Genomic DNA, 144,179 nt, shown 5'->3' with positions numbered 1-144,179 from the left:
CGTTCCATTCCTCAACCAGGATTGGTTGCAGGTCAGCCAGCGTGGTTGTGTTGGTCACTCTAACACGTACAGCACGCCCAAGCTGATCCTACAAGTGTTGAATTTGGTTGAGGTCTGGACTCTCGGCAGGCCGTTCCATTCTCTCTACTCCCACATTGTGGAGGTAGTCTGTGACAACCCTGGCTCTGTGGGGGCGAGCGTTGTTTCTTGGAGGATGAAGTTAGGTGCCAGATTGTGGAGATATGGGATCGCTACTGGCTGCAGAATCTCATCCCGATATCTCCCTGCATTGAGATGGCCTTCAATGATGACAAGCCTTGTTTTGCCAGTGAGGGAGATGCCGCCCCACACCATGACACAGCCTCCACCAAAAGCTGTTACTCCATCGGTGCAACAATCAGCATAGCGTTCTCCGCGTCGTCTCCATACTTTCACCCTGCCATCCAACTTTGGCAGACAGAACCTGGACTCATCACTGAACATGACATTCCCCCACATGTTCAGGTTCCATTGTCTGTGTTGTCGACACCAGCGCAAACGGGCCTGACGGTGAAGGGCAGTCATTGCAGGCTTCCTGGTAGCCTTATGAGAATACACTGTTTACCATTGGCGGAGCATTTTGGCAAATTTTTCTTGGGCGCTCCCCACATAATCAGCTGTGCTGCTCATCCCACAAATGCATGATCCTTACAAGTTGGACATCATTGTGAAGGTAAATAAACATGCTTTCCAACCATGTAAAATACATTGCCAATTAGCATTGTAACAACAGAGAAATAATCGACCAAACTCAAGTTTCCGAACTTTGTTTTTCCAGTATATATATACTACACAAAAAAAATTGCAAAAAAAAGGTTATAGTATGGTATGTTGAAAAAAATACAAAAAAGTCACAGTACAGTATGTCGAAAAAAAAGTCATAGAATAGTATGTGTCGAAAAAAGGCCAAAAGAAAGTCATAGTATGTCGAAAAAAGTAAGAGAGAGACAAGAAGAGAGGCTGAATCTCCTGGAGGACAGAGATCCAAATCCAACATGTGGAATGAAGTACCGACACTCAGGGTAGAAAGAGGTCCAAGTACTGCAAATGGTCCAGCACGGAGAAGCCTGATTAGTGAGAAAGAGAGAGAGAAACACTCAGAGGTTTATTGAGATGCAGTAGCTTTCAGAAATGTAATATTATTCTCGTTAGCAGGACAGACAAGGACTATAACTACTAAGCTTAAATTATATATTGAGGCTGAGACTGACTGATGACATACTCTACCATGACATTTTTCAAGACATAGTATATTATGACTTTTTTTTTTTTTTTACAAAATAGTATGCTGTGACTTATGATGTACAATACTATAACTTTATTAATAACATTTCATAAGGCATACTATACTATGACTTTTTAATGGCATTTTTGTATGACATAATATACTATATATTATGCCACACTATTATATAACTTAATTGTGACATTTTTTATGACACGCTATACAGTGAGTTTTTATGACATTTTTATGACAGAATATACTATAACATTTTGTTTATAATGTTTTTATGGCATACTATACTTTGATATTTTTTATGACATATTTTATGACATACTATACTATGACTTAGAGCTATAACAAAGAGATGTCACACTTTGACTGAGCAGCACAAAAAAGCATTACATTTATAATCTAAACAAAGCGCAGCGAACAATTACTGGCATTTCTAAAGCTAACATCAGCAAACATTTGGTATTCTTAAAAGCTAAATGACTGAATTAATTTCAATTAATCAGTCAACTAACTGAATAATTGCCAATCATTTCAGCACTTGTCAGCTTGACTAGACATTTGCTGACTGAGCCAATTAAGCTCATTCATTGAGTTTTATTATATTCGAGAACTTTGAACTTTTCAATAAACTTGCAAATTCAAGGCTGCAAGAAAACTGTCATATTGTTCAACAGTGTCAGTTTAGCTCTTTTATGGCATAAAGATTTTATTTAACATCCAATGCAATGAATCAACATTGACTGCTGAATGTTTCTCCTTTTCTGACTCAGATCATAAATCTTCATGTTCTTCATTATATCAGGCATTTGGTACTTTGATTGTAACCCACAGCTACACCCAAGCAAGAAAAGTCTTGTTTCTGGCATTACTGTACTCTAAAAATAATTTGTGCCAAAAGCAACGATAGATAGAAGTGAAGACCAATTCCTGAACGCTCAGCGACCGCAGCTGGCAGGCAGAGAACTGTTGGGGCACGTTGGCAGCAGCGTTCACCTCGTCCTCTGCTGCCTGACCTTGATCTCTAAGAGGTCTTTCATGTCTCTTTCAGCATCTCTGTGAACATGTGGAATTTGGGAAGCCGCGCACCGACGCTCCCATGGGGTTTGTTGTAAGCTTGGGGTGCCGAAACAGAGCTCCCAGTCACAGCAACAGTGCTTTCAGGAATGCCGAGGAATCTCCCAACAAGGACACAAGTCAGACTGTCGGCACAATGCGGCCGCTGTTGTCCTCGGAGAAAATGTCACCCCAGAGGAAACACCTACCGAACCTGCTCCTCGTCTTCTGTAACAAAATCTTCAGCCGGTGCTGTTCTTGCAACGTGAACAGTGCAGCGCTGACAGATTAAGTGTAAGGTATATTCCCTCAGAAATATGGAGGGAAGTCATTGTGGATGGGAAGAAAAGTAGCAGGCAAAAGGCCAGGGAGGTGTGAATGTGTGACTCTGTAAGCATGCTGTGTGTGTGGTGATGGTATCACTGCCTGCCTGTCTGCCTGGCTGTCTGTGATACAGAGATCGAGCACAAGAGGTTTCCTATGTGTGTGTGTGTGTGTGTGTGTGTGTGTGTGTGTGTGTGTGTGTGTGTTTGGCATTAAACAACTTGGCTTCTCTTTCTCTGGATTCCTCTCTTTCCGTTTGCTCTTCCTAACAAAAAGGTTCTGCTCATATTCTTTTCCAGCACTGCAAAATTATACAGCTTAACATAAAGACTGGCAACGGGGAAACAGCTAGCCTGGTTGAGGTAACAAAATCAATATAGAAGCATTTCTAAAGCTCACTAATTAGCATATTATATCTTGTTTGTTTAATCTGTGCAAAAAACAAAGTGTAAAAACAACAATTTGTAGTTTTACGGGTGGTTATGCGACTAAAGGGATGGCACCTGGCCGAGAAATAGTCCCGCACATAACTACCCGCAAAACCACAAATTGTTGTTCTTGCACTGAAATTTTTGTGCGATCTAAACAAATTAGATAAAACATATTAATTAGTGAGCTTTAGAGGTGCTGGTATGTGGGCTAGCTGTTCTCCCTGTTTCCAGTCTTTATGCTATGCTAAGCTAACCAGCTGCTTGCGATAGCTTCATATTTAACATACAGACATGAGTGATATTTATTCAATCATCCGTCAGCAAGAAAGCAAATAAGTGTATTTCCCATAGTATTAAATTAAAAAAATCCACGTTATTAATTTTCAGTAGAGAAAAAATAGAAAAGAAACATAATTGATGAAATACATTACTCATGCACTAAAAAGAGTTACGTCATTTCTTTAGAAAAAATTGTAGCATACATAAAGTCTAAGTCTGATTAAGAAAGTAAGTAAGTGTATTTTACAAAAAGTCAAACCATTCCTGATTTTTGGAAAACTGTATCAAAGCTTCTTACACACGATGGAAACTTTCCAGTACATTTTTCTCAATTTGTCAACCTGTGTAGATTGATGTGTACGCTAAGAAGTCTGGGTTTAAAAAAAAACCTTTCGGGGTCCAGTGTCCCACCTGTCTCCTGTCTGTCGTACGGTAGATTAACAGCTCCTTGTTTAACACGTGTTTTAAGGTTCATTCATGGTTCAGTTTTCAGACGAGACACCTGCAGTGTATTTGACAGTTTAAAGGAAAAACCTGCCTTTAAACTGTTAAAAACAGCTGTTGCTCGTATATCTTTCATTTCCGAAACCATTTGTTTTGTCTGACATGTTCATTCAATTGTTCAGGCTTTGCCTGCTTATTCCTGTCATGGGCAACAAGCGGCTGGAGCCACGAAGCTCCCTGCATGCTTTGGGTGGTGGAGGTGGAAGTGTAACTCACAGGTTTTAGACTATAAATTCGCCTGACTTGCACGTCTCTTGCATTTGAAAGGACACAGGCAGGGACAAGATGTCAACGCCAGATGAAAGAACATTCCTGGACGGAGACTCGACTCTGTGTCACCAACACACTGTTGCCGCTGTTTGATGGTGTCATTCTTTCCCACTGCACTGCACACCATGAGCTCCACGTCACACGTTGTGCTCATTCAAATGTGGACACCAGGTGGGATGGTCACTTTAATGGTCACCCTTCGGCTATGTAGCATCAGGTATGACTGGGAAGGCCGTCTGGTCAGTGAACAAACCAGATGTAAACATGAGAGCTATGTGCACAAGTGATTTATTGAGTTGCACCGCACAGAAAATGCAGCACATGCTCGCTTTTGCTGGGATTAAATGGCTACTTCTTTCAAAACTCTGCTTTCCTTGAATGATGTTAATATAAACTTTTGCATCTGGCAGTCCAGATGGGTTACAAAGTCCGCAGCCATGCTAGCAGCTCTGTGAGGCCTGTTCACTGGCACAGCGGTGCTTTGAGCTAAATGCTAACATCAGCTTGATATCATGCACACAATGACAATGACAATATTTTTTACCTGATGGTGGCGCTAGATGATGAATTACGGTGGGCGATGCAAAAACGTTCAAGAGCCATTTGTTGTAAGAATAGGTCATTTGGAGCAGAGCCAGTGCGTAGTGTGTGTTTACCTGGGAAGTGAGTGGTGAAGCAAGAGAGAGAGAGCTGCGGTGAATGTGTGTGAGCGAACAAGTGAGTTAGTTTAGCTTTGAGAATATGCAGAAATAAATGCTGCAGCTCCTCAAGACCAACAGAGGTTCTATTTCTTGTTTGAGTGAAGCGACGGGGTTTAACTCCGGAGCGACTAACATTATCCAATGTTAAATGCAGGAAAAGTTAAAACAGTGGATTGTCCGTTCTGAGCGACTGTAGAAACATAGCGACTGGCTCCATGAAGAGGACCCGCTCCAGAATAGGTGCCATGTGGGATTAAATCATTTAATTATTTTTTATTCTTAGATAACTGGCCTAACGAACATAAATGCAATGATGATACGTTTACGTATTTCTTTTATACTGCAGTTCACTACTGTTTCTAGTGGTGGGCAAAAATACGTTTTGGAAAAGTAGAAAGATGGAAAAAACTGATTACCCACTCACAAAACAACTCTGGAAACCGACTGAACACTTAAGATATTTAACAGCGAGGGATGTATTCTTCCTCTTCTTCATGTCTGTCTCTGTAACACTGTGGTCTTGAAGGTCAGTGACCTTCCTCCTAAACGCCCAATCCTCAACACTGTCAGTCACTTTCTCTGACCCATACTCTCACTCCATACTCACACTTTCCAAGATGATTCATTTAACAAAACAAAAATATGTCTCAGAGAGCCACTTTTTCCCCCTCTGGAGAAAAGACTGTCATGTTCATTAACATCTGACCACTTTTCAGGGAAGTGCGTTATTAGTCTGTCACTGTATGTCGGGGGAGAGAGGAAAACAAATGAGGGAAACTGAAAATGAAATCCACCAGGTTACCAGTGTCGCTTGTGTTTGACTTCCTAATTATTCAGTGTTTGTGCAGGACTCCCTAATATGTGTCATTACCGGTAGCTGTCGGGGCTGAACCTGTTCAGCTTGGAGGAAAGCCCGGCGCGGAGGATTCCAGGAGAGTGAGTTCACGCTGGGTTTGTGGGAGCAGGCATACCTTAAATTTCCATGGAAATGGTGCTGTTGCACTGAGCACAAGTCAAAGCCTGTAATAGTCCCAAACTGTACAGTTCATCATCCCTTATATATGTTTCCTCATGTGCAATTTAGACTCAGTTAAATACATGTAAGGTGGTGAACAAAGATGAAGATCGTGGTGGGCCAGGGGGATCAGGACTTGTGTGACGGTTCAGCTGACATGCTGTGAGGGCCCCACGACAGTTTCTGTAAGCAAATGGGGATTTATTAACTGGATCACAGGGTTTACTCTGGACTCTTTAATCTGATAATTGGCTTCAGATTCAAACAAGCCATCTGAGCCTTAAAACAGTAGAGTGAACCTTTTATAACAATCCTTGACCCGCTCTCTGCCAGACCCTCTCGTCACTTAGGAACCGCAGAAACTGGAGCTTTTTTTTAAGAGAGTGCTTCTTTACAGCGGGAGACTGTGAACACAAAGAATGTCCCCTTTCTACTCTCCAGCCACAGTGTTTTATATCCCTTTCTTTTCCCCAGATATATTTATTGCTTCTTCGCTCCGTCTCTTTTCATCCAAGCCCTCCCATTCCATCTGTCCCTCCTCATCATCAAGTCAAAACAGAGCAGACATTTTTTCCACATTTTCAGTTGCAGCACTTCACAAAAGAGCTTCATCTGTGCCAGAAATTACCTTTTCAGACGTCATATTTTCCTCCCTGATAAATATCTCATCCTCCTGTTGAGCAGATACCCCTCTCGCCGTTGCTCCCTAGTTCTCCTGCAGGGCCTTGTGGGTACGTATTCGGCCCGACTTCCTCTCGGCATGATGTCATTTCATTTTGGCTGCATGAGCTGTAAGAGGAAAAGAGAAAAAAAAAGGAAAAACTCAGTTAGCAAAAACAGAACTATGGAATGCAAACTGCGATGAAATCCATCAGGAGAGAAGTGGAGAGTGTGTCTCCTCATATCTTTAACCAGTCTGGGCAGAGCGAAGCGTGTAGGAGAGAGTCTGCTGCTGAGCTTGGAAGTCATCCCAAAAGGTATTCAGTTGCTCTAACCTCTGGCCTGCCTTAAAACATCTCTTTGGCAAGGACATATGGAAAGGAAAAGGGCATCTGTTGGTGTAATCAAGTGATATAATAGTTACAACAGGAATTATGGTCCCAAAGGGCAAAATAAATCCACTTATCGCTATTAAGTCAAGCCACAAGTTGTTGTCAAATTAGTCGAAATGCTAGTTCTATGTAGAAAAATGTTGGCCACAGATATGTTATATTAATAAGATAACAATTACATTTACACATATTGTTGCTCAGTTAAGTGATACTGAAGAAAAACAGTACAAAAATGGATGTAAACTTGTGTATTATTTGAACCAGACACAACTCAGAATCAAACCCTACCATCTTTGACTGTACTTGCTTTTAGTTTAATTTTCTTTCACTAATATTATTCTTGTTATGTTAATCGTGAGACTGAACAAATATTGAACCTGAAAACAATGTTGTCCAAAAGGGAAATGAACAAAAGCAAAGAAATTGTATGTCCCCGAAGTCCTCATAAAAAAATATCTCACACACAACCTCCCAGTATGATGAAAAGATCAGCGCCAAAATATTTGATAGGAGCTCAAGAACGACAGGCAAGACCCAAGTGTGGTTTGAATATTTGGCAATTTTAACTGATAACAGAGGGAAGGAATTACTCAGGGAATGTTGGAAATCTTATTGCGAGATGTGAGTTGCTTGGTGAGACCAGAGATGATACAGAAATGTCTCTCATCTGTGATCAACAGTGACACTTGAAGGGTCTTGAGTCGAGACGGCTACATAGCTGTTGTCCATTATGGAAAATGCAAACGTGTGAGCCTGAAGTAGAGCAGCAGGCCGAGTCAAAGCAAAGCCATCATCACATCAATATGGTTTGAATATCGAGAAGTCATCAAACAAGGCTTTGATAGAAATGCAACGCGGGCGACTGCAAGCTGTCTGACCACATGAGAAGGAATGGATCAATCTTCCTGAAGCCGTTTCCGTGGAGGAGACGGAGACAAAGAGCATTCAGGTCATTTGGGTGGAGGAACAAATCTGCTGTAAAGGACTCGGTAAACAGACCCAAATATTTACAGCCTCAGAGCGAACATTCCCACTGACACATTCTGTCCTTCCTGCACAGAAACAGTTTCATTGATGAGTTTGCTACTGAAAACATACACTTAACCTAACACCTGCATATCTCTGTTTGACCCTTTAAGTATGTGAGATTAACCCTCTGTCCACTCTCAGTCTACCTGCACTGATATGTCGGTTTGAACTTTTCTCCCACTTACTCCAAACATATTTAATGTATTTTTTACCAGCTTTGGCTTAAAAATATACAGTATAGTATTCCAACAACAACTTAACGTGTCACCTCGTCACAACTGTAATAAATCATGGTATCTATAACAAGTATATCCAATCTGTATATTATATATCTTGTGTGTTTCTATCACCAATTCTGCCTTTGCTTGTTGGTTTCCAAAGTGGAATATGCAGTACTTCAATGGTACTTTCTCCTCATTCATTTATTTTTTAGGCCTCTTGTGGGCAGCATAACAAGCTACAAGTAATCTACTTAAAAAAAAAAAGTAAGATAACCATGTTTACTCTGTTGCCTCTTGTATCAGAGTAAACAGTTCTAGAATCCACTAAGTCCACGCTGAGGAGCACCTGAGCTCTGAGTGGAATGTTCAGGAATGTTCCGGAATGTTATCGGCCACAGTTCTTTGCTCCGGAGAACTCCCAAAGGACCCGCCCACAGGAACAACACCGGTTGCTAGGTAACGAAGAAGCCTTGATAACGGCCACAGTGTGGTCTGTTAACTGAGGTGTGGGATCCAGGCAGCACATTGACCCCAGCCCACGAACACAACAAAAAGCACCTTTAAGGAATAAAGCCTCTCATGCTTTACAGTAACAACCAGGCAGGAAAAAAGTTCTTTTAGATGATCGTGAGTTCAGTTTAGGTGGGTTTTTTTAGGGCTGTCAATCGATTAAAATAGTTAATTGCGATTAATCGCAAATTAATCACACATTATTATTATCTGTTCAAAATGTACCTTTAAGGGAGATTTCTCAAGTATTTAATACTGTTATCAACATGGTAGGGGAACATTTATGCTTGCTTTATGCAAATGTATGTATATATTTATTATTGGAAATCAATTAACACAAAACAGGTACTGCATTTAGCATAAAAAATATGCTCAAATCACAACATGGCAAACTGAAGCCCAAGTGTGTCAGTGTGTTGACTTGACTATGACTTGCCCCAAACAGCATGTGATCATAAAATGGGTAGTTTACTTTACTTTGACTTAATGTCCACCTTAGTGGAAATTTGTCTTTGGCTTCTCTAGTACATAAAAGATAAATTCAAACATGACACAGCATATCACCAAGACAATGAAAAAACAAAAACAACAACAACAAAAAACAAAAACAAAAAAACATTAAAAACATACAGTCGGCAAAACACTCTGCACTGTTACAAAACATACAACAACAAACGTACAATTGTGCAAATTGGCAGGAAACAGCAGCAACAGATGGGGATAAGTTACGCCTTTCAAAATACTTAAGGTCTTCCCTGCAGTCATTTTGCATTCAGTACCTGTATGGCATGGGGAATAAAAGACCTCTTATATATGTTCCGGCTCGCCCTCGGGACCCTGAATCGACGGCCAATACATATCAAATATGTCACAGAGCTGTCTTTGTGGCTTGCCAACCACCTTCCCTGCAATCTTAACAATTTTGGAAAACTTGTTTTTGTTCTTCCCACTCAAATTGCCATACCAAGCAGTCATATTAAATTGTAAGATGCTTTCAACCAGGCCCCTGTTTGCCATCTCAAGTATGTGCTGACTTACACCAAAGCTCCTCAGCTTCCTGATTAAAAACAGTCGGTGGTTGGCTCTCTTAAAAATGCTCTCTGAGTTTTCAGTAAAACTTAAAGTTTGATCAATGATTGTGCTTAGATACTTAAAATGTTCCATTGCCTCCACAGGCTGGTTGTTAAAAACAACAGTATGTCTGTAAAGGGGGGACTCTGGGGTACCCATAGAACCCATTTTCATTCACATATCTTGAGGTCAGAGGTCAACGGACCCTTTTGAAAATGGCCATGACAGTTTTTCCTCGCCAAAATCTATCGCAAGTTTGGATCGTTATTTAGCCTCCTTTGCAACAAGCTAGTATGACATGGTTGGCATCAATGTATTTCTTGGGTTTTCTTGTTTCATATGATAACAGTATCTTCACTCTAGCTTTAAAACTGAGCCCGCTATAACCTAAAAACTGGAAGTTGCGTTAATGTGTTAAAGAAATTAGTGACGTTAAAATGAATTTGCGTGAACACTTTATTATCGCGTTAACTTTGACAGCCAAAGTTTATTTATAAGTTTCTTATTTTGTTCTGTCATTTTATTTCTTTAAAAGTCCCCTATTATGCCTATTTTCATGTTCATACTTGTATTTTATGTTTCTACTAGAACATGTTTATATGCTATAATGTAAAAAAACAAAACGTTATTTTCCTCATTGCGTTTGCCTAAATATGCCTGTATTTACCCTCTGTCTGAAATGCTCAGTTTTAGCACATTTCAATGGAATTGTAATGGAATTGTAATGGAATTGCGTTGCTAGGCAGCAGCTTGGGTCCATGTTTACTTCCTGTCAGCTGATGTCATTCACATACACTGCAACAGAAAATAAACTGTGACACATTTAGAATGTTTACATTTAAAACTGTGAAATTATCTAAATATTGTACATTTGTGACATCACAATTGTACAGAAATCTCGACAGCTTGTTTCAAAGGCACAGTTTCCGAAAACTGCTGTGTGTATTTCTCCATGGATTAAGCGTTTCCATACTTTCACAGTATTTATATAGCACCTAGAGCTGCTTTATAATAAAAAGACATGAAAATCTCACTTTTTACAATATGGGACCTTTAAATAACCATAGTTTGTGGCACTTGTAGGTTTCATCCTGCATGAAGCAACAGATGCAGCTCTAACAAACAGAGCTGTGAGGCTGCCAGATCTTTTCACTGTGCTGTTATCTGCAGCTGCTAATCCTCACTTACATGCAATATTCATTTGGTGACACTGCTCTCCACTAAACACAACAGTAGTGTACATAATCACTGTCAGGCGCGTAAAGCAGACATACAACATGTCTGTGAATAAAGAGAAACAAGACTTAACTTGGCTAAATTATCAATGCGTGCATTCCCTCAGTGAAATGAAAGCATTTTTTCCACTGCTCACCTCTTTCCCCCAGATATCTACAGGGCTTTTTCATTATTCTAACTCTGCCAGAGCCGTGCAAGTGGATGAGGAGCTGAGCAAGCCAAAAGAGCGCACTGAGAGGATTTCATGGTTATGAAAAAAAACAATCTATGAAGGACGAGAACGTGGCTTCTCTTGCTGCATTCTTTCCTTCATCAGGAATTCACTGAGGTTTGGCCTTGCACTTTTTACTGGAGCCTTTTCTTGTTCGCCGGGGAATAACAAGGCTGTCCTTTCCTTGTCCCTGAGCGCTTTGAACAGCCGCAGACTGTGTTTCAGAGCTGTCCAAGTGCTCAGGGCAACTTCACCCACAGTTTAATCCTTTAAACGCCACATCACACAGAAACGCCATATCACACAGAAACAAACCGAGTCCCCACTCCCGGTGTCCGAAACAGACCCCTGAAAGCAGTGGAGCTTATGTTCCTGAGAATAATGCTCTCTATGCAGATCAGCCACAAGCTCGGGTTCAGGCTTTTGTCCCCCTGGCTGGTTCTCTTTTCAGCTGCGGACAGATTGATGAAGCAATGACGCTCATAATTGGATTCCAGCATGGCACATCGCTGCTCTGTGCTCAGCTGGAGCTTATTGTTTTTGATCACCATTTAATCCACAGCTGATTGGGGTCTATAAATTCAACAGACAGGAGATGGCACAGAGATTTACAGCTCCGAAAAGACTTCAGGGCTATGACAAAACATTCCAGCGACAACTGTTTAATTGCAAACTTATCTAAAGGTTATCCGCAGCCAGATGAACAAAAAGCCCAAAGGCCTGAGAACCTTGAATGAACACAAAAGCTTTGCATGTCTGTTTATAATAAGCGGTAGAATCCAAAACACCCCATGCAAAGCCAAGGAAAACGTGGAGAAAACCCTCAACTGTGTTTGACACCAGGCATCCAGTTGGAGGACACTTTGAAAGAAATGTCCTCTACCAGCAAAACCAGTAAAAACATAAATGTCTCAGTTGTCTCCACCTGCCATACTTTTCTTGACTCATCAAATATTGAATAAAAATATTTTTTAAGTCATTCTGCTTTCACTGTCCTCTCCTATCTCACTCATTAGGGAAATAATGATTGTGTAACCCTGAATATAAATTAAAACCTGTTATATTCACTTTAGATCTCTCCCACCACTTTAAGAAACACCGATCCAATCACACCAGTTGTTCCCGTTTTTCCCAGAAGCATGCAAGCACGAACGTCTGGTAGCTCAGTGCAGGCAGTGGGACCGGTGACAACAGTCTGTAAGAGCAAGAGAGGCACAAGTGGCCAAAAGCCTGATCTCAGTACAGACGAGGCTGGGCTGCAGCTGTGTGTCCTCACGGTCAACTCCCATCTAGATCCAGATAACTAACACCAATACTCAGCCAAGACCTGCTCCCACTGACACTTGGACATACTGGGAAATATACTTACATAAGGTCGAGCTCTTTATCTGTCCATCTATCTATTGATGCATCTGCAGTATCTATTCACAATTCATAAACATCTGTATTCACTGATCTTGTGTCCTTTGCAGTGACAACAATTAAATTAATGAATAAAAAGCAAATTGGAATTAAAAAGCATACCTTGATTAGTAATTTAAATTTTTGTGTGAGTAGTTTTGTCTAATGTTATTCATAACAGTGGAACATAGTTCACTGCAATGTGATTTGATTTGAGTGTGATAGTTAATTAAAATATTCTTAAATACATCTCGTGGTCTTCCCATAAAATAAAAAGTGATTCAGAAGAGGACTTTGAGTTCATTTAGTCAAAAGCAGTTTGACTGTGTTATGTAGGATTTTGTATATTGTGATATGTATTGATATCAAAAAACTTTGAAAACCAACCCGGTCTCACTGGAGGGCGTATAAATAGCACGACATTACACAGACACTCCGTGTGTCATTTTTACGCCACGCAAACGTCTGCAGTTAGATTTAGGCAACAAAACCACTTAGGTTTAGGAAAAACGTCAAGTTTGGGCTTAAAATAGGTACATAAACTATGTAAAATGCGTACAGAAAACACGCCACAAACGTCACTAAAAAACATTTGACAAACGTCACTAACGTAATTTACAATAAAAAACACTGAACACCGTCCTCCTGGTTAAAAATCCGGTGTTTGTTGGACCAATTCACCTCTCCACCCAACCACCAAAAGTGGTCTTTCTATCTCTTTCTTCCTTTTTAACTCTTAGCATAGCATTTATACACAGATGTGTTTACATTGCAGTCAATACAGGATACATGTTGTACAAATGACAGAAATCAAGAAAGGCGTTCTTATTGTACGCTAAATGCCTTGCGCATTATCGTGGCATTCATACGCCTTTTTGTGCAAACGGGCTGTTGAAAACATACATCATGATAGTGAATGTAATCGTACCCCGAAACTAATGTAAACAAAGCAGATTTAAAAACATTCAAAATAAGTTTTGCAAATGTTTTATGAGATGTAGAATATAGAATGATGTAGAAGTGTCCTCCAGGGTGTGTCAGTACGCCGTGACATCACTGCTGGGTGTGGTTACAGGTGCATATGACAAACTGTATTTACATTTATCAGCCAGGCTTGACTATCCAGAGTCAACATTGTGACTAGTAAGAATTTTTATTCAAGATATGTATAACGTTAGAGATATCTGCAATCATGATTGGTCAGAATTAAATTGTAGACATGTGAAACTAGAATTACAACTAGTCAGAATTCAGTTTCAGATATCTGTAATTAACATTGCGGATATCTGCAACTGAGTAGTAGGTATCTGTAATGAGAAACCCAATACACATGAATGGCAAAAGTAGTTATTCAAGTGTTACTATTCTATTCAATTGGAGTTTTGAAAAAATTACATTGAGGATAGGTGCAACAGACTTGAAACTTTCAACCAAAACTGGTTGACTGCTGGTGTCTTTAGTAAGTCTTTAATAACAGGTGTTGAACAGATACCTTTAATTTAGTCTGAGTATATTTTCTCTCTCCAGGCGATTTAACGTCTCTACAAGCTTCTTTCCTGCGTACAGTGTGTGTTGCTGTCACTGTCTCCTCATGCGGGGGCCATGTATCCAGATGGTGTTGGTGAATTATGAGCCTGTGACTTGGCAGGGTGTTGAATGACTGTCAGCTTAAAGAGCGCCGGTTCACCAAATCCACCGCAGAACCAAAGGAACTCCACTCATCCGCCAAGTCCCAGATGCCCTCTAGTCACCCACAACAAACACCCCCAGGACGCATCAGAGGTTTTAACCTGAGCTGCGCTGTCCCCTCGTATTTAGATTTTTTCTTCCACTTTGCACAACTATTATTGCATTTTGCACAAAATCACCCCATAAAAACTAAACCAAGAATGCTCGTTCTTTTCCAGCTCTCTGTTTCATGGTTGACAGCTGCCTGTTACAGCTCCCAAGTGTAATAAGAAGGTTCACTGGAGCAGTTTGGGCTATAAGTGCCTTGCTCAAGGTTATTTCACTTCTTCGCAGTGAAGATACAAAGCCGCAACATAAACAAGGTTCTCTACCTTGTAGGTAGAGCTGAAACGATTTCTTGATTATTGATTACTAGATCGACAGAAAATTGTCAACTCTTTTGATAATGAAGACATTTTTCAAGAAAAAAACCCAAACATTTCAGCTTTTCTCTTTTATTTTATTGTAAATTTAAAGGTCCCTTAAAATGCAAATTTTAGGTTCATACTTGTATTTTGTGTTTCTACTACAACATATTTACATGTTGTAATGTTAAAAAAAACAATTTTATTTTCCTCATACTGCCTGCCTGAATACGTATACCTGTATTTACCCTCTGGCTTCGTCCAAAATCGCATCCTATGCATTATATACTCAATATGTGTACTCTCGATCAACATACTTTTGTGTGAATAAACAGTAGTATGTATATTTTCCGGACGTACTGAGCAGTAATTCACGTCGTCACTTCCTGAGAGCCTCCTTGCCTGTTGGAGGCGTGTAACCATGGTAACCCGTACCAACCTCATGTGACCAAAACGACAGTTTGTATTTAAAATATACAGTATATTACACCTAGCAAAGTGAAATCTTATGCTTACAGTTTAATTGAAGCATAATCAATGTTACAGAGCTGTCCGTCAACATCTGTTATGAACGTCGTCAGTACCCCTTTGCATTGTGGGATATTTATGTCGCCGTACTTTCCAGCATTGCATACTGTAATATTTCACTGGAAATAATATTCAATTCACGTACTATTGGTTTCATACCAAGGTTTCAGACATGCTAAAATATCTCACATATGGTTTAACATACTAAATAATTTGTTAGTATGGAATTTCGAACGCAACCACTGTCTGAAACGCTCCGTTTTCGCGCATTTCAGTGGAATTGCATTGCTAGGCAACAGCTTGGGTCCATGTTTACTTACTGTCAGCTGATGTCATTCACAAACACTGCAACCGGAAATAATCTGGGACACATTGAGAATGTTTCCGTTTAAAATTTTAAAAGTTTATATATTGTAGATTTGTGACATCACAAATGGACAGAAATCCTGACAGCTCATTTAAAAGCACAGTTTCCGATTACGAGCTGTGTGTATTTCTCCATGGATTGAGCGTTTCAGTACTTTCACATTATCATTGTAGCACTTAAACCTGCTCTATTATTAAAAAAAAAGACATGAAAATCTCACTTTTTACAATATGGGACCTTTAATATTTTTGAGTTTTGGATTGTTGGTCGCAGAAAACAAGACATGTGGTGACTATAGGAAATTATAAAGTTGCATTTTTTCACTATTTTCTGATATATTTTCTGCCCTACTTGTACTCTGCAGTGACCTCAGATTACATTTGTTCCAGAAACCGATGCAACAGCAGTGCAGACTGTTTAGGACACAGTCAGCGAGCTCTTTCCCATCTAAATCATATCTTTCTCTTCCTGTATATAAAACAAAAATATGGAAACAGTGAGTGAGTTAAAGCACCACAAACAGTGTGAACCTGCTGCCCATAAATCAGACACCTGGCAGCTCTATAACAATGGACTCCACCTGACCTTTCCTTGTTGCTGCTCTCAGCACCAGAGCTGCCGCCGCTGTTGCTGCTGCCGGGTGGTGCGAGTCCCCGGCAGGGCTGAAGAAATGATCAAAAGAAAAAGAGGGGGAAAACAATAGCAATTAATTCTAATCACGTCTCAGAGTACGGTTTATTACATCTGGCTGTTGTATCACAGAGCTGATCAAAAAGCTTGATGAAGAACATGGAAATAAACAAGACACAAACACATTGAGGAGGTGTTGTGGGTGGTGGAGTTGATTTCTTGTGGTTACTGAGCTGTGTTTCTTTGAAAGAGTCGCCCAGGCGCCATGTGACAGACAGATGGAGCGTCGAGTCGTGACTCACAAAGACACTTGATTCAGCACTGCAGTGACCGAGCACAATGAAGGTTTGAAAGAGTACAGAGACGAGCTCAGAAGACCCGACTCTGTCTTATCGGTTATAGCCTAATATTGATGAAAAAGACAGATTTTCTCAGCCAGCCCCCTCCTTCACATCTTTTCCTCACTCCTCTCTTTGTGAGGCCTTCCCAAAGAGACGTTGGACTTATTCCACCCTCATTTCTTTATTCATCTTCCAAGTTAAGGTTTTTCTCACTCCGTCCTCTTTCTGCTAACTTTGGCTGCAACGCCGGGAAACTCCAAAACGTATCCAACAATGTTATTCAGGTCGAGCAGGGTAGAAAGTTAACATTCAGCTTTGTCTCTGCGGCCTGAGCGTCTCCCAGCTCTCCATCATCCGATACTCTCTCATTGGGTTGCAAACGGTGTCAGATTCAACTGGGTTAAGGCGTGGAGAGCCAGAAATGCTTTGCATGCAGATGGTGAATACAAAGACAGATCCCTGACAACCTGGGTGCGAACACACATTAATCAACCCCCAAATGCAGATTTCTGTGGTTTTCTCTGTGGCCGTGGAGATGTAAAGGTTGCTGCTACAGCAGCATGTGCAACATATTTGCTGCGCCCCACATGGTAAATGGCGCGTGGGAGCGAGGCCAGGTATCTTAATCCCCATCACCCTCGGGATTCCCCACCAAGAGATCCCATTAGTGAGGATAAAAGCTGTAATGTAGTCCGGAGAGGCTCGGTGGACTTGTGGTGCGCTGCAACCCCCACAGGCCAGCGGTGACCTCCATGTGATCCCTCACTAACTGGAATTACAGCTCCGGCTCCAGCAGGCAGTGTAAAAGAGCAATGAACTGTAAAGCATGTGGATGTCTTAATGAACAATATACACACAGCAACAAGTCCAATAAAGGGCACCTATAAATCTGAAAGGAGCAGCAGTATTTGCAGATACCGTAGAAACCGCTTCAAACACTCGAGGGCCTGCAGTGTGGGGGGGAGGACGTATTTTAACACTAAAAAACACATTGAAAAATAATGTCAGTTGTTTGGAATGATGCTCTGTGACGCCACAGGGCTATAAAACTGCAGAATTTGTAGCTCTGTTTGTCTAAATGTGTTTTTAAGAGAGGGAAAACGCAGTCGCAGGTTGAAACGGAGGTATCTGAAGGGAGAAAACTGGTCCACATTCTTCTCAGACATACAGTACAGCACATAGCCCTGGGTCAGCACCTGGTGTCACTGAGCAATAATCACACACAATGTGAACACGTGAAGTAATTCAACAACTAGATCCGGTGATCGGGAAATTTATTCACTTTAATGATGTCTGGAGAGCGATCAGAGCGGGTGTCGGAGTGTGAAATCAAAAGAAATCAGAGACACCTGAACGTAGATTGCTGAACGTAAACAGGGATGAAAAGAAAAAGGACTGATGATCACGTGTAATAAAAGACGAAGCAAATGGAGCCAGCTAATGATCAATTTTCATGATTGCCAAAATGTAAATGATGGTAGAGTTACATTAATCAACATAAGAGGGAAAACAACCCGGGGCCGAGCAGCAGGAAAACACTGATTACATAAAATATGATGATCGCTATAATCAGGTTTCAGATCCAAGTTATTACATCACCACAGGTACACAAACAAACTGTAATCAGTTGTTTGTAATGAGTGCGGCCGACTGCATTCGTTCTGGCCTCAGTTCGGTGTGTAATTGGTTTAGTATGTTTTCCTTCATAGTTTATTTTGTGCTTTGTGAAACTAGAGCAGGAAAGTTTGGTCAGAAGCCAGTGCCCTCGAGTAAACACTCGTCCCAACCAAAACAATGAGGACACAGTTTCCTGAGCCAAGAAATCGCAGAGAAACGTCACTGTGAGAGAAAAGATATATGAATGTTTATGCGTCTTCCGTGAGCTATGTTTCCTGAGCAGAGGATACTGTAATCATTTGTGTTTCAAAAATGGATCTATTGGCACTGAGCTGATCATTACTCAGTACTTGATTACTGTTCCTTTAACCCCTTGGGCTCACGTTGAGCTTTGATGTTGATAATTATTGTCAGTAACACTTCAGATTACAGCCTGTGTCTTTACATAAATGAAATACTTACTGGGAACCTATACTGGCACAAATGTGTAGATACAGGGGAAGAAGACAAGAGGTTAGAGAATAAGGAGGTAACAACTTTGTGTTTAAAAGCAACTTATACTGAATTGTATTGGCTCTACATACAAGTAATAAATAAATACAGGAGTAAATATGTACAAAGAAATAAACTAAGGTGCAGTTGAAATGTAAAAATGTAAAGATAGTGTACAATATGTACATACAAAGTAACTGTAAGTATTTTAGTGCTATGAAGTGCAGTGATATTATTACTGGATAACGAGGCAGGTAAATGGGGTGACAGTGGTGATATTATTATGGAGTTAGTTGTGATATGATTTATTTCAAAATTAACTTGGGAAACAAAAGACATTTAGTCTGAGCCTGAACCTTGGAAACAAACTTAAGATGTTGTTCTTTTGTGAATGACATTTAAGACTCTACTCCTAAAGTTTAAAACATAACATTCAAGGATTTACAGGTTTATTTGTTGTAGGGCTGGGCAATACGATGATATATATTGTCAAATGATATATATATATATATATATAATTATTTTTTTTCTATATCGTTTCTATCACGATATAGGCTAGGCCTATATTTATTATATATTCTCTACATTTTTTCACTTAAAACTGTTCATTTTGCAAGTTATTAAAATGAGAAAATACTTCTCATTTGTCAAGTATTTAATTCACAGGAATATACAAAAATAGGCTTTACCATGTGGTTATTTCATATAGACTATTTATTTATTGAATTACCAGAAAACGTGCTATATCGGGATATATATCGTTATCAAGATATGAAATGACCTATATCATGGAAGAGGATTTTGGCCATATCGCACAGCCCTAATTTGTTGCATACACAAGTCAAATAAAATGTGTAGTCAAATCCAATATGGTGTGCTCCTAACATTGTGCTAAAAGTGTGAAAATAGGGATTAGAAACAAAAAGTAAAATGTATACAGTATATGCCACAAATTCAAATATGAAATGTGCAGGACGGTGCAAACTATTGCAGAATTGGATGCGTTCCAATACCAATACTACCATACTATTTAGTATGCCAGAAAATTATTTAGTATGTCCCAATACGTAGTATGTCAAATGCAGTGTGCCAAAAATACCAGAATGTCCTACTACATCTGGTCATCAGTATGCAAGCCAGCATGCTTTTGTGGCTATTCTGACCCACAATCCTCTGCACAGCGGAAGATACGTCACATCGACTGAGCCACTGAGAGAGCATAGACAGCTCAATGACAGATAGCAAGAGGGTCAAAGTTCAATGCGCAATGTTATGACAATATGTCCCAAATGTATGCATACTGCATGCAACAGTACGGACTTTATGAGGGCAGCTGCAGTAAAAGTGAAAAGGAAAAGTATTCGGTTTGGAACGCAGAGCTAGACAAGACCGAAGACGTACAGAAGTCAGAGTTCACCACCCTGACGGCCTGAAAAGAGAAACTTTTTCTGAGTCTCTCTGTGTTGGACTTGTTGTTACAGATATGTTGCTGGAAGTTGTAACAGTCTGTTATTGCAGTGATGAGGTAATACATGATTTCTTCATGAGCCAGAAGGTTTGGCCATTTCTTGTTCACAGAGGGCAACAGAGGACTCTGATAGCAGTAAAATATGTTGACCTTAAATTTCCCATCCCCTCCTCCTGCTGAGAAATATTTGTGTATGAGTTCTGGACGTTTCTTTCCATCTCTCCCTCTCTTGAGCACAGATATTGTTGTCAAAGCTGTGGCTTTTTACAGCAGCACATTACAAGGAACTGAGGGCCCATCTGGTAAAATAAACAGTCAAATAAAAACGAGGTTAACTGACCTTCTGTTACAGCGTGGTTATGGAAACACTAAAGCTTTAACACCTCCTCCTCCTCTACACACACCTGGTCAAAAGTCCACGTCCCGGTTATGATCCCTTCATCTGGAAACAAAGAGTCACATAAACAAGTGTCGTTTCCTTCAATTAGGAGCAGAAAGGAGGTCCCGAGATGAAGAGAGACAGCAGCAGCTTCTGGAGTCAGCATGAAAGCTGCTCATTTGCTAACAGCCTGCTGGGTTAATTCAACCCCTGCATGAGTGTGTATGTTTTCACACTGGCCTACTGAACTCTTTCATTTCAGGCCATCAGAGGACCTCTGGTGTGGACAAATAGACTGAAAGGAATGCACACATGATAAAACACATGCAGAGTCATGACCGCACATTCACACTTTATCACGAACACTGAAGTCGATCCTTTCCAATACCTTTTTATGTCAGATTCCTGTGATTTTAAATGTCAAGTAAAGAGTCAGTGGTATCAGTAGCCTGTCCTCCGTCTACTGTATGGGCCCGGCTTTATGTGTGTGTGTGTTCACAGCTGGTTTTAATATAGGAGGAGCTGGCAGATATGAAAACGGTCAGAAGCAGTGAAGGGAAAAAGGGATTTAGAGCTAGAAACCATAACAGGAAAATAACACATATATCACAACCCCCTGTTGACTCAGGCATTCACATACTTTTCTATAATCAGTCTATACTTAACCCCAGAGTTTAAATCAATCTAAAATAAAAACCATAATAGCGAGAACATTCTTTCTTTCTGCAGCGCTCGTGATCATTAAGTTCAAGATTCAAGAAAAGTTCAAGAGTTCAAGAAGATCAATAAGGCGTCATTAAGTTACGTTCCATATGGAACGTAACAAAACTATCAAAACACCTTTACACTCACTTTGAACTGTAGTTCAAATAACTAAAAGGGGTTGTTCTGAATAATCAATATTTGCTCTTTCTTGGGGCGGCAGTAGCTCAGTCCGTTGGGACTTGGTTTAGGAAACGGATAAGCACCAGTTCAAGTCCCCATACGGACCAAGCATGGGGACTTGTAGCTGGAGAGATGCCAGTTTGCCGCCTTGGCACTGCCGATGAGCCCTTGAGCAAGGCACCAACCCCCCAAAAACTGCTCCCCAGACTCTGTATAGTAGCTGCCCACTGCTCTTAATGTACTAGGATGGGTTAAATGCAGTAGCTAAATTTCACTGTGTACAATGTGTGAACATAAAATTGGATTTACATTATCAACTATATTTTGAAAAGAGAAAAAAAAGAATTGTACTTATAACGTTTTTTACAAAATGGATTTTGACTTCACTACTTCGGTAAAACCTTGACAACTAATTAATCTTTCCTCGAATCAGTCCTCATCAGAGTACTTTCATACCATACTTGACACACCAACACAAGCACTACTTAAGTACTGTTAAACTCATGTACTCACACACAATACTTGTACTTGAGCTGGATTCTTACTCTCTAAAGTGCAGGACGTAATACTGCCAAAGTGGGAGTGAAGCCCTCCATATTACCAGGACTGTATGGAGTAGCTGAGAGTAGACAGCCCTCCAGGGACAGACAGTGAGTATTGGTTTGGACCGCAGCACACCCAAGAAACTGGCTGCACGCGTGCTTTGAGTCATGTCGACCGCAGAAAGCAATTCATCCTGCAGAAGCTCTCGATGTGGTGAACTTAAGTAGCAAAGATCTCAACAGATTGCCTCCCTGGACTCCCATTTAAACACTGCTGATCACCTCTGGATGATCCTGTTTACACTTTAAACACTGGTGTCAAAAGCAGTTCAGATAAGAGCAAGCGGAAAGTGTGAAGAGACGTAGAATGACAAGTCGTTTCAACACAATAGCACAATAGATGTGGCTTGACTGCACTTTTCCTAAAGCACACTGCCAGTGTCAACTGGAAACCTGGACTTCTTGCAGCTACTCGTCAGGAGCAGATTCCTAAAGGCAGACAGGAAGAAAGCTGCTGAAAAATCAGATCAACACAAAGTTATGACTATATTACAACAACACATGTCCACTGACTTCACATTATCAGTAAACTGTCCACAGATATATTTTGACTCCTTTAAACACGTACAGCGTTTTTAGATTGTTTCGGTCAGGTGCTTCACACAGACTCAACTTGTAAATACAAAGTGACCCCTTTTGAAACAGAAGACAACAAATTATTTACATATTGTCCTACTTTAACTTGTATCAGTGCTTTAATAGGTACAGCCAAAATAAAAATGTATATTATGTCCATCCACCAGCCCAACAAACACAAACACACACACACTCATTAGGCTTACAGAGAGACACCGCCACCTAGAGGTACATAAATAAAACTACATGTAGTTTGATCATTAAAGTTGGAGACAGAAAAAGACAAATTCTTTAGGGCTTCAACTAATGATTATTTTCTCAATTAGTATATAAAATGGTTAAAAATGTTTCCCAAAGCCCAAGATGACGTCCTCAAATGTCTTGTTTTGTCCACAACTCAAAGATATTCAGTTTACTGTCATAGAGGAGGAAAGAAACCAGAAAATATTCACATTTAAGAAACTGGAATCAGAGAATTTTGATCTTTTTTTTTCTTAAAAAATTACTCAAACTGATTAATCGATTATCAAAAATAGCTGGCGATTAATTTCATTGTTGACAACTAATCAATGCAGCTCTAAAATTCTTAGCACGCTTGTGTGTAATTGCTACAGATTTCTTACTGATCCTTAACCAATGACGAGTGTTATGATCCCCCTGTCTCCTGTTCCTCTTAATCATCTTTGATGGTTTAAACTCCAAAGATAATGAATTTACAAACCAAGGCGAAACAAGACCCTTTGACTCTGGGAATACTGAAAAATGTAAATCGCAGTTTTTCAGACGTTTCAAAGAACAAAAGATTATTCTTTTTAAATGAGCGACATATTATTCGATAATGAAAATAACCGCAGCCACAGCTCGTCTTTCAGAAAAAGTAAAAAGTACTCAAGACCAGTTGCCTTATTTAAAGATTTATTAATTTATAATACAAGCTTTTATGTAGACCACATTGCATTTTAGTTTTTACATTTATTCATACTGAGCTAAACTTCATAGCAGTGACATTGATTGACAAAAACACAAACCAAAGGACACTCAATGGAAGGAATCAAAAGGTTTCCGACTGTTTCTGAAGAAACCGCAGCCCATCAACACTCCCAGTGCACCACCTTGTTTTTTTTAAGACCACATGCCCTCACCAGTCCTCATACAGTATGCCACGTGCATCACACACCCTCAGACACGCTCACACACACACTCACCCACACTAAAATTGAACAAATACCTATACACAAGATAAAAATCGATATATTTAAATTTCAATATTAATGATATTACTGAATTTCACGATAAAAGGCAAACAAGAAGTAAAGACAGCATCCAAATGAAAAGGAGGTGAAACGCCACCAAAATTTTTCCTTTTAACTTTTCATCCAAAGAGGGAGAAACTCTCCCGCTGCCTCGTCCTCAGTGTCCAGTAGAGGGGGGTCTCACACCGACGACACGCCTTCTTCCCATCTTCAACCGCTTCTTCTGTCTGCATTTAACTGGCCCGCCGTGACGGCTCCCGTTACGAGGGAACATCGACGGCCTAGTCGATAAAGTCAAAGCCAGAGGTTCGAAACCTGATGGCACACAAGCAACCCACCGAATCCTCCGACTCCATCTTTTACAAGTCTGTTCCCGTTTCTCGTGGACCTGAACGTCCCCTCAGGTGTTTCCTCTTCCTAATAAAAGTCTCCTTCTCCATTGGTCCATTTCGAGGAACAAACAGGTGTAATGGCACGAACGCCACTGGTGCTGATACAGACCGACCGGTTCAGTTAGTGAGAAACGGTCTCATGAGGAGGAGGATGGCACATTTTCTACCACGTGGGGGAATTAAGGTCTGTTCCTCTGACCAAAAAAATAAAAAAGCCATTGGGGAAAAGATGAAACACGATAAACATTTCTGAATTAACAAACTGGTTAAGTGCAATGAGAGGGTTAACACCATTCAGTAAGACCTGGGGAAACATCCATGTGACTAGTAGGGAAGGGTAATAGCCCACACATCCTTTATAGCAACTGTGTCCATGAAGAGCGAAGACTTCCCGGGTCTTTTCCACTACGTTTGACAGCTCTTTAAATCTTGTCCAGCAGCAGACGGGTCCGCGAGGGAGCGTTTCATGGCATGATCTTCAAATAAAAAGGAATAACTACAGCAAATTCTGCCGACACAGTAAAAGTTTGGGGGGGCAAAAGGTGAATATATTGGCACAAAAAAGCCTCAGATTGGACAAGCGTTCAACCAAAGCGGGTGACGGCCCCAACCAGACTTCCTGTGATTTATTCTAAATCCACAGCTGACAGGATGACAGGCAGGAGAGAACAGGGTGTTTGCATGTTTAGATGTTTGTGTTATGGTTGTGTGTGTGTGTGTGTGTGTGTGTGTGTATATGTGTGTTATGTACTGTATGTTTGTGTGTGTGGTTGGGGTAGGGGGTTGTTTCTGTTGCTTTACAAGAGGAGACAGCAGTTGCTCTCTGTGGTTTTTTCTCTGTTCCTTTGACCTATAAAGAGAGGATGGCAGAGACATGAGGTGAGATAAAAACAACCAGCTGAAACTAGAGGAAAGCATGTATCGCTCTACAGACTCTGTGCGTGGGATGAGGATGAGGTTAGCAGCGGCAGCAACCAACGCCCACTGCATGATGTATATGAAAGTTCAAAGAAAATGGACCCTGAAACAGCAACTTCCGCTCTCCGCCAGGACAGACACACTGCACTTTTGCCGCATTTCAACCAAGAAGTTCCTTCAGCCCATTGTTGTCTGTGTTTCCATAGCAAAGGTCAATACTAGAGTACTTCCTTGTCCTGTGAATGAAGTGGTATACGAGTTGAAGCAGCAGTGCTGTGTGTGTGTTTGACCAATCAGTGATGGTTATCCCTGCAAACCCCACTCTGTAAGTTCCTGTACTTTCAGAAAGTACTTCTCCCCGACTAAGGCGTTTTGGGGGGTAAAATGTCCCCAGAACCTAAATTGGACCCTAGTCAAAAAGCGATGAGTTCCTCAAAAGGCTCCTAGTTCCTGGTGAAGGTTCCTGCGGTTGAAAGGGGGCTTTAAAAAGGGTAATTACACCCTTAAATCCCGCTAAAACAGAGTGAGGGAGCGACGACTGTTGGAGGTGGAGGCGTACAGTACACAGCCGTAGCCCTGATGTTTGTCGTGGCTGTTCGTCAGCTCAAAAATCTTGCTAAGCTCTGAATACAGAAGTTATCCGTGAGCTCGTGTGTTGCGTTTACTGCGACTGAAGAGGAATAAATCTTGTTCATGTATGACGTCAATTAAGTCAAGCTAATGCTACCAGCAGCTATGTGTGAGAGGCACAAAGTGGGGCTTCAGGCAGGATGTTTGTAATGAAACTGTTTTTGGTTGCCTTAGCTTGAAATGTTGCTGTTGAACTGAGCTTCAGTAACTTAACTTCGTCCAAAGTGAGCTTAACCACTTCAGCTTTTTTTGGCCCAGGAGCAGCGGAGTTCGCAGGCCTGCAGCAACCAAAGTCCCACACGATACCTCGTCCTGTGTGATGATAACAATATTATACAGATAAAAAAAAAGATCCTCACCATGGGAGTTGGGCTCTGGAAGAGTCTCTCTGGCAACCAAGTGCATGACGGTCGTTCGGCCCGGGGGTAGCTTCAGAGCTTTAAACAAGAAAATACACCTTAAATTCAGACTGGCAGAAGACTGGGAGGTGAAAGGAAATACCTTGACTCCAACAGATGTGTTCATTTAGTCGTATCCTGCATCTGTGATACTGAATTAGGCCATACTACTGTGTATGATGTTGGTGCTCCAATGCATGCATTCATTTCAATTCAATAAAACCTTTTTTTAAATGATTATATTTGGCCATTTATTGATTATATCATTTTATAGAATTCTGCAGTTTAACCTGTCGTCTTCGTCTCTATTGTTTAGTATGACTATAATACACCTAACCAGATGGTTGTATTGGGTGGTGATGGTGAAGCATGTGTGTATGGGTATATGTATGTATACCTCCGTTTGTATGCGTGCATGTATATATTTATACACATTTATGTATATATATTTGTTTTTATCACCTTTTTTTACCCCTTAACTATTTTATCATGATTGATATGTTCTGTGATGTTCCGTTTTAACAGTTACCTTATTGTTTTTACATTAGCTACATTTATCCGCTTTTATCTTCTTGTTTAGCACTTTGTGACATCCGTTTTGAAAAGTGTTATATACATTTATTATTATGATTATTATTATTAATATAATTATTATCATTTGCCTGTAAGCCTCCGGAGAGCTTTATGAAGCCTCAGCTACAATCTTATGAGCTGCATTTTGTCAATTTCCAGGCGTGTTTTTAGTAAGATGGACAGATTAAGGTGTCCTTGTTCAGAGGTGGTGTCTTACCTCCCAGGGTAACGTTGCCATGAAGGAAGCGTCCCTGGAAGATGAGGCGCAGTATACTGGGACTGCTCACCCTCTCCTCCTCCCATCCTGTTGGAGAGCAGAGAAACAACACTTACTGTAGCCCAACCAACACTGAATCTTTGAGGCCAATACTGATATTGATATATAGACATTTAAAAAACACTACATCAGCCTGTTTTATTTACATAAAACACATAACATAAATAAGATTCTTGATACAGGTCACTTAGACTTGTTTGTTTTCAAAATTGTGTCCAAGATATATACTGAGCAATATATTCCAGTTAAAAAAAACAACTTTAAATCAACTGTAATCATGACAGTTTCTAAATTATCTTAAACCTTGTTTGGCATCTCTGTGCTGCATTTTCTTGTTACTTATCAGCTGCCAATATATACATTGATGGCAATATATCTGCAATAAGTCAATATCGATGTATTAGGCTGGTTTATTTATCGATCTAGCTCTATTGTTTACTGTCACTATGTACACCATAATACTGTTATTACCCATCCGGTTGCTTCTGACTTCTTAAAAATTAATTTAGACTTTTAATAACAGTGAATTAAGGTTTTCATTACAGGCATTGAGTAGTAGCAGGCCACAAAGAATACTGACATAGCAAAGGAAATAATTAAACCAAACGAGTCAATTATTACATTTGTAAACTGAAAGCTATAACGACGTACCTTCAGGCCAGTTCTCAAATACATGCTTGGCGATGTCTGTGGCCGAGTCATTCGGGGAGAAAGTGAAGTCTTGCGTTTTCCCACTGACCAGGATAAGGCGGAGGTGCACCTAAAACAAAAAAACAAAACAGCTTAGTCGTAGTCCATAGACATGTCGTACAAGCCGACACCAAACTTCCATTAAAGTTCTTCTTAATTAGTTGTGGTGGAATCCCTCCACTTCCTCTAACCTCGTCAGACATGAGGTGACCTTTAGAGGGCTGTGAAGAGACGGGCATTCCAGTCTAATTAGATTTATCCACACCAGATCTCCACCCTCTGACTGGACGACTTCATTCACTGAGGGCTTACACTGAAGTGAGCCCCTGTTGCCGGAGACGACAACAGATAAGGGTGGGGCTGACGGGGGAACACTGGCCCTTTAGTTCCAGGGTGCTGCGAGCTCCTCTCCGGGCTGTCGGCCTAATGCGATAACCCCAGGTGTCCCAGACAGCTCTGGGCCATGTTATTAAATTTACATGGCCAGTGCGTAGCCCCGAGGGGGACTGTGCATATGTGTGGGAGGGTCTTTAACAGTGGGGTTTCCTCCAAATTTTATCCTCCGGGCAACTACACAAAACCAATCTGTTAGAAAAACCCCACAAAAAATAAAAATTGAGCTGCTTGTCCAACATGCCTTGAAAGCCTAAATATTACAGGAACATCGGGAAATGCATGTGGGACGCTCCACACTTGTTCTACTACAAGATTATATCACATATTTATTGTGCATGCAAGGCACAAAAACATGTAAAAGTTCCAACACACATTGTAGTAGAGCTGACACAGTTAACTGATTAAATGATCAACATAAAATGCACCTATTTTGATATTCAACTCATTCATTTGTCAACTTCCAACTTCTCAAATATGATGATTTGCTACTTTTCTTTGTCTGTGTGAACCTTCTTATGTGGAGTTTTTTACCACACAGAAAAAAACCCAATATAAAGTAGGTCTGTCGGAGGTTTTAGCGGGCTCAGTTGTAAAGCTAGAGTGAAGATACTAGTATCCTATGAAACTAGAAAACCTAAAGAATCCAGTGGTACCTGTCAGGGTTTCTGTACAATATTTATCATTGTTTTGTGTTGTTAATTGATCTCCAATAATACACATATACATACAATTGCATAAAGCAAGCATATTTGCCCACTTATACATAATCCCCCAATTTTAAGGACAATGATCCTAAACATCAAGACAAACAAAACAAGGAGTTTTTTGGACCAAACGGTGGATCTCTTGACCGACCAAATCAATCACCTGACCTCTGTCCAAGCACGCTAAAGACCAGCATGAAATATGAAAGAAGTAAAGACTGTAAAGTTTCAACTGAAGATGTTGGAGCATCATCAGGGAAGACACCAAGTGGATGTCTGTGGGTCACTGACTTCAGGTAAAATAACGCCTGCACACTGACTCCAAACCACAAGTGTATTTAAATAGACAACGTTGGACCTTCGTCAGGTCAAAATGTCTAAAAATGGATACCACACCCACTTATACAGTATACACTGTACCAATAGGCTGATGGGCTTTATGGTGGCAGCTGTGGTTAACCAGGGTGGTATAAACATTATCATTGTTGGTGTATGTTGGATGTGTATGGGTTCTGGTTAAATATGCATCATTGCTTATCATCATGCACAATATTTGAATTCCATTTCACTATTTTGGATATGAGATCTTATTGATATACTTAATAGATAGATGTCTATTTAAATAAATGGTGGTTTGGTGTACTTCCAGCTCCTTCTCATGTATTTCAGGAAGTCACCAATAGCGAAGGATTTGCAGTCATGACTTTACATTTGAATTAATTTGTCCATTTATTTTATACTGTATGTATAGTCAGCTCCCGGTCAGGAATGAAACATCACTTTGACCTGAATTATTGATCCGTTCTGGCCCTTAGTCGTCTAATTTATGCTGCAGCAAGCCCTGTTCCTTATTAATCCATTAATCCATCATCTCTAATCAATCATGCCGCTACTCCAAAAAATTACTTTGGAGAAAAAAACATCTCATCAACTAAATCTTTCTACTGAGACATCTCTACTCAAGAGTCAGAATTGACAGATGGAATTAATTTTCCCCGACATTTACCCTTCTTCAAAAGGTGGGACATGAACTTTCCTTGGGTTCACAAATCTCAGAGGAGAGAACAAAGAGACTTAACCACGAGGTGTGACGTCAGGGAGGGACAACCCCACTCTCTGATCTGTTTACAAATACAATCCTCCCTCGGTGGTCCTCTGCCCTCCCCTCCCATCCCCTCCCCCCACTGAACCGAATAACCTCAATGTGGGGTTACATGCCCATGTCATCATTAACGAGCTTTGTCCCCTTTCCCGTCCCTATCCCTTTCATCCCCAACAAATAAAAACAAAGTCAAATCTGCCTGGTTACCCGTGGCAACATCCCGCATCACAAATGTTCTTGAGGTTCTCCAATCCAAAGAAAGACAGTAAATCCTTCAAACACTGTTATGAATTACTTTTTCAGGGTTACCAAAGGCTTATCTATTCTTGATGTTGGTCAAGTTATCTAAACACATAACCATCTACAAACTAACACCCCAGGGCTGCTGCAGAGAGAGATGATCCATTAAAGCCCACTCTGCATTGCTATGGGTTTTTACCTGATGTAGGTGTCGTAGATGGACATACAATAACATTTTTGTTTAAATATAATTTAAGACAATGTTCTGACTGAATATTATTAAAAACGCCCATCACAATTTCCAACAGCCATCTTCAGATGTCTTGTTTTGTCTGACCAACAGCCAAAACCTGAAAGATATTCAGTTTTTAATTATATAAAACAGAGAAAAGCAAAGCAAATCTTCACATTGGGAAGTCATAACCAGCAATTTTTTTTATTATTATTATTTTTAATAATTAATCAATTATCAAAATTGTTGCAGATTTATTTTCTGTCACTGGATTAACTGATTAATTGATAAATTTTTCCAACATTAAATGCCTCCCTATTACTCACAGTTGCACTAAAACAACTGATTTGTCTAATTGACCAACGGGTCATCCTAAAATTAGAATAGACATCTTTATTGTCCACTCAAGTGGAAATTTGTCCTTGGCTTCACAGATATACATACATTTAAAAGCTTCCTTTGCTATGGATTAAATTACATGAGATAAAAATAATAATAATCAGAATAATAATAATAAGTAATTGCCTGAGTGGCACAAACAGTTGGGATGAAAGTGCTAAAATTATTAACGATTAATACATATCTTAAACAGACATTATAAAAAAAACAGCAGCAGCCAAAAATATCTAATAAAATCATTTGTTAAGTAAGATGACAGAGGATGGAATAAAAGATATCTTAAAGATGTTTCTCGTTACTGTGGGTACCCTGTATCATCATCCCGAAGGGAGTTTTTCAAATTCATTAAACAGAGGATGTAAAGGGTTCTGAACTATCAATGTTATGTTAGTGTTAAAATGTTCCATCTTTGATAATCTATTAAACGTGCTAATCATTTATCAAGCAAAAACACACAAAATTCAGCTGGTTACAGCTTCAAAAATACAAAAAACTTGGTTTGTGAAATATTAATATAAAGTGAATTCTTGCAGGTGTAAAAGCAAGCAGCATGCCAGGTGTCATAATTAACAAAAAAATCATATTCGTATAACTTCTACTATCATTTGTGATCCATCTCTACATGTGTTGTCCATTCCTATAGTAGGGGGGCTGTGGCCAGGATTTATTAAGAGGGTACAATCAATTGGCGTCTAAACCTTGAAAGGAAAGTAGGGCAACGTTTTAACTGAGATTAGACAGATGGTGTTCACAGGAACAGCAGTCACTGTCCCAGCTAAGTGTTGTGGACGTTGGCTAATCCATGACACCCCCTCCTACTCCGACCCCCAAAACCCTCAATTATTTTAACTTGAGGAAACGTGTATGTAATGTTATCACCATAATAATCATGTGTATTATGTCTGTATATCATGTGTGACCAGGGTCTGAAATTAAGTTTTCTCCTCAGGCACCACTGTGGCAGGTCACTGAACAGTTCTACTAGCCACACAATTTTTTTGTCGATTCAATATATTGCGATACATTGCGGTACTGTAAGCAAGGCAATATATTGATTTTTTAAAAATCTTATTTTCATAGTATAAAAAATATACCGCCATATGCATAAAATCTGAGTAAAAGAAACATTTATTAACTTTTTTATGCAATCAGAATAGTAGGATCTGCATTTGCATTTCTCTTTGCAAATAAAATAAAGTATTGACTGAGTTAATCTTTGCTTGTAAACTATTAATTAGAAATCAATACAGAGTTTTTGAGAATCGATACAGTATCACAAAACATAATATTGCAATACTCCAATTTTCTTCCACCCCTAGTAAACACTGAGTCAATGGTAACAGAGATATATGTGATCTGATTTACACGTATTTAATGCTGGAACTGTAAATAGATTATTAGGAGTTAGTGAAACAGTAATTTATGCCACCTATAGTTACATCCAAATGTCCATCATGTGAATAAAAAGACTGAGTATTCCAGCTTTAAAGGGAAGTTATCTTGACAGTATTCTCTTCAAAGATAATGTGCATTGTATATATGTGTATAGCCTATATAGATTTTTTCACAGAGAAATATGGATCATGTAACCTTAATCACTGAATATTTTTTAATTTAGAAATTGCTTTTGAAAAATAAGTGAGGAAAACCTGCAGAAAAACTGGCAGGTGACCTGAAATGTTTACCTGCCACAGTCAACATTTACCCTGTATTTGGCAGGTGGCAGGTGCTAATTTCCTTCCCTGTGTGTGACAGACTACAATGCAGGCAACTTCATTTTCATGCTGCTGCTAAAAAAACATGAGAAAGGTGTCAGGCCCTGACTGACTCACCATATCAAGATCCCTCTGGGTGGTCATGGCTCAGGAAGGAGGAAGGAGGCCGTGGACGTGGATCAGAGAGGACAGGGCTGGTGTGCTTCAGCTGCTGGAGACGGGGCCAGAGCCCTAACACAAACAACACAACACAACAAACAAACACTGTGAAGAAGCTGCTTCCCACAGCCTGGCACCAGAACTGCACTGCACATAATCCCATTATTATCCACCGAGCTAACACGTCAGTCACATTACAGCTAACATCAACAACGCTGTCAATCAAAACCACAAAACAGGCACATGATTGATTAGCTACCTGAAGTATAAGTAGTGAACAAACAGGCTTTGATTAAGCTAATTAAAATAACAAACTGAGCGTGTCAGGCTGCGACAGCGACGAGCTTAGTAGCTTATATCTAACAGTTGACGTTAAGATAGCGGGCTAATGTCTCTTATTTTAGCTGGATTCAATCATCTTTGATAAGTAGAAGGCTTTAGTTGATGTTGTTAGTCAGCTAGAAGTGTGTCAGCCCAAAGGACACCGACTGGCACCGAGTTTCGTCCTGACAGATGTCGAAACTGATCGCTGCGAACAGGAAGGCTTCTAGCATTAGCATTAGCTGCTGTGTTAGCTTATGCTAATTCCGCTATCGCTGGCTAACTAACTATAAATGTGTAAACGGCAGTATGTGTGCCGTCGAGCTCACCTGCATCTGATGACTGTGATGAAATGTTGCATTCAGTAGAGTTGAGGAATCAGCGGGGAGCTCTCTTCATGAGATAATATCGAGTGTAGTTGGTTATCGTTGGTATCGGTGGTGGCTAATGGACGAGAAGACACCGGAAGTCAGCTGGTTGTAAACACAGAGAACCACCGCAAAGGTTTCTGGGAGTTGAAGTTCAGAATGAGGAAATGATCACCAATTATTTTTGTAATTCATTTTGTAATTTTTTTATTGAAGATAATTCATTTACAAATATTAATAATAATAATAATAAATAATAATAAACTTTATTTGTATAGCACCAGGAGACAATAATGCATACAGTGCACTTTCATAGACTAAGCTACTGAAGTTACCCTGCACTATATTCATTTTTAACAGTCTCTTCTGCACTATATTAACTTATTAATAGTCCTGTATCACAGCTGTTAACCTGCACTATATTCATTTTAAACAGTCTCTTCTGCACTATATTCACTTTTTTAATAGTCCTGTATCACAGTTGTTACCGTGCACTATATTGAGTTTTAACAGTTTTTCTTCATCTCCTTGTATTTTTATATCTGGTATATTTTTTTGAACTTTGTATTTTGCACTACTAACTTTTTTACTGCCTTTTTACTAACATGTTTTGCACTATGGAACTATGATGCTGGAAACTAGAATTTCCCTCGGGATCAATAAAGTTACTATCTATCTATCTATCTATCTATCTATCTATCTATCTATCTATCTCTCCAAACATAGGTACAAAGTGCTTTACATAAGATAAAAAAATGAAAACATCAAGATGAAAACAATACAGAGTAAAAACATGAATACATAGGCCAAAATAAAATGGGCATTGTAATCTAAACTCAATGCTTCTAACATACAAGGCACAATTGGATAGGAAAGATAACTTAAATTATAAAAAAAAAATATATATATAATAACAAAAATAAAAGAGGGTAAAAAATAATTAAAGGAACAAAAAATAAATGCATAAATAAATGCATAAATAAATGCATAAATAAATGCATAAATAAATAAATAATAAGACTGCACTCTTCCATAGTAGCTATAGGGGTCACCAATTAAAAACATTGCAGAAATCTTTCTGCTGCTTGATGTACTCTACTGCATTCAGAAACATGAATATGATGACTAATTTGATGTATTCCTCGTGTATTTATACAGTTAAAACGCCTGTAAAGCTAGTACATGATAGGTTATATTTAAATATAATTGCCCAAATTATTTCATGCTTGGGCCAAAAAAGACTCACCAGTTAAAGGTCCCATATTATAAAAAAAGTGAGATTTTCATGTTTTTTATTATAAAGCAGGCTTAAGTCCTATATAAATACTGTGAAAGTATCGAAACACTCAATCCACAGGGAAATACACACAGCCCATATTCAGAAACTCTGCATTTGAAACAAGCCGTCAGGATTTCTACACATTCGTGATGTCACGAATATACAATATTTAGACCCTTTACACAATTTTAAACATAAACATTCTAAATGTGTCCCAGTTTATTCCTGGTTGCAGTGTATATGAATGTCATCAGCTGACAGGAAGTACACATGGACCCAAGCTGTTGCCTAGCAACGCAATTCTGTTGCAATTCCGTCAAAATGCGCTAAAACGGAGCGTTTCAGACAGAGGGTAAATACAGGCATATTCAGGCTGACAGTATGAGGAAAATAAAGGTTTTTTTGAACATTACAGCATGTAAACATGTTCTAGTAGAAACACAAAATACAAGTATGAACCTGAAAATGAGCACAATATGGGACCTTTAAGAAGACTGATAACGAAATGTAGGCTAGCTTTTAAAAACATTTCCTTGACAGTCACATATACATTAACATGCCTAATTAGCCCCAGTACTGAGCATGAATATTAAACAGCTCTAACGTATCTGCTTTTTCCAGAACCATATCACACAGTATTAATGAAAATATTGAGCTTGCTCAGTTGTCATCAAGAATCATCAATTTACTTTACTTATTACAGAGATTTCTTTTGCTGATTCTTCATTAATTTTTTTTTGCTCACTCAAAATATCAGAGATGAAAGGTTGAATGTTAAAAAAAAAAGTCAACAGTGATCTTTACTTGAATAAATTTAAATATTTTCTTCTTCTGGGGTCCCACATTTTGAGGACTACGAGACTGAAATTTTTAAATACTGTGGATTCAATTTTGTAGAGCTCAAAAATGGGGAAATCTCAGGACATCATGAATTCAATCTTTATTAAAACAGTAAAATATTTTTACATGTCAATGGTATAAGCAGAAAAAAATGGCATTTTACTAACCAGTTGCCATCCAAACATTGAGGCCCCTTCAATTAATTTAGCTGCTCAATAGCAGCTACTGATAACTAATGATAAAGAATCAAAGCCAAACTGATGTGGGTATTCAGAAATAAATTCTCAGCCTAGAAATAACATTTCAGTGCAGCTATCAAATGTGCATCTGGTGAAGTGATTCACACAGATGCAGATGTTAAGTGATGTGTGTGAATGTTCAGTGGTAGTTCCTCCTTTACATCACAAGATCATTGAAGCCTATTAACTGAAGAGCGCTCGTTTTATCAGCAACATGAGAAAAGAAGTCAAGTAAGACAGGTGAGGCCATTATTAAAATAAGACAAATAACCTGCTGGTATAACTGTAAAGTAAACATATAGGCCTACTGATTTGAAATATCATTACTTGGTGGCAGTTTACAAAAAGAAACATATTTAACATTTACAGGATGGTGACATTTAGATATTTACATTTAAATAAAAACTTAATGCATATGTTGTATGCTTGATTATAAAGCTATTAGATAGAATAGAATAGAATAGAATAGAATATTATTATATTATACAATATCAATTGTATTATTTACAGATCCTGTGACTCTGTTCTTTAGAGACACGTGTTTAATAGTAGTTGTAGTAGTAGTAGTATTTTTAAGACCTTAATTATTTTAGTTTATATGGCGCTCACATTCCTAAATAAAGTTATGCTAATGTGTTAATCAAAATACCATAAATTAAAACCAGATTGTTTGTTTTCTGGGTGTATAATTAAACAATGTATTTATTGTCTGAAGTGTGCACTGTGCATAATATAAATTTGGAGGTGACAGAGTACATATACAATGCACAGAGGGCAGTAAACAAGGTGTTTTTGTGGGGTCTGTAGGGGGCCAACAACAATTGTATTATTATTATACATTATTAGCAGGGTCTGAAATTAAGTTTTTTCCTCACATACCACTGTGGTACCAGACACTAGAAATATGGAATATATTATGTAACCTTAATCTAATCCCTGACTATTTTTAACTCAGGAATTGCCTTTTAAAAATAATATTTCTTAATATAAGGAAGTCCTATCTGCCATGGTGGTAGATAGGGTGACGCGATATATACAGTATGTATTGACAAAAACTATGATGATATTGTATAAATAATTCAGAGCCTCTTAAATCATTTTATATATACAGTTATGGTTACAAACTCTCTCTACCTCCCTACACTTGGGTGTACTGTAATTAATTTGCCAAAAAATAGACAAAATGCACAATAAACAAAGTTAAAGAAGAATCTGACAGGTAGCTTCTTTTTTTTCAAATTTTCTATAGATATCTGAATAATACCATTATCATGAATTATATTGGCCACAATAATTGTGTTGTGAAAATCTGATATTGTGACATCCCGAGTGGCAGGTGACCTGAAATTCTTACTGCTACAGCCAACATTTACCCTGTATTTGGCAGGTGGTAGGTGCTAATTTCAATCCCTGGTTATTAGTAGTATTATTGTTTATATTATAATTAAAACATGATGTTTTGTAGTTTAAGTTGTTAGTATATTAGCCTACTAGTATCAGTACTCTAAATACCGGTAATACCTTAACTGCCCTAAGTGTACCTGGGACTTAGCCGCTTTCCATAAACTGTTACATAATGCACCATTACAGGTTACATGTTGCCTCCCCTCAGCTGCTGTTTACGCCATGGGGGTTTTTACGCCATATGGGCTGTCACATGAATGACTCAACTTCCCAGAATTCCATTTTCGCGCATGCGCAGAAGTTGTCGCCTGACAGTGGTAAACAGACGTCAGAAGGGAGTCTTCGCCTCGAGTCCAAAACAAAACAAAACAAAACAAAACAAGTGAAAAAGACGCTGAAGGAGTGAATATCTGGACACCAGCGACGACGGGAAAGTTCTCCGAAACTCACCGCTGATTAAAAACACCCACTTGGAGTAAGTTACCGGAGGCTTTTCACGGACTTTTCTACCGGATTGTAAACTCTGGAGTAGCAGTTGGAGCTTAACGGCAGCTAACGTTAACGGCTATCGTGTGCTGTTTTCAAAGTGCGGCGGTTGGGAGCCGTTAGACCTCCGAGGAGACACAACTTCACCTAGCAACACTCCGTAGTTCGTCAACCGGTCACCGGGACTGTGGAGCGAGGACCGGCCGGGCTCCGGGCCTCGGTGCAGGTTTTATAACCCGCTTCTTCTTCGAGCATCGTGTAGCCGGAGAGAGGAGAGAAACATGGCAGATGGTGACATGCGCCTGGCCGCAATGTGGCGGACCTGAAGCTGAAGCACACGGACTTCTCTTACTTTTATTCATTTAAAAAACACTATTGAACTATTCCCTAAAGTCTGCTCGCTTGTTTCCTCTTCTAATACTCGACATTTATGTAGTTTCTCACTTGCAGCAGCTTTATTAACACATACAGGCCGAAGAGACGTCGACCTTTCTGAGTTTTCACACCTTATTTTGTGGCAGTTAGTTAACAGAACTGTTGCTAGGATACTCAACCGTTAATCAGACGTTATAAACGTTTGTTTTTTTAAACACGTGGCTTTGATTTAACCAGATTTTTGTTTTAGTTTTTTATAAAAGTTTATGTGGATGTTTTTTTTTGGGCTTGTGGAAAAGCCCAGACAGACATCACGTTGTTTACAAGTGGAGACGGACTCTCCTAAGAAGATCCTTTGTAACAGTAGCCAGATAATCCCTGTTTGTAGTCTTCATAGTTTTTACAGTAGAGAAATCAGTATTTCCCTGGATTTAATGAGGAAATTATAGGATATAACTTGACAAATTTGGTTTGATTTATTCTTAAAATATAAGTATACTTTTTGGGGGGAAAAACACCCTTAAATTGAGTGATTATTAATAGTAGCCAGCTAATCCCTGTTTGTAGTCTTCATAGCTTTTACAGTAGAAAAAACAGTATTGTAATGAGGAAATTATAGGATATAATTTGACAAATTTGGTACGAAATAATCCTTAATTTGTATTCTTAAAATATACTTTTTGGGGGAAAGAACACCCTTAAATTGAGTGATTATTAACAGTAGCCAGCTAATCCCTGTTTGTAGTCTTCATAGCTTTTACAGTACATAAAACAGTATTGTAATGAGGAAACTGTAGGATATAATTTGACAAATTTTGGTACGAAATAATTCTTAATTTGTATCCTTAAAATATACTTTTTGGTAAAAAAAACACCCTTAAATTGAGTGATTATTATTAACAGGAATGGCATTACTTTGTACCCATTTACCTCTAAGATTTTGGTATTCATATATCAGGTGAGCCTCTGTAGATCCAGATGTTTTGGTGCCACTCTGCCACTTTTGTTTTTATCTCATTCAAACAAAGGGACTGTCATCATCCCAGCAGCCCTCCTTCATTCTATATAAACCGGCCGGTTTATGATAGTTACTATTAAGGAGATTATTTGGGTTCCCTAATCTCCAATCTGAGGATTAACCGAGGCTATTGGTGTGTCCAGATTATTGCGTCTCCTCTCCAGGCCCCTCTTGTTTACACCCCCGAGGCGGCTACAGCATATTGTTTTTGTGTGTCAGGAAGTTTTTTTCTTTAAGTTTACCTTAAAGGTAGATGTTTTAAGTAGTTCAGTGTTTTTTGTGGTTGAGTGGAAGTTATAAGAGGACCCAGCATGGAGGACTCGTCGGTGCCCCCGATTGACCCAGATTTCGAGCCCCAGAGCAGACCCCGCTCCTGCACGTGGCCGCTGCCGAGGCCCGAGATCTCGGCTGTCAAACCGGAGGGGGCGGACGGATCCGAGTCCGCCGCCGGGACCCCGCCCGCCGACGAGGACAAGCCGGAGCCCCAGCAAATCACCTCCGAGTCCGAGAAGGCTGCGGTGGAGGCGGCAGAGGGAGGGGCCGCGGCCGGAGGGGGCGGAGCCGGAGCGACGCCTCGTAAAGGGTCATCCCGGCGCAACGCGTGGGGGAACCAGAGCTACGCAGACCTGATCAGCCAGGCCATCGATAACTCACCTGAGAAGAGGCTGACCCTGGCGCAGATCTACGAGTGGATGGTGAAGACAGTGCCTTACTTCAGAGACAAAGGAGACAGCAACAGCTCAGCTGGCTGGAAGGTGAGTATATATATATATATGGGTGGTGGTGGTGTGTGTGTGTTTACTGCATCACTTTACAAGGTGGACTACAATGCTTTAAGGTGCAATAAGCAGTACATTTAATAGCTTTATGATTCATGTTACGTCATAGAAACACTGCTTTGCAGATAACCATCTTATTGTTTGGGCTGGTCAATATGGACAAAAATGTACAGCAACCAGAGGAACTTCTCTATACATACTACATCCCTGTCTACACCTCTGTATATATATATATATGTTAGTACTTCTCATTATTACATACTACATTCCTGTCCACACCTCTGTTTATGTGTATGTATATATATATATATATTAGTACTTCTCATTATTACATACTACATTCCTGTCCACACCTCTGCATATGTGTATGTACATATATATATATATATATGTGTATGTACATATATATATATATATATATATATTAGTACTTCTCATTATTACATACTACATTCCTGTCCACACCTCTGCATATGTGTATGTACATATATATATATATATGTGTATGTACATATATATATATATATATATATATATTAGTACTTCTCATTATTACATACTACCTTCCTGTCTACACCTCTGTATATGTATTGTAGTATTTCTCATTATTACATACTACATTCCTGTCTACACCTCTGTGTATATATATATATATATATATATATACATATAAGTACTTCTCATTATTACGTACTACATTCCTGTCTACACCTCTGTGTGTGTATATATATATATATATATATACATATATATATATATATATTAGTACTTCTCATTATTACATACTACATTCTTGTCTACAACTCTGTGTACATATATTACTTCTCATCATGCATATATGTAAATACCCGATCGTGTTTACATTCAGTTTTCCCATCTGAAATACTATCTTCAACAAATTTACATTTACATTACTATTTTATATTGATTTATGGTTATATTTAAGCGCTATATTTTAACTGCACTATTTCATGCCTTAGATTATCATTTTGCTTTTACTTTTACTTGTGTTTTAGCCGTTTTATATATAGGCTACATATTCATACATATGAGCATTGTTGAAGGAACCTGAGACCAAAGATTTTCATTACCAATGACTGCTTTGCTGGAATTGACACATGACAAATAAAGATCATTGCACCTTGGAACATATAAAACATATCCCAATATCAAAATATATCACATTATATATTTTTTTAGTTATGAAAAATTGCCCCCTTAAATTTTTTCTTTAATGTTCTTCATATTTTACTGCATGATGATGAGCTGTCTTACTGCTCATTTTCAGCAGATATTCATCTATATACTCTACCAGCATTTAATTGTCTCATTGTTTATTTATTCCCAGGTGTGTCATGCTTTAGTTTCAGTCAGATCATTTAAACTTTGGCAGTGCAGATGTATATTTAGGGCTGGGCGATATGGAGAAAATCAAATATCACAATATTTTTGACCAAAATATCTCGATATCGATAATAGAACAGCTAAATTAGTCTGATGAGTTCCTAAAATTACATCGATTTATTGTAAAGTAGCCTTTAAAACCAGGAACAGACAACACTTATGCCATATCACGATATCCAAAATCTAAGATGATAGCTAGTCTCATATCACAATATCGATATAATATCAATATATTGCCCAGTCCTAAGTATATTTACTAGTATTAATCTGCAAATGAAACAATGTTTAATGAAAGGAACCCCACTCTTAATAGTAGAACAAACTACAGTTTGCATAATTTTCTGTTCTCTTTCTCTCTGTTTTCAGAATTCAATTCGCCACAATTTATCACTCCACAACAAGTTCTTGAGGGTACACAATGAATCAACAGGCAAGAGCTCCTGGTGGATGCTCAACCCAGAAGGAGGGAAGACCGGGAAAGCTCCTCGCCGCCGGGCCGCCTCCATGGACAACAGCAGCAAACTGCTGAAGAGCCGCATGAGGGCCAAGCAGACCAAGAAGCAGGCAGGAGCGGCCGGCCTGGGCGGCGCTGGAGGGGCGCTGCAGGGCGACGGCAGCACAGGTTCAGCGGGCGCAGACAGCCCTAATTCGTCCCAGCAGTTTCCCAAGTGGGGGGTTAACAGCAGCAGCCCCTCATCCCGCGGCAGCCTGGATGACTCCGACATGTGGACCACCTTCCGCCCACGTACGAGCTCTAACGCCAGCACCCTGAGCGGACGTCTGTCCCCCATCGCTCCTGGACAGGAGGACGATGATAACCTGCCTAAGGACGTACTGCTAGGAAGATATAATGCCAGCAGCTTGACCCCCACCCTCACCGAGACCCTCATGGAGGAGCTGGATCTGATCGACGGCCTCACATTGATGACTGGGCAGCAGGGAGGGGCCAGTCCCAGTACAGCCCCGCCAGCACCTCCCACTCCGCTGCCCTCCGCCTCCACCCTGCTGCCCCGTGGCTCCAGCTTCTCCTCCTTCCATCAGCTGCAACCATCCAGCCTCCCACAGGCTCCCACTCACACCGGGACCCAGGCCTCCGTCTCTCAGTGTGGACCGAGCAGCAAAGAGCCGTCAACCTTCAGCAACTCCCTCTTCAACCCCATGTCCAGTCCCGGCTCTCGTGTCGGCGGCCATTACAGCACCCACGTGCCTTCCAGCCTGGAGGCGCTGCTCACCTCCGACTCCCCTCCTCCCAGTGATGTCATGATGACCCAGGTGGATCCCCTCATGCCCAGTCCTGGAGGGGTGGGGCTGATGGGCCTGGGCACACCTGTGGTGGGCGTGAGGTCCAAACCCAACCAGCTGCTGTTGGGTAAAGGGCTGGAGCCGAACACGGTGGCCCCCATGGCGCTGCGTCACCTTCACCACCAGCAGCAGCAGCACCAGCAGCAGCAACAGCCACAACAACAACAACAACACCAGCATCACTCTCAGATGGGGTTGGGGATGATCCTCTCAGGTATGTCTCAGGACCCGTTACAGCTCTCTGGCCTCAAAGCCCATCATGCCGCGGTGCCAGCGGTGGGCTCTCATCACGGAGGGCCCATCATCTCAGCCAATCCCGGCATGAACCTGCTGGGGATCAGTCAGTTCGGAACTCCGTCCTGCTTCCCGACCGGTCAGGACCGACTGCCCACAGACTTGGACATTGACATGTTCACCGAAAACCTGGATTGTGACGTGGACTACATCATCAACAGTGACCTCATGGACGGAGACAGCCTCGACTTTGACAACTTTGACCCCATACTGCCTGGAGGCCAAGGCTACGCTGGCCCGGCCACCACACAGGGCTCCGCTACAAGCTGGGTGCCCAGTTAATTCCTCAGCTGACCACACAGAGTTAGCCAGGTATGCTGATCGCTTTTCTTTCATCACACAAACACACTCAAACAAGTTTCTTCAGATAATACCATACATTGTTTAGTCTATGAAATGACAGAAAATTATATATAAAAAAATATGCATCAGAAGTTTCAGATATTTTAATAGACTCTTTGTTTACACAAAGATATTCAATTTACAGTTAAATAAAACAGAGAAAAGCAGCAAATCCTCACATTTGAGAAGCTGGAACCAGAAAATGTTTTTGGCATTTTGGCTCGATAAACGGTTAGAATAGAATAGATCTTTATTGTCATTGTGCTAAGAACAATGAAAATCTGTTTAGCGGTTCTTCAGCCGTGTGCAATATAAAAGTATAAGTAAATAAGTAAAAACAAGAAATAACAATCGATGCAGAATATCTATCAAGACAACAATAAAAACGAATGAAACAACACAAAACTGACAAAACAATAAAAATGCACACAGAGTGATTTAGGGCTGAAAGTCAATCAATTGATTAGTTGATTGACTATTGTGATAATCAATTTATTGTAATTTATCAAAGGAAAAAAGCTAAACATTTGCAATTTTCAGCTTCTCAAATAAGAGGATTTTCTTTTTGTCTGTTTTATATAATTGTAAATTGAATATATTTGGACTGATTTGATTTACAGTGATTGAGTCAATAGATGATTTAAGTACAGTTCAGTGAAACTGAATAAAAACTTTTTTTAGCTATAATATATCACTACTGAAAAAAGGAGAGAGCATGAATTTCCATCAACTCTCATGACGTTGAACCACAGAAATTGAACTGACTTGTTCAGTGGATATTCCCAGAGCTGGCCGTATGCCACAATTGCTTCACTAAAGTAGCGCAAAGATTAAACATTAAACATTATGACCATACCTACACATTTCTCCAACCGTGTATTTTGCATGTATGTAGCTACATACTTCTGAGACATTATAGCTGGCTCAAACAACAACAAACAAAAACTAAATATATATAAACCAAAACTAAACGTTTCTGAAAAACTGAATCCAAATTAAAACTAGCAAACACTCTGAAAACTAACTAAAACTAAATAAAACTAGCAAACACACTGAAAACTAAATTAAAACTAGCAAACACACTGAAAACTAAATTAAAACTAGCAAAAACACTGAAAACTAAATTAAAACTAGCAAACACTCTGAAAACTAACTAAAACTAAATAAAACTAGCAAACACACTGAAAACTAAATTAAAACTAGCAAACACACTGAAAACTAAATTAAAACTAGCAAACACACTGAAAACTAAACTAAAACTAGCAAACACACTGAAAACTAAATAAAACTAGCAAACACACTGAAAACTAAATTAAAACTCGCAAACACTCTGAAAACTAAACCTAAACTCAAAACTCAAAACTAAAATAAAATAAAAATAATTGAAAAGTCAAAACTATTACAACATTGGTACATAATCTGATTTATGAGCCAATCAACACGATTGACTGTTTTATGATGTCGTTTCGCAGGAACTGATCTCCAATCCAGATAACCTCACAGAACAACAGAACGAGTGGTGCGTCCCTCCTCCCTGCTGGCTGAAGATACTATTTTCACATGAGATGCTTCGTCAGGACTTAAAAGACCAGACCTCACCCATGTGTCATGTGCCAAGACATGCGGAGGACGGGGAGGAGCTTCAGGCTACTATGCACAATATTTCTCCCTTTTTTTTTAAATATATAACACTTACAACGATTTGGCTGCTAGCCGTTTTTTTTTTTTCTTCTAATCCGAACTGATGATTTTAAAAAGACGTGTGACATGGTGTTTTTATGAGTGAAAGACAAATCATTAACTCCCTCTGCTGGGAGTTTATATTTCAGTTACACCAGAATAGCTTTAGGGCGGATACGGTACTCGATGGCGTTGGTATTGAAGACTCAATAAGACAATGCGTTTTTGGAGAAATGGCCAGTTTTCCATTGACACTAGCATGAACTGCCAGACCGGATGCTGTTTGAGGTGCAGCTACTCTGCTGCACCGTGAAAAAGCTTCATCACAGGAGTCGGATTGTGACTGCGTTGTGAACAGGTGGAAGATAAAAGACTGGACGACTGGAGGTATAACGGTCAATATAGGCTACATATCTCGCCCCATTACGGACTACGATTATATGTACGATTTTAAATTTCTCACTTTAGAGGAAAAAAAGAATGCATTTTTTTTTTTTCTCCAATGAAATTTGGTGATTCAACAGTTAAAAGAGGGTCTGTATTTGCAGTTTGGCATTTTTGACTTCAATCCAGTGTGTTATGGTAGATGTCAGTTAGAGGGTGTTTTTTTTTTTTTTTTAAATCCCTGATGTGCAGTTAAACTAACAAAATGAAGAAATGTGATTTGTGAATTTATACACGGGGCATTCAAGGGTAAATTTATTTGCCAACAAGTGATTGGTTGGCCAAGTATTATATAGTTTTAGACAGCAGTATGCCTCCACTGTCAAACAGTCTACCTGATTATTCTTCCTTTTTGTTTTCATCGAGCCTGTGCATTTTCAAAGCACTTAGGTTTCCTGCGACACAGGGACCCCAAACTAGGACTCACGTGAGGTTATACCATTTCATTAAAAGAGTTTAAATCCTGTAAAACATGTAAAGTACACGTTGCACATGTACACAATGACACGCTATGCAGATTTATCAGGAGAACTAAATGAAATCTTGAAGGAAATTTGAAAAATCACTTCTTGAAGGGTTTTGTTATTTAACATTTTCCTGATATTTTGTCGGGGAGGGTTGAGGGGGGACTTCATGTCAGAATATTCTCACACTTTAATGATCATTCAAGAAATTAATTCACTGTGTGAGAAGTACAAAAAAAGAATATATTTGATTATAGTTTTAATATACAATTTAGATGGAGGTAATAAATGAGATATTAATACATATGAATATATTACTAATGACAACGTTTTTTTTACATTGGAGGAAGCATTCTCATCATTTTTAACGGTAATTTTCTATACTTTTATTTTTGTAAAGGATGAGACGCATGTAGATTTTTTTACATAACCAAAGGAACACTAATATTTGCATTTGCATGGCATTTAGGGAGCGCTTGGGCCTGACAGTATCTCGGTGTACATAAGCTTTGCAAAAGATGCCTGTAACGTGAAATCTGAGAGTCGAGTGAGGCATCAGTACTTGACCATTTTAACTCAAATTCCCAATGATCTGCCTCATTGTTTTCTGCATTAATTGTGAATCCAAGTATAAAAAAAAAGTGGCACGACGAAAAGAAAAACCTTTATTCTCCCGCTTTTCAACATGCCGCCGAATTCTCATCTCAAAACGAGACAACCGTTACCTCTCAGGGTCGCTCAGAAGAAAAACGGGAAAACAAACTTAATCAGATGACGTGAAAATAGCAAAACAAATATTTATTTAACACATTTTCTCTGTTACAACAGACTGGAAAAGCAACACGCCACGTCTTTATTTTGTTTTTCTGGAGGAGTTTCTGTCTTAAAAAGAGTTGACCTCAAATTTGACCTCCCTTTTTATAGAGAAATGCATTCGAGCTCTCCAGCCATGTATATCAGTACTCTTCTATCCCTCGGGTTTTATTTTGACTGCCAATATTTAAAACACTATAGCATGACTTTACTCTGTAGCACGATTATTTTGTCATCTTCCCCCTTAAAATTTTGTGTTTTGTGTTTGTATTTAATTACATTTGTTTATAACGTTTTCGTGATCAGAAACAACATCCCTGCAGTTCCATCATTTCACTGTAGCTATGTGAATACGTTAGCCTCTGATTTGTATAAAGCACTCTCTTTTTTGTTCCACAAAAGCTCTTTTTTTACTGTTTGAATGGTGCTAGATGTCATATGTGACGTATCCTGCAGTACGCCATGATGCAATGGGTGCATATCAGGGCCTTTTGAATATTCTGTATACAGCACAATGATCTGGTGTTATGTTAGAAGTTACCACAGCATCAACAGTCCTTCCCCCTCTTTGTTTTTATGTTTTTATATATATGATAACCCCCCCCCCCCCTAAACTGGTCATTAAATAGATCTGGAAACAGAAGACCAGCTTGTTCAAACTGCATGATTTTCTTGTTATTTTTAATCATAACATGTAATTATTTTAGAAAGTTGTATAAGCAAACTCCCCCCACGTTTTTCTGAACTAATGTTGGAAATGTTATTAACAGTTAAAAGGACAGACTGCAGCATATAAAAGGAGCGGTGGTTGGTTTGATGTCTCTAGTTTACTGTTGCCTCCTCAAACAAAGATGGGCAGGTGTGGTGTTATTACTCCCCTTGTATCTCCCCCTCTATGTAATAATTATCTACATATTTTGTTCTTCAGTTTTCTTTAAGTAGCAGTTAGTCCCTGTATGTTTGTTTTGACATTTAAAATTGCCCCATTTGATACACTATTTTAGTATTCGGCGAGGGTTTTTCTTCCATAGGGGAGGGTGGGGTGGACAGGGAATGATGAGTTGTGCATAAGCCAATTATGTTTATGATTTTTGATTAATGTTGATAGTTCTTATCCCCCCCCCACCCCCACCTCAGTCTTTTTCTTTCTTTACACATTGTAAAGTCAGCCAGACAAGAAAAAACAGTTCTGAACAGCAGAAATAAATTCAATAAACTGTTTAACCCACTTTGTCTGAGTTTTTGGTGCAAAGTTACACTTGTAATGTTTCTTTTAAGTCAGACTGTGTTCAGTTCTACACGTCTGCCACTAGGGGACGCTGTGGTCCAGTTATACAACTACCTACTGTAGTAGCAGATATAAATGTACTGTACAAAATACTGCTGGTTAATAACATATAATAATAATTAAATAATATAAAAGTGGAGTCGTAAATTTCATTCTTGATCTTGGAAAAAGTAGTTTGACCAAAAACATTTACTAGCTTTTTCCCATTTGCTTTCAACTGCATCTCTCAGTCTTCATCAGCAGACAGAACGACTGATGTGGTTGAAAGCTTTAGAAAATACCAATAAATTAACCGTGAGTTACAATTTTTTTGTGTCAAATGAAAATATGAAAGTGAACTGTACTTTTGAATTTTTCTTTGTTTCCCTCATCTTGGCTTTACAAGAAATCACATGTATTTTTACATACTGCCTTTCACTGTTTTAGGTATCCTGGAGGCAAAATAGTGATTAGTAATTTTGGGCAATATAATTAAAATTGTCTGACAACAGTAAAAGTCTTGCACTGTGATGGATCAGCTTACCGTATTCAAATTACACCCACAGGTGGATTTTCATGTAGTCAAATGATTGAAAATGGCTGCAAAATGGAAGGTACAAAGTAAATTAAAAAACTGAGGGACGGCTTAATAAAAATATTTGGTCATAATACAAGGTTTGTTATTCAGTAAATGGACAAAAACACTTGTATGGTTGTTTAAAGGTAGTGTGTAGGATTAGGCGGCACCGAGTGGTGTGGTTGCAGATTGCGGTAACGTGAGTCACCGAGTGCAAACCCATGGTAATGCCGTTCGTCTCGCTCAGAGGCCATCTTTACCATAATAACACTACTTTATGAGCAACTGAAGTTAGACGGCGGCTTGCGGTACCTCGGTGTTGCACTCTGCGGCTCACATTACCGCAGTTTCACAAGCGTGTTGGAGAACTACAGTGGCCTTCAGGGATCGTAAAAACACCTAGGTCTCTCTCTAGAGTCAGTGTTTGGTTTGTCCGTTCTGGACTACTGTAGAAACATGGCGGAGCAACATGGTGGACTCTGTGAAGAGGACCCGCTCCCTATGTAGATATGAAGGGCTCATTCTAAGCTAACGAAAACACAACAATTCTTAGTTTCAGGTGATTATACACTAAAGAAAACATAGTTATGAATATTATATTCCGTTTCTGCATCCCCTGAAATGTTACACACTGTTCCTTTAATGTATCTCCTGTAGAAGAAAGTAAAACAGTAGACAGCAGTTATTTTCATAGAGCGTCTTTATAGAAAACATTTCTTCACATTTTCAAAAAAATTTTTTTTGCCTTTTCACTTGTTCTCTTTTTTTATTTTATTTTATTTATTTTTTTAGATAATTGTCCTTTTTTTTTTATCTGCTCAAGTTGAACATTTTTAACATCCATCTGTGTCAAAGGCTCTTTGCTGAGTTGCTGGGGCTCTTAGAAGGTGTCTGATAGAAAACACGGGCGTTCACAGCCGCGATATTTATCAGAAACGCTGAACACCAAGAAAAAAACAGTTCCCATTCATGCGGGAAAAGACAAGTTTTAAACTTGTCATTTGGGGGTGTAAGCTGCAACCAAAAGCCCACATTCAGCCTCCAGTAGTCACATCCCTCCATTTCAGCAGCACTCCAGTTATAGCCTGAAGGCACCTGTGTTATCAGCGCTTTTGCTTTATATGCTCGATATGCACTTGTTTCTTTTCTACGTCCTGCGGTTACTAACTCTAAACAGTCTGTCACACCTCTACGTCTACTCAGGCTGCAGCACAACAAGCAGGTTCTACCATCACACCCAGAAACTAAACAAAAAAAGTACTCTATAGTTTACAAAAACTATAAAAATAAAAAAAGACAGAAAACAAGATACAAGTGTTTTAACAACTAGTTTGCACATTGTTCTGCTTTGCAAATTGTACCGTGGATTTTGACTTGATAATCAGAAAGCTTTAACACAAAGCTTTGAGCAAAAATCTGAACTCAAGTCATGACAAGTGCAGACTGGGTATTTTTCAGCTATCCAATTCATCTCTTTACAGATGTTTTTTTAATGACTTTTGGTCTGAAATTCAGTCTCTGATTTGATCACTTCTGAAGCACGTCAGTACAAAAAAACACAACAATCATCAAGCGAATGGCTCAGCTTAATCTTCACTGTAGGAAACAGCTCACTGACCTCTTAAGTTTTATTTTCTTATCAGGTGTAAATTGTGTGTTTTGAAAAAAATCATTACCTTCAAAATCCTTCTGCGCGTACTGAAAGTAACAATACTGAAATATCTCGGATCAATTTACTTCACTCCGAAATCTGTGGCTGAGAACAAAAGCAAAGTCTGAAAGTTTGAAGACAAACAGTCTGAAAATCTCCGTTACACGTCGTACAGTGGAGAAGAAAGGCGTCAGACCCACACACACGGTGCGTCTCAATGTCTACTAACGAGCTACCTTGCATTATAAATATATAAAGTTTAAAAAAGTGCTTATTAAAAGAAACTATAGTGATGTGATAACTTCCAGCAGTGTCACTGTTTGTTCTTGACCAGCATCAATACAAAATGTTAGGGAGAGCAAAACGGTCGTCCATCACGGTCCACTTAATGTCCTCCAACACTGACAAGGATTGTCCAAAAAATAACAGAGGCCCTCCACTCCCGTTAACATTCAACTTGTACAAAAAGAGATTTTTTTTGGGGGGGGGGAAGCATAGTTATTACAAAAGGATACTGATCAAACTATGGCCACTGTAACACACTGCTACAAACAAGCAGTTTCTCACAGACTGAGCTGGAACCAAAAACAACGGGTAAAAATTAAAACAACTCTAGTAATAATTGCACATAACGTTTGAGAGCCGAGATGTTTGATAAGAGGACTTCACAACAGGAGGATTTGCAGGAGGAGGGGGGCGTGGCACATTATGGTATAAATACATTAAATCGGAGAAAAGGAAAAGCACATTGATGAGGCAAAACGATGGAGCTGTGTCCTTAAAAGTGCCGCTCTCGTCCCATTTCACCATCTGCTGTTGAGATTTCTTTATCCTCGCGTCTCGGGGTCTCTCTGTACCGGCGGAGAGTTCTAGCTTTGTGCCTCTCCGAGCACTTAGGCAATCATGTACTGAGTGATGGCTCTCAGAGCGTATAGCAGCTCAGCCTGCAGCCGGGCCTCCATGATTAGTAAATTAACGTGTATCTGAGAGAAAGAGAATGAAAAGTGATTCACACCGAGTGCCAAAAGAGGAGAGACCGATAAGAAAGTTAACAGTGAAGGTCTTCTTACCCGTTCTGAAGTTTTAAGAGGAGCCAAACTCAGCGGACACACTGGAGTTTTGGTGGCATCGGGAAAACAGGCCACAGACTTGATGTACAGCCTCAAATCTCGCTCGAGCAACTGGTTCACTTCTCCGTAATCATAATCATCATACCTGGAACCACAAACATTTATTTATCTACCAAACACAAAGAAAAGTGGGGCTTCTGTATGAGTCAAAGAAGGCTGTTTTCTCACCGTATTCCTAACACGCAATGGATGTAATTCCAGATGGCCCTCTTCAGGTCGGGGCTGTGCATCGAGGGGAGGGTGGTCACACTCCTGAATCGGTCGTCCAGGAGGTGCCCGATGTCCGAATACAACCTGTTGACTAAGGAGAAGCCGTGGTCCTCCCATGAATAGTCCTGCAGAGAAAATACACCACACATGCTCAAAGTCAGCAAGGTTTTGATTAGTTCATCAAGATCACCGAATATTAAAGTACATCAGTGGTTCCCAGCCCTCTCCATACGTCTACTGTTTGTGACCAGTTCAAACAAAGACCTATTTGAATGGATTTTAGAGGCCTGAAGCGGTGAAATGTTCACCAAAAAGCACAAAGATTAAAGGAAAGAACAAATGAACATAATTTTGTGTAGCAGAAATGTTTGTTCAGCTTTCCAATCCTCTAAATCCTTTTTGTGAGGTTTATCTTGTGACCCCTTGTGGGGTTTCTGGCTCCCAAGGTTGGGAACCAGTAAAGTACAATACAGTATGGCATGACTTTAATGGCTAAACTATTGAATAGAGTAAGCCTAAAAAAGACAAGTCAAGCCCTAAACTCACTGTGTTCTCAACATACATGGATGTAACATGAAAGAAGTACATGTTAAACCTAATTTAGTTAACCAGCTATATGTACTTTTTATTTAAATCTAAACACACATTTGCAAATACATGAGTTAATAAGGAAACTTCAGATTTCACCACTATTTGTAATTTTCTCACAAGGAACTTATGTGGGTTTCTGAGACAAACTAATGTGGTAAAATGTCAAAACCAGTATTGATACACCTGCTCTGTCACCACATTTACGTCATAATTTGATCAATGAAAACCTGGAAGTTCACTCAACCTGCTTCTGACTGTGACACAGTTTGGTAATGAGCCAATCAAATACCAAACCTGGTGTTTGTTGATAAACTGTTATTAAATTCAAATCATAAAGCATACCGTATTGTAAAGCACTTGTTTGGTTACAGGTTGCAGACATCAAGAGCATTGATTCAAAACTGTGTTAAGCCACTGAATGTTTGATGTGTTTAGCAGACACCAGCCAGCCTATCAGTATTTCCTGTGGCCACAGCATAAAGGGCCATAACACACCTACAGAGTTAACTGATAACACCGTCTGCCTACAGACACATTGACAAATGTAACATCCTCACCTGAACTCTAAATACTTGAAAGTGGTCCTCCTCCCTACGAGCGAACTCCTGATAACACAAGTCGGGGTCTGTGATGAAATGCGTCGGGTCTGTAAAGCACATCATCTCCTCCTCTTCCTCCATATCTAAAAAAAAGAGACGATGAAAGCAAAGGAGATGGAGGGGAGGCAGAGAGAGTGTGTCAATAAGTGCGGCTGATGATGAATGGCGATTGCTCAAGTTTCACACCATGTGACCTAAAACGCAATGCTCAAGATAACCATCACAAGTGAGTGGGTACATCTTATCTTGTTTGTGTATTCATCTGCAGATATACGTTACCTGTTTGCTGGAGTGTTTGTGTCTGCAGCAGGCGCTCTTCTTTCTTCTCACGCTCCTCCTGGGACTTCTGAATCCGCTCTTTGAGACACACCATGTCACAGCTGGAGTCCAGAGACTGTCGACACAAACACCAGAAAAACTTCAATTTTAAGTATCTCACAAGGAGCAGACTGCTACGGCTACTGTGACGACCAATCATACATTTATCATCAGAAAACGCATCTCCCACTTTCCTCTCATAATTACACAAAGAGCTCTTTTCATTCAAAGTGATGCTATATCAGTTAGCATTTAATGCTGAGAAACACATGCTTGGACTAACTGAACCATCTATTTCACACTATGAATCATGGTTTGTTTTAATCTTTTACATAAGAGATCATGTTTACTGTATCTACATAACTTCTCAAGCAAAAATCTTTCTGAAATGTTCACCAGAACTCATGTGAAATGTTGTATAATCATGCTGAAACGATTAGTCACATTATCACACAAAAAGAGAATTTGCTGCTTTTCTCTGTTTTATATCATTGTAAATTGAGTATCTTTGGGTTTCAGACTGTTGGTCAGACAAAACATGCAATTTGAAGAATAATTGAATAATTGTAAAAAAAATAATTCTACATATTAATCAATGAAATGAAATTAATCAGTTGCATGCAACCCTGCTGTATAACCTTTATAAAATGTTATTGTATTCTTGTATGCATGTCGTAAGGGAAACTAATTCAAATAGTATCACATGAAACATAAACCATCATATCTATTTCCACAGCATATTTTCCACTTACAGAAAAAAGAGAACCAAAGTAAATGTAATTTGAAGGTTTCTTAGCGTTACAAATGTTTAATAGGCAAGACGAGAGGACTATTTTTGCAAACTGACTGTATTCCGCTTTGCGATTCTCTTTTATTTGAAGAAAATACAAGTCAAGTCAAGTCTTTGTTACCCGTCTTCGTGCTATGTGTTCGGAGGGAGTGGCGAGCGACTGAGGCACGTTGGTGTTGCCGTTGGCAGCATCAAAGGGGCAGAAGGTCGGCGGGGTACCGTTGGGAGACTTGGAGAGAGGGACAAAGTCTGAGTCTGTGTCGCATCCAAACACAAAGCTGCAGAGGGAGTGGCAGTGGGCCAGGATCACCACCGCCTGCACCAGCTCAGCCAGCGACCAGCACTGCTCGCCCGACTTTAGCAGCGTCTGGAGAGATAAGAGCTCGGGGTCAGACATGATTTTAAGGCACTCAGGATTTGCAGCCTGAGTGCTCTAAAGATCTAAATAATTCTGTGTTTCATCATCATTTAATACTGTCCTGTTATGGTTTATGTACATTTTGATTTGTTTGTCAGTGTTTGGCTTTGCTGTACCTGGATGTGTGAGCAGGCAGTGAGCCAGGGTTGGTGGGCCAGCACCTTGTTGATGTGGTCAAGGAGACGAAGGCGAGTGGGCGCTGCCTCCAAACCCTGCAACCACAGAGGGTCCCCGCCCACCCTCAGGAACTGGGCTGAGTGCAGGTACACCAAGTAGTTGCAGTGATGTCGCGCCGCAGCCTGAAAGTCATAGGGAGAGGAACTTGAGCATACAGATACGGGAAGATGACCACCTCAAACGTTAGAGCTTGTTATTCTTTCATTTTGAATAATACTAGTATGATCCCTGGTAAAGATCAGCTTCCTTGTGTTTGTTTATCTACATGTACAGCAGGACGGCGAGATCCTGGGTATGTACAAACGAGAACAGCTTGGTCACTGACCATGATGGCGATGTAATGGCGGTACGGCAGTGGCAGGGGGCCGTCCATGTGCAGGATGTAGTGCTGTGTACGCAGGAAGCTCTCCAAGTACTGAGGGTGAGAGGCCATCTGCTGGGACACGGCGTCCACGCTCCCCCTGCTGACCAGAGCCTTCATGAACAGCAGCGACACTCGCTCCTTCTCACCGTTCACCATCACCTGCAGAAACCAGCACAGAGAGGAGGGAGACGGTTGGTTTCTGATGGGAAAGGCAAAAACCTTGAGTGGTTTGTTGTGTAAGTACAAAGGATGTTTCATCATTGAGTTCATGAGTATGATGCTCATGCCGTAGCCATTGGAGCTGAAATCCTGAGCTAAAAAGTCAATTAATCGATTTGTCAAGCAACAGAAAATCACATACATTTAAATAAATCTATTAATTGTTTCAGTCATTCAAGCAAAAATATGTTTTCAATGGGTTTGGACTTTTTGTTGGACAAAACAAGCAGTTTGAAGACGTCACTCTAAGGGCTGTGAGATTTTCCTGACATATAGACAAAGAAAATGTATTAGTAGATGAATTGATCAAGATAATAAACCTCAGTTGCAGCCATCGACATTGCCAAAGTGCCCAGAGTGATAGTGATAAATGTCTTCATTGATTTTGCAGTTCTTGTATAATGATTACAGACATGTACTCTGTGCGAAAAGTTTTCTTCAAAATACTGCATACATACAAATGCTCCTCGAATAAGATATAAAAACCAGTAACGCAGGGCTGCCTGTCCGTTGAATCATTAGATCTCATTTTGTAGCCATAGCCGACCGGCTCAAGATAAGGTTGGACTTCAGTGTCCACACCATGTGATGCCGGGCTCAGACTGTGCTATGGACTGGAGTCATGTTCCTCACATTAAATCAGCTGAAGAGAGGCAGTCTTGGAAGAACAGCAGCCGCGATGCTGTGATACCGGCGCCAGTGGCAAGTGAGTGCATTCCTTACATTATTCTTTCTGCAAATAAAACAAGCAAACAACGGCGCTCAGCTGGAAGCTCGACAGGCACAGAGGCACCGACTCAGGTTGACTGCAGCAGGGTCTGATGCCTCATACAGTTCTAATACATTATCATAAATGTAGATGAGTCACCGGGAATTTACAGGTATCCACTTTAATGAATTGAAAGTGGATGCAGTGAACAAAAACAATAAAAAGCCTGATATAAGGCTGAAACCTTGTCCTTTGAAAGGAGGATTTACACGCTGGCAGGAACCATAGATGAAGAAACTAATGTGAAAGTTGGGCTTAAGAGGCCTTAAGGAGGGAAACGCCGCAGCAGCAAAGAAGTGGATGAGACCAAACACACAAACATGGGTGCGACTGGGCTGAGGAGCCGGAGGCCAAGAGAAACAGACCCATGTGGAGAGGGAAGCTGGCCTGCCCTCATAGGCACAGCCATTTATTATTACCTCTCTCGCCATTATACAATGGCCTCTAGGAAAAGGTGTCTGGGAGCTGAGCCTCGGGCGGACGACTCGGTTCCCCTGCATGTGAAACCTGAGCGCACAGCGCTGATCAGAGCCAAATGGTTCACTGCAGTTTGAACTGTATGAATGTTGGCAAGGACTTATCCTTTTAACAGCACAAACCGCTGTCTAGGATTATTTCTTTCACAGACACCTCAATTTATGTCACACATAGTCGGAGCAAATGTCGACCACTTAATTTTAGCTCCGTACGCCTCTTTGGCATTCATCGCCATGTTTATCTGGCTGGTGGCTCCATGTGGTATTTCACTTCTCCCTGTAGTGGCTGAGGGTTTCCTTGTGATCCTGCAAGAGGCTCCACCTCTTGACCTATATACGCTCAGATCTTGAAAGACATGTTAATATAATACACATTAAACAAAATCAATCTTATCATGGTGTTTATACGTCCATAATCTCATAGTTTATATAAAGCGACAGAGAAAAATGATCTAAAAGGAACAGAAGGATAAAAAAAAAACTGAGTGAACGAGGAGAGCTGGCACTAAATGAAACCCGCTCGTACACAGACCCTGACCCACTCTTGTCTGTCAACAGACATGGGAAATAGGCCGGAGGGTCTGTAGGGCACACAGGTGCCTGCCAATCAAACACCTCTTTACAAGAGCACATTCACACAAGTATCCCTCTGCAAACACAAGAGCTACTGATAATTAGTATGCTGAGCTGCAAAATCTACGCTACTGCTCCATCAAACTGGCTTGGTCACTGAAAGGAAAAGACATTTCAGGGTCTCTATACCGTGCAGAAAATATGCTTTGAGTCTGACTTGTCAAGGACTTACGTAGGGAGACCACTTAGTTTATTTTTTCCAGTCCGTCGCTATAAAATAAGCTACAATGTTGTTCAATAAACTGCCCTCAGCTTAGTTTGTAATACAAACACCACAACACATAATTCACTGAATCAGGTGTAAGACATGATGGTCACTGTAGTGTATTTACTACAGCCTGACTGAAATTGTATGTTTGACACAGGTATCAATGATTCATGATCTCATTTAATTTAAAGGCTCAGACAAAATGCGAAAGACTTCCCGTACAGCAGTGTGCTTCTTATTTAAAACTCAGTCGTAGCTCTATTTGAAACAACAGTTAGACCCTCAGAGCGCTGATTCCCACCCAATATCTGAATTTAAAAGTGCGCATTTTACTGTATTTTGTTGATCATTCAAATGATTCTCATGAAGCACGTATCACTAGATTATTTTCTAATAAGGAACTTTATGTTCCTTAATTGGGTGTGTAGAAAATGTAAACGTTTCTGTTTATAATTTAATTACTCAAGCAAGAAAATGTACATATTTTTATTTTCCAGGATGTTTTATGGTATTTGATCTATGCAAGTCCGTAGTTGGCTGCAATTGTATAGATCAATTATGTAGATATGATTGACTTTATATTGTACATCCACAGTAAGGCTTTTAACTGTAAAGTATTTCTCAAACGTTATTTCCACAAAATGTTTTTTTGCAAATTATATTTTACAGATGACAAATGTGCTCTTTAGGAAAAATTACATAAGTACCTACATCTGTGATGACAAGCCAACATAGTTGCTGTTTGTGCCAATAATATCAGCCAGCCGATGTATGCTCTAGTATTAACATGCTTTTTTGTGCTTTACAGAATAAAAATGTAACTGCACAGTAGATAATATGAATCCAAAACAATAAACGTACTTCCTGTTACATATTTAAGACCTGTACCAGACGTACCAAATACCAACATTGTATGGTAAACATTTCAGACTGGAAATACGGCGGTTGCTTATGAAAAACCAGACTACTAAGATCCCACCGAGGCTACGACAAAACCTTATCAAAGTGGGTCATCATGAACAACAAGGTGATGCAATGAATCTGGGTACAACATAAGCATCATCAGACCTCTACTTGCTCCAGTGTTGTTCAAAATGTAAAGGAATACACAACTTCTGTAAGAGGATTAATTCAGCAAAAGGTTACTGTTGCTGAATTAAATACATGTACAACCAGTAAAAATGACAAGACAAGCAGGAGAACACAAACCTCTACAAGCCGGTGGCCCTTTAACTGACTGGTTCTGTCATTCATTTAGTCTTCAGCCACTGTCAAATCTACAGCTGTGACAAGAACAGTAAAATAAGTGACAACACTTACTCTTGTACTGACCGAGGAGACTGGCATCACACAATCAAAGAGGAAATTGTTGTTTTGTGAAATTTCATAAACATGTCTGGACTAATTCGACGGAATACGTCAAACTGAAACAGGAACTTACTACAGTTGATGTGAGCAGTCGCGCAGCAGGAAATAACACATCCTACGGATTTAACCGAGTCTGCTGACTGACACCTTGACATGAAAGCAAAATGAAAACTCAGCTAAATACACAGTTCAAAACCAATATACAGTAGGTTTCTGACAATGTGTACATTTTAAAAAATTCCCAGATTTTGAAACTACTAAAACAAAAGGAAAAGTCCATAAATTACATATTTTGCCATGGTTGCCAGACAGAAAAAGTAAAGCAATTCATATTCCCCTACATAAGTGATCCATCCCACATCATTTTCTAATCAATACTTGTGATTAATACGCACTACGGGAAGAAGGTTTAGACAGACATTGTTTGTCAAGTCTGTGTCCAGACACCCATCCACACTGCTTCATCTTTATTGCCTGAAAACAAGCCACAAATGCTGCACACAGCAGCACTGTTGATAAGGCGATACGCTCCTTATTGTCCACCCACAGGAAAAAACACCCGCATGAAAAGCTGCTAACAAGCGTGTGTGGGTGGATATATAAAGCAAAAAGACACACATCATCATTTGGGCGACCGTGTACGGTATTACAAAGCATATTTTGGTTTCACATGGATGCAAACAGTCTGAGAGAGACGCACATTAAGGCTTTGTGCACACAAACCTATTAATTCTGCTTATAGTACGCCCAGCAGCTACTGATATTGAAACAAAGGCATTTTTTATAGTCGAAACAGAGCTTGGGGGTGAAAAAAGCGAGATGGCGATGTTGATTTTAGAGCGCTGCGCTATTCAAATCACAAGATTAATTCAAACTTGTGGCCTGGCTGCAAAAACACAAAACAACTCACAGAGGGCCTGTTTGTTGTGAGTAAAAATTCACAGGTGTAGATCATAGACAGTCAAAAAAACAAAAACTTCCCAACACGGGAGAGGTCATTTGTTTATTGATCAGGGAGGAGCAAGAGGCAGGCCAGGGATGAAAAAGAAAAACAGGGGTGACGTCACTGAGGGGAGGAAAGGTAAATGGAGACAAAGACAGGCTTTGATAGCAAGGCTGACAAACAAAACAGCAGCACTGTACGAGCAGGGATATGAAGATGACACACAAAGAAGTGGGAAAATGATGCAACCAGTCTTCCAAGGGTAAATGTGTCAGCTTGAGCTGAGACGTGCATGTGTGCATGTAGTGTCTGTGCTGTGTTGGAGGGCTGCAGGAGGGGGGCTGCTGCAGTTACAGGAGAAGGACATTCAATCTGCATTCCGATTGAGCCTGGATGGGGTCCGTCCTGATCATACGCCGGCGTCCTGACGGCATTAACCCCCCTCCTCCTCTCCCCAAATCACAGGAAACACAAGCAGCCAGGCCGATTTTGGCTCTGCAACCTGAACTTAAGAGAGTAGTGCAAAACAAACCAGCTGCAGCCCAAAGATGTTTAGAGAGGGGAGGAGAAGAGGGGAGCCGCCGGGTAGGACAGCACATAAAACAAGACAAATAAAACACTATGCTGCAGGATGGAAAAAAAAAAAAAAAAAGAGAGCCAAGCCCACATACAGCAGATGAGGGATTAGACCTGTCAGAAAACACGGCAGGCAGGTAGAGCGAGGGGGGAGACGCAGTTACAAAAGAAGTCCACTGATAGCAATTCATTACTAGTCTCATTCAAAAACAAGCTGGGGGCGTGTACGGTATACGATACGATAATACGATAATTTATTGTCAGACAGGTCTGAACTTTGTTTTTGCATCACAGCAGCTCCATTTGCAACATCACAAAAAGGACAAAGACCAGAAACAAGGATACGTACATTTAAACAATATTCAGGGCCCTTCAACGTACATTTGATCTGGGATTAGGCTCCATATTTAGTTTTAGGATTGACTGGTGCACAAAAGAGTGCTTCAGTCTAACCTTATTAAATCGTGGAACCCTGTATCTCCCTGATTTGATGGTAACAATTCATATTCACTGTTCAAAACATGGTTGGGGTCAGAGACGATGGTGTAAACCAGCCTTAAGATGTTATTATGATAGGCTGATTCATAGTATCATATCAACAAGGCAGGTGCTCAAATGTGGTGGTGCTTAAATGCCAAATACTTGTTTACTTGGGTTATTTTGTTTTGCAAAAGCAGAAAAACAAATACAGATTGTCTCCAGTTACAGATAATTACGTAATCATGTAGAGGAAAAATGCCAGCTGAATGGCAATGAACTATGAACAGCAAAACAGTGAAGGGCAGTGAAAGTGAACCCAGATTGGACTTGAAACCAGAGCAGAGGGTTTTTGAATCCCTTGCTGCTCACATTCCTCCCTGTTTTGCTCCATTTCTGGACTCTAATCTGCAGCAAACATGTCTTTTAGGAGAGGACTGCACACTTGAGACAGCGCCCCCCTTCTGTTGCAAAATGGAAAAACAGGCGACCGAGGAGAAAAACAACTTTGATTGGCAGTCCAGTTCAGCCAGCACAAAAAACACAGCACAATAACCAACATTTAGAGGGCACCTGGAGAAAAGAAAAAACTAAAACAATCCTCATCTGTCCTCACAGATTAAATGCACAAACACAGCCGTGTCCCTTCGAGCCGTGCTTATATCTTATTTATGGGTAATAAAGGGCACTGCATTACTTCACAGCCTCCTTTAACTGACTGACACTTTTCTCCCAAATCCTCAGATGATGATGTCATCGTCACCTACAGATCTCTCCTCATACTGCAACCGTTACTGCATTTAAACGTCAGCATTTAAGTTAAACATAACCATATATATATATATATGAAATAAAGCACTTAAAACATCACTGGTGAACCAACAAAGGAAGAGTCCTCCTTACATTGTTTGAAAGGCTTATTAACATCACAGTGACTGTAAAAACACACATTTAACAGCAAACGGCTGTTTTTAAATTCAAATTAAATGTAACGTTGACATTACATTTACTAACGGTAGCTTTACTAACGGTAGCTTTTAAACCGTTGGAAATTAGCTTTAACGAGCATTAAATTAACATTTTAACGACACTATAAAATGTTTCTTGAAGGCGATGAAAGGTGACAGTTCATAACCTTAAATTAAATCATAAAAATTAACTTTATTGCTTTTTTAATAGTTGTAATTTAGCTAACTGTAGTATGGATAAACCGTTAGTTTGCTAGCTAACTTAACAGCCAGTGTAACCATAGCTACTGGTTGACAAGTTGGAAAGTTTAGAGATATAAAACAGTGTAAGTCTTCTTTATATTGTCGGCTGTTCTCTGCCTAAATGAAAGCTAAAAGAAACAGGTAAGTCGTGGTTAAGAGACGAGTTTTTCTTTGACATAAAACTCAGTAAATGAATGAACAGGCTACCCGGTTAGCCTGCTAGCTTTAATTGTGTTAGAACTTTTCCACAGCTTTGTGTCTTTGTCAGCTTTACCTGTTTGTGGACTCGCTGGTACTGGGTTCTCAGGGGGTACTCCATCTTATTCGTACAGATGATCATTTTCCAAAAGAAAGTAAGTGTGCTACTGCATGGATGCGTCTTTTCTTGGTGCTTTCCGAAGCTAACAAAGAGCAGGAGAAGCCTGCTGCTTGCTAGCTGCTGCTGCTGCAGTCAGTGGGTCGGTGGTGCAGCTGAAGACTGGAGACTGAGAGAGAGAGCAACAGAAAAGCTTCCCGGAGCCGAGCTGACAGCTCCAGTAACAGTGTGCCCAATCAGAAGCTCAGGAGGCGGAGCTGCTGGCTCACACAGAGGAACATCCAAATGCTAATGAACATCTGCAAACAACAGTGCAGAGAGGCGAAAACAGGCAACACACACACACACAGAGAGTCCAACTACCAACTTCACACACATTCATGGGACATTTGTTAAGAGGCAGCATTGTGTTTTTTTGCCATGTTTTATGCTAGCTGCACTGTTTTAGCTACTTAGGGACATCAGGACATTATTTCCACAGCACTGGAGGCAAACTTAAAGGTCCCATATTATACTCATTTTCAGGTTCATTTGTTTCTACAAGAACATGTTTACATGCTGTAATGTTAAAAAAAACACTTAATTTTCCTCATACTGTCAGCCTGAATATGCCTTTATTTACCCTCTGTCTGAAACGCTCCGTTTTAGCACATTTTGACAGAGTTGCAACCGAATTGCGATGCTAGGCAACAGCTTGGGTCCATGTGTACTTCCTGTCAGCTGATGACATTCACATACTCTGCAACCAGGAAATAAACTGGGACACATTTAGAAGGTTTACGTTTAAAATTGTGTCAAGGGTCTAAATATTGTATATTCGTGACATCACGAAGGGGCAGAAGTCCTGACAGCTTGTTTCAAATGCAGAGTTTCTGAATTGAGTGTTTCGATACTTTCACAGTATTTATATAGGACTTCAGCCTGCTTTATAATAAAAAAACATGAAAATCTCACTTTTTTATAATATGGAACCTTTAACATCTGGACGCCCAGGGGTCTGTCACACAAAGCAGAGTTATCTTTATTTGTAATCATTTGGATATAATTAGTCAAACCCAGAAGTCCCTGAAACATGGACTAAACATCATTTGTTTAATCCTGCTTGGTGGGACAGTTCTGGGACTGTTTCAGGGTGTGGGTGAGTCCCTTTACTTCCAATTAAAGGTCCCATATTGTGGTCGTTTCAGGTTCATACTTGTATTTTCTGTTTCTACTAGAACATGTTTACATGCTGTAATGTTAAAAAATAACTTTATTTTCCTCAAACTGTCCGCCTGAATATGCCTGTATTTATCCTCTGTCTGAAACGCTCCGTTTTAGTGCATTTCAACAGGATTGCGTTGCCAGGGAACAGTTTGGGTCCATGTTTACTTCCTGTCAGCTGATGACATTCACATAAACTGCAACCAGGAAATAAACTGGGACACATTTAGAATGTTTGTGTTTAAAACCGTGTAATGATCTATAAATTGTATATTTGTGACATCACAAATGGACAGAAATCCTAACGGCTTATTTCAAACGCACAATTTTTTAATACGGGCTGTGTGTATTTGTCCGTATATTGAGCGTTTTGATAGTTCAACAGTATTTATATAGCACTTAGACCTGCTTTATAATATAAAAGACATGAAAATCTCACTTTTTACAATATGGGACCTTTAAGGGAAATCTTAAAGGGGCACTTACAGGATGCAGAGCAAAAACACTGGATCCTACACTCCCCATGATGCAATTAGAAAGCATCTTTTCATCACACCCTGTTAAAGGGACTGTTTGTAAGAATCAGAAATTGCTTGTTAACAGCGACGCCTGTGGCCGTTAAGTCAACAAATGTCAGCGTCCTGTTGTTCGCGCTCGCTCTACATAGACATGAACCAGCATCGCTCGAAACAGTGAGGCGACACACGTCAGCTAAAACCACAATATCACTCTATATTTCACGCATGGGACACCGACCCGCAATGATTTATACGTGTAAGAAGTTACAAACAGTCTCTTTAAAGGCCCTTGTCTTTTAAGCGTGAGCGTCTGTCGGCCCAGTTTTTGCGGTGTGTCCTGCACCATCGGCTCTAGTCGGCTTTTCGGCCGATTCAGCATGTTGAATCGGCCCAGACACACTAAGCTGACATCAAAGAACTAACGGCAATGAAGGCCGACTGTTGCGTCGCCTCACGTCACCATTTGTCTTGGCCGACAAGTTGCATTTGAACACACTGCAAAGACTATAGCCGACAGCCAGTTAGCACGGACGTTGTGCGCCTGTGTGAGATGGAATAACTCTCCCCACCAGCAGGCGGTGGTAGTCTGTATTCGTCTTTCAAAAAGGGAAACAGGAAGGCCGAGGACTGCAGATATACAAGTCATTGTTATGAAACAAAGCGCCGTTTGCCGACTATTTTCACACCACTCTCGCCACTTAGCGTCATTCTAGATGGTCATGTTGTCGTGAAAATATCGGTGTATTGGAACGATCAGATGAGATGAAGAGGAAAAATGAGAAGAGCCTTCTGTGTGCGTCCTCTTGACTTTACTCGTTGGCTTGCTTTCCGCTTCTCTTCTCGCCAATCAGAGTGATTCAACATGCTGAATCGGTCGAAAAGCCTCCAACACGGGCAGACTATAGCCGAAGGTGCAGGACACACTGCAAAACCTAGGTCGACAGACGCTCACCGACGGCCCCAAACTGGCCGACAGCCGATCGTCGGCTTGGTGTGTCAGGGCCTAAACTTGTCGGCCAAGACGAAGGCAACGTGGGGAGACGCAACAGTCGGCATTCATTGCCGCTAATTCTTTGATGTCGACTTTCTGTGTCTGGGACTTAAACTATCCAGCTTTTAACACAAATTATCCGTCATACATTTGTAGTCTTCAAGCACAAGCTGACACATAATAAACATTATACAGCTGCTCTTGCATGCTTTGAAGTGAGAAGTAAACTGACCTTCAGTTAAGTTCTCATTTAATGCTACAGCACACAATGATAACATAGTCAACACATAGGGGAAGGCCCTTTCCTGTTTCAACATGACAATGCCTCTGAACACAAAGCCAGAAATAAATGGTATTCCCAGTTTGGTGGGGAACTGGCTTACACAGAAACTCTGACATCAACCACATGCAGAATTTTTTTTTTTTCCAGCAATGACATACGGGTGTAATGTTTGTCTACATAGTGTATGAAACACCCAGTAAGAAAACAATGTCATACCGGATTATACTATTGAGGCTAAATCAGTAGATGGATTTATATCTGATTTTTCAAAGCCGTACGAATAAAAAGCTAGATCTCTATGACTTTGATGAAATGACCTCTTCTGAAATGCTCTCTCTCTCTGAGCAACACAGAGAGACTGATTCACGCTTTTATAACTAGCAGGCTATAGACTATTGTAACGCTCTCTTTTCTGGTCTACCGAGGAATACAATGAATCAACTAATTCAAAATTCTGCTGCTCGAGTGCTGACCAAGACGAAAAAGAGAGCACTCATTATGCCTATTTTAAATTCTTTACAATGGTTACCTGTTAGTTTTTGTATTGATTTTAAAATTCTTTTATTAGATTATAAGGCACCGCATGGCCGTGCACCAGACTATCTCTCAGATATGCTTTTGGTTCATGAACCAGGAAGCCCCCTTCCATCCTCTGGGTCTTATCTTTTAGTTGTTCCACAAAAGCAGAACAAAGAGGTGATGCTGCTTTCAGCCGTTACGCTCCAACAGCCTTCCAGAGGATCTGAGAAGAGCTGAAAATATTCAAACCTTTAAACCTAAACTAAAAACCCATCTATTTGGTCTGGCTTCCGTGTAGTGTTTGTTAATTTTAGTGGTTTTATTATTTATACAGTTTTATACTCTATTTTACTCATTTAGTTTTATCAACATTTTACTACTTTGAGTAATTGTTGATCATTATTATCAATTTATTTGTCAATTGCTTGTAAAGCACTTTGAAGTGCATTTGATTGGTTGATGTTTGAAAGATGCTATATAAATAAAGTTTGGTTGATTGACTGATGTAACAGGGGAGGCAGTAAAATCTCAATCTTGCTGTCACACATCAAGTCATTTAAACGTCCCAAACGCAGAGACAATATGTATCATTCATGATGTAAACTAAACACACAACAAGCATTGATTACATGAGATGTCTACAACTGCATTCAGGCCGGTTTGATTGACCCTCTGCTTTGACCCAATAGTTACTGTTTGTATGGACGTATTCAATCCTCTCTTGTCTTAATGAATGGGACGTTTGTTCTTCATCAGACATCTTGGAATTGAATTGGTTCAAATCAGGTTGTTTTTTTGTTTGTGAATCACGATTTTCATATCAATTAGTTTCTGTGTTTTTGTACTTTTACCAACTCCTTGCTTAATAAGCTTGACATACATTATTTCTGCAATATCACAATGTAAAGGTTACTTCTAATGTTGTTAATATTTCCCCACTCTTAAGAAATAAGCATTATTTAATAGGAATTTTACCTTTTGAGGTTTTGCTTTGTTCTATGAAAACTTTTGAGAAAGTGGAAATGAAAACAAATCTGGTTGGTCAAATCAAAACTGATTTATTTGTAAATGAATCCACTTACAAGGGAGACACATTTGCTATAAAACTGGATCTTATGTTGGTCTTAAATGAGTGTTGAGGCCTTGTTGAGGACTGATATGCATATAGGCTACAAGACTTATTAAACTACAATATTTTAACTACATTAAAGAACGGCTGTCTTGGCTGTGAAGCATTGAGATAAAGTATCACAACTTTAAGTAAAACTGAAGCTGACAGAGGAGCACTAGCTGGGAAAACAAGTGACAAGACTAGACTGTCCATCTCTATTAGATTAACATGCCGTTTGCACAAACATCATGTGAATGCTGAAGTGGCCGGCAGAACCAGTCCAAACCAGTTAGCTACAGTTTTAATTGATTCAGGGGAAAACACCAAAAGGCCTTTTGCAATAATATTTGAAATAAGGGAGTTTCTCAGTCAGGGATTAAACCTAGTTCTACATTTAAAACATTATTTTAGGGCGGCAACCACTAATGTCATTATCGAAAGTGTCCTAAAAGGTAAAAGCATCTTTTAGCCGACCCACAGTCCAAAACGAAAGATATTCCATGTTACTATCACATAAGACAAAGACATAAAGTAAATCTTCACATTTGAGAAGCTGAAACAAGAAAATGTTTGCCATTTTATGATGTTTAATTGATTTTCAAAATAGTTACCAATACATCTTCTGTCAATCAACTAATTGTTTCCACTTCCACCACAATATTCAGTAGAGATATTGAGTGAAAAATATCCAAAGTGGGGACCAGGCTTAATATTTGTCGGGGAAATTGGCTGAAAAATTACATAATGTTACTTAAATATTAATTTGTCTGGAACTAATGAAGTTGTCTGAGTCTGACAAAGGTTGTGAACTATATTCAATAATAGATGCCTTATTGAGGTGTGTTATGTGGTTTGACCTGTTACTCTCTTTTAGTCTGTTAGTTAGTAAAAGTAACCATTTCCTTTATTATGTCAATGAGGTAGAACAGCTGTCTGTACAGCTGTCTGTACATCTGTCTGTACTGTATAAAGGTGTTATGTTAGGCATCACTTTTGTTTCCACAGAAATTCTTTTAGAAACAAACACAAGGGACTTTCCTCAGAAGGAAGTCAGCCACTGTTCTGCTTCATTCCTCTAGTGATATAAGAGAATGTTTTCTTCATCAAGCTGCCTGAAATGCCATCTACACCTCAGGGAATTAAAACCTCCAGTATCATAACTAAATGCTGTTAACTTGTTCTACCAGCCACGTTAACAGGATTTTATCAGGTGGTTGGAAAATGTTAATTAAATTTGCTGCAGAAACGTTCTGGACCAAAATGTTTCCTGCTCTGACTCCAAACACTGTTCAGAGGTTGAACAGACAGACTAGTCTACGTGCTGCCTGTCACCCACCATTTCCTGTTAGCGAAACCTCTCCTGGTGAAGAAACTGTAACCAAAGAAAAGATGAATCAGCTGTATTAGACCAATATCATCACATTTACTCGAATTGTACAGTGTGTCACAAATGTGGTCACCCCACACAACCTGAACAAGACTGAAAAATGATCCGTCTTTCCAAAATAAAAGCAAAAAAACAAACAGAGTTTCATTTAAAATGTCAGTTCCCAGGCTGTTTATATACACCGATCAGCCATAACATTAGGATAGCATGGGCACCCTGACCGGTCTGCGGCTACACAGCCCCACACGCAACAAACTGCGATGCACTGTGAGTTCTGACACCTTTCTATCGGAACCAGCATTAACTTTTTCAGCAATTTGAGCTCCAGTAGCTCTTCTATTGGGTCGGAAAACACAGGCCAGCCTTCGCTCCCCACGTGCATCAATGAGCGTTGGGTCTGACCCTGTCGTCGGTTCACCGGTTTTCCTTCCTTAGACCACTTTTGGTCGGTCTTGACCACTGCAGACTGGGGAACATCCCACAAAAGCTGCAGTTTTGGAGATGCTCTGACCCAGTCGTCTAGCCATCACTATTTGACCCTTGTCAAAGTGGCTCACATCCTTATGCTTGTCCATTTTTTCTGCTTCCAACACAAAGTTCAAAATGTTCACTTGCTGTCTAATATATCCCCCCCCCCCCACTGCCAGGTGCCATTGTAACAAGATAATCAATGTTATTCACTTCCCCTGTCAGTGGTCTTAATGTTATGGCTGATCGGTGTATATATAATATGTACCTCTTCCCTGCAGGTTAGAGGATGTATAACAGCCTCTCATATACTGATTACTGAAACAGATGGTGCTCCTGCGAGAGTAGAAATAGCATACAAAGAGGGATTCTTAAAACATTAATATCACCTGGTATCACATCAAAAAAAATTCTCCACCAAATGTCTGCATGTGTTCTTGCCAGTTTGTACTGGGAGAAGTTGGAGTGTACGTGCTGGGAGGACAAATGATAATCGAACCCACAAGGTCATAGTTTTAAACATTATCTCACCCTTGTGGCAAGAATTGGTACAACTTGCTTCTCTGTGATGCAGCACATTTCTTTAGTGTCTTTGTAAAGAAGAAAACTGGCTTTTGTCTGCCTTTTAAATACAGAAGAAATTAGAAGGATGTGATGTGGAATAATAGTCAGAGAGACCTGTAAAGTGTGGGTTAGATTATTCATTGGTTGTCTGAAGGTTATATGTTGAGTTGGCTCTTTAATGAGGCGATTTTTGCCTTAGCAGTATTTATAGAAAATGTATGTAAACTAAGACAAAGAACACTATATCCATAATAATAAGACCCTTTTGTTAGGGAAATTGAATGTTCTGACATTTTCTTTCCTTCTTTCATTGAATTTGTGGAGCTGTATGTTGTGACTGGTCATGTGTTCATCCTGGTTGTTGTTGTTGTTGTCCAGTGTCTTGTTAGCCCATATGGGCTGGGCACCAAATGGTGCAGGACACTAAATAAAGTATAAAACCTTTAAAAGAAATCTTGAATAAATATACAAATAATTCACAGCATATATAATGATTTGAAATGAGACATATATTATTATTATTGTATATAAAAATAGTGTCAGTTGTGTGCTGTACAATCACAATGTAAGAACCAAGCATCATAATCTACTACAACATGATATTCTACAAATCATCAAACTTCAATGTATGAGAAAACAAGCAGTGAAATTAAAGTTTCACTGAACGCCGAGGGCTTTGTCGAGGAAATTCGCAAAATTCTTGGGCTGTCCGGGCAAGAAGGGCTGAAGAACAGAGAGATCCATCGTCTTCAGTGTTTCTGTCAGGGTGCTGAAAGATTTTATGAAAGCTTGTTAGTTTTGTTTAGCTAAACAACCTCATATTTATAAACTGTACATTTATTGACACACACATACCTGCATGTGCAGTACAACAAGTGGGAGTCCATGTGCAGCTGTCTGGCCATCTCCAGCTGGTGGTTGTTCATCAGCTTGTCGTTAACGACGACCAGCAGAGGCTTTCCTGCTCCGAGTGCCTCCAAACAACTTCCTGCGCCTGAGGAGGAAAACAAGTAAGGAGTAATGGACAATGTGGAGGGGAACACCACCATGACATGATACGGCTGAATAATTAGTGTTGGTATCATAATCATTTCTTTTGTTTATAGGTAGTTCAGCTCATGATAAGGTTCATTTCAACTGTTAATGTAGCATGATGCCAACGAGTTTTGCTACATGTTGTTGGAAGACTAAACCCAGAAGACGGTTAATCTGACGAAAACAAGTTTCATAACTTACATGCTTTTGAATGTGTATTTAATTTGTGGTAAACTCGGTCAAATTGTAAAAACATTATTATGATACTTTAGTGCGTACTACTCTTCTCCTCCTCAGGTAAGATTTTGCCTCACTAACAAAAGAAATGTGGTCATCCGTGCCTTTGCTGCTTCTTTCTTGTTAATAAAACAGCTACTTTTACCAAACAGACACAAGCTCATCCAGAATAACCATCTTCATCTCTACAACCCCACTTGTTGTCTACGGAGCTGTCAGTCTCACCAGCGCTGTGCACACGGTGGGACAGGAAACACACCTGAAGAGACACCGCAGTTGCTCTAACAACTGAAATCCAATCCGATATTCAACACTGGCTTGAATACCATCCTGTTTTGAGTAGTTTGCTCGATGCCCTCATGTTGTATCGGTCTGCTGCCGACGCTCTGCTGTATTAAACATCAGTATCCTGTTTAATGTTTGCACACTGCTGACATACCTGTATTTGCTTTTGCTTTGAATTGTACAGTCATTAATATCTTTTTGGCAGGAAATAAACATGGAGACCTGTTCTGGCTGACGTTTTAAATCCAGTCAAACATATGGCCCGAGGGCCAGAACTGGCATGCGAAAAGGTCCAATCCGGCCCATTGGATGATTTTGCAAAGTGTGAAAATTGTTAAGTGTTAATTCTGATTTTTCAATTGAATGCTATTTCTATTTGTCCACTGGGGGTCACACTGTCCTAATAAGAGTAGCAGGCCCTATGCTGGATAAGCTGTTATAGATCCCATGTACTTAAGTACAGGCTACGTGACACAACACTGTCAAGCGTAGGCTACTGGAAAAATACAACAACTTGCAAGGACAACTGAGAACAGAGAAGATAAATGAATTGTTGGCAGGTTTGAGGAAACAGCAGTCTGATTTTAGTCGTGTTCATCATCTGTTTTTGGTCGGATCGTTCATTAATTGTGAACGTTTTCAGAATTTTGAGGGGTTGTTATTTATAGGTTATTATGCAATGTTTTTACTGTTCAGGCCCACTTGAGATCAAATTGGACTGTATGTGGCCCATGAACTAAAGTTTAGAGTCTGACGCCCCTGTTTTAAATAATCATGAGTGTGCAGACAGTAGTTTGGCTTATGGAGCAGGTTCAGGATAAGAAGAATGTTAAATGAATATGTAATCACTATTTATGAGATGAGTGAGTGTCCAGGTGGCAGGTGGATATTTTACTCACCTGCGTGGCTGATTACGAGGTCAGCCTGCTTCATGTCTTCTGCTATAGAGTCTTTGAATCGATACGCCTCCAGTCTGACGTGTGGACAGCTGTCAGCAGCTGGAAGAAGAGATCCTCTTCCAACCTGAAGAACCAAACGCTCATATCCACGAGCCGTTAAAGCCTGTGGGGAGGAAAACAAGAAGTTATTATAAAACTGGTCACAAGTTCGTAAGTTCACACGTTGATGTTGCAAAAAACGGGAAAATGGATGTCACATGTTAAAACCACTTTGAAGACTTGAGCAGGTGACGTCTTTATGTATTCTGATCATGAGTCGACTCTCATTTCCTAAGAACCAGCTTCAAAACCTGACACCTGAACATGATATTATAATATAGCTACCACAGACAGGGGTCATTTTGCATAATGAGTACTTTTTATTTATTTTACTTTTTATTTTATTTACTATTTATTACATTACGAAATATAAATGTAATTATTTTGTTTTGTCTTCTTTTTTCAACTGTCTTTGTATCTGTACCTCTGTAAATGAGCATGGGTACAATAATGAGTACTTTTACTTAAAGGTCCCATATCATGCTCATTTTCAGGTTCATACTTGTATTTTGGGTTTCTACTAGAACATGTTTACATGCTTTAATGTTTAAAAACCCATTTATTTTAGTGCATTTCAATGGAATTGCAATGGAATTGCAACAGAATTGCGTTGCTAGGCAACAGCTTGGGTCCATGTTTACATCCTGTCAGCTGATGTTATTTACATACACTGCAACAGGAAATAAACTGGGACCCATTTAGAATGTTTATGTCTAAAACTGTGAAATGGTCTAAATATTGTAGATTTGTGATTTGTGTCAGAAATCCTGACGGCTTGTTTCAAAAGCTCAGTTTCTGAATACGGGCTGTGTGTATTTCTCCGTGGATTAAGTGTTTCGATACTTTCACAGTATTTATATATCACTTTAATTTGCTTTATAATATAAAAGACATGAACATGTCACTTTTTACAATATGGGACCTTTAAAAGTACATTTTGTTGCTAAAGTTTTCGTACTTTTACTTAAGGTAAATTCTGAATGCAGGACTTTACTTGTAATGGAGTATTTCTATAGTGTTGTTGCTGGTATTTTTTACTTAAGTAAGTGATTTGAATGCTTCTCCCACCACTGTCAGTAGCAGTATACAGTAGCTGTACAGCCAGCAGTAGGTGCCTCTTTTAGTTTACCTCTAATAAAACAACTTTACTCACCTGGACGGTCTCTGGACAGGTGATGCTTTCAATGAGCTCATCGAAGCTGGTGGTGCCGACAGTTACAAACACAGTCTTCATGGCTGCTCATCTAAAACTGTTTTTATAAACACTTAGCAGCCTCCTCTCCTCTCACAGCTCTCCTTCATCCAGCAGCCACATAGATCTGACAGCTACTTCCGCTTCAGACTGGTGACGTCACGGCCCTGACCATGAAAGAAACACGTGGTGTTGCCACCTGGAGGCCTGGAGCTGTAACTGCTTTATAATGTGGAAAAATACCAGTTTAAAGCTCAGTTTTAAAGCCTATGAGCTTCTTTTCTGCACAGTATAGTAATACATGACATATACAACACAAAGCGTCTGGGTCAGTCCTGCTTGCTGGTAGCCATCAGGCTCCACAACCAAGGCTAATGTGAAATCTTTTTGTACACCTGTACCTCTGTATCGCCGCTTTGCTGCTTTGACACCTGAATTTCAATTTAATTTTAATAAAGGTTCATCTTATCTTATCTTATCTTATCTTACAATAGTAGAGTAAGATGACTTTTTTAGCGTCTATGCTGCTCAAATGTGGAACAAACTGCCAGAAGAGCTAACACTAGAGACAATGATGACAACTTTCAAATCCAAGCAACATGTTTACCGTTGCTTTTAATTCATTTTCTTGATGGTTTTCTTGTTCTTATAGTGTGCTTTTGCCTGTTTGCTTCTATTGTTTTTATTCCATGTGCTTCTGCTTGCTTGCTTTTATCGTTTTTATTGGTTTTATCATTAATTTCCTGTGCAATCTGTAAAGACCTTTGGGTTGCCTTTGGGTATGAAATGTGCTATATAAATACATTTTCCTTGACCTTTTAGAATAAAAGCACAATTCAAATGTCCTTTGATATGCTCAAATATTGTAGGTGAACCCCTCGTTAGACCTCCTAAAATGAAATATGGAGTTTAATCACAGATCAAATGTGTCTTTGTTGATGTTGCAAATGGAGCTGCGGTGATGAAAGAAAAATGTCAGACTTGATCTGACAATAAACTATTATATATAAATAAATAAACTAACTAAATATATAAACCATCATTATCATCATCATCATCATATAGACACATTGGTTTCAATATCTGCATTAGATTTCATAATCATAGTCACTACATAAAGAAAGAATCCAATGTGATTAAATAAATTAATTTAAATTAAATTATCAAATCAAAACAAAATCCTATAATTTAGTTGCTGTCCTTTCAATTTATGTCAAGCAAGCCCACCCGCAAAATACAGCAGAAAAATCCCGCCAGCATGTGATGTAAACACTTCCTGTACCTGGATCATGCAGGTGTACGCCAGCAGACCTGCTGACGGAGCTCCACAGAGGAATCAGAGCATTAAAGTTGACACTGACAGCTGGGCTCCGAGGACACATTATCACTGCTAGTGATATTTTCACCTTATACGGCCTTAGTGACGAGCTGCCTCACATGAACCCTGTGGGACATTGTAAGTCAAACAGGGTTGAGGTCACTAGAGTACAAATAAAAATAAATTAAGAAATAAATAAGTGACTCGATGAATAAATAAATATGTAATTTAATGTAGCAAAAATAATATTAAAAAGAAATGTAGACATTAATAAATTGAAAAAATGTGACATAAATTTATATTTTGTGTTATAATTTGTTTCTGTATTTATTTATCTTTGTATTAATTTCCTTATTTATTTACTCTTCTGTTTAATTTTGCCTTTTATTTATTTATTTTTAATAATTTTAAAATGTATTTGATTTATTTTTGCATTTATTTTTTATTTATTTTATCTTTATTTTAGACGGAGGGGTGGCGACGGCAGCGAGTAACGTTATCGACCATTAACAGTATTTGGTTTGTCCATTCTGAGCTACTGTAATAAACATGGTGGTGCAACATGGCGGACTCTGTGAAGAGGACCCGCTCCCTATGTAGATATAAACGTCTCATTTTAAGGTAACGCAACGATTCTTATTATAAGGTGATTATACACTAATGAAAACATACTTAATACTTACTTAATATTATATTCCATTTCTGCCAATAGATCCCCCTAAATGTTACACACTGATCCTTTAAGTACATTTTGATTCTAATACTTCTATACTGCTACTATAACTGATACTTTTGTTTAAGTAAAATACTGCATGCAGAATTTGTGTTTGTAAGAGTATTTTTACATTGTGATATTGCTATTTTTAATAAAGTATCTGAATACTTCTACCGCCACCACCTTTAGCCATTATTACTTCTTTTAACCTGCAAATCACCAGAACCATGCTCACTCAAGGAGGACCACAAGTGTCATTAAGACAAGAAAACAGGAATAAATGATTTTACAATTTAATGAGTCAATCAACCAATAAATATACTAATTCACAATGTATTCCTGTTTTATTGTCCAATTATATATAAATTAATGAAATGTGTTATCACTAATACCATGACACTTGTGGTCCTCCGAATGGACAGTGTGAAGGAACAGACTGGAGCTTGCCTTCACAGAGATGAAAACACTAGTTTACTTGGTCACAAGTAAGGTAATAAAACATACAACACATGTGCCATTGTGAGTACCAGGGAATCACCCCGAGCTACAACACAAACAAATGACTTTCTCTCTTAGTGATAGTCATGTTTTTGTGTAAGATGTTTCGTTGCAGCAGACAGCCCCGTGACTGTGGTGTTTTTGTTTTTATGGATGTCTCTGCCTACAACTGTTTGGTGGTGTGGACAGAGATAAACCCAGCAGGAACCGGGACAAGACACTCAAAATGAGTTTTTTAAGGAGCTTGGAGGAGCTGTGGTGACCCTGCTGGTTCAGAGACGTCACACAGCAGCCGCTGCCAGCTCTGTGAAGGATGCACAGCCACAGCGAGCACCCAGCAGCTCCACCTGACAGCCGCAGAGCGAGAGGAAGAAGAAAAAGAAGAGCCAGCTTCGCTCTCCGTGGGATGTGGAAAAATACAGCAGCACCATGTGTGACAAATGCAAGAAAAAAAACTTGCAAAGCACACACCAACTGCACTGCACTCTGCCAGCCTGATGCATGAACACACACACACACACACAAACGAGGAAGTGGAAACTGTAGGCTGTTTCTGAGAGTTAGTATTTTTAGACGATATAGCTTCAGAAAAAGTTTTATCTTCTTGTTTTCTCTTCATCAGATACCTTTAACAAATATTGCGTCTCCTGCTATTTGAAAACAGGCCATATTGTGATTTGGATAAAATGTTGATTAATTGTGCAGCCCTAGATATGACCAGAAACATCACACATGTCATTGTGTGGGTTCTTACTACTCTACATAGAGTTACTGTAAAATAAATCTTAATACATCTTTATGTTTCATGTCTGTACTAGTAAACCAATCAACAACAATACATTTGTTATATTTCAAACAAAACAAATGGTGTAAAATGTGAGCGAGACTGCGAAATATAAAATGTTGTAATGATTAGGAAAGAAGTTATAAAGATCATGAGAAAGAATTTTACAAAACGTTTAAATGATTTCTGTATAAAATAATACTCACATGTACATTGAAAGTTGGTCACTGTACTTGTTCCACCTGCCCATACTGGCTGTGAGTTGATCACAAACTTTGACAGATAGTCACTTGACTTCTGACACCGACTGCTGCCGCCTCACTGCTTTTGTACGGCATGTTTGCACAAAAACAGGATTGTGGATTTTGTCTCTCATCGCGTAACATTTGATTGACATTGTGAAGGAATCTCTTTTTGGCCACTATAGACAGGAGGAACAATTACAGCAAAAACTGTTTCCATTATACATTTTATTGACCTTTTCAAACTGGACAACATAAACATTGTAAATGGGCCCCTTTGTATTTCCTGTTGCAATGTTTGTTAATGCAGTAGCTGACAGGAAGTAAACTTTGACCAAAGCTGTTGCCCTAGCAACAGAATGACAATGAAAATGTCTCTAAGAGGAAACAGGTGCACTTCTCCTGCACTAAACTTTAGTTGGCTGCTCTTCCCCACGAAGGCATGTGAGGGTTGTTGTAGGATTAAGTTGAAAAAGCATTATCCTGTTGTTTAACCTCTTAACACTCCAACGGCCTGACGGTGGGCCTAGCCGCTAATCTGTCTTTCAGAGGTTGTTGTGGGCTGAGTTGCCATGCCACGCTAGCTTGTCTGGGAAGAACGCTGAATAGCGCTACAACATTTTGGCGAGGAAAAACTGGCATGACCATTTTAAAAGGGGTCCCTTGAGCTCATGATATGTGAATTAAAATGGGTTCTATGGGTACCCATGAGTCTCCCCTTTACAGACATGCCCACTTTATGATAATCACATGCAGTGTTTTGGATGTAGTACAAATGTTTTGTTTTCACCTATTCTAAAATGGTGTATTTTAATATTTCTGCATACTGGGGTTTATGTGGAGTTACATAAACTGGGAATCACTGTAAAGCTGAGACTCTTGTGGATACAATGAGCCCAATGTATTCATGTGTGATGATGTTAGTCCCCATAGTAGCCATTTCATTGTAGCGAGACCATTTTTTAAAACGTGACCTCACTGTATAAAAATGACCTGTGGTGACCTCGAAGATAATCACAGCCACAGCCTCATGAAACTTTACAGCCAAAAACTAGAAATCTCCAAATGTCAGTTTTTGATACCAAATCACAGCATGGCTTCTTCTATGGTGTTCCCCGGGGTCTTGGTGTCTTAACGTGGTATTTTGAAGGGATTTTTGATCATTTTTATTAATTCTCAAGTGATAAGAAATGGTTAAATTTAGCACCAAATCGGTTTTAACAAATGGTATCAACCCCAAAAATTGCTGCAACAACTTATGAGACATAATAGAGCATGGGGATGAGCATCATATATCTCTATCAACATGTTCTACGCTCGTATACACTTTCACAATTTATTTTAAATAATTGATTATTAATTTGTATTTCTTATTAATGACTAGAACAACTTGACACACAGAGCTGCATCTCAAATTAATCTTCACAGCTTTCAGATGATGTACACCACTTATATGTGGCATCTACTGTTGACTATTTATATACCCCTGAACATCCCTTCTCCACCACCCCGGCGTAATGGTAAGGGGTTAACTACTAGTTATGGAGCAACATTATTATTCATTTGTAGTCTGTGGACACCTGATGAATGTGAGCCCAATATTGTGTATCATTCAAAGATAATAATGTGACTATGCCCAATGACAAAAGCAGAAAGGCCAGTATGTTTATTACCAAATGACGACAGCTTTTTATATCTTTGAGAAGAAAAAAAAGAAAAAGAAACATGAGACCAGGGTGCAACAGAAATTATTTAAGGCTCTGTTAAATCCTCAGCTTCAAAAACAAAACAATGTACCATGTATCCTGAAAAGTCACAAAAAAGCAAAAACTAGTATAAAATCAAAAGTTTAAAACTGGCTACCCATGTCGTTAGTCTTTAATAAATAGGTTACTATAAGAAAAAGAAAAATACAAAGTTAAATCTGATTAAACTGTGCCAGAACTTTTATCAAACCACATTGCAGCGGGAGTTATTTGATGACAAGAAATCAGCGTCTCCTGAATTTAAAAGCAACACACGTCATGTAGTCAAACACAAATATGCACTGTGAGCTTCCTTTGGTCGTTCCAAAATCATTCTCCCACAGAGACTCCTCGAGAAAACTGAGAATGGAAGACCTGCGTCCACGCGATTCATGCCTTGAAGAGACTCTGACAGGCTAAAAACAGTAAAATGGTTCTTCCTTATCACTTCAAGTTGATTTAGTAGAACATTCTCAATTTTGAGCATGCATGATTTCAGATGAGTTTAGCTGCTTCAGGCTACTGCGATATTAAAAAGGTAAATTCTTCATGTTACAGGTTCAATCCACAAAGTCATACATCCTGTCTAAGTTTCCTGAAGCTAAAAATACTCATTGTACACGCTGCTGTAGTTTGTGTCAGTTAAAAGAACTATTTTAGACAAGATTTTCAAAATAAAAGCGAGCAGCATACCTGGGCAGCAAACTGGTCGAAGTATGCATGCTTAAAAGTCAAAATGTTTTAATATTATGAAATACTTTGTCAAATTCCAAACTTGAGACATAATACAAGTAATAATAAAGTATATAATAGTGATTAAAGCAGCTTTGAAAAGAAGCTGCAACCTCACAAACACTCCTGCTTATTATTTCAGGGATAATTCCGACTAAAAGGAGAGAAAAGAAAAAGACTGAAATTCACAGATGGCCGTTCTCGCTCATTACAAGTCCGTCTGTCTGTTTGACTCCATCCTGGGTCGTCGCAAAGGCCGTTAAGGTTGCAGCAGAAACGTCTTCTAACAGTTATGATATCAAAAATAGGACCGACGTCTTTCCTGTCAGATGCTCTGTGATAGACAGCCAGAAACCACACTGAACAGAAACTTTACCAGCTGCGGTAAGTTTGTCCCCAGGTTCATGGTTCATCAAAATCATTGTGGTGATCCAGACAAATGATGCATCTATAATAAAAGAGAGAAAACAGCTTGTTAATACAAGTTGAAATGGCTAAAATTGGTGCGCATCTGTGTGGTTAACACTGGCAACATCTCTCACAGAATCTAAAGTGAACTTCCTGTTTTGGAACATAATTTCTTTTTCAGGATGTCACATTTTCCTCTTTCTCCGGCTCGGCTCACCAGACTGTCCGCTTCATTGCTTCTCTACGGCTCTGAGCTGCTCATACAGTTGTGTTCTTCATGCCACATACTTTCTGCAATCTTATGATAACAAGCTAAACCAACGGTTTGCATGGCACAGCACCACCCACTCGTCTTTCTCACTTCCAACTGAACCGCTCCTCTCCCTCAAGCTGCACTGAAACGCCACACAGTCATCTATTTGTCACATTCCCCCTCAGCTTGTGAGCCATTTTACACTGTGGGGACATTTTATCACGTTTTGTAAATTAGTGAACGGCCAACTGTGCTTGAGAGCTCTTTTGGGGCAGCCCGAATTATGAATGTAACCACGTAAAGGAGGATAGGAATGGCAAGGTTCATACCTCTTCCTCACTGCACCACACAGGCTGTGCAGCACTGTTCCTGCTTCTCCGGCAGTGTGGAATAATTCATCTGTCGGACGATCTCTGCGAACAGCTCGTCCACCATAGTCTTGCTCTTGGCAGAAGTTTCAATAAAAGGGCAGCCCCACTCTTGAGCCAGAGCTCGTCCATCCGCCCCGGCCACTTCGCGCTCAGATTCCAGGTCGACTTTGTTCCCGACCAGGATCAACGGCACCTTCTCGAAGCGCTTCACCCGCACTATTTGGTCTCGCATTGGTCTGATGTCCTGAAAGATAAAGAGGGAGATGATATGAGTGGTTTCTCCTGAAAAACACGGGCTGTTTGTAGCACTGAGCCAAATTATCAGTACCAATATATTTGTTTTTTAATTCCATATGACAAACTTTTTCTCAGCAGATTTTCAATGTGCAGTTCAACGCTGGGAAAGTAAGAAAATTAGGTATAGTCAAAAAAGTCAGTATGAATACTAAAACAGTTGATTTTATGCTGTTGATGTAAACAACTGAAAGCCAAATTAAAAAGTTTTGGTTGCTGTGAGGCAAAAATGTGTCCTCCTTTTCCTGCACACATTTGAACTGTGAACCTGTTTTGCACGCTTGTTAGCTTAAGCTGTTAGTTTAGGACTGTTTTACATTTGAATAATGTCACACACTTTCAAATATGTTTGTTTAAAAGTCTCCATGTGCTTCTCATGTCTGTTTTCTAAATAATTGCAAAACTGAATGCTTATTTGTTCAGGTTTTTAGATTATTTACCACTTTGAGGCCTTTTTTCCTTTACAATTAGAAATACATGTGGCGTATTGTCAATTATTGTTTTGCAATTTACCTGATGCCACAGAACAGCCTTTAATAATGATGCCAATTCACCATCAGAGCATCATTACTAAACAACACCACTGGCTTTAAATGGATGGATGATATGGATTGTATTTTACATCAAATTATTATTAACATTATTATGACAATAACCTGATATTTTCAGGTGGAATTTCATTTGATTCTCACTTTGCAATATCATTTTTCACATGTGCAATTTTGTTAATAGTCTGTTTATTGTCAATACTGTATATACTGCTCCTATTTTTATACTTCCTTCTATTTAAATGGTTCATATTTTGTTACACTTTGTTTAGCTCTTTTTTTTTTTTTAGCTGATGCATCTTGTTTTTTGCACCATCCCCTTTGCTGCTGTACACTGAAAATGTCCCCACTGCGGGACTAATAAAGGAATATCTTATCTTATCTTAATGTCTATATTTGAATAGTAAAGAAACAGTTGGATGCTGCAGGGCTCTGCAATTAAATAGTATGAAAACACACCCTAATATGGCGTTTAAGTGCAGTGATTAACTGCATAGCTCTGAGCAGATTAAGGTGTGTTTTAAGGTGCGTGTGAGGTTACATCAGTTACCTGGAATGACTGTTTTCTAAATAATTGCAAAAACTGAATACTACACAGTACCACTGTCTTTAAATGGATTGATGATATGGATTGTATTTTACATCAAATTAATGTATATATTTGAATAATAAAGAAACATTTGGATGGTGCAGAACTCTGCAAGTAAGTAGTATGAATCACACCCTAATAATGCATTTAAGTGCAGTGATTAAGTGCACAGCTATGAGCAGATGAAGGTTTGATTAATAAGGAATATGGTGGGACTAATAAAGGAATATCTTATCTTAATGTCTATATTTGAATAATAAAGAAACATTTGGATGCTGCAGAACTCTGCAATGAAGTAGTATGCATCACACCCTAATAATGCATTTAAGTGCAGTGATTACCTGCATAGCTATGAGCAGGTTAAGGTGTGATTAATAAAGGAATATGGTGGGACTAATAAAGGAATATCTTATCTTATCTTAATGTCTATATTTGAATAGTAAAGAAACATTTGGATGGTGCAGGGCTCTGCAATTAGGTAGTATTAATCACACCCTAATACAGCATTTAAGTGCATTATCTGAGCAGATGAAGGTGTGATTTAAAGGTGTGTGTGAGAGGTGCCATCAGCTACCTGGAAGCTCTGCTGGTTGACCAGACTGTACACCAGGATGAAGCCCTGGCCGTTCTTGATGTACAGGTCTCTCATGGAGGCGAACTGCTCGGTGCCCGCCGTGTCCAGGATCTCCAGCACGGAGGGAGACGAGTCCACCTCGATCTCCTTGCGGTAGAAGTCCTCTATAGTCGGGTCGTACTTCTCGATGAAGGTGCCGGTGACGAACTGGACGGTGAGCGCGGATTTACCGACGCCGCCGCTGCCCAGCACCACCACTTTGTACTCCTTCATCTGGGCGGAGGAGGCTAACTATAGCAAGCTAACGACTCAGCTACACCCACTATACTCGAGACAGAGACATCTAGAAGGGCTAACAAGCGAACTGACTAATGTTAGAGGATATAAGACAGCTTCAGTCACATACACTCAGCGGTAGCGCTCATACTTTATCTTTTAGACGGAGTTAGGAGTTGATGTCCGGTGTTAGCTGTTTGAGCTAGCTCGCTTCAGGCTGAACTCACGCTGTCCCATCATGCTGCTACACCGGATCTGATACACCGTAAATACCGGGGACTAGAGCACAAGAACCGGGGATTCATCTACGAACCTGCTGTCTAGCTACGGAGACAGCAAGTCACGCGCATTACACGTCTCTTAACATGCCAGTTCCTCCACTCACTCCAACGGTCAGTCCGCCGTTGTCGTTGGCAACAGCGCCGGTTGTGTCCGTTAGTCCGGGGCCTGGTCCTGGTCCCGGTTCTGGTTCTGGTTCCGGGCCCCGGCGCCTCCTCGCTCGGCACCACCGGGAGTTACACTACCGACGGACACACCGCAGGTTCAGTGCTCTAATCCGCGGGTCCATGGGCTCCGGTGTGTTAGACTGAGTCTCTGAGGTTACTTACAGAAAGGACAGATTCACCACCAACTGCTCTCCTGAAGCTAGCAGGCTGACTTCCGCTAACAACAACACGGCTTCCGGTAGGACTGTCAGAATAAAAGCCTTAAGTTTAATTCAACCCCATGCAATATTTGTTAATTAGTTACTTCCAGGAACTATAAGAAAACTTAAAAAAAACATCTATAGGTTCAACCATTTACAAGTCAGATGTTTTGATTGCAATAAAATACCACTGAATGAAAATCAAGCAAGATGAAAACAGTTGTAGAATTATCCATCTGCATTTGCATATAAAATAAATGTCAGATTTAAAGCTGCAGTGGGTAGAATTGGAGCAATCTATCCATCCATCATGCATCATCTGCAACCACTTATCCCGTTAGGGGTCACGGAGGGGCTGGAGCCGATCCTAGCTGACATTGGGTGAAGGCGGGGAACACCCTGGACAGGTCGCCAGCCTATCACAGGGCTGATACATAGAGACAGACAACCATTCAGACTCACATTCACACCTACGGGCAATTAAGAGTCAACAATTAACCAAACCTGCATGTCTTTGGACTGTGGAAGGAAGCCGGAGTACCCGGAGGAAACCCACGCTACCATGGGGAGAACATGCAAACTCCACACAGAAGGGCCCCAAGTCTGATTAAAACCTGCGACCCTCCTGCTGTGAGGCGCCAGTGCTAACCACTGTACCACTGCACCACCGTGCAGCCCTAGAATTGGAGCAAATATGATTAAAATCTTCTAGCATCTGCAAAATTTCACAGACCGGAGGAAAACAACCAATCTGAGCTGAGCTGGAGCCTTGCAGTCTCTCAGTAGCTGTCAATCACTCACAAACTCTGATCAAACTAGGCAGCGCTGATCAAATATGAATCAATATTCTGTTACTGTAATGCGTATTTCTCACCTCAAATGTTTTCAGAAACATCTTGTAGTGAACTGTTTAGCTGTAAAATGAGAAAGTTTGTGACCCAACAATGTTGACCATGTTGAGATCAGTTGAGGAAATACCAAGCACCGCCCACCAGCTGGAGCAAACTTTCTCATTTTACAGCTAAACAGTACACTACAAGATGTTTCTGAAAACATTTGAGGCGAGAAATAGGCATTACAGTAACAGAATATTGATTCATCGCTTTGATCAGCGCTGCCTAGTTTGACCGTCTGATCGGAGTTTGCGAGTGATTGACAGCTGCCTCTGTTGAATGAAATAGGAACGCTCTTTTTGTAAAATGACCTGTGATTGGTCAAAGTCTCCCATCACGGGCTAGATTTTTTAAAGCCTGAAAACAGAGCCATGAGGAGGTGCAGAAGTCTAGTTTTCTCTCAGAACACTTGAATTACAATACGCTGAAAGGTTATAATAGATTTTTGCCCAATGATGCCAAAAACATTCTGCCTACTTCAGGTTTGAGGGGTGTCTTAGTGGGCGAGTGGTTAAGACACATACCATGTAACTGCAATGTCCCTGGTTTGATTTTGGCTGGGTAAAGTTTGTTGCATGCCATAAGCTACCAATCCTTCGTCTCACTCTGTCTGTATTTCTACCGTCAATACAAATGTATTACAATCTATTACAATCTATAACATCAATTCCTAAATGATAATTGTTAGTGATTCAACAGTGATTATACCTTGTTTATGAAAGCTTAAATGTTAAAAATTTCGATAAGCAGATGTCTCACAGGAAGTGATTTAATTTACTTAAAATTATGGTTTTTGCTGTCCTCCAGTGGATTACTTTCTCTCACCTTGCTATAGTGATGTAGAAGTGTACTCCAGGCTGTGTCAGTATGCTGTGACATCGTGGTTAAGCGTGGTTAAAGATGTAACAGACTTGAAACTCTGAACCAGAGAGGCAAGTGGAACACCGCTTTTCAATCTGTTATTAAGATACTCTATAGTGAAATACTGCATAGATCTAAATGTGCGGATATCTTTTCTATCATCTTTTGGACTCATTGATTCTTCCAGCACCTTAGCAAAGATTAAGACAGGTGGAGCGGTGTTCATCCTGAATTAAGATACTCTATAAAATATGAATTTTAAGATGATTCATGTTTTTGTCTCTTTTATTTTTACTTTCAGCACATCAATCTTTAAAAAAGAACTTCCAGAATTATTTTTTTGTCAAAAACAAGTTGATTTGGTCTGATATGTAAACTTGCCACCCCTATGTCTATGTTCAAGCTCACAATTCAGGAGATAATGGAAATTGTCTCTTTAAAGGTGACACAAAAAGTTGATGAACAATAAAACACCACAAGAGGAACACAATAATGTGTTTTATTAAAGGTCAAACAGAAATCGCAGAACTCATCATAGGCACAGTAACTTACTCTTAATAGCTATACACTGCAAAATAAATTGGCATGTAGCACAGCAGCACATACAAGCACCACAAGCAGAAAACAGAGAGAAACGATAGATGACTAAGAAACAGCAGTCACTTTCAAGTCTGTCTAGAGAGTCAGAGAGAGTTTTTCATATGGCTTAGTCCTGAACAGTCTTTGGCCCTCTTCATCTTCCACGGGTTGCCATTCAGTCTGCGATTGTACCCAATTCAATAATGACTTACCAACAAAGGATTTTAAATAAAGGGATATGTTTTTTAAACACTAAATACATGTGCTGTTTTAAGTAAATTTAAATGTAGAACTTAAAAGTAAACTACATCTTTTATGATAAAGGCACAATTACAACTGAATTGTTTTTAAAATAATGACAACAATAAATCAATTTCAAAACGAAATCACAGACTCTTGTGACTGGAAACCCACGGTATGTTAAGTCCACTCCACATGTGGAGTCAGAGGGCTGTGGACCGATTCGCCAGGATGACTCAGTCAATCCACCACTAGGACGAGTGCCATGGCAACAAAATCGCTGGCTTTAATAGCAATTGAAGGGCGTCACGTGTCCAAATCTGTAGGAACAGAGTTGCGTAAGGATGTTGCTGCTGCTGCTGCAAGAGTTACATTGGAAAACTTTGCAATTTTGACTAAAATCCTGAGGAGAATTCAGATCTATTGTTGTTTTGGATAATGACAACAAGGGAGCAAGGAACTCCCATTTCACAATATGACAAAAGTAAAGTGAATTTAAAACCCTGTGAACACATCTCACATCCATCTATAGGCTCCTCTTTTCTTCCAGCCTGCAGGTGGAGCTACTCTGTGCTTTATTTTGGTGCATTACAGGAGAGAGGAATGCACCTGCATTCATGTATCACGATAAGGACAAGGTTAGTACTGGTTTATTATATATATTCCAGACCTTTCTTGTTTGATGCCAGGGTCAGATATCACAGTAAATTAACTGAAAAAAAAGCTTTTTTAAAGCAAACCATTCGTGGTTTAGAGCTAGGCAATGTCATGCTTGGCAAAGAACAGGGCTCTAGCTAACAAACAAACAAACAAACAAAAGGACAGATCCTTCAGAGCAATCTTTTTATACTGTAATAAAATGATAGACATACTCGTATCATTAACAATACATTGATTTGATTTTTAATCAACTCTTTTATCTATATTTATTCAAAATAAATTTTGAGTATTTTGACATAGTTATGTACATAAGTGCAAACAAGGTGAACATCACACATTCGTATACACCTCAGCAAGGATCGACATCACCCAGCACAGCTGGGCAGAGAGAGACTTCTGGACCACCTTCTTGGCCAAAACTGAAACAGAACTGAAAGCTCAGTCTCCGTACAAAGGAAACTGAGCGACGGCCGTCCAGTCTGCAGGAGGTGAACTGTGACGATCGCTGACTAGTTTACAGAAAAAGATGAAGATCTTTTAATTAGTCCACAAGCCTCTTTACCTTCCTGACAGATAGGTGTTTGCTTTAAAAGCCAAAGTTCATTCTTATTTCTCAAAAACACCATGTACAAGAACAAAAAAAGGTCAAATAAACAAAACAAAATAAACACCTGATCTCCCCTAAGGACCTTTGGATATTACAAGGATTTAAGTTTTCCATACAAAATATTTAATCACGTCGCAATAACAAGACAAACTAATTAGACATTCCCTTTTTGAATAAGTTAGTGATGTATGTCGTTTCAATTAATGTGAAGAAAAAAAAAAATCACAATTAGGGTAATAGAAAGGTAGCCATGTTGTCATTTTGTTGCCACAGCAACAGCAACTATTACCATCAACAATGACTCCATCATTGTATACAAATGATTTTCATATTATATCTTTTTTTTCTTGTTGGTCTACACAAACTATTAACTATGTATAAATGAGTTTTTTTATTTCCATGCTGTGTTTTTTTTATGTCAGTTAAAAAAAAAGCTTAACTTACCATTAATACATGTCACTTTCATACACAGCTATCACATCTTTATACAGTGATCAAGAAATAAGGCCCTTTGTTTTTAATTAACTGTCCACATGCTAAAGGATCTGGTCACTGGACACAATGATCAGAGCATTTTGCATATTCCAGAGTTATGATTCATGACTGTATGGGAAAAATACAGCGAGGCCTGAAGGAAATCAAGTACAAGAGAATGAGAAAGGGAAAGAGGTAAAAACTAATTTTTCTCGTGCCACACCGCAATTCCCCGAACACGCTCTTGTGCATCAATACATACGTCTAAATTCAAATGCCCTCAAGAGGCACAATTTATTATCAAGTATTCTGTTTTGCTCCAGCTGGACAGCAGTTAGTGAAGGCATAATGATGTGAAGGGGGGAGGAGGCGAAGGCTAGAGGGAGGGCTGTTCTTGGCTGGACAAAGCTAGTCTTTAAAAGCTTTAGAAGATTTAGACAACCTAAATTGTCTGGACATTCGAATCATCAATTTCATCGAGTAGGAGAGAAATATTTCTGTTCAAAGACTTCAAATGTAGCTGCTCAACACACTCAAAAACAGGGTTAAAGGAGATGTTTCTGTACCAAAAAAGTACATTTCTTTACAGATGTACGATAACAGGCATATAACAGGCTACCTAATGTTTGATCCACCATGTGGATGTAAAGTAAATGACAATTTGAATAATCAGCATTTTGGTAAATACGCTTATTCACTTTGTTTGAGAGGGTTAGATGAGAAAATTGATAATACCGTGCAGTAAATATGAAGCTTGAACCAGGAGACAGTTTGCTTAGCTTAGCATAACGACTGTAAATAAGGGGGGGAAACTAGCCAAACTCTGTCCAAAGTGGAGCAAGGCCAATAAACCGGCCAATACTAGCTTATTTTAGAAATATCGTATTGGAGTCGGCCGATAAGTAACGTAAAGTATTACAGCGTATACGCTGCATGGACAAGTTCGGACAGGTCTGCCTGGTCACAACGAACTGCTGGTACTGCTGTGTACATCCGCACAGAGTCTCTGATAACAGAATTTACGTCATGCGGACCCCAGCGGACCCTTGCGTAATTGTAGACACGCAAAGTATAATATAGGCTTTAAAATAGTGTCAACATTACACAGTTTGTCCATCAGAGAGCACTGACAAGACACCCTGCATAGTATGTATCTTGGTCATAATTCTTAAAAAAAAACAAGAACACAAAGATCTAAGGTATCCGTATCAAGATTTTTTGTTTATGTTATGTTTTTATGTTGAAAAAAAAGGACTATCTGACGATATATATTGTTATCAGATTTTTTTAAACTCCTAAATCGATATTAGTATCGGCTCAAAAATCCAGTATCGATCGAGCTATATTCCAGCTAGAAAAATATGCCTATCCACACTTCTACAGCTCACTAATTAATCCATTGCCGTTCGAGTACTGATTAATCAAACAAGATACAATGTGAGCTACAATTCCAGGTTAGCCGTTTCCCCCTGTTTCCAGTCTTTATGCTAAGCTAAGCGGCTGCAGGCTCTAGCTTCATATTTAACACACATACATGAGAGCAGTATCGATCTTCTCATCTAACTTGGAAGCAAAACAAATTAGCACACTGTTCAATTAAGGGACACATTTATACCAATTCAACGTGAACTTAAGGTACAGTTGCTACAGTTAAAGCAGCACACTGATTGGGTGGTAAAGGGCTCAATCCAACTTGCCCCCATTGAACACAGTCGGCAGTGTTAATGGGTGGGAAGCCGGTGAGGGATTACATCCTTGTTGCAGCACTAGCAACTCCTACTGGACGGTCTGTCTGTTGCTTCTCTATAGACTGTTTCACAGTTGTAAACAGTCCAAATGTGTCCCAGTTTACTTCCTGTTACAGTGTATGTGAATGACATCAGCTGACCGTAAGTAAACATGGACCCAAGCTGTTGCCTAGCAATACAATTCCATTGGAACGGTCTATACAGCCTCTCCAGTGGGCGTTAACAGAAACAAGGACACAGAGTACTGACCAATCCACATCATGTGATAAAAATGTTAAAAAAAAGGGTAGCATGCTGATTTTCTTAATTTTGCCCCCTGATTATACCATTGTTTATGGGTGCGTTTTGGGCACTTTGGGTACTTTCTAAGGGAGGGGTACAACAACTGACTAGCAAGTAATGGTATTGTAATGTACCTGTACGGTGCACATCTGTACTTCAAAAAGTACAATTCTGCTCTACCTTTTCTGAGAGTGACAGATATTTCTAAAAGTAGTCACACCATCCATTGACATTAAATATAAATCTATATAACAATACACATACTTTAATATGTCTTAACACAGTATCAGCATGGTACCTATGTGACCTCAGAAATAGTCTATATATAGTGAATCATTACATTTCAACATGCCTGTCTTTTAAAATGGCATGTGTAGAGTTTTTGCATTAGATACATTCACGACACAATAACATTATTTAAAATGAATAATGTTCAGTGGGAAATGCCGTAATATCTGCAGCATTTACAACTAACCAAATATGTGATTCATTGTCTTTTTCGACACACTTAAGTATGCACACAACTCACTGATCTATTTCTTTACATAAACGGTAAGACAGCACAGCTGTCTCAGAGAAGAAACTACTACAGATGTGATCTTTCTGTTATAATAACGTACCAAATAACACACCTATTTTTGAGCACTGGTCTGTTCTTACAGTGTATCGACAGTGGTGGTTTGAGGAGACTTGAAAGAGGCACATTTGAATTTGGATAAAAGTGATTTCAGCCTGGTTTCCAGAGCCGTTACGTTCAATTTTTCGCACCTACAAAGCAATTTGAAAACCAAAATCCAACTGGTTCGCCTTTTTTTTAACCATCAGACATCAAACGGGTGATTTATTCCTCCATCTCCTGACTTTACCATACCTCAATTCTGGTTTTAACAGCTGTGGCTGCAATATTCAGTCTGACAAAAAGGACACATCAGTAGAAAAGACGACACGTTATAAAGTCAGACAGGACATTTTCAAGTTCTAAGCTTTCTCCCTGAAGAGCCATAAAACATAAAAATCTTGTGCCACGTATTCAATCCAAAAAGCCGCATGAAAGGAGAGAATTACACAAACAAAACTGCCTTTTTAAAACACATCTCTTAGTTGGCGGGGGAGACATTCATTTAGAGGAATTATTCAGGTATTGCATTTAATGGGCCTTGCATATACCAACCACCACTTGGCACACACAGACTTTAGGCACAACATCAGGACACAAATCCAGCTCCTATCTTGTGCAATAACTCCAAAGTGCCAATTAGAAGTCTGTAATCTTACATCTGACTTCAGGTGAAATCTGGAACTCATCGCCTGTAGATTGTCATTCTTTTCCACCATGTTTCGATATCAAATCATGGTGGAAACGGGACAAACAAACTTTCCTTTTCAGTCATTAGACAATTACCCATCACAGCTACGACTAAAGATACTGCATCACTCAAATTCAACCGTTTCAATAACACAACCTCACCTGCTTTAAGGCAGTTTGTTCCTTAAATCAAGAAATTAAGAGCCACATTCTTAAAAATCTCTCAACTCAGCCCTTTAAGAGGTGTTTGTATCCTAATTTTATAATTAAATCTGTCAATTTGCAGTGTTTTAAAGGACCAGTGTGTAACAATTAGGGAGCTCTATTGGCCGAAATGGAATATGATATTAATAAGTATGTTTTCTTTAGTGTATAGTCACCGTTACCTTAGAATGATGCTTTATGATATAGGGTCCTATACACGGAGCCGACCGTCATGTTTCTACAGTAGCCCAGAATGGACAAACCAAACACTGTTAACTTTTCCTGCTTGGGCCGGAATCGATAACGTCACTCGCTCCCGTCGCCGCCGCTCTCTCTCTTGCTTCACCACTCACTTCCCACGTACACACACTCTACGCACTGGCTCTGCTCCAGATTGGACAATTTGCGTTTTGGTGTCGGCCACCGTAGATCTCCAACACGTTTGGCACACGGGAGAGGCTTCAGTTGGTTGCTATCTCCTCACCTAACCGCTAGATACCGCCAGATCCTACACACTGAACCTTTAAGGTTGTTGCACTACATGAAAAGTAATGTCTCATTTGCTGATGTTATCCAGTGAAATTGGGGGACAAAAACTAATTCAAATCATGCTTAACATTCATGAATAAATTTAAAGTGGCGATCACTGTAATTCCTAGATTTTCTTTCAATAGGAGCTTTACAGTAATTTTGTAACATCTATTACCTTTAATTAAAAATAACAACATCTTTCAATGTGTGCTGTCAAGTGAATTATTTGGGGAAACTAAGTCTCCTCTGCGGTCGAGCAGATAAACAAAGGCACAAACAAATGAACAACAACTTGTTGGCGTTTCATCGGGCAAGATGAGACCATGAGAACAAACTGAATGGTACAACACAACATTTGTAGCCATCTTGAAACGTAAACATGACGTGGTATGAAACACTCTTACGTACTGGTTGTGGACCAGCGGCAGCTCCGTTTGCCGCTCGATCTCAATTTCCAGGATTAGCTTTTCAGAGTTTCTGACTTTGGAACAGTCAAAAGTGTCGGGTCGCCTCATGTGATGGCTCCGTCCCATAAAGGGCATGTAGTCTTAAATGTGTGTGTGTGTGTGTGTTTGTGTGTGCACTTTTAAGGTGTGGGCATGTATGGCTGTAAGAACGAGGGAGCTCTATTGCTCAGCCTGATCGAGTCAGTATGCATCAGGATGGCTGCTTTAAAGCAACAGTAATACGTCCAGGCTTGTATTGCGTGAACTGTCGCAGCTTTCTCACGTTCATTATATCTTATAAGGAGTTTCACACTCGGTCTGTGTGCACTGTAGGCGAGGCACATGTTTGCTGCATTCAGAAAAGATGACCGCCCTGGTAGTGCGCAGGTTTTCAGGGACTTTAACTGGGGTTTCGGGAAAGGCTTACTGAGTTTAGCGCCACTGGAGCCGCCATCAGCAGTTTGGGGACGGGACAGAAATGGGTTTCCATGGGAACGCACTGGAGCTCCACTGGATCCGGGGTCAGAAGCTCGGAGGGGTCTACTGGAACAGAGAGAGGGAGGATTAAGTCAATGCTCAAATATTTATAAAGTATTTTCTATTAACAAGTGAGCCAACACATGACAATATTTAACCATCATTTATAAATGGTAAATTGAGTTAATTAAACTTAGTTAGTAGTAATTTTACTGTTAACAAACAATGAAATGATAATCAATTATGTTTACTAATGCTATAATTTATGTTATTTTAACAGTTTATTGTTGCACACATTATACCATTTTATATACTATATATATATATATATATAAGTATTTGTTAATCATTTGTTAACCTTTAAGAAATTGTTTGTAAATCTCTGTAAATATTACATAGACAGACCAGATAATTGTAACACTTTGTTTATAATAAATAATTGATTTGTAAAGCATCATAACATTAACAGTATTTGGATGGCTATTATAAAGTTGCAACTGATGATTATAAAACATTGTTAAATGGTTAATAAATACTTTGTAAAGCATCTATAAACATTATTTAGATAGATAGTTAATACTTTGTCAATGATTAATAATTGGTTTCTGGTCCATCTATCTATGTAATGTTTAGAGATGTTTTACGAACTTAAATGTTTCTTAATGGTTTACAAATCATTTAGTAATCGTTAAAGAATACTTAATATAATATGAAAAATGTTATAGTATGTGCAACAATAAACTGATAATAAATACTTTAATAATGTAATCAGAATGTAATTGTTATCTTCTCTTATCAGCTACGATACGATATATAATTTATAAACTAATTGTTTCATATTACACAAACTAATGATGAAATAAAATAAATTATATATAAATTATAGCATTACTAATAATTAGTAAACATTATTAATTATCATTTCATTGTTTGTTAACAGTAAGATAACTATTAACTAAATATTAATTAATATCAATTTACCATTATAAATGATGGTTATTATAAAGTGTTACCTATTTATGTATTTTGAATAATTGTTACCATCATTGTTGGAATGAAGCCGCTAACAGACATTACATTATAGTTTAAAAAATCTGCCAAATTATGAGGATTAAGATTTTCCTTCTAAATTTCCTTCTTTATTCCAGGTACAAAAAAACCCATTCAGACCATAAAGGGAAAGTAAAACTCTCCATTAAAAACCATGTTGTACTGGATTGGTGGTTAACAACACCTTAAAGTAAATACAATTTATATAAACATATTAGGGCTGCAACTAACAATTATTTTTATTGTTGATTAATCTGTTGATTATTTTCTCGATAAATTGATTAGTTGTTTGGTCTATAAAATGTCAGAAAATGGAGAAAAATGTCGATCAGTGTTTCCCAAAGCCCAAGATGACGTCCTCAAATGTCTTGTTTTGTCCACAACTCAAAGATATTCAGTTTACTGTCATAGAGGAGTAAAGAAACTAAAAACAGAAAATATTCACATTTAAGAAACTGGAATCAGAGAATTTAGACTTTTTTTTTCTTAAAAAATTACTCAAATCGATCATCAAAATAATTGGCGATTAATTTAATAGTTGACAGCTAATCGATTAATCGTTGCAGCTCAAAAACATATCACACTGTAGATTGGAAAATATATATATATTGCAAAGATATTTTTCTTATATTGCTCAGCCACAGGAAACTGCTAAGCCCCTTTGCTATTTGGAGAATTTTGCCATGAAATGTGTCCCAATCTGTGTGATAGAAGGCAAATTAAGCCGCTAAAAAGAAAAGGAGAAGCATTTAAATCATAGCAGAGTTGCTACCGATGCCAGCCCACATAATGTATGTCCATAAATTACATCAGAGGTTCCCAACCTTTTTCCTGAAGGGACCCCTTTTCTATCATTGAGTAAACACATTTTATGGATATTTCATATCATATTCAGTGCATAACAATAACAGTACAGAACAACTGATAAACTGTTCAATTAACCCAAATAGCGAACGCAATAACTGCAGGAAGTTTGTGTAAAACGAGCGATTTGGATGAATTTTGAGCAGATTATTTCCTGTGAATATTGAGAGATGAGAGATGAGTTTTCCTGTTATTTTAAGGAACCTTTAATACAATTCTCTGTATTATGTATTTCTTTAAAATTTTGACATGACACACACTTAATAGGCTTCTTTTTTTTACAAATTCAGTGTTTTCAGTGTACTTTTCTAGTGCAGGACAAGGCTGTTTAGCCTGTGTTCAGGTCTTCACCGTGCCCTTATCCTGTCTGTGAAATGCTGAGATACAGGCCAACTGTATATTTAAAAAAAACCCAAAAGAATCAAAAAGGCCTCCTGACCCCCCATAAAGTCGGCACCCCCAGGTTGGGAACCAGTGAATTACATAAAAGACAGAGACAGACAGTGAGGCATGACACACCAAACTACGACATTTATATGAAACAGTTACCTATTTTAACTGTTATCATTTGCTCACACCACAACAGAGTGGAAAGTGGAGACAGATGAAATGTGAACATAACACATGTGACACATCAGGCAGGTGTTTCTTTAATGAAAGACGACTACCAACAGGACTAAAAAATAAAAGAGAACTGAAACGAAAGAGCAAACCTGATTCGAGGCGGCGGATTCAGCGAAAGGAACATTGGTGACTGGGGTCGAAGCCGACGAAACAGTGGAGGTGGCGGCACCGTGCATCATGGGAACTTTTATTCAGGCGTGTCAGACGAAAGACAGAGGACGAGGATGTGGGTGGGGAGGAGGAAGAGGAGGAGGAGGAGGAGGAGGAGGAGGAGGAGGAGGGGAGGGACAGGAATGATATGGTTATCATGGTAAAATGTGTCGAATCAAAAGTCATGGCACAAGTCCAGTGATATTGCCAGGATGAACAAACATCAAGACACATGCAAACGAAATAAGAGATAAAGAAAATTACATTTAATAAATTAGCCAACCAGTTACAAAATAAAATAAAATGCACTGTTTCACCAACAAATGGTAGTTAAACAAACAAGGCAATACACAGTCATACAATCTAATCAGACCGGAGTATCTGATATATTGTATTCAAATGGACAAAGGGGCGAGTGTATGGAGGGAGCAAATGATCCATCAGAGAGAAAAAAGCCTTTCAATAACGCCTCAGTTTTAATGTGACGGTAGTTTATCTTTTCTTAATATCGGTAATTTTGTGAACGTGTCAGATTTAGTGACAGCATCTCACTTTATATTGAACTCATGCTGTGATGAAGGTGCTTTGGACGAAGACAGCACCGATATTTGTATAATTTCACAGTGTGAAGTGTGATTTGCTTTCTAGCAGCATTTTAATTAATATCCAAAACCAGGTAGGTAAAAGAGGTTACCAAAGATAACGGGTAACAATTCCTTTTACAGTTCCTTAATTACCAAGTATATACCCGGTACATACATGGTACATTAGCCGATACCGGATCAGATATCGGGTCGATACTGACTCAAATTGCTGGATCGGATAACGGTGACAATGGGGCCGACCTATTTAAATTAAATTATGTATGTATATACTATATACAGTATATACTGGAATTTTATTTCCTGTTTACGTTTTGACCAATTTTTTGCTGCAGTAAAAAAGTTTACATTTCACTTGTAAGTGAGTTGCTGTTGTACGATTATTATTTTAATAATAAATAAACATTCAATACATTTTATCTATGTATTTATTTGTTACATTTTGTTTTACAAAGTTAGGAAAGCAATGTTTAAGTCAAGCCTGATGTTGCCTTACACATAAAAGAATGATCCCAGTCACTTCCACACAGTGAGGCATACAGCTTATTGTTTATTACATGTCACTCATGGTGCCCTAAAATTAAATTCTGTGACCTTGTGTTTACAACATGGGAAGTCGTGTACACGATATACGTGGCGTTCAAGTGGTTGTAAAGATCACAGCTGCTAAGCAACAGCAATATTAACGTTACTGTCGGCTTCTAGAAACCACAGAGGCTAACAATTTAGCAAGTGGGTAACATAATGCAGGAAATGCAAAGGCATAATGACAGAGGAAAAAGACGAGGCCGTTGGGAATATCAACATTTTCCTCAGTTTCCTCAATATACGACTAAAATTACAATATATTCACTTACTATGCACCGAAAAATGAACTTCCATGGGCTCCGCCATTTCTGACAACGTCAACAAACACGTCAAAACTCGTAAACTTTCAGAAACTTTCCACTTACGAGGTTGTGAATACCACAAGAGGGGGGCGTTCCTAACTGGACCAAACGAAACAAAAATCAGAAAGGTGCTGGACTACAATCGCAGCATAAAACATCCTAGAAACTTAATTTCATTGTGATTTATAACAGCAACAGACACATTTTTTTTTGCCTCCTGAGTTTATACTTTTACTGATAGTGAAATTATTTTCCAAATGAGGTATATTACTATCATGATATCAGCATGCAGAGAAAGACAGAAACACACACAACGTCCTTTTATGATCACAAGATTCATGACTGCAATTAAGATCAGCAACTGACACAGTATCTTCCTTTTCTATGTGTGTGTCCTGATTCTGATAGATCTTGAATATTTCAGAAGTATAGTATATATATATAAATAGAGTATATACTATATATGTTTCGTTAACAACTCTGCACTGGATTATCAAGGATGAGAAGCTCACTGGTCTGGATTCTGTTTAGGTTCACAGATACTGTATTAAATGTCCCGATAGACTTCAATAAACATGTAAAATGAGTATCAGTTTTGTGAATATTTTCATCACACAGCTACAATGAAAACTGGGAAACCCTGTTCTGTTTGTCTCAACTAAGACGTGTTTAGCTTAGTTTGTGGGAGGTTTAGGGGGGCTGGTGCAGACCGGGTCTGGGCAGGGATAACCTACAAGGAGTCCCCTCACCACAGAGTTCTCATAAACCCTACAAGAGATGCATGCACACACACATACACATACCAGACATGCTTGCACAGAGAAACGAATGAAAGACACAAAGCATGACTCGTGAAACAAATGGGACATTAATGTGATTCCAGACAACATGACACATGACAATGGGCTGTAAGCTCCAAAATGAATGTCTATATGGTCCACATTGTCACAATAATCTGTGTTTTCAAAACAGTATCTATTCTTTTGGGGCCAATGTAAGTGCAACATCCCCAGTTTGAGTTCGGCAAGGTCATCCCCCATCTCTCTCTCACCACATTTTCTATTTACTCTAAAAAATCTACTCTACTTTGTCTACTAAAAAACACCACCTGTTCTTTCACAAAATAGGGCAACTATCTTCAAATTAATTACACTGTACAGGTATGAAATAAAACAAATGCATTGAAATCCTGATATACTATGGCGTTGGGAAGTTGTTGGCAGTACTGTTAAACATACATGATTTGTAGGTAATTGGATAAAAATCATTCAATAAGGGCTCTTGTCCACTACCACATAAAGTACTGATCTACAACTCACCTACCAACGTCTCCTGACGGCGTCATGTACAGAACAGAGCCTGTCACATAATACATATATGTATATACAGTATATAAATAAATATATTGTATAGAAACACAAAACAAGAGATGGACGAGAGGGACACAAAAAGAAAACAAGGACAAAGAAAAAGGTGTAATCGGCAATGCACACGCAAAGACGCACAAGACATTGATCAGTATTAGTATGTTGTAGAAGTGGTATATTAAAGCAGCAAGAAATGAAGATAAAACATGGGTATAATAAATGTGCATGAGTACTCGGCATCCTCAGCAGAGAACAGATACAGTATGTGGGTGTTTTTAATAATTTAGGCATGACGTGTCATATCAATAATTCATGTCTGACAGGCTTCAACTGTTTCTTTACAGTTAACATGACATGATACTCACTGGTGTCACTTGTATCATTATGTGCCAAATCTATTTTCATAAACACTACTTTATGAGTTTTTTCACTGCACACATTCAGTTTCATCTGTGGCTGCAAACAATGATTATTTTTTCAATCAATCGATTAATCGCTTAACCTATGACAGGTCAGAAAATAGTAAATTTTGACAGCCAAAGGTGGCAATTCAAAACCCGGATATTGAAGTTACAATTATCGATACATAAAACAGAGAAAAGCCATAAATCCTCACATTTGAGATGCTAAAACCAGCAAATATTTGGTATTTTTGCTTGATAAATGTGTTAAAGCTGCAGTCGGTAATTCCTTTGTGTCCTCCTGTGCTCCTAATGATATCTGCAACATTTCACAGCGTCCGAAGGAAAGTTTGTGACCTGGCCGCCATGTAGAAAACAGTTGTGACAAAACAAAGCACCGCCCACCGGCTGGGGCAAGCTTTCTTATTTTACAGCTAAACAGTACACTACAAGATGTTTCTGAGAACATTTGAGGAGAGAAATAGGCATTACAGTAACAGAATATTGATTCATATTTGATAAGCTCTGCCTAGTTTGACCGTCTGATCGGAGGTCACGTGTTTTGCAAGTTGGGATTGACAGCGTTGGATACTCCTCTGATTGGTTGTTTTTGTTTGGGCGCTGTGAAACCTTGCAAATACTGTTTTAATTAGGAGCTCTAAAAGGACACAGAGGAACCTGATCACCTGTCTCATGCACTACTGTCAGATATAGTGAAAGTTTTATAAAAATAACGTTTTAACATCTCAAAGTTACCGACTGCAGCTTTAAACGAGCAGTTTTAGAATTTGTTGGCAGTGAATTATCTGTCAATCGACTAATCAATTACTGGCTAATTGTTTCAGCAGTAATTTAATCCAATAAACCCGTTTTTCAAATCTAAATTAAACCCTTGAAATCAAGTCCCTCCTGATTGTTAAGTAACAACCAGTTTAATGCAAAAACACATGAAAACCAAAACAATCTCAAAATCATATCATGAGACCTTAAATGTGGTTGAGAGTCGTAGAACTGGTGTTTGCTCTGTCTCACTTTCTTTCTTTCTTTATGCTGCCAGCTGCTACTTTCAGCCAAAACACATGCAACTTTTAAATAGAAGACCGTTCAGGAACCTACAAAGCATGCACCCACCAATCCATGCACAAGCAGTCCCACATAATGGCTTCAATCTGCATACTTGCCAACCTTGAGACCTTTAAAAAACATTTTTATGATAAACTTTCGATTTTACCTTTAACTCCCAGGAAAGAAAACTGAATAATTTGCCCCTCTGGTGTGAACTTGGCATGTGAATCTCTGGCATAAACTAATATTCATCTATTTCTTTCTCTTAGTTCTCTCCATTTCTCTCTCCTTCTCTGACTAACTGAAGGTCCTTTCAGACATAACGGCACAACGCCACCACTGTGCTCTGAAACCCGTTATTTCTAAAGGTTAGCGCCGCGCCACAACGACTTTTCGCTACATCGACCAAACCCAACTTTGGGCGCTGCACGCTGTGGCGAGCGCAGCTTAAACATGAGCTCAAACTTCGCTGTGTCACGAGCATAGACCGCTCTCTTCCCCCGGGAAACTGTAGGGATTATACACACTGTTCAGTTCCAGAAACAGGTTGAAATAACGAAAAGGGAAAAATGTGTGAAAATTTGTCATAAATCGGGAGAAATACGGAAGAATTGTGAGCCCGGGAGGAAACCGGTAGAGGGCGATGAAAATCGTGAGTCTCCCGGGAAAATCGGGTTTGTGAATGTGAATTTGATGTGTGTTGGATTGATTACTGCAACGTAACTTTGTTAATGCCAGAGTGAAGCAAATGCAAGCAACACAACAGATAGTGTAAGGAAGAGAAGCGAGGCGTGATACTGTAGAAGGAGTAAAGGCGAGCAGTTTCACTGTAGAGAAGCCACAGCATGCATAGTGTTGCAACTACACCTGTAACATAAATGTATGTCACAATATAACCTAGTTGCCTAACATAACAACCCTTGTTTTTGTCTGCTTAGAATTAAACTCCATGATTCCAGTTTACCTCCTACATGTATGGTGACTGTATGTGCTGTGTTTCGGTGTGTGCGGAGACTCACCAGTGGGGATGAAGGCTGGCTGCTGGAGATGCATGTTAGCCAGGGCCTGCTGGTAGTGGAACATGCTGGGGTTGAAGACGGCGGCAGCAGCTCCGTTGCTCTTCTCTAAGATCGTCCTCTTTGGTAGCTGTTGCATGGCACCTGGAGGCAGAGCCTGTTAGGAGAAGAGAACTGTTATCCGGGGTTATCTCAGAGTAAACAGACAGTGGGCTCTTTAGACTCAACATCCAGTTGACGTGGATGTTTCTGTTTACCACCACAAGAGGACACTGCAGCATCTCAGACTAGCTGGAGTGATGTAGGACGGCCCAGAGGTCAGGCCAAGAGCAAAATGGGATTGCTATGATTTCATTCACTAATGGGGCCGGTGCTGAAACATCAAACTGCAGTGAGACAACTTTTTACTCATAACAGGGAAATACAATTATAACATGAATACACGCATATACTGTATATATCACATTTTAGGAGCAAGCTGTCATTTCAAAAATGTATTTGTTTTTAATGATCCGGATTAATTGAACATTAAATCAGTGAATAGTAACAGCAACAAATGAATGTATAAACGTTGAATGCATTATGTCTCTAATTCCTTTCACTCTACTATTTTTCATCTTTGTCTTTCTTGTTTTTCTGCATCAGCACTGCAGATTGACCTGATTATGTTACAGCTGCTCTCAATGCTAACTTTAGCCCTTGTAGCTGGGAGTACATGCACAGTAGCAGACATTCATGAAAAAACATAATCCTCAGACTACATTATCAAATTTCAAGCTGGCGGAGGGATACTGTGACACCCTGATCCTTCGTTGCATCAGTAAACAATATCCAAGTAGAGAACAAGAAAATCTTCTACTGTTTCACTGCAGTGTTACGCAGATATGAGTGAATGTGAGTATTGGTTTTCACCTGTGTGTGTTTCAGCATATGATAAAGAAGGGTTTTATGTTTATTTTTGGTAAAAAGAACAAAGAGTTCTCAGTATCTGGACTCACCAAGCCGGCGGACGCTGTGTTGTGACTGGCTTGGTGCTGTGCAGCCTTGATCCTGGCCTGCAGGTGAGCCGGCGGGTGGAAGTACTTGCACTTGTCTCGGCTGCAGCGGCCTTTAATGTAGTCCATGCAGACGATGACGGAGTTTTCGCTGCAGTCCACCATGCCGGCCTCCAGAGGGTGAGCGTAGCGGCAGTCGCTCTCGCCCCGCGTGCAGTTACCGCGCTGGAACTCTCGACAGACCTGGGAGGGACCAGCAGGAGCGATGATCAACATTTACCTTTCATCATACTTTGGCCAAACATAGAAACACAACAACTGCGCACAAGCCGCCGCATACCTCCAGCTTGTCTGTGCGCAAATGTTTTTGTACGGAGGTGCCGTTGCCCATGGCTGCCAGGCCGGTGGGACTCCCAGGGACCAGCATGGGAGTACTGGGCAGCAGCTCAGGCATCAAGCCCATGCCTGGGCCCATGTGGCTCAGATACGGACTGAACGCCATACTGGGGCATGTTGCCAGGGAGGGCGTCATTGGGAATGTTGTCTGAGGGAAAGGAGAGGAGGGCAGACACGAGAGAGACAAAACAAGTTATGGCAGAGCGTTCTCTGGCTTTAGGAGAGGATTTAGTGGTAACATAACCAGTACTGTGGGTTTTTACAGCAATGAGAAAAGATTGTGCATGTCACTTGTCATTAAACAAATTTCCTTTTAAAAAGTTGATAAGACACAGATGCCTCACTGTTGCTGAATAAAACTTCTCTGCATCATTATCTACTGCACGCAAGAGTTTTAACCAAAGATATAACAAAAAATAAAATAAATCAAAACAGATGTGTCACATGGCATTAAATAAATAATCATTTAAAATATTTATTAAAACACCCAATAACACAGACATTTCTGCACATGATTCTCACTGCAAATGGACAAGAAGTCATATTTTATTTTTAAATTATAGACAGAAGAATGCTTTTTTTATTCCCTATTTTATTATATAGAGTGCTGCAGGATGAGTCCTAAAACCTGGAAATGAGTTAGCTTTTTTGCACTTCCAGTTTCCTAGTCCCGATGTTAACGGTTTTTAGAATGGATTTTTAGTTAGATGCCTAAAATAAGGTATGAGGTTAACACAAGCTTAAGAGTTTTTAATGTTTTGTTCTACGACATAAAATACATCCATAAATACCCCACTGGTGAATTTTGAAGCTTTTACGTGTCTTAAAAAGGCCGTTGCTAACAAGTGGTTAAATAAGACTACTAAACATCGTCACGGCGAACACTAGTCCGCCTTTACCTTAGTGATGGCGACATAAAGTCATGTGACCGTGGTGTAGTTTGTTTATAGCCTAACGTTAGCTTTTTACTTCTGGCAATCGCATTCATGCTTCAAAAATCATAAAAGTGGTGTTCATTTGTGAAGATTATCTTACTGATTATCTTACTATTTTCTGTAATAATGCAAAACCCAATGGGAAAATCCCATTGGCTTTGCCAACCAGGAAGTTGTCGATGCTAACTTCCTGGTTTGGCCGACAAAAATATGTCATCACTGCAGCACTCTATTGGAGGACAGGAGTTAGAAGAAATGTACTTGATGCCAGCACCAGCAGAGAGTCAAACATTACTCTATTATTACAGAATAACTGCCACTCTGTTGCTTGCTAAAACACCACTCACAGTGCACAGAGTGCAGTTAGTATTTTCATATATAAATGACAAACACATTGCATTGATTAAAGCGTTTCAGTGTGGGCTGCTCACTATGGGCTGCAGCTGTGCTCCGGGCAGCATGAACTGCATCTGTTGAGCCAACATGGCCGCCGTGGCCTTCTGCTGGATCAGGTTGTTCCTCCCGTTAATCTCCAGCTGGGTTTTCAGGTGCGGCGGTGGGTGCAGGTATTTACAGTTCTCACGGGTGCAGCGCCCCTGAGGAGGAGAGAGGAGGGAGGAGAGGGAGGCGAGTGTGAGAGCTGACAGACGGGGTGACACTGAGAATAATGTGACACTAAATCAATCAGGGCTGTGCCTCGACATGGAGAGCTCACCTTATTGCAGTTTAGCAGAGCACTCATCCATATAATCAAGTACAATTTGTTAAACTAAACATCAAGAATCAAGCGTGTTTACAGAGCAGAACTATGTACGGTAAAGTCTGGTGAAATAAAGCACTAATGAAGCCCCAGAAGGCTGCGTATTGGATAATTCATGAGAAATGTGCAACCACTTTCTAAAAATGTTCATCATTAAAAAGTACGCTGGAATCAACAACAATCTGAGCAAAACACAAATTTAACTGGCCGTCATTTAAAGTTCTTGTTTCTATAAGCAAATTACTTTGAGCCACTGATTGAGTCAAACCGTACTTTTCATTTTATACCGTTAACAAATCATTTTTTAAAGCAACGTGAGATGACAGGTGGAGTATTTGAGCCAGCTTTGGGTTTTTCCACAGAGACACAGCAGCCGTCAGATAAACCTAGCTGACAAGAGATAAAGCTGGAGAGTGAAAACACATGCTCGACTCTCACCGTCCTGGATTCTGTGTCTCTACCTCGTAGTTATCAGTCAATAAATAAGCTACTTTATACAGAGAAATATATATACAGTATATGACAAGTATATGTGACTGAGTGCAGCTCATGCACTTGTTTTATTCAGAGAGTTAAAACGGGATTAGATGGAGAATAGAGGCCGGTAATCTTATTTTTTAAAATTATAATTATGTTTTTTTAGGGCTGTCAATCGATTAAAATAGTTAATCATCCACATCAGCAAATCAATCCACATTTTGTATCTGTTCAAAATGTACCTTAAAGGCAGATTTGTCAAGTATTTAATACTCTTATCAACATGGGAGTGGGAAAACATGCTTACTTTATGCAAATGTATGTATATATGTATTATTGGAAATCAATTAACAACACAAAACAATGACAAATATTGTCCAGAAACCCTCACAGGTACTGCATTTAGCATAAAAAATATGCTGAAATCATAACATGGCCAACTCAAGCCAAACAGGCAACAACAGCTGTCAGTGTGTCAGTGTGCTGACCTTACTATGACTTGCCCAAAACTGAATGTGATTATCATAAAGTGGGCATGTCTGTAAAGGGGAGACTCGTGGGTACCCATAGAACCCATTTTCATTCACATATCTTGAGGTCAGAGGTCAAGGGACCCCTTTGAAAATGGCCATGACAGTTTTTCCTCGCCAAAAATTTGGCATAAATTCGTGGTTATTTAACCTTAAAGGTTTTTCTAGTTTCACATGATATTAGTATCTTCACTCTAGCTTTAATACTGAGCCAGCTACAACCCCCCGTAAGATTGCGTTTGTACTAAAACCTGCATAAAACTGTCAGTGGTGGTGGAAGTATTCAGATCCTTTACTCAAGTGAAAGTAGCAACACCAATCCGATTGTTCTGATGAAGATTGGAAAGCAGCTTGTGCTGATAATCAAACTAAGTCTAACTAATACAGTAAAAATGGTTAATGCGGATATATGTAACACCGGTGGAATTATATCAATATAACAAAAACATACCAGACATATGCACAAAATGTACAGAAACTAGAGGAACGTTGTATTTAGGAGTTGTATGTAGGAGGAGTACAGAGCCCTGGTGGAGAACTTCATAGGGTGGTGTGATAACAATCACCTCCAGCTCAACATTGGAAAGACCAAGGAGCTGATGGTGGACTTCCGGCGGAGCACGAGGCCCCTAACTCCCATCACCATCCGAGGGGAGGAGGTGGAGGTGGTGGACACCTACAAGTTCCTGGGAGTACATATGAACAGTAGACTTGACTGGACTGATAACACCGAGGCCCTCTACAGGAAGGGACAGAGCAAACTGTTCTTCCTGAGGAGGCTCAGGTCTTTTAATGTATGCAATAGGCTGCTGCAGATGTTTTACCAGTCTGTAGTAGCCAGTGTTCTCTTTTTTGCTGTGGCATGTTGGGGGGGTAACATGAACACAAGGGATGCCAACAGACTGAACAGGCTGGTGAGGAAGGCTGGCTCTGTGGTTGGATCTGAGCTGGACGGTCTGGAGGTGGTGGCAGAGGGCAGGATGAGGAGGAAGCTGGACGCTATCCTGGAAAACCCCTTCCACCCCCTCCATGATGAGCTAGTCAAGATGAGGAGCACCTTCAGCCACAGACTCATCCCTCCTCGGCACAACACAAAGCGCCTGGGTCAGTCCTTCATGCTGGTAGCCATCAGGCTCCACAACCAAGGCTGACCCCCATATGACAACTATTAGGACTTTTAAGAAATTTAAACATGCACTATCTGGCGCACTTTACACTCACTTTACACTACACATCCTATATACCACTTTATTGCTGACTGCACATATGTACATATTACATTTATTTATTTATTTATTTATTGTACATACTACATTTATTTATTGACGGACTGTACACACTATGTTCACCCATTCACTCTGTATCTTTTATATCTCTATTATTGTCTTTAGAATTTTTGTATACCTTTACCTCTCCTGTGATTCACTCTGTTTGCTGATGTTTCTGCTTTGACACCTGAATTTCCCTCCGGGGATTAATAAAGGTCCATCTTATCTTATCTTATCTTATTTGGTAATGCAGAAAGATTAAAACATTTGATATTCAGAGGTAAGATATTATAACCACAAAGATTATTTCAAAACAAATCTTACTGGACCCTCTAAGCTTTTTCTGTTGGGCTTATATCCAGAGAAACATAATTATAGTAAAATGACCTCAGCTTGCACTGCTATGTAAAAATATCTACAGACCAAGCACTACTCAATGGATAAGACAGATGTTATCAAGCCTTCCTTTAGAAAGAATAACTTACACATTAAAGGCTAAATAGAAGATAATAGAAAACATATGGAGGCCTTTCATTATTATGTTAAGAATTTAGATTTAACAGATGATGAAGTGGGCAATACAGTTTCCGATCTTGTTGATTTTTTTCTTCTAAATACCCATTATATTTTGCATCTGTTGCAATTAATATACTCCATTTTTTCAGATTTCAAATTATTAATTATTATTGTTTTTCTTTCTTGGTTTAGTGTCAATGCAGCAACTGTATATTGTGTTATATATTATATCAATGTAAAAAAAAATAATTATGTAAAGATATTAATAAAGATATTAAGGAAAAAATCCTGCATTGAAACTTAAGCAAAAGTATATAAGTATTATCAGCACAATATACTTAAAAGTATCAAAAGTAAAAGTACTAGATGCAGAAAAATGGTCTCTGTGAATGTTACACATTTATATATTATATTATTAGATTTGATGTCGGCAGCATTTTACTGTTGTAGCTAAAGATATATAACAATGCAACACATTTTCTAAACTCATCCTATGTTTTATATGTAAAATATGAATAAAGTAAAGTAACTAATAGCTAGAAATGTCAAACAAATGCAATGGAGTAAAAAGTATAAAGTACAAACCTGTACTGAAGTACAGTATTTGAGTACATGTGATTCCACAACTAGTCTTTATATACACTAGGGCTGCACGATTATGGCCAAAATGATAATCACAATTATTTTGGATCAATATTGAGATCATGATTATTTATCACAATTAGTCATTGATTTTAGGACTAAATATTTTATTTGCACTTTCACATTTAAATCTTTGCATCAAAATAAGACTTAAAATAAGGTTCTTCTTCACATGAATTCAGTGCATTTTTGCATTTCATTTTCTTACTCCTCACCTTCAGAAGGTCAGAAGAGGGTTGGCTAACATGAGGTGAACGACAGTTTTTTATGAAGTGTTGTATTTATCTATTGGAACAGTTTGTCCCAATAAAAAGGTATTATTAAAAATTAAACATGTAAATCTAAAAAACTATTCATTAACAAATGAAGCATGTTGGCTGTGCAGACAGTCTGCCGTTGGGCTTCTTTTGTGCATAGTCAAAGCATTTCTATTTGTCTTGTATGCAAAGCTTCATTCATCACATGCAGGCTTAAACAACAACGACAGTTTGTGTGACTGTAACCAAAATCTTACACGTGTTTGAGCAAAGTAAATTCCCTTTATAATATGTATAAATGTACCGGTCATAAAACAAAAATCCCAGAGGTCACACAGCTCATGGTGGAGAACTGCAGTTGTAGTTCCTGATGAGCCTATAACTCCCTAAAATGTCTGTATCTCTGCAACGATTAATCAATTAATCGATTTGATGTCAACTATTAAATTAATCACCAATTATTTTGATAATCGGTTAATCGGTTTGAATCATTTGTTAAGAAAAGAAAAAACGAAATTCTCTGATTCCAGCTCCTTTAATGTGAATATTTTCTGGTTTCTTTACTCCTCTATGACAGTAAACTGAATATCTTTGAGTTGTAGACAAAATAAGACATTTGAAGACGTCATCTTGGGCTTTGGGAAACACTGATCTACATTTTTCACCATTTTCTGACATTTTATAGACCAAACAACTAATCGATTAATTAAGAAAGTAATCGAGAGATTAATCAACAACAAAATAATCATTAGTTGCAGCCCTAATGCAATGTGTAGTGAAACTATGGATCCCAAACAAGTGTTTCAATAACCTACTACTACCGTAGGTTATTATAATTCTGTATTTTAGTCAGCTGAGGCTCCTGATTCAGCAGACCTTTTTCATCAGATGTAATTCTTTATGCTCATTTTTCCACTTGTCATTTTTGGCTTCTTGTCAAACCCTAAATCAGATTTTGAGCCACTTATCTAAAACCAATTCATTTTGCCCCAGAACGTCGTTAAAGCGGTGTCCTTCCTCCCTGCCGGAGTGTGTGGGGAAGGTGAAGATGGTGCTGCAGGAACACTGCAGGTCAACACACACTGCAGTCTCCATTAAACCCCTGGGCCGACAGCAGCTGTCTGGCCCTGCAGATGAGCTGTTCACCCGCTAAACTACCTCCACTGAGCGTCAGCCACATGCAACTGCGTCGTCAAACCACACCCACACCAACCAGCTCTCATTAAGTGAGCGTGAGAGTGCCGCACAACTGGCAACGGAGAATAAAAAACTCCGAAGACAAACTGACGTCATGGTGCAGAGACTCTGACGGTGATGGATGATGTCGCGCTGAGATGAGGACACATAAAAAAAAGGGTTTCAGCAGCAGGAGAGCTATATAGGACAAACTGCAGTGTCTCCTACAGCAGCAGCATCCTGGAGGGATTCACACGACCTCACACACCAGACAAAAAGCATACAAGCAAAACATGTAGCAGCCTGAAAAAATGGTCGGGATGGCACACGATGCTTACACAAACACTCTCGCCTACACTGGAGATGCATGCGAGCGAGCTTTGCGTCAGCGAGCTGTGTGTTTAGGGATGAGTCTGTAATGAGGAGTGAGTCCCAGGAGCCCAGCGAGCCAGCTCAAACTCACAGGGAAAGAAACGTACCTATTAATGAGCCCAATCATGCACTTTATGCATCCTGTGCTCCAAAAAACATTGATAACAAAACCTTTACAAAAGCTATAAAATCTGGGTTAGACAAGGAGGCCAATGAAACGTGGCGTTGAGGGGAGTAATGGGTCAGGAATCTCCCTTTGGTTGCCATGGCAACACACTACACAACACAGAGAAAGCCCCTGTTAGTACAGTAGTGGGCTGTTGATGCATTCAGAGAGAGGAGAGAGATGAGATGTCGATAAAATCAAACGACAAATAAACAGTTCCCATATTAATGAGGGACACGCTTTGTCTTCAGTTAAAGGAGTTTGGGCTCATTCTCTTATGTGACAATGAGCTGAAACAAATAGTCGATTAATTGATTAGTTGATCAACAGAAATTTAGTTTGCAATAGTTCTGATAATGAATTGTTTCACTCTAGGGATGTTGGTCGGTCCAACACTTTGGTTCAGACTGAAATATCTCAGCAACTGTTGGATGGATTAAGATGATTCATTCATTCATGTCCCCCAGAGGATGAATCCTACTGAGTATTCATCTAGCGCCACCATGAGGCTGACATTTTGGGCTTTTAGTGAAATATCTCCACAGCTATTAGATGGATTGCCATGAAATTTGGTTCAGACCACACACTGTATATAAGAAGTGGATGTAGTCACCATGACGTCAGCCATTGGTTTGTGGACTGCTGTTTTGAAGCCTCAAGTTCGGCCGTCGCCATATTGGTTATTTGCGACCAGAAGTGACGTGAGATGGTGGAGCTAAGTACAAACAGATGCTGAATAAGACATTTTTAGGCGACCAAAAAGGTTGTAATTAACTTGCATAAACTGAAAACACACTGTGAAAGGGTTAAAGTTGTAAGACGAAAACACAGACAACTTCCAGACCGGACAACGCTGTGGTAGCAACCTGTCAATCACATGGTAGCCACGCCCTAAAGCATACCCTGCTTTATGGTCTAATTGACTCTAAACGGGACCATGATTTACTAAATGAACATCATGCTGTATTGAAGAAGACTTGAAACTAGCGATTGAGACCATAAACTCATGTTTACAATGTTTACTGAGGTAATAAATCAAGTGAGAAATAGGCTCATTTTCTTAAAGACTTCTATACAATCAGACTTCTTTTTGCAACCAGAGGAGTCGCCTCCTGTTGGCTGTTAGAAAGAATGCAAGTTTAAGGCACTTCAGTATCGGATTCACTTCTCAGACCCGGTGGTTGCTGCCTGGTACAGACATCCATGGTACTCAGTCGATGAACCATAATCAATCCCAGAGCTGCTAGCAACTCATGGAAACATACCAAAAATACGCTGGTTTCAGCCTCTCAAATGAAGAGATTTCCAGTTTTTTGCTCGTCTTACATGATAGCAAACTGAGTATCTTTGGGTTTAGAATGGTTGTTTGGACAAAAACTGCGTTTTAAAGAAGTTGTTGTTAGCATTCTAATCTATTTTCTGTCATGTTAATTTGATTAATCAATAATGAGGATAATTGTTAGTTGCAGTTGTACCATGATGTCATCCAAAAGTGACACTGCTGTTGAATCTGCTGCTGAATCGTTGGGCAGATGTGATGTCCACACTAATCATTTGAGATGACAGCAGCACTCCAGTTAACAAGGTAAAAAGAACTAGGCGGTGAGCTCCCCACCTCCCCCCCTCCCCTGCAGCAGGTTCAGACCGACCAGACGGAGCTAATGGAGGAGCAACAGGGAATGACGGCAGTCGGCTCGGACCGGGCCGGAGATGCCAGATATGGGAGGCACGGTGAGGAGGGAGGCCATTAGCAGATAAATCCATAAAATTAACAAAGAAGGGAGGGGTGGGTGGGGAGCAGGAGGAAGGAGTGATGCTGTAGAGCGGCTCGAGCGAGGTGCTTCTTTGTTTTTTCCAGTCAGTCGACCAAAAACAACGGCTGTCAGCTGAGAATAATCCCGAACAACAATGGGGATAGAAACAGTGCTGTAGAGAGGTGGTTGTTGACATTACTGTGCTGGCACTAAAGCCCCGCTGCAGCTCTTGATAAAGAAAGCCGCTTTGACCTTCAGCTGTCACCAACTTCAGTTCTTTCTCTAACAACGTGACCCCAGGGCTTCAAACAATCGAAAGTGGCCTTTAATGCTTGATCGCTGCCTTTGGTACAAAGCGGTTCGCCTCTTTCTCCCATCAATGCAACCAGTACAGAGCCAGGCTGTTGCTCTGAGCTAAAAACAGCCGTGCCACTCAGGAAGATCAAACTATCCAATGGGTAGGCGCTTCTGTGCTGTTGCTAGGCCCCCCTCTCTGTTTCTCTCCCTCTCCATCTCCCTCCTGCTCGGGAGGACATAACACAGAAAAATGGCTGAATAATAAATTCTAACTCAATAAACGAGGAGACAGCAGCTGCACTCAGACAGCGAGTCCCTTGTCTGGGTCTCACTTTTTCTCTGCATGAAAGCCGGTCGAGCAAAACACACACGCCGGCACAGCGGCAGCATATTCTCGATTTTAGCGTAATCGTCGGTTGATAGTCGGAGCCCTTGTGAGATACAGTAAATCACTTCTCAGACTGTGTGTGAGTGGAGCTGGTGTTGTGGTTCTGTGGGAGAGAGTCAGCTGAAATGAAGCAGCACATCGCTGATGGACCGACTGTCGGCAAAGTGGCTTTACGAGAAATTTCCGTCACGCCCGGACAAAATGGAAACAACAAATTAACTCGATAACCAGAAGACATTCCGCTGACATCGTTATACATATCTACGGTATATGTGTTTATTTTCAGAGAATTATGTGTGAATTGGCCTGGTTTAAATTAGGGATGGGCAATATGAAAATTTATACCATGGCCACTGAAAATCCTCAAATCTGATTGTCTGGAAGGTATGGATTAACTTTTAATAACCAGACACGATAACCGGACATCCACTGTAGGTGTTCGATTAGTATGAAACTGTTGGTAAAGATAGCAACAATGAGGCTTAGCTAAAGAGCTTGGAGCTAGGGTTATTTGTGTAACCGATATTATAAAAAAATTTAATTATATTTTTTAAAAATCATAAAAAAATGAATTAAAAGCATGGTTATAAATAACCTGAAGCGTGCTTTGTTTTATGTTTTATGTATTGTTGTGCTTGTTTTAAAGTATTTCATGTGTTTTGTTATGTACACTATTACTGTTCCTGTTTAAACGTATTTCATGTGTCTATTGTCATTTCATCTGCACAGGGACTGCAGCTAAAACTAGCCAAACTGGCACATTTACAGAAATGTCTATTAATGTGCACTGTTCCTGTAACTTTAAAGTGTATGAATAAATAAAAAACAGCTAAATAGCTGCACAGTGAGAACCATGAACATTTAATTTCAAACGTGTTTGATATTTGTGAGTCTTGACGTCTAACTAGGCTAACGGTAGGAGGAAAGCGAGGACTTCTGAAATAACGTTAGCTATTCTACAGAGGCAATTACATCCATTACAATCACAGAAGGTATAACTAGTCCAATGTTAATACATATGCATCTTATACTTACATATACCATGAGACCAAATGTGTCCACCATCAGAGACTTATATATTCAGCACCATTTGTATTAGGGCTGTAAATCACAATTCACAGTTTCATTACAATACAATATTATATTGATTCGTTGGACAACAATATGTTATTTGCCAATATCACAAAACCTTGCCATGATATGATTTCGATTAGATTCAATTCAGGGGCCTGCGTTCGATATTAGACGATATCATATGTTCATTTACCACAATAAGTTCCATTTATATCAACTCACAAAAAGCAACTAAAATAGGATTTGACCTAGTGCTTGGACGGAAATGGCGAAACGGTTGTGCCATGGGAATTTCAAAATAAAGGCGTATCTTAAAGATGACGTTATGTATCGATGTTTACACTTTGCATCCATGATATGAGATCGTTGATCATTGAATTGATCGTTACAACCCTACTTTATACAGTGGTAACTATCCCTTTAATATACCTGGTTGTATTACATCATTGCAGGCAGTGTTGCAAACAAATGAGCCAGACTGCTTTATGGCTGTCTCCTCCCCCCCCTCTCTTTTTCTGTTTGTTTCTCAACAATATGCTATCGAATAAAGGCAAAAATAACCTTTAAATAAAAAACACCCTGATTTAAAGGGTGTCTGTATAAGCCAAAACCAGTCACATGTAGCTATTTCATCATACGTCTTAAATGTTTTATATAATGATATATATATATATATATATATATATATGTATACAGTACTAGCTATCATAAAATAAGATGTCTATACTGTGCTACCTTTTCATCACTTTAGACTACATGATGACAGGCTAAACTTTTTATTTTCAGCTGGTTCTTCTCAAGATTTTTAAAAGATTGTTCTGCGAGAGACTTTTTTAATTGTTAACAAACTTCTTCACCATAATTCACAATATTAAAAAGGATATATAGATGAAATTAGACAAATTCAGACAAAGATAGCTTTGAACAATCTAAGTGGGGGTGAAAAGCGTGGATCAACTGACCAACTGACATAGTTTGTTCCAGGAAATTGTTTATCTGAGGTGGCTCATCCTGACGCATCTCCTCTCTCGAACAATGTAGTTAGTAGATGACACCCTAAACGATAGTCACACGCATTAAATATATTTATAGCGGAGGTGAGCCACCTCACCTGAAACAAAGACCACAACAGGAAGGTTTGTGTGTGTCTGTGTGTGTTAATATTTTGCAGAACCAAAAGGCAAACTTGACACAGCTCGCAATGCATGTGTCTAAAAAAAACAAGACTGTGTAATGTCTGTTGTTACCTTGAGTGAGTCAAAGCAGGCGATGACTCGGCCGTTCTCCACATGGCAGCTCCGGGAGGGGTGTGCAAACTTGCACTCGGCATCCGACCGCGAGCAGGTGCCTCTCTGAAACTCACGACACACTTCCAGGGTCAGCCATTTGGTGTCCCGTCCCATGGTCATGCTGACAGCCATCAGAGTCGCTCACAAACACTCGAGCAGCGGTGAGGGCAGATGGACGGAAAAACTGTCTGATGAGCGCAATAGTGAGTAATAGTGATGCAAGAAAAAAAAAATCCCCAGCGAAACAGAAACAGAAATATTATCTGTGTTTTCCTTAAGCGCAAATAGGCAGCGAGCCCTTTTGGTTGGTGTATTTTAGGGGATGTTTATTAGTTCTTCCTGGGAAAAGTGGCAGCTGAAGTTTGAGATAGAGGGGGTAGACTGGGAGCAGAGGCCAGCTCTGACTCGAAGGAAAAAAAAGGAAAAAGCTACTCTGAGGACATCACTCTTCATGTGACACTGAGCGTCTGTGCCTTCACCTGAATCGACTGACGCCCGCCGTAAGTCACTGTTACATTCACGTCAACATGGCCAGGGCTGGGGCAGTCACTGTAGTTATGTTTGAACGGCCTGAGAGAGATTTCTGTAGAAGAAAAACAAAAGCAGAACCTTAAAAGGACCTTGCAGTGATGAGACGAGGTGGCGGCTCAGCTCAGGGTACGCGGGGACTGCAGCTCAGCAACGTGGGATGGACGACTCCGTGGCTGTCGGGATAAAATACAGCCTCCATTCAAGGCCAAACGCACACCGAACCCCGTCCTGCTCTCATCCAGCCGCAGCAGACGACCCCTCGCAGTAGGCACTTTGGAGTTCCACTTCCTCCTCTTATTTCAGTCTCTTTCTCATCCCTCCTTCGCCGCTGTCTGTTGTTCTGTTGTCATCCTCCTCACTGACCTCTCTTCTGCATGTCCTTGCTTCTTGTTGTCTCGCTGTGGACTGTAAAAAACAGAGCATTAATTCAAAGCAGCCTGTTGAAGAGAAAAAATCACGTAAATGTGAAGCTGCAACCTCGCGTGGAGCTTGTTTAAAAACGAAGGGTGACGAGGAGGACCACGAGGCGGGAGGCTGGACGGGAAAGAGAATAAAGCGAGGACAAACAAATAGGGGAACAGAGCATACGGGGAGGGAGGGAGGCAGCGATGAACAGGAAAGGGCAAGCTATGTCTTGATTAAGTGATACAAGAGAGAGGGAGAGAGAGGGGATGGAGGGAGATTGCAGGCAGGACAGAGACGTCACTTCAACTCCCCTGAGCTCCACGGAGCAGAAAGTAATTGACTAACTTGAAATGAATCATGCTGCAATACACTGTGAAGCGCTGTGTCCTTGAAGATGTGTGTGGTCGACACTGATGATTCCCAGACAGTTATTAATGTGAAGGGAAGAAGTAGGAAAAGGGAAGAGAGAGGGGGGGGGTTAGTTCTTCACAACTGCAGCTGCTGTGCTCAATGTGAGGCTCCAGCCAATCGGACAGACTTTTGCAGGCGTGCAGAGCACACCGGCGACCAATGACGGGGCAGTTTCCACAGCAGCTCCTCCCTCCACAGAGCCTGTCCTTGTTCCTCCCAGGATTTTTTCACAGTCATGGCTGAGCCACATGCTGATATTCAAACTGTACAACAACTCTCTGACTCCAAACACAGGCGTGGAGGAGGAAGTCTTATTCAAGCCGGTGGACTGATACTGCAGTGTGATGCAAGGAGGGAGAGGATGCATGTAGGGAGCAGACAAACGTGTCCGGACACTAACTGAATACAGATAACAATAAGTGAGGTGGCTCAATAAAGATACACTCAGAGAAGAAACAGCTTCACAAGAGAAGGCAAACTGCATTTTGGTAAAGAGGAAGAGAAGGCTGTCCTGTATGAAACATAGTAGTGCATTAATGCACAAAGTGAATAAACAATAGGCGAGATGCAGGAGAGGAGGAGTACAAAAAATAGGAGGAGGAGCAGATATTATCAGTCCCTGCGTCTGATGGCGGCAGACACAGACGGAGGAACCGACGGGGGGGAGAGTGTGTGTGCATGCAGATAGACAGCCCAGAAGGAGAACACCGCAGTGGAGTGGGAGAAGGAGGGATAACGGGGGGAGGTGGGAGCTGAATTGATACACCCACCTTCAAACACAAGAACAAAGACACATCCCAGCCCAAAAAAAACAGAGAGAGGCAGGAATGAGAGATGAGCAGGTACAGCAACTGCTTTGCTTGCTTAACCATTATGCTTGTCTGTGCCTCCTCCTCCTCCCAGCCTACCTACAGATCGATAGAAACTTTTCTCGGGGGGACAAAACAAGCACTCCTCCTGCAGCTTCGCCTGTCCTGCATTCAGGTCCACATCAGTGTCAAGCGCCCCTTTGCTTACGCACACCCTGACGACGCAGCTCGGCGATATGCAGCCCGCATCATCAAAATGCTCCTCAGCAACACTCCTCGCCTCGCCTCGCTCTCACCACACCAGACACCAAATGGCGCACAGTTGCCATTACGGCCGTTCTTGGAAAAGCTACGCAGCAACGCTGGCTCTCCTCCGCTGCCGTTGTAGTTTATACGCCACCCTGTACCTTTGAATATATAAACAGTAATGACCTTTCACTTGCTGATATATACACTGCAGCTGTGACTCTGCTTTCCAGGAGTTTCACCCTCACCAACTGTTTAACCAAGCCTTCCCTTGTGAGCTTTACCTTTGGCCTCTAGCAGGGCCTTTACAGGTAATGGAAAACAATGGAGGCGGCAACAAATAGAGAAATCATGCCATGGCATAATGTGTACGGCGGTTCATGAACAGACAGAACGACCCTTGAGAGCTATTAGTAAGCTAATAGATCTGACATTCAAACTACATAGTGAGTATGTTTCCTTAGTTCGTTTCTCATAAGTGGGTGTAACCTTGACCATCACATAGACAAAACTATCAGTCTGCAGCCGTGCTAGCAGCTCTCTGAGGGTATACTTATGCAGCTTTAGTGCTTTAGGCTAAATATTAATGTCAGCATGCTAACATGCTGATGATTAGCAGGTATAATGTTTACCATGTTTAGCGTGTTGGCATGCAAACATTTACTAAACACACAAAGTACGGCTGAGGCTGATGGGAATGCCATTATGCTTCTGACACACCAGTCGGCCGTCTGTGAGCGTCTGTCGGCCTAGTTTTTTCGGTGTGTCCCGCACCGTCGGCTCTAGTCTGCCCGTGTCAGAGGCTTTTTGGCCGATTCAGCATGTTGAAACGGCGAGAAATCACTCTGATTGGCTGTTCAGCTTAAATGAATCAGTGCACGAGAAGAGAAACGGAAGCGAGGAAAGCAAGCCGACTAGGGCAAACACAGAAGATTCTTCAAATTTTTCATCTTCATTTCATCTGATCATTCCAATACATGGATATTTTCACAACAACATGTCCATCTGGAATGAAGCTAAGTGGTGAGTGAGAGTGGTGTGAAAATGGTCGGCGAACACCACTTTGTTTCATGTGCGTTTCATAACAACGGCTTGTATATCCGCCGTTGTAGGTCTTCCTGTTTCCCTTTTTGAATGCCAAATACGGACTAATGCCGTCTGCTGGTGTGGAGACTTATTTCATCTCACACAGGGGCAAAACGTACGGGGTAGTTGGCCGTCGGCTGTAGTCTTTGTGGTGTTTTCGAGTGAAACGTTTTGGCCAAGACAAAGGCAACGTGAGGCGACTCAACGGTCGGCCTTCATCGCCGCTAGTTCTTTGATGTTGGGTTGGTGTGTCTGGGCCTTTAGTTTTGCAGGTATTTGGTCATAAACCAATTACAAAGTATTGGACAAATTACAATTGTGACCTGATGATGACTCTAGAGGAAAACTCAGAGGTCCACCAAAGTTATGGACATGGATGCGTCCATCTAACCATTAAAAGGGGAAATGTCAAGCTCATGTTGGCACTACAGGAAACGTTAGGAGATCAACAGAGTCACTAGGACTCGTCCTCTGGGGACCAAAGAAATCATGGCAATCTATCCAACAGTTGTTGAGATATTTCAGTCTGGATCAAAGTGGACTGACAGGGGGACAGATCAACCATTCAGAACACCACTAGCATCCCCCTACCAACCGTTATGATTGACTCCAATGTGCAAGTACACCATGATGGTACTAATCTGCACATTAGTCAATGAATAATTTACCAACAACGGCAGACCGGTATAACCACCAGATTAAATCCAACAGCACGCCGTCTTTATGAAAATGCAGAACTTATCCAAATGACTGTGTCTTTAAATATGTCACACACTTGTAAGACAGCCAACAAACACAGCCACATTTATGCCAAAAATTTACAAAAACAACACTCACATGAACTGTCTGCATTATGTTTCACACTCTAATCAGCAGTCTTTTTCTAAGAAACAGCACTCTTTAGAAATACAGGTCATTCAGTTTGTAGTGAAACACAGACTGTACCTATCACAGCATGATAAAACACGAGGAGGCCAAAAGATACAAGAGCAAAACAAACAGCCAAGCAAATAAGTAAGAGGCAGATGAAGTGAAAGGATATGAGTTAGTAGCTAAACACTGATTATGAGCTCTGTTAAAGAGAGGCTTGATGCTACAGGCTTCAGTTTCAGCCCACACAACACAACTATCTCAGTAATGTCCCTACAACACTGAATGGGTTAAAGCTCTGAAGTAAAAATAATTCCACATTATTCATTATTCATATTCAACATGAATTATTATTAGTTATTCTCAGATTGATATCAGGGTTTGTTATTTGTAGAGTAGGCTTGCCGCGGTAGTCGGTGTTACACAGGTGGTCGTCCTCTACGTCGTTTGCTTTTCTTATAGAAATAAAACCCATTTAGCTCATTTTCACTTATCAGCGCCGTGTTATCCAAACATAGACGGACGACGGACGACGGACGCTACAAACTGAGAGTGAAATTGTCTGCTCCTGTACGGAGTCTCAGCTCAGAGCAGCAGGAGTCAGATTTCACACAAGCAACGAGAGAGAGTTGACAGACAAGACGATGACGGAGGATTTGGTGTCAAGCAAAAAGCAAAAGCACTTATTTGGTAATATTTTGGATTTAAACCCAATGCTATAAGGGAACCATAAAGTTAATGAGGCAATAGGCGTGCGGAGGACGGAGCGGTCACAGCTGGTGTTCGCGATGCAATGGTGCCAGGTGGAAACCTGCGGCTCCGCATTGAAAGCTCGACTGGAGACAAAGAGTATAGAAGCAAAGAGACGAAACTCTGCCATTGCTACTGCCATTTTGGACTGAAAAAGCTTATTATATTTGTAATATTTTATTGTTTAACACAGGCCATTTCAATAGAATATGACAATAGAATAGAAATAATTGTATTTTACTTTTGTTCAGCACTTTGTAGGCGGACGTTTTACTGGCGTCCAGTAGTCACTTTCAGTCCAAAATGGGCGCTGACGTTGCAATGGAACAAACAATTGACTTTCACTTCTTAGCAATATACATTCTTTGTCGGACAGGCCAGACACATAGCCAGCAAACGTTAAAGATCAAAGTAAGCGCTCTACATATATCGATTGTCCAGTGTAATCGGTAACACCGGTGTTGTCACGACTTTATTAACTGATAGGAAAATGTCCTCACCGTGACATCCCTAGTGTAAAGGTGAGTGTGTGTGCAATAGTGCAGCAGTGGCACTGTACTGGGCACTGAAACGGGGGAGATGGAGACAGACAGACGAACATGTCAGCCTGACGCGCCGTAAAGCTTTGAATATTTCTCATCGAAGCTTCAAAGCCCAAAAAATGGTATTCGAGACAGCCCTACATTTAACCATATAATATAATACACGATATGGATGCAACGAATGATTGTTTTCTTTATCGACTAATCTACTGTTTATTTTCTTTATTAATCGTATCAAGAAATAGTGAAAACATGGCCATAATTTCTCCTCAAAAATCCTCACATTTGAGAAGGTAAAACCTGTTATCAAAATAGTTGCAGATTAATTTTCTGTCAATCAACTAATCTATAAATAGACTGATAGTTTCAGCTCTAATAAACAGATAAACTTAATAAAATTAAAACTTTACTCTCACATAGTTATGAGACAACTGTAATGAAGATTGTACATTTTGTACAGAAATAATCTTGGCCTACTGAACTTGTCCGTCCTTTACAATGCAGCATAAACAGTCATTTGCAGGGATGCGGCAAAGTGAATAAAGATAGAGCGTCCCAGTTATAACAGTCATTATGCTGCTGCCGGCGCTCCAGGTGTCTGCAGTGAGAAGAGGGGCTCCAGCAGTCAGCAGGTGGGGGTCAACGTGTAGGTGGAACCGGATGTGGGGGTGGGGGGGAGTATAAGGAGGACAGAGGGGGGTGGCTGCTGTTGACTCCGGCGCACTGCGTCCATCATCAAACACAGTGCACCAAAGGGCTACCGGCAGCGTAACCTTCACCGGAGCTCTGACGTCTGCATTAAGGCTGGTGTGTAGGCTGGGTGCCACCTCGAGAGACAGCCCTGCACCGCATCTGCTCACACTAATAGATAGTCTTATTATATCAATAAAACCATAAGGTGACACATGATAATCAAATACAAAACCCCTTTTTATTTTGACCTCTTAGGTTTTTCCTTTTTCTATTTTCTTCTGCACAATCATGGTATAGGCAGGGGAATATTTTTAAGTGTCACTTTCATTCAATTGATTTTAGGGACAAAATATTTTTATTGCATTCTCAAATTTAAATGAACAGACTGCTTTCATTTCCATGTTGTGCTACATTCCTGCAAACGTACAAATATTTGCATCAAAATAAGACTTAGAATAAGGTTCTTCTTCACCTGAATTCAGTGCATTTTCATTTAGCATTTTTTGATAACAAAATGAGTAATATACAGTATATTATTCTTCTACTCTGCAGTCGCAACATTTAGGAAAGTTTTTCACTGGCTGCCGCTGTAGGGGTGGTAGTGGCTGGAAGGGAGACCGCAAACTGGGGAAACTCTCGCGAGTTAAGGTTAGGCATTGATCGTGAATAATTAAAGTTAGGATAGGTCGTTGGGCAGCGAGTCTCGAGTTTTTGCAGATCTCAGATTAGATTTCGCAGTTTGAGGGCTCCCTTCTAGACATGACCTTGTAAGGTTTGCATGCACAGGCATTACAGCTCCCCAAAAGTGAAGCCAAAACATCTGGATTGCCCCCTGGAGGCTGGCTTTTAGTTTAGGAAGCGCTTGATTTGATATGCAGCAGAGTTTTCTACGAGCGGAGCACGCATTTTAAACGGCAATATCACAGTCATTCATGTAATTGTGGTAAGTCAAAAGCTAAGTTTTCAGAAGAAAATTCACGTGTGCTTACAGCTGAAAATTTACAGCTGAAATATTTGAAATAGGGCTGTCAATCGATTAAAATATTTAATCATAATTAATTGCAAATTGCAATTTTTATCTGTTCAAAATGTACCTTAAAGGGAGATTTGTCAAGTATTTAATACTCTTATCAACATGGTAGTGGGCAAATATGGTTGCTTTATGCAAATGTATGTATATATTTATTATTGGGAATCAATTAACACAAAACAATGACTAATATTGTCCAGAAACCCTCACAGGTACTGCATTTAGCATAAAACAATATGCTGAGATCATCATGAGTCTGCTAAAAATGAAAAGTCAATCAAGTTGTGTTAATGCATTAAAAGAAATTAGTGGCGTTAAATAGAATTATGTTAACGCGTTATTATCGTGTTAACTTTGACAGTCCTAATTTGAAATAATTGAGATAATGAAAGAAGTTGAAGCGGCTGTCGAAATACAAATACTGAAAGTATCATGCATTGAAATAGCAGTTAAGATGGAAGAGGTGAAAGATGTAATAATTTCCATTTAAGTGTAAGTGAAGTTGAAGATTCAGATGAACTTCAGGAACGGAAAGGAATTGAAATGTCAGTGTTTACAAATGTAAGCTTGCTTCATTATTGCACTTGTGAATTATTATTGTGAATTCCTCTAGATTAAGAGCATTTTATAAATATGTAAAATAGTGTTTCAGGCAGATACAGCAGGTTGGCAGAGAGAATGCAAACACTATAAGAGTTCAGTGTTTCCCCAAACACAGTTGTTGATTTGAGCATTAATTCATTGGAAAAAAACAAACACTTTTGCTTATGTCAGTTTGGTTTCCCGTGAGAATCTATGAATTTCCTGTGAGAGTTTTGGTTTTTAAATCTGGAGTTTCCCCATTTATAATGCTCGGTGGACTCCTTTTGTAGAGGCAAAGGTACAGTAGTTGTGTAACGAATACTGTAGCTACGAAAAACACAGCTCCGATCTCCAACTATGAGCGTTACAGTCAACTCTTTTGAGAGCAGCGACAAGGACAAGTACCGAACAGGATAACGTTGACAATGACAAGGTGATTGATTAAAAAGCACAAGGTGGAAGATCCATAAATCACAATGAGAGTAAAAGCTAGCAGCATGGAGGGAGGGAGCAAAGTAATTAGGTTAAGTATCAGTAATCCTTTCAGCTCATTAAAGCACCACAGCTCCCATTCAAGCAAACATACAACAAGCCTATCCTATCATACAGGACAATAGCCTGCACAAAGCATGGAATAGTTGCAGTTTAAGTTGCACTTTTCATTCAGAAAAATCGTCTGCATGAAGTGTATGCCCTGGAGGAGCTTTCATTTTACTTTGCAGGTTGTGAGTTAGAAGTTTCACATCCCCTGAAGTGAGTTCATGAAAGTTAACTGTGTGGGAAAAACTATAGATATAGTTGAACTAATCGTCAGCATAGCATTTTTGATTTGTTTTATTTGCACCATAAAAGACGGAGCTTCCCAGGCTGTTAATGTGTGTCTGTGTGAGAGAGGAAATGAAAACAGGTTATGTGGGAAATGTGGCCGCTTGCCCATGTGTGTTTGTCAGTTTATCAGTGTTTATATTAACTAAAGAAAAACTAGCTAGACTGGTGCAGAGTCCACAGCCTGGAGGGAGCGTGAACTTGTCTTGACTGGCTGTATTATGAAATGAGACAAGATTATGGCGATACATGTGATTACAGTACATGTACTGTAGGCAACACTACGCTACGGTGGCCTGACCCCTTAAGGGTAAACAAGGACAAGACTCAACCTCCCTGGGAGGCAAAATCCTGCAGACATGCAGATAGGGTGACCAGGTGTCCCACTTTATGAGGGACTGCACAGCATTTTTACCCCTTGTCCCGTGTCCCACATATTGATACTATGTCCCACATTTTGATCGGCTCTAGCTTTCAAAGGTCATACCACTGCAGGGCAGACGTTTTTCTAAAATATGGCTTTTATCCAATGACTGTGAAGAAAGCAGGGAAGGCCGTCATCACGGGGTTAATGCAGGTTAACCTGTCTCTGCTAGGCTACGGGCAACGGGGAAAAGTCACAAGCTATGCAGATTTAGGCAGAATATGATGGGTGAAATAGCCAAATGTGGGACATTTTTTGCATTTCAGATGACTGGAATATACTATGATATGAAGCCAATCTACACCCAGTACCACTACGAAATCCCCAGGACGTGTCCTAATCAAACCAAAAAAAAGAAAATGCAGATATCGCACTCATAAAAGAAATGGTAGACATATCAGTACTCTAATGACAAGTTTTCTCAGACCAATCTTGATTTTCTAATGTGGGACAGTAATGTCCAAAATGTGGGACACTGAAACGTCTTATTTAATGTAGGGAACACTCAAGGGATCCCATGTTGAGTAAATTTTCCATTTACAATGTTATTGCTGTTACAAAACCTAGTCTTATGTGTGGATGTTACATGGAGAATCGAACAACATCAAACAAACAATAAGACTATAAATAATAATAAATAAAGAAAGAATAAAGATAATAGTTTTGAAGCATTTAGGCATATTAGAAAGACATAAATATCAATAGTTTTATTGACTTTTATTTGTTTGAAGACGACCAACACCCACTGGAGCTCAGGTGTCCCATTTTACTGCAACTCACCCTACCACAAAGAAAAGGTAACGTAGCTACAACAAAGACTGTTCAACTACTTATAACTGGGTGAAGCCGTTGGAAGGTGATTCTCAGAGCAAAATTAGTTATTTTTTCAACCAGAGGGCAAAGCATGGAGACGTTACATGCTAAGGGGCGGAATAGAAATGTTTATTTTTTAAGTTAGATAGAAATTATTTGACTGAATTGTACACTGATTTTTTTTAATTGATTATATGTATATGTGTTTTTGTATGTGTATATAATGCATGTGTGTATATGTATATGTAGGTATATATGTATACAGTATATATGTATATATAAATAGATTTTATTTCATTTTATTGTTTTTAATTTATTTTTTTTTACTCCTGTATATTCTTTTTACTTATTTATCTATTTTTTGTATATAATATGTTTTTCCTGTGTCTATACTGGCTTATTTTGTGTTAATATTAGGTTTGTTAAGTTTCTTTGTACCGAGAATGTTATTATTGGGGACGTTTGTGAAAAATATAATATTGAAAAAAAAGATAGACATTATATTAAAATTGAAGACTACATTCTCAGCATTAGTAACGTGTCCCACATTATCCCACACAAACATACTCTTTCTCCCACATTAGGTTTGTTTGGGATCTGGTCAACCTACATGCAGATAGCATAAACACGAAGGAAACTGCAGGTGCTCTTATCTTCTGCCAGCTGTAATGTAAGGTATGCAGTAAACATAGAAAGTAATTTCCTCATTTTGCACTTGAAACACTGGCACTGTGTAAAGAGACATGCAATAATAAAATGCCTGCATGTTGCATTCAACCAAACCCTTGTGTGCAGATCCCACACTATCTCAGCTACATGACAGGCATGATTTGTCTCCACACACACAGCAGACCTGCCCAAAGCATGTCAACTGTAAATGTTATTACTGTGCGTAATTACGCCCGTAATTAACAATAACAAAGGCAGCTTAGCTTTCACGCAACAGGCAGAGAGAGGAACAGGCATTTTGAAATAGCAAAAAATAGCATTAATATTGCTGCAAACTGCGCCAGACGTGCTCACTCTTACCTGTTTATAGTCCAGATTCAGATGATCTTTGATGGTTATTTTCCACAAAGACTAGCTGTTAGTCTGATATGGCAGTATTACCTGGAAGTGAAAGAGGAAAATAGAAGCTAGCTATAGGAATAATAATAAAATAAATGGTGTTACCGCCGCGGAGAGAGAGAGAAAGAAAGAAAGCAGCGAGGTGTCTGGCTGGCAGCTCTAATATTTGCTGCAACTACATGAGCTGCTCGGCTGCAACACTGACTGACTGAACACAGTCACACAGAGGAATAACAGAGAAAACATGAAGAGGGAGGGCTGAATGGAGAGGGAGGAGTTAGGAGTGTTTGCTTTCGTTTTTAGATAACATGATTATTATTATAGGGGGAAATCAAAGTCACGACAGGCAGGTTATCAAGGTAGACTGCTATAAACACGTCTCAGGTAGATTATTACACTCATATAAAAGGAGGATAAAAACACGTCCCTGGTTACCAATCACTCACTATTACTGACAGTTACAAATGTACAAAGTAGAAACAACTCAAATATATATTTTTTACGTATTTTTTACGTTTAAAACGTAAATAGAATAGAATAGAATAGAATAGAATGGAATGGAATAGAATAGAATAGAATAGAATAGAATAGAATAGAATGGAATAGAATAGAATAGAATGGAAAATAATAGAATGGAATAGAATAGAATAGAAAGCTTTATCGTCATCGTATTAAATACAACGAGATTCACAGTTGCCACTGGTCAGTGCTTTAAAACAAATACTTGACAAGACTAAACGAGGCAGATAAAACATATAACAGGTAAAACACACACAGTTATAAAGCAAATAAAACAGGTAAAGTAGATGTAATAAATAAATATAAACAGAAGTATTACACTAGAGGTATAAAATATAAAGTAGATGTAATAAATAAATATAAACAGAAGTGTTACACTAGAGGATTAAAATATAAAGTAGATGTTATAAATAAATATAAACAAAAGCGTACACTAGAGGTATAAAATATTAAATATATGTAATAAATAAATATAAACAGAAGTGTTACACTAGAAGTATAAAATATAAAGTACATGTAATAAATAAATATAAACAGAAGTGTTACACTAGAGGTATAACATCGGTAAAATAGATGTAATGTAAACAAAGGTAATTGCACTTGTAAAATAGGTAGGGTAGATGTAACAAATAAAATATAAACAAAGGTGCACTTGAGGTGTATATTGCATCAAGGATAAAAAAATATATATTCGTTTTTTCTACTTTATACATTTAGGAGATATCTAGGATATGTAACGTTAGGTGAGCTACACTTATATTACACCTGATGCTATAGCAGGTTGCTAGTAGCAACACTGGTGTTCAGGTGTTGTGATGAGATCTGTTCCCCCTCTAGATCTGTCCCCCCTCTAGATCCTCTAGATCAGAGGTCTTCAACAGGGGGTCCGCGACCCCTAGGGGGTCCGCGGAGGTACTGCAGGGGGTCGCGAAATTTTCTTCTTCTTTTTTTTTTTTTAATTATTATTATTATTATTATTATTATTATTATTATTATTTATTTATTTTTAATTATTATTATTTATTACAATTTATCTACTCACTGTACCTTGCGCGTGTTTAAAATAAAAACATGAATATATGAACCTGTGTATTATTTGAATAGCTTAGTATTGAATGCACAATAACAAGGTACATTTATACATGGCACTAGGCCCAGTTTAATATAAAACACAATTTTATACAATATATATAGTAGGGGGTCCCTGCTCCATCTCTCCATCAGTTTGGGGGTCCTTGGTCTGAAAAACGTTGAAGACCCCTGCTCTAGATCCTCTAGACCAGCTCTAGCCCAGCCCCCCGTCCAGACGGTGAAGGAGGAGCGCGTTCACATAAAGCTCGTCCTCGAGATGCTGTGCTCGTACCCCTGAGGTACTATGGAGAGTGATAAGGCTCAAACTTTTGTTTAGCAAGTTTTATATGTAGACAGTCTTCAAGCACATAATATGACCAATAAATATGAGTATCATTTTGTCATATGGATTGTCTGTATTCTATTTTATTATGTTGGTCTATCCCAGGGCTCAGCAACCTTTACTATCGAAAGAGCCATTTTGGGCAAATAAAAAAAAAAATCTGTCTGGAGCCGCAAAATATTTGAGCATTGTGATGAAGGTAACACAGTTTATAGTCTAATTATATAAAGTATAAGTCTAATGCAATGAGGGCCAAAGAGACAATGTACTACGGAGTATTAGGGCCACATTGAGGGAAAAGTTGTAATACTACGAGAATAAAGTCATAACTTAACGAGAAAAAAAGAAAATAACACATACAATTACTACTTTATAATATTATGCCTTTATTCTCATAATACTACGACTTTTTTCTCGTAAACCTTTAACTTTATTTTCATAATATTACGACTTTATTCTCGAAATCTCCGATTTTTTTTTTTTTTCTCAATGTGGCCCTAATACTACGTCGTACCGTCGTACCATAGACCTACAACAATGATAAATAAAAATGAAAATGTAAACAAAAAACAGTCATTCATTTCCATTTTTAAAAATCCACAGGGAGCCACTGGAGAGGGGATAAAGAGCCGCAGGTTGCTGACCCCTGGTCTATTCTGTAGAATCTGTATCCTGAGAGGTTTTGTCCATTTTTTCCCCATTTTTTGGAGGGTGAGTTTTTCCTTATCTGAATCAAGGGTAGAAGGACAGAGGGTGTTGAGTAAATAATTGCCATGACTTATTGAATAGCCTATTTGATCTAAAATCAGATTTGTTTGTTTTGGTGGTGTGTAGGCTCGGTGAAAACACGCAGTATTTACAGGCCTTCTGAATTTTCAAACATATGTATAAGCTAGTTGATCCAAACAGGATATTAAGTTATGCTACCAGAGCAGCATCCCTATCAAGGGCCAGAGATAGACTACTATATAAAACCATTATTACATTATTTCCCTTTCAGTGTAATTATTGTTTTTTATGTCCATGCATTTTGGGCTTTCAGATTTCAAAGCTTTGCTTTTGAGGCAAACATTGAAGACATGATTCAGGTTTTTCATGGTCAGTTCAGATTTAAATATACACTAAAACGTTTATAGACAATTAACAGCATATACGTTGTTCTCATCCCTCAACCATCTCTGCCAATGCAACTGCACTGTTAAAAAAAAGTAATCTCTCTTTTTAACAATCCTATAACCTTCATAAAGTCTTGAGCATTTTCAGCATATTGCTGAATAATTCTTCAAAATTTCAGAGCAGCTGTCACAGCTCATCCCTCTATTAAATCCTCTGAGGATCACACTGAAAAAAATGGTCTAAATCCTATCCAACCAAATTTAAGAATAAACTGTGATGTCAACTACGACCTCAGTATGTCCACCCAGGAAGTTTTGATTTCATTAAAATTATTTCAGCGCTCTCTGCTGGTGATACAGAGGTTTGCAAGTGCAACACAAAAGCTTGCCGTCTTTTGTGCACATGATCAGACAAAAGGACATCAGACACAGAAAGAAGATATCCAAGTATGGCAAGAATAGAACAATAGTTCAGTGAATGTAAAAGCATTTTATATATAAAAAAAAAAAATTGGGACACATTCAGTTATTTTACAACATTAGCAGTTAATGCTACACAATGAGGTAATTCCATTCTCCTTTTCTGTTACTTAAAAGACACATAAAAACACAAAGTACATTTTGAAATGTACACATTTCAGACACGACAGCAATTTGGCAAACATATAGATTGTAAATCACAAACAGTAGCATATTATTTATAGAAACAACAAGTATTAAATTGTTCTTTATAACAAAGAAAACATAAACACCCCCTCATTCCAAGCTACATCACAAGGGCTCAGATGTGTTTGAGACCAGTCTAGAAGGCTTGTGTGATCACTGAAAGGTAAAAGCATTGCAGCCTGTCTTTCTGTCAAGGAAATGTATTCATTATGAACGTCAGTTGTGGCAAAGAAATACAATCAGTATCAATAAATAAATGTGTGTCATTTGTTCATGGTGAGAAACAAGGAACATTTAGTGGAAGGCAAATACTAAAAATAACTGATTCATTAACAAACAGACAAGGCAGAACTTGGCACACTTAGTATTAAGACACCCTACTGCTTGTTCCCGTCACTACCACTGCTCCACATTGTCCGTGTAATCCTCCACGGTGCCGTTCTCATCCAGATCCCACCAGTCTGGGAGTGGCACGTCTGACTCTGCACTGTCTCCACCGGCCTTCGCTCTCAGCTGCTCCTCAGCTACTACAGAGTGGCTCGCAGGCTGACGGGAGGTTTCTGTGGGCTTCAGCTGCCTCCCTTGCTTTGTTGTGAGCCTTCCACGGAGCCGCCTCCTCTCCTGCTGCCGCCTTGCCCTGGCCTGCCTGCGCTCCTGCTGCCTCGCCACCTGGAAACGCTGCAGGAAAAGGTCACGGGCGTACTCGTACAGCTCTACGTCCCATCGGTTCAGCTGGAGGATTCTGTGTTGTGTCTCGGCAGGGACCTCGACACTGGAGGCGCGTGTGCCGTTGAGCTGTGTGAAGGGTGCGATGAACTCCAGGTTGAAGGTACGCTCGAACAGATACTGGGTCTTACGCTGGTACTCTGTCAGCCCAAAGAACGCCATGCCGCGCAGGTTGCGTTTGGCGCTCTCCAGCAGCAACGCCCAGCGCTCATCCTCACTCATGGTGGAGACGTTGTAGCAACCCACCAGGCTGAGGTCGGCCAGCATGCGGGTTTGCCGGTTGTTGGCCAGGTTGTAGGGACAGTCCATGAACTCCTGCAGGGAGCAACCTGACCAGTCGTCTCCTGAGTAACAGCTCGGCAGCTCAGACAGCGTTGGTGAACGTCCATCGCACACGTGTAAGGAGGCCCTCCATGTAGCCCCACGTTGCACATGACGCCACTCGCTCAGGAAGCGTGATACTGGGTCTCTTAAGATGGTTATATAATAATAGTTCCTACTGGAGAGAAAAAGAAGGCATTAGGTTTGTAATACCGTAAGAAAAAAATAGCCTTGAGATGTCACTGCGATAAATTTGAATTAGTGCTGCAACTAATGTTTTTATTACCCATCATAATGCTTGGAGACTAGATTGGTTGAATTAGTTTGGCAAGAAGCTTCTGCATATATTTGGTTTGTGTGTACTAGAAGTGCTTGTGCATTGTGTTTAAGGAAAGTTTAGCCACTAAATAACATTTTTAGCACAAAGTACATTCTTTGTGAAAAAACAAATGTCATCTTCGAATCAGATTTTGACCACCTGCACACTCACACTCGATATGAAGGTGAATAGTTACATCAATTGAACAAATAAAGCATCCTAACATCCATCCCAAGCATCCTACCATCCCAAGCTCCTACCATCCCAAGCATCCTACCATCCATCCCAAGCATCCTACCATCCATCCCAAGCATCCTACCATCCATCCCAAGCATCCTACCATCCATCCCAAGCATCCTACCATCCCAAGCATCCTACCATCCATCCCAAGCATCCTACCATCCCAAGCATCCTACCATCCATCCCAAGCATCCTACCATCCCAAGCATCCTACCATCCATCGCAAGCATCCTACCATCCGTCCCAAGCATCCTACCATCCATCCCAAGCATCCTACCATCTATCCCAAGCATCCTACCATCTATCCCAAGCATCCTACCATCTATCCCAAGCATCCTACCATCTATCCCAAGCATCCTACCATCTATCCCAAGCATCCTACCATCTATCCCAAACATCTTACACCAACCTGGGCAGGTTCTCGGGAGCCTCTCGTGAGTCCATGCGTGACGGGACGCAGCTGATCAGCTCGGTCCAGTCCGCATGAAGCCCGCAGCTCCAGCCGGTGGAGAACCGGGAGAACAGCCAGGTTTCTTTTTTACCTGGCCGGTAACAGGTACATTTCTTCTGACCTGCGTGACACTCGCAGGGCCTCTCCAGCTGAATGTTCCGCACCAGGTGTCTCCCAAACGTGGTGCCGCCCGTCTTCTGAATGTGCAGGAACACTATCACATCATCTCCTTTAATGTTAAAGTCCACAACACGGTTTAAATCTGATCTGGTGAAATTGAAACGAGGGACGAAGCGGACCAGAGCTCCATCTTCTGCGATGTACGGGTCCTTCTGGAGCCCGTCCTGGATCTCACTGCCACCGCTCCGGGAACCGGTTGTACCGCCGTCCTTGAACCAGGAGCCCAGCTGGTGCAGCATCTGGCACTCGGACCTGCTCGGGCACACGTACTGGATCATAATGACGCCGAAGAGCAGCACCATGAGCAGGACGAACAGGAGCCGGTGGTGGTGGCTGCTGCCGGACTTCTCATCCATCTTCCCGGGACGCACAAACACACATCACTCAGGCGGTCCGGACCCAGCTGCCTCGGATGGGGAACCTCGGCTGGAGGCTCTGGGGAACCTCGGCTGGGGGACCTCGGCTGGAGGTTCTGGGGAACCTCGGCTGGGGGACTTCGGCTGGGGGACCTCGGCTGGAGGTTCTGGGGAACCTCGGCTGGGGGACCTCGGCTGGAGGTTCTGGGGAACCTCGGCTGGGGGACCTCGGCTGGAGGTTCTTGAGAACCTCGGCTGGAGGTTCTGGGGAATCTCGGCTGGAGAACCTCGGCTGGAGGTTCTTGGGAACCTTGGCTGGAGGTCCTGGAGAACCTCGGCTGAAGGTCCTGGAGAACCTCGGCTGAAGGTCCTGGAGAACCTCGGCTACGGAACCTCGGCTGGAGGTTCTTGAGAACCTCGGCTGGAGGTTCTGGGGAACCTCGGCTGGAGGTCCTGGAGAACCTCGGCTACGGAACCTCGGCTGGAGGTTCTTGGGAACCTCGGCTGGAGGTTCTGGAGAACCTCGGCTACGGAACCTCGGCTGGAGGTTCTTGGGAACCTCGGCTGGAGGTCCTGGAGAACCTCGGCTACGGAACCTCGGCTGGAGGTTCTTGGGAACCTCGGCTGGAGGTTCTGGAGAACCTCGGCTACGGAACCTCGGCTGGAGGTTCTTGAGATCCTCGGCTGAAGGTCCTGGAGAACCTCGGCTGGAGAACCTCGGCTTGAGAACCTCGGCTGGAGGTTCTGGGGAACCTCGGCTTGAGATCCTCGGCTGAAGGTCCTGGAGAACCTCGGCTGGAGAACCTCGGCTGGAGAACCTCTCGGGTGTTTTATGAAATGAAAACAATAACAAAGCAGATGCCAGCTAGCTAACGACAGCTAGCACCGACTGAGTCTCAGGTTAACGGAGGATATCTTACTGTAATGTTCGCTGTATTGTAGGCAGCGAGGCGTACAGGTCTCATGTGAAATAGTACATCCGTGTTTTCCGGTATCATTGGTTATAGTTGTAGAGAGAGATCATGTTTTCCTGCAGCAGTAAATCAGTATCTGCTGCTCTGCTGCCGCGGCCATCGATTCTTGACCTTTTCTTCCCAGCAGCCTCTGCGCTCAGTGTGGGCGTCAAGAATTACGTCACCGTGTGGCACGTTCTGATTTCGGAGCCATGGCGACACCATGGAGACACAAGCGGTTAACCGGGTTAACGCGACAACCGGTTGAAGCTTTTTCACGTTTTACCGATATGTGTCGGTTAATTACTGATTCTGCAAAGTACAGTACTTGTGATTTTGTGTGTGTATGTTGAAGAATGAGATGTACGTCATCAAAGTTTTATCGCCGAAATAGCTCAGTTGGGAGAGCGTTAGACTGAAGATCTAAAGGTCCCTGGTTCGATCCCGGGTTTCGGCATTTTGATACAGTTAACAAAACCACCCGGTGTTTAACAGTAAAGGCGCATTGCTCGTTAACTATTTGTGGAGACGTTGTTTTAAGCAATTGGTCACATTGCACTCGATTTATCTACTATGAATCCTCCATCCATTTATATAGCACCTTTCAAACAAGTCAAATGTAATTCAAAGTGCTGTACAGACGATTGACAAAAATGTAGAATGTTAAAAATGGATTTAGAGACTAATGCACACCAAAACAATCAATATAAAAGTTCATTGAATAACAAAGCAATAAAAGATGGGTATTTAAGATAATAATAAATAAATAAAATACAAGGAAATAAAAATAACAATAAAAATAAATAAATAAAAATTATGAAACTACAAAAAATAAGCAGATTGTATTAAAATAATGAAATTTTAATAAAATTGAATAAAAGAGATATTGATCAACAACAAAATGTTGATTAGACAAAATATAGTAAAATAAACACTATAATGATGATGATAAATAAAATAAGTATAAACAATAAAACCATAAAATTATAAAATTATAAAACATTACGTAAAAGCCAGACTAAATAGATGGGTTTTTAGTTTACGTTTGGATGGGGGATAGTAGGTTGGAGGCCATTATCTGTCCCACAGCAGAATTTCACTTGCAGCTCCACCCACATTCCTCTCTACCAAACTGTGTCTGGACCTCTCTGGGGCAGGGGTCAGCAACCTTTACTATCAAACGAGCTATTTTAGGCAAAAACAAAGACAAGAAAAATCTGTCTGGAGCCGCAAAACATTTTAGCATTGTGATAAAGGTAACACAGTTTATAGTCTAAGTATATAGTATATAAGTCTAATGCAGTGAGGGCCAAAGTGCAAATGCACTACGGAACACTAGGGTCACAACAATATTACAAAAATAAAGCCATAACTTTAAGAGAAAAAAGTTATAATATAACGAGAATAAAGTCATAACTTTACGAGAAAAACAATCGTAATATTACGAGAATAAAGTCTAAACTTTACAAGAAAAAAAATAGAAAATATAATTTATAAATATTTAATATTATAAATTTATAATATTATGACTTTATTCTCGTAATATTACGACTTTATTCTTGAAATCTCAGATTTAACCCTAATTTCCTTCGTACTGTCGTACCATAGACCTACAACAATAATAAATAAAAATAAAAATATAAACAAAAAACAGTTATTCATTTCCATTTTTAAAAATCCACAGGGAGCCACTTGAGAGGAGCTAAAGAGACACATTTGGATAAATTCGGATAAAATGTACAAAATAAGCCCAGGCTGACCACCACAGTGCTGTCGAGCCTGAAATGTCTGCTGATCATTAATCAATCAATCCTTCATCAATGAGTTAATCAGTGTGTCTGCAGCATGGTCTGCAGGGGATTAGAGCCCTTTTAGCAGGAGCTGATGAAAAGAGGTCAGTTGATTAAAAGTTGACGTCACATCACTGCTACTACGTCACAGCTGAATTCTCTTGTACCAATGATCGTTTGTGTAAAAGATGTCTCACTCTACTCCATAATAAAGCGACCTCTCAGTCTACAAAAAAAAGGGGGGAGTTGGATCCGTAATTAAGATACTGTTAATAGAAATAATGACATGCAATAGAAAAATATAGATAGATAGATTCATTGTTGGACTAAATTACAAAGCAATTCATTATTTGACATTTTAATGGGCAATAAAAATAAGAATTTTAAAATATTTTTTCTCCATATGCGTAGGTTAATATTCCTAGATATGAGTTCTATGAGGGACCACAAGAATCACGTAAATAGTAATAGAGCATTTAATTGATTCATTTTATTTGTTTATTTGCACATAAACTGGAAAAACAAAGTTCAGAAACTTGTGTTTGATGGATTATTTCTCTGTTGTTACAATGCTAATTGTCATTGTATTTTACATCGTTGGAAAGCCTGTTTATTTACCTTCGCAATGATGTCCAACTTGTAAGGATCATGCATTTGTGGGATGAGCAGCACAGCTGATTATGTGGGTAGGGCCCAAGAAAAATTTGCCAAAATGCTCCAGCAATGGTAAACAGTGTATTCTCCTGTTGGTATTGACTCTTGTTTTGAGTTGTTAGGTGGATTGGATGATTGAACTCTTTATCAGTAACAAGGAACAAACAAGACATATTGGCTATTTTACACTTTATTCATTTAATACACCGTCAGGAGCCTTAGTAGCGGGTGGAAGATCCATACGCACCCAGACCTATAAAGAGCTCTCCTACCACAGTTTGAGAACCACTGATATACATCATATACAGTATATCATAAATGGCTGTTTCTGCAACTACGGGCACTTAAACTCTCCAAAATAAAAAAACAACCTCTATGAATTTTAACCATAAGAGTATGTAATATATTTAAACAGGCACATAAAACTACATCTAGTGGTTAAGATTTTAATCTCTGATCCTTTCATTTTCTTGATCTTTCTGTACCCTGGCTTTTATTTTGTTGAGGCCCTGATCAGGGCTTTCCACAAGGATATGGACTAGCCAGCCAGAGGGAAACAGTAGCCAGCCAGAGGGAAACAGTAGCCAGCCAGGGGGAAACAGTAGCCAGCCAGGGGGAAACAGTAGCCAGCCAGGGGGAAACAGTAGCCAGCCAGTGGGAAACAGTAGCCAGCCAGGGGGAAACAGTAGCCAGCCAGGGGGAAACAGTAGCCAGCCAGTGGGAAACAGTAGCCAGCCAGGGGGAAACAGTAGCCAGCCAGTGGGAAACAGTAGCCAGCCAGGGGGAAACAGTAGCCAGCCAGGGGGAAACAGTAGCCAGCCAGTGGGAAACAGTAGCCAGCCAGGGGGAAACAGTAGCCAGCCAGTGGGAAACAGTAACCAGCCAGGGGGAAACAGTAGCCAGCCAGAGATGATAAGTTGAAAGGTGTTTTAATGATATCAATATATTTATTTATCATGTAAATATATTTAACTTGTACTGTCAGTGATATAGTTCAGTAAGTTAAGGATTGTTCTTGATCCCATATAAGGGTCAACCATAGACCTTTGCATGACCCTGGCCTTGGGTCGCCCCTGACTTTGGGCCCGGGGACAGCTGTACCCTTTGCCCCCGCCTGACGGCGGTCCTGAGTACAGATGTATGCGGATGGATGTCTATGATTTCATCAGCAGCAGATATAAAAGAAATGTCAAGTTTTCACTTTGTTTGAACGCTTCTTCGTCGACATTAGTTTGGATGATGGTGAAGTTAGTTTGTTGTCAAGTTTGTTCCAGGTTTAACAATGGAGGATCTCGAATGGAGTCACATCAACCAGACGGTGACTGTTTAGATGTTTGGTCTCAGAACAACTTCTGAGGTGATGTTAACGGTCACAATTGATGTTGTTTGACATCCAACATCTGGGACGGTGGAAGCATTCTGTACTCTGACGTTAGTTATTTCTGCTGGAATCATTTCAATTCAAACCCATTGTAACATGAACATCATTTCAAATAGAATCATTTCATATAGTCTTGAGTCTCTTGTGTTCTGACTACTGTATACTCTGAGGACTCATTCAAAGGGGGTCCTCCAGACAGAGTCCTGTTAGTCCTGATGGGTTGTTTCTCTGAGGAACTCATTACGACTGCACAGATGTTTCCTTTCTTATCAGTAGATTTAGTAAAATAATGTCTGAAGGCAAAGCAGAGTCCAGCACAGAGAGCTGCTGCTGTCAGTCCCAGTCCCAGTCCCAGTCCAACGTAGAGGCCGATCCTTCCCCGACTCTCTGGTTGTGGACTCACTGTTGGTCTCTGAGGTCTGGGCTCATCAGGAGCTGCTGTCAACTCACCAGTGACATTGAGCCAGCATTTCCCGGAGTACCTCCCATAACCTGTGAGCACGTCACACCAGTACAGACCCGAGTCATCGGTCCTGAGTCTGGACACGTGAAGTCTGAGTCGTCCTTCTCTGAGGACGTCTTCGTCACACCGGACTCGTCCTGCAAACTGTTCATCCTGAGACTCTGGGACCTCAACACCTTCCTGGAAACGAAACAGGACTGAGGGTCTGAGATCAGCTAACAGTTCACAGTAGATAAAAAGTGAGTTGGGGGAACTGTCGGTTCTGGTTGTGAACATCCACTCCAGTGTGATGTTGTGGTTCTCCTCTGCCTGATAGGAGGTCTGTGTCACATTCACTACAAATGATCCTGTTGAGGAGACAGAGAGGGAAAGTGAGCAGCAGACAAACTGACAACTTGAACATGTCAAACTCCGTCTAGAGATGTTTCTGTGGAGAGTTTAGTGATCATGGTCTCAGTGCTGTAAAGTGCTTTAAAGATAATAAAGTGAACTAACCACAGACACAGCAGGTCAGGCTGATGAGAGGCAGGATGCTGCAGATCATCTTCTCCCTGTGAGAGCAGACGGAGGAGAAGAGACACAAACACATCACATCAAAGTTCAGTCATTACAGGTGTTAGAGGGGAAATCTACAGTCTGTCTGTAGTCATCACAATACTCCTTTGTATTTATTAGCCTGCTTACTAAACACAACTGATGGACACCGAGTCTTGATGCTAATACCAAAAACAATGAACTACAACTACAGCAATGTAAAGACATCTAACATTTATAATAAAGAAAATGTCTAAGCTGCAGTAATGTGTTTCTTTCATAAGATGGCGCCAGAGGTTAAACTCTCCAGGAAACAATCACGTCTTGCCTAAAGACTACAAAATGAATCATGTGACATCTCACAGACTGAGGTCAACGGGAGTTTTCCTCACTGGTCCACAAATTTTAGTTGTTTTGCATCCTTTTTTTTCATTTTTGCATCTTTTTGTAGTGGTTTGGCATCTATTTCTAGTCATTTCACATCTATGTTTAGTTTTTTTTCATCCATTTTTAGTGTTTTTGCATCTACTTTTAGTAGTTTCACATCTATTTTTAGTCATTTTGCCTCTATTTTTAATAGTTTTGGATTGTTTTGTAGTGGTTTGGCATCTATTTTTAGTCTTTTTGCATCTTTACGTAGTCATTTTGCATCTGTTTTTTTGTCTTTTAACATCTATTTTTAGTCGTTTTGCATCTATTTTTTGTCTTTATGCATCTTTCTGTAGTGGTTTGGCATCTATTTTTTGTCTTTTTACATCTATTTTTAGTCTTTTGCATCTTTTGTAGCGGTTTTGCAGCTGTTTTTTGTGTTCATAAATCTTTTTGTAGTGATTTTGCAACTATTTTTAGTCTTTTAGACTTTTCGTGTAGTAGTTTTGCATCTGTTTTGAGTCATTTTGCATCTATTTTTAGTATTTTGCATCTTTTTGTAGTGGTTTTGCATCTACTTTTAGTCATTATGCATCTTTTTGTGGTGGTTTTGCATCTATTTTTAGTCTTTTTGTATCTTTTTATAGTGTTTTTTTTTAAATTTATTTTTAGTCGTTTTGCATTTTTTGTCGGTGTTTTGAATCTACTTTTTGTCTTTCTACAGCTATTTTTAGTCTATTTGCATCCTTGTAATAGTTTTGCATCTTTTTTAGCTTTTATGCATCTTTTTGTAGTGGTTTTGCATCTGGTTTTAGTCTTTATGCATCTATTTTTAGTCTTTTTGCATCGTTTTGTTGTTGTTTTGCATCTTTTTGTAGTGGCTTTGCATCTGGTTTTAGTCTTTATGCATCTATTTTTAGTCTTTTTGCATCTTTTGTAGTGGTTTTGTATCTATTTTTAGCCTTTATGCATCTTTTTTTAACTCGTTTTCCCCCTCTTGAAGTCATTTTTTTGTTATTTCTGCTTTTTAAATTTTCTAAAACCAAAGAGAACTTTTCTGCACTTTTGATTTACAAAATATAACATCACCGGGCAAACCAGAATAATTAAATGTTCACATGAAGACTGTGATATGTGTAAATAAATAAATAATTATTTAACTATAGCAAGATTGTCTTTAAGTTTTTTGGGTGTTATCTATAATAGTATCTACACATTTTGTTAGGAAGGACCCCCCCCACACCCAATATCTCCTGGTATATTTTATTCTCTGTAGGAATTCAGAATGTGTCTCTTTATCCTGCTGCATAATATGTAGGAGCATCCTGACCGGATCTGAATGATACCCTACTATAGGCTACAAATAACACAGGAATGTATTATGTATAGATAGCCATTCATCTGACTGGCTCAATAAAAACATGTCTAAGCTGCAGTAACTGTTTCTATCACAAGATGGCGCCAGAGGTTAAACTCTCCATGAATCATTTGACTTCTCACAGACTGAGGTCAACAGGTTCAGTGCTGAAAAGTAGGATTTTTGTTCCTTATTGATACTCTTACCGGCTCTTTTTCACAACTAAATAATTGCTTTTCAATATAATATTTAAAAAAAAGAATATATTCAGAACAGGATTAGAATTTATTTATACATTCAAAATAACTACATGTTGTTTTAGAGCAGCGACAGTAATGTTTACAACAGTAAAGTCACCATATAAACTCAATAATCTCACTGGAAACAATCTAAAATGTCAATAAAATTAAATGGTATTCGAGTTCGACTCCGGAAACGAAACTGAAGTTGAAAATCACAGTTTTTGGCCAAAATTTCAAAAGTTTTGTTGCACCCTGGACTTCTAACCCCCGAAAGGCACGACGAGACCACACTGTCAACCATCAGACCAAATTTAAAGCTCCTAAGTTAAATAGTTTCTGAGTTCTGCTCCGGAAACAAAAGTGTGACACGCGAACGGACGGAAGGACGGAAGGACGGACGGAAGGACGCTGATCTCCTTCTAAAAAAATATATATATATTTTTTTTTCAATGCCGATGGGCACCCTTCCTCATTTTCTGCATTGAGGTAACGAATGAACAAATAAAGAAAGAAAGAAATACACTTTACAGCTCTGTAACTCTCTTTCTCACACTTTCTCATCTGCCTGGCTGCACTTATTTGTTAATAAAAATGTAAATTGTAGTGAAACTGACTAAACACTTTGAAGCCAACAATATCAGGGACCAATTGTTTATTTATATTATAAATACAGGTATTTATGAAAATAAAAATCTTAACTTTTGTCTTAAAACCATTGTGATGTCTGATGTGTGTTGCGGTTTACGAGGAATTTGGCCTAGAGCACCGAAAGGGTTAGAGCCGGCCCTGGAAGAGGGCCTGCTTTGTCTCAATCTCTAGATCCTCATCAGGAGAGCTTACCTACAGTATTATGCACTTTCATGTCCATGTTCCACCCTGTGGTTAGTACTAGAACTGCAGGCATACATGAATTGTGTCATCCAAAACGTAGTAATAGTTTTAAAGTTAGCACTGACAGCTTATTATTAGGAGTTTCTCCTTCCTGGTCCAGTTCAAAGCTACTTTAAGCTTTATAAGTGTTTGTTGTGTGAATAAGCTCAGGACTGCAGAAAATACTAAACCGTGAACCTTGCAGCTCAGATAAACATCTGGAATATAAACAGTGCCTACATATAGAGCAATGAGAATTCAACCGCAAATAAATGACCTAAATATAACATAAAGAATATACAACAGAAGATTCTGTTGTATATTCTTTATGTTATATTTAGGTCATTTATTTGCGGTTGAATTCTCATTGCTCTATATGTAGGCACTGTTTATATATATACTGTTTATACAGTTTAGTCAGTTTCACTACAATTTACATTTTTATTAACAAATAAGTGCAGCCAGGCAGATGAGAAAGTGTGAGAAAGAGAGTTACAGAGCTGTAAAGTGTATTTCTTTCTTTCTTTATTTGTTCATTCGTTACCTCAATGCAGAAAATGAGGAAGGGTGCCCATCGGCATTGAAAAAAAAATATATATATATTTTTTTAGAAGGAGATCAGCGTCCTTCCGTCCGTCCTTCCGTCCTTCCGTCCGTTCGCGTGTCACACTTTTGTTTCCGGAGCAGAACTCAGAAACTATTTAACTTAGGAGCTTTAAATTTGGTCTGATGGTTGACAGTGTGGTCTCGTCGTGCCTTTCGGGGGTTAGAAGTCCAGGGTGCAACAAAACTTTTGAAATTTTGGCCAAAAACTGTGATTTTCAACTTCAGTTTCGTTTCCGGAGTCGAACTCGAATACCATTTAATTTTATTGACATTTTAGATTGTTTCCAGTGAGATTATTGAGTTTATATGGTGACTTTACTGTTGTAAACATTACTGTCGCTGCTCTAAAACAACATGTAGTTATTTTGAATGTATAAATAAATTCTAATCCTGTTCTGAATATATTCTTTTTTTTAAATATTATATTGAAAAGCAATTATTTAGTTGTGAAAAAGAGCCGGTAAGAGTATCAATAAGGAACAAAAATCCTACTTTTCAGCACTGAACCTGTTGACCTCAGTCTGTGAGAAGTCAAATGATTCATGGAGAGTTTAACCTCTGGCGCCATCTTGTGATAGAAACAGTTACTGCAGCTTAGACATGTTTTTATTGAGCCAGTCAGATGAATGGCTATCTATACATAATACATTCCTGTGTTATTTGTAGCCTATAGTAGGGTATCATTCAGATCCGGTCAGGATGCTCCTACATATTATGCAGCAGGATAAAGAGACACATTCTGAATTCCTACAGAGAATAAAATATGCCAGGAGATATTGGGTGTGGGGGGGGTCCTTCCTAACAAAATGTGTAGATACTATTATAGATAACACCCAAAAAACTTAAAGACAATCTTGCTATAGTTAAATAATTATTTATTTATTTACACATATCACAGTCTTCATGTGAACATTTAATTATTCTGGTTTGCCCGGTGATGTTATATTTTGTAAATCAAAAGTGCAGAAAAGTTCTCTTTGGTTTTAGAAAATTTAAAAAGCAGAAATAACAAAAAAATGACTTCAAGAGGGGGAAAACGAGTTAAAAAAAAGATGCATAAAGGCTAAAAATAGATACAAAACCACTACAAAAGATGCAAAAAGACTAAAAATAGATGCATAAAGACTAAAACCAGATGCAAAGCCACTACAAAAAGATGCAAAACAACAACAAAACGATGCAAAAAGACTAAAAATAGATGCATAAAGACTAAAACCAGATGCAAAACCACTACAAAAAGATGCATAAAAGCTAAAAAAGATGCAAAACTAATACAAGGATGCAAAAAGACTAAAAATAGCTGTAGAAAGACAAAAAGTAGATTCAAAACACCGACAAAAAATGCAAAACGACTAAAAATAAATTTAAAAAAAAAACACTATAAAAAGATACAAAAAGACTAAAAATAGATGTAAAACCACCACAAAAAGATGCATAATGACTAAAAGTAGATGCAAAACCACTACAAAAAGATGCAAAATACTAAAAATAGATGCAAAATGACTCAAAACAGATGCAAAACTACTACACGAAAAGTCTAAAAGACTAAAAATAGTTGCAAAATCACTACAAAAAGATTTATGAACACAAAAAACAGCTGCAAAACCGCTACAAAAGATGCAAAAGACTAAAAATAGATGTAAAAAGACAAAAAATAGATGCCAAACCACTACAGAAAGATGCATAAAGACAAAAAATAGATGCAAAACGACTAAAAATAGATGTTAAAAGACAAAAAAACAGATGCAAAATGACTACGTAAAGATGCAAAAAGACTAAAAATAGATGCCAAACCACTACAAAACAATCCAAAACTATTAAAAATAGAGGCAAAATGACTAAAAATAGATGTGAAACTACTAAAAGTAGATGCAAAAACACTAAAAATGGATGAAAAAAAACTAAACATAGATGTGAAATGACTAGAAATAGATGCCAAACCACTACAAAAAGATGCAAAAATGAAAAAAAAGGATGCAAAACAACTAAAATTTGTGGACCAGTGAGGAAAACTCCCGTTGACCTCAGTCTGTGAGATGTCACATGATTCATTTTGTAGTCTTTAGGCAAGACTTGATTGTTTCCTGGAGAGTTTAACCTCTGGCGCCATCTTATGAAAGAAACACATTACTGCAGCTTAGACATTTTCTTTATTATAAATGTTAGATGTCTTTACATTGCTGTAGTTGTAGTTCATTGTTTTTGGTATTAGCATCAAGACTCGGTGTCCATCAGTTGTGTTTAGTAAGCAGGCTAATAAATACAAAGGAGTATTGTGATGACTACAGACAGACTGTAGATTTCCCCTCTAACACCTGTAATGACTGAACTTTGATGTGATGTGTTTGTGTCTCTTCTCCTCCGTCTGCTCTCACAGGGAGAAGATGATCTGCAGCATCCTGCCTCTCATCAGCCTGACCTGCTGTGTCTGTGGTTAGTTCACTTTATTATCTTTAAAGCACTTTACAGCACTGAGACCATGATCACTAAACTCTCCACAGAAACATCTCTAGACGGAGTTTGACATGTTCAAGTTGTCAGTTTGTCTGCTGCTCACTTTCCCTCTCTGTCTCCTCAACAGGATCATTTGTAGAGAATGTGACACAGACCTCCTATCAGGCAGAGGAGAACCACAACATCACACTGGAGTGGATGTTCACAACCAGAACCGACAGTTCCCCCAACTCACTTTTTATCTACTGTGAACTGTCAGCTGATCTCAGACCCTTAGTCCTGTTTCGTTTCCAGGAAGGTGTTGAGGTCCCAGAGTCTCAGGATGAACAGTTTGCAGGACGAGTCCGGTGTGACGAAGACGTCCTCAGAGAAGGACGACTCAGACTTCACGTGTCCAGACTCAGGACCGATGACTCGGGTCTGTACTGGTGTGACGTGCTCACAGGTTATGGGAGGTACTCCGGGAAATGCTGGCTCAATGTCACTGGTGAGTTGACAGCAGCTCCTGATGAGCCCAGACCTCAGAGACCAACAGTGAGTCCACAACCAGAGAGTCAGGGAAGGATCGGCCTCTACGTTGGACTGGGACTGGGACTGGGACTGACAGCAGCAGCTCTCTGTGCTGGACTCTGCTTTGCCTTCAGACATTATTTTACTAAATCTACTGATAAGAAAGGAAACATCTGTGCAGTCGTAATGAGTTCCTCAGAGAAACAACCCATCAGGACTAACAGGACTCTGTCTGGAGGACCCCCTTTGAATGAGTCCTCAGAGTATACAGTAGTCAGAACACAAGAGACTCAAGACTATATGAAATGATTCTATTTGAAATGATGTTCATGTTACAATGGGTTTGAATTGAAATGATTCCAGCAGAAATAACTAACGTCAGAGTACAGAATGCTTCCACCGTCCCAGATGTTGGATGTCAAACAACATCAATTGTGACCGTTAACATCACCTCAGAAGTTGTTCTGAGACCAAACATCTAAACAGTCACCGTCTGGTTGATGTGACTCCATTCGAGATCCTCCATTGTTAAACCTGTAAAGCGTCATATTTGTCTCAGTCATCATCACTGTATGAAGAGTTTCTCATTCACATTTAGCTGTAAGTTGGTTCAGTCATTGATCTCTCTGTTCTCCAATCAGCTGTTATCAATCATCATCTCATGTCCTCTGGTGGAGATTGTTACAATGCACTGCCTTACATGTAAAGTTCATATTGTAAATAAATGCTTATTTATATGAGAAGTTGTTATGAAGATATTTTTTATATACATAAAGTCTGAACTAAATCTAAAATGGAAACACCTGACATCTCTCCAGCTACCAGTGCTCTCTCCATTCCTGGTCCATGCTGGACTTGAACCTGCCACCCTCCGGTCCCCCAAGTCCCCACGGACTTTAAAGTAAAAGTACTGAGTACTGCCCCCTGTGAGTTTATGTAGTACATCTACTGTAGGCCGACCAGCGTAGCCACAGTGCAGGTGTCTAGGATATATAATTAATTAGGCTTTTTTAGGTACAGTATGTATTTATTTAGCCTATTTATCTTCTACTGTTACTTTGATCCTGTGCTTAAATAATGTTACACTTTTATAATATGACCAAACTATCTTCTTGGCTTTTATTTTGACATGTTTGCCTTCACTTCCGGGTCACGTGACTGCCGTTCTCCGCTCTTCGATTCAAAACAGAAAATAACAGAAAGAAACTTGAAGAAACTAAATCGGATCGTTTTTTTAATTTGGGTTTTTTCGTTTTTCGTTTGGAAACAAAAAACAAACAGAGCACCACGTGATTCTGTTTTTCGTTTGTGGTTTAAAACGAAAAAAACGAAAAACCCACGTGACTTCCGTTCTTCAATTCAAAACGAATAATGAGAAAAGGAATTCGCAAAAACAAACAAACGGCCCGGT

At 39.7% G+C, this 144,179-nt stretch overlaps 9 protein-coding genes, 1 long non-coding RNA gene and 1 other non-coding gene across 31 annotated transcripts; 3 read left to right on the top strand and 8 right to left on the bottom strand.

Annotated features, from left to right (window-relative positions):
* Positions 1–15,833: 15,833 nt before the first annotated feature.
* LOC119493939 lies at positions 15,834–20,640 on the bottom strand. Its single transcript, XR_005208054.1, has 3 exons — positions 20,461–20,640; positions 16,158–16,234; positions 15,834–16,040 (listed from the first exon to the last, which is right to left on the bottom strand). It is a non-coding gene; the product is annotated as an uncharacterized LOC119493939 (long non-coding RNA).
* A 2,820-nt stretch (positions 20,641–23,460) lies between these two features.
* ubl3b (ubiquitin-like 3b) lies at positions 23,461–33,459 on the bottom strand. 3 transcript variants are annotated; one of them, XM_037780405.1, is made up of 6 exons: positions 33,291–33,459; positions 32,599–32,712; positions 27,655–27,763; positions 26,944–27,030; positions 26,115–26,192; positions 23,461–25,057 (listed from the first exon to the last, which is right to left on the bottom strand). In XM_037780405.1, exons 2-6 carry the CDS (start codon positions 32,623–32,625, stop codon positions 25,005–25,007), a joined length of 354 nt encoding a protein of 117 aa, XP_037636333.1. In that variant the 5' UTR covers positions 32,626–32,712; positions 33,291–33,459; the 3' UTR covers positions 23,461–25,004. The 3 variants fall into 3 exon arrangements, with proteins under 3 accessions (XP_037636333.1, XP_037636335.1, XP_037636334.1); XM_037780407.1 differs by having other exon boundaries at positions 32,599–32,722; positions 33,291–33,438; XM_037780406.1 differs by lacking the exon at positions 33,291–33,459 and adding an exon at positions 32,900–33,156.
* Positions 33,460–37,384: 3,925 nt separating this feature from the next.
* Positions 37,385–47,720, top strand: foxo4 (forkhead box O4). 2 transcript variants are annotated; one of them, XM_037780071.1, is made up of 4 exons: positions 37,385–37,566; positions 37,679–39,725; positions 41,520–43,061; positions 44,564–47,720. In XM_037780071.1, the coding sequence occupies exons 2-3, from the start codon at positions 39,282–39,284 to the stop codon at positions 43,029–43,031; spliced, it is 1,956 nt and encodes a 651-aa protein (XP_037635999.1). In that variant the 5' UTR covers positions 37,385–37,566; positions 37,679–39,281; the 3' UTR covers positions 43,032–43,061; positions 44,564–47,720. The 2 variants fall into 2 exon arrangements, with proteins under 2 accessions (XP_037635999.1, XP_037635998.1); XM_037780070.1 differs by having other exon boundaries at positions 37,387–39,725.
* Positions 47,721–49,018: 1,298 nt separating this feature from the next.
* Positions 49,019–62,156, bottom strand: si:zfos-80g12.1 (sestrin-3). Its single transcript, XM_037780325.1, has 9 exons — positions 61,739–62,156; positions 54,546–54,743; positions 54,160–54,342; positions 53,747–53,992; positions 52,797–52,911; positions 52,476–52,600; positions 51,286–51,452; positions 51,058–51,202; positions 49,019–50,970 (listed from the first exon to the last, which is right to left on the bottom strand). Exons 1-9 carry the CDS (start codon positions 61,802–61,804, stop codon positions 50,881–50,883), a joined length of 1,335 nt encoding a protein of 444 aa, XP_037636253.1. The 5' UTR covers positions 61,805–62,156; the 3' UTR covers positions 49,019–50,880.
* A 7,156-nt stretch (positions 62,157–69,312) lies between these two features.
* zgc:92907 (uncharacterized protein LOC436733 homolog) lies at positions 69,313–72,713 on the bottom strand. Its single transcript, XM_037779200.1, has 4 exons — positions 72,533–72,713; positions 71,281–71,443; positions 69,680–69,818; positions 69,313–69,593 (listed from the first exon to the last, which is right to left on the bottom strand). Exons 1-4 carry the CDS (start codon positions 72,611–72,613, stop codon positions 69,482–69,484), a joined length of 495 nt encoding a protein of 164 aa, XP_037635128.1. The 5' UTR covers positions 72,614–72,713; the 3' UTR covers positions 69,313–69,481.
* A 5,055-nt stretch (positions 72,714–77,768) lies between these two features.
* Positions 77,769–82,601, bottom strand: rap2c (RAP2C, member of RAS oncogene family). The gene is made up of 3 exons (XM_037780604.1): positions 81,643–82,601; positions 79,596–79,881; positions 77,769–79,053 (listed from the first exon to the last, which is right to left on the bottom strand). Exons 1-2 carry the CDS (start codon positions 81,913–81,915, stop codon positions 79,603–79,605), a joined length of 552 nt encoding a protein of 183 aa, XP_037636532.1. The 5' UTR covers positions 81,916–82,601; the 3' UTR covers positions 77,769–79,053; positions 79,596–79,602.
* An 8,217-nt stretch (positions 82,602–90,818) lies between these two features.
* On the bottom strand, positions 90,819–124,656 carry mbnl3 (muscleblind-like splicing regulator 3). Of its 12 annotated transcripts, none has more exons than XM_037780593.1 (9): positions 124,240–124,656; positions 113,152–114,129; positions 102,659–102,823; positions 101,237–101,440; positions 100,900–101,139; positions 99,905–100,058; positions 96,116–96,151; positions 94,500–94,594; positions 90,819–91,935 (listed from the first exon to the last, which is right to left on the bottom strand). In XM_037780593.1, exons 2-9 carry the CDS (start codon positions 113,323–113,325, stop codon positions 91,918–91,920), a joined length of 1,086 nt encoding a protein of 361 aa, XP_037636521.1. In that variant the 5' UTR covers positions 113,326–114,129; positions 124,240–124,656; the 3' UTR covers positions 90,819–91,917. The 12 variants fall into 12 exon arrangements, 11 of the variants coding, with proteins under 11 accessions (XP_037636521.1, XP_037636517.1, XP_037636516.1 ...); XM_037780589.1 differs by lacking the exon at positions 94,500–94,594 and having other exon boundaries at positions 90,819–91,938; positions 113,152–113,381; positions 113,673–114,129; positions 124,240–124,653; XM_037780596.1 differs by having other exon boundaries at positions 91,803–91,938; positions 124,240–124,651.
* A 2,912-nt stretch (positions 124,657–127,568) lies between these two features.
* hs6st2 (heparan sulfate 6-O-sulfotransferase 2) lies at positions 127,569–131,743 on the bottom strand. 7 transcript variants are annotated; one of them, XM_037781028.1, is made up of 4 exons: positions 130,979–131,743; positions 130,776–130,918; positions 130,008–130,710; positions 127,569–129,214 (listed from the first exon to the last, which is right to left on the bottom strand). In XM_037781028.1, exons 3-4 carry the CDS (start codon positions 130,583–130,585, stop codon positions 128,389–128,391), a joined length of 1,404 nt encoding a protein of 467 aa, XP_037636956.1. In that variant the 5' UTR covers positions 130,586–130,710; positions 130,776–130,918; positions 130,979–131,743; the 3' UTR covers positions 127,569–128,388. The 7 variants fall into 7 exon arrangements, with proteins under 7 accessions (XP_037636956.1, XP_037636953.1, XP_037636950.1 ...); XM_037781025.1 differs by having other exon boundaries at positions 127,569–129,217; positions 130,776–130,964; positions 131,390–131,739; XM_037781022.1 differs by lacking the exon at positions 130,776–130,918 and having other exon boundaries at positions 127,569–129,217; positions 130,008–130,673; positions 130,979–131,739.
* A 179-nt stretch (positions 131,744–131,922) lies between these two features.
* trnaf-gaa lies at positions 131,923–131,995 on the top strand. The gene has a single exon. It is a non-coding gene; the product is annotated as a tRNA-Phe (tRNA).
* A 3,486-nt stretch (positions 131,996–135,481) lies between these two features.
* Positions 135,482–136,603, bottom strand: LOC119494920. The gene is made up of 2 exons (XM_037781149.1): positions 136,322–136,603; positions 135,482–136,173 (listed from the first exon to the last, which is right to left on the bottom strand). The coding sequence occupies exons 1-2, from the start codon at positions 136,413–136,415 to the stop codon at positions 135,482–135,484; spliced, it is 786 nt and encodes a 261-aa protein (XP_037637077.1). The 5' UTR covers positions 136,416–136,603.
* Positions 136,604–141,935: 5,332 nt separating this feature from the next.
* Positions 141,936–143,077, top strand: LOC119494919. Its single transcript, XM_037781148.1, has 2 exons — positions 141,936–142,237; positions 142,386–143,077. Exons 1-2 carry the CDS (start codon positions 142,144–142,146, stop codon positions 143,075–143,077), a joined length of 786 nt encoding a protein of 261 aa, XP_037637076.1. The 5' UTR covers positions 141,936–142,143.
* Positions 143,078–144,179: the final 1,102 nt, after the last annotated feature.

The sequence above is a fragment of the Sebastes umbrosus genome, chromosome 9 (assembly GCF_015220745.1).
Source record: "Sebastes umbrosus isolate fSebUmb1 chromosome 9, fSebUmb1.pri, whole genome shotgun sequence".
Lineage (NCBI taxonomy): Eukaryota > Metazoa > Chordata > Actinopteri > Perciformes > Sebastidae > Sebastes > Sebastes umbrosus.
The sequence above is the reverse complement of the archived record's forward strand: the minus strand, read 5'-3'. Positions and strand labels throughout refer to the sequence as shown.

Coding starts and splice junctions, on each gene's coding strand:
- rap2c (XM_037780604.1), bottom strand. CDS start 81,915: ATGAAGGAGTACAAAGTGGTGGTGCTGGGCAGCGGCGGCGTCGGTAAA. Junction 79,882..81,642: donor TCAACCAGCAGAGCTTCCAG/GTAGCTGATGGC, acceptor TTTATCTTTCAG/GACATCAGACCAATGCGAGA.
- LOC119494919 (XM_037781148.1), top strand. CDS start 142,144: ATGTGTTTGTGTCTCTTCTCCTCCGTCTGCTCTCACAGGGAGAAGATG. Junction 142,238..142,385: donor CCTGACCTGCTGTGTCTGTG/GTTAGTTCACTT, acceptor TCTCCTCAACAG/GATCATTTGTAGAGAATGTG.
- mbnl3 (XM_037780589.1), bottom strand. CDS start 113,325: ATGGCTGTCAGCATGACCATGGGACGGGACACCAAATGGCTGACCCTG. Junction 96,152..99,904: donor GCCAGCCTTCATCCCCACTG/GTGAGTCTCCGC, acceptor CGTTTGGTCCAG/TTAGGAACGCCCCCCTCTTG. Junction 91,939..96,115: donor CTTGTGGTATTCACAACCTC/GTAAGTGGAAAG, acceptor TCTCTGTTCCAG/TAGACCCCTCCGAGCTTCTG.
- ubl3b (XM_037780405.1), bottom strand. CDS start 32,625: ATGACCACCCAGAGGGATCTTGATATG. Junction 27,031..27,654: donor ATTTGAGAACTGGCCTGAAG/GTACGTCGTTAT, acceptor GCTCTCCAACAG/GATGGGAGGAGGAGAGGGTG. Junction 25,058..26,114: donor TCCAGAGCCCAACTCCCATG/GTGAGGATCTTT, acceptor CTCTCTTTATAG/GTCAAAGGAACAGAGAAAAA.
- foxo4 (XM_037780071.1), top strand. CDS start 39,282: ATGGAGGACTCGTCGGTGCCCCCGATTGACCCAGATTTCGAGCCCCAG. Junction 39,726..41,519: donor ACAGCTCAGCTGGCTGGAAG/GTGAGTATATAT, acceptor CTCTGTTTTCAG/AATTCAATTCGCCACAATTT.
- si:zfos-80g12.1 (XM_037780325.1), bottom strand. CDS start 61,804: ATGATCATCTGTACGAATAAGATGGAGTACCCCCTGAGAACCCAGTAC. Junction 54,343..54,545: donor GCCATTACATCGCCATCATG/GTCAGTGACCAA, acceptor TATGACTTTCAG/GCTGCGGCGCGACATCACTG. Junction 51,203..51,285: donor CATTGCGTGTTAGGAATACG/GTGAGAAAACAG, acceptor TTGTGGTTCCAG/GTATGATGATTATGATTACG.
- hs6st2 (XM_037781022.1), bottom strand. CDS start 130,585: ATGGATGAGAAGTCCGGCAGCAGCCACCACCACCGGCTCCTGTTCGTC. Junction 129,218..130,007: donor GCTCCCGAGAACCTGCCCAG/GTTGGTGTAAGA, acceptor TTTTCTCTCCAG/TAGGAACTATTATTATATAA.
- LOC119494920 (XM_037781149.1), bottom strand. CDS start 136,415: ATGTGTTTGTGTCTCTTCTCCTCCGTCTGCTCTCACAGGGAGAAGATG. Junction 136,174..136,321: donor CCTGACCTGCTGTGTCTGTG/GTTAGTTCACTT, acceptor TCTCCTCAACAG/GATCATTTGTAGTGAATGTG.
- zgc:92907 (XM_037779200.1), bottom strand. CDS start 72,613: ATGAAGACTGTGTTTGTAACTGTCGGCACCACCAGCTTCGATGAGCTC. Junction 69,819..71,280: donor CCTCGTAATCAGCCACGCAG/GTGAGTAAAATA, acceptor TTTCCTCCTCAG/GCGCAGGAAGTTGTTTGGAG. Junction 69,594..69,679: donor TTGTTGTACTGCACATGCAG/GTATGTGTGTGT, acceptor AAAATCTTTCAG/CACCCTGACAGAAACACTGA.